The sequence below is a fragment of the Nelumbo nucifera genome, chromosome 2 (genome assembly GCF_055504915.1).
Source record: "Nelumbo nucifera cultivar China Antique chromosome 2, China Antique-T2T, whole genome shotgun sequence".
NCBI lineage: Eukaryota > Viridiplantae > Streptophyta > Magnoliopsida > Proteales > Nelumbonaceae > Nelumbo > Nelumbo nucifera.
In genome coordinates, this window is record NC_142650.1 from 103,744,243 (window position 1) to 103,858,890 (window position 114,648).

The 114,648-nt window shown below is 37.1% G+C and overlaps 7 protein-coding genes and 1 long non-coding RNA gene across 11 annotated transcripts; 4 read left to right on the forward strand and 4 right to left on the reverse strand.

Moving 5' to 3' along the window:
- Positions 1 to 7,547: 7,547 nt before the first annotated feature.
- LOC104603611 (uncharacterized) lies at positions 7,548 to 9,062 on the reverse strand. Its single transcript, XM_010267671.2, has one exon. It carries the CDS (start codon positions 9,060 to 9,062, stop codon positions 7,722 to 7,724), a length of 1,341 nt encoding a protein of 446 aa, XP_010265973.1. The 3' UTR covers positions 7,548 to 7,721.
- An 11,205-nt stretch (positions 9,063 to 20,267) lies between these two features.
- LOC104603565 (peroxidase A2-like) lies at positions 20,268 to 22,134 on the reverse strand. The gene is made up of 4 exons (XM_010267635.3): positions 21,856 to 22,134; positions 21,302 to 21,493; positions 21,044 to 21,209; positions 20,268 to 20,924 (listed from the first exon to the last, which is right to left on the reverse strand). The coding sequence occupies exons 1-4, from the start codon at positions 22,060 to 22,062 to the stop codon at positions 20,470 to 20,472; spliced, it is 1,020 nt and encodes a 339-aa protein (XP_010265937.1). The 5' UTR covers positions 22,063 to 22,134; the 3' UTR covers positions 20,268 to 20,469.
- Positions 22,135 to 34,977: 12,843 nt separating this feature from the next.
- LOC104603564 (uncharacterized) lies at positions 34,978 to 38,682 on the forward strand. The gene is made up of 2 exons (XR_736243.3): positions 34,978 to 37,969; positions 38,051 to 38,682. It is a non-coding gene; the product is annotated as an uncharacterized LOC104603564 (long non-coding RNA).
- A 2,737-nt stretch (positions 38,683 to 41,419) lies between these two features.
- On the reverse strand, positions 41,420 to 45,549 carry LOC104603563 (peroxidase N). The gene is made up of 4 exons (XM_010267634.3): positions 45,133 to 45,549; positions 44,230 to 44,412; positions 43,582 to 43,747; positions 41,420 to 42,008 (listed from the first exon to the last, which is right to left on the reverse strand). Exons 1-4 carry the CDS (start codon positions 45,358 to 45,360, stop codon positions 41,584 to 41,586), a joined length of 1,002 nt encoding a protein of 333 aa, XP_010265936.1. The 5' UTR covers positions 45,361 to 45,549; the 3' UTR covers positions 41,420 to 41,583.
- Positions 45,550 to 57,228: 11,679 nt separating this feature from the next.
- LOC104603562 (WRC protein) lies at positions 57,229 to 59,354 on the forward strand. Its single transcript, XM_010267633.3, has 4 exons — positions 57,229 to 57,837; positions 58,074 to 58,141; positions 58,467 to 58,534; positions 58,629 to 59,354. The coding sequence occupies exons 1-4, from the start codon at positions 57,415 to 57,417 to the stop codon at positions 59,240 to 59,242; spliced, it is 1,173 nt and encodes a 390-aa protein (XP_010265935.1). The 5' UTR covers positions 57,229 to 57,414; the 3' UTR covers positions 59,243 to 59,354.
- Positions 59,355 to 70,447: 11,093 nt separating this feature from the next.
- LOC104603561 (protein VACUOLELESS GAMETOPHYTES-like) lies at positions 70,448 to 70,969 on the forward strand. Its single transcript, XM_010267632.3, has one exon. It carries the CDS (start codon positions 70,448 to 70,450, stop codon positions 70,967 to 70,969), a length of 522 nt encoding a protein of 173 aa, XP_010265934.2.
- Positions 70,970 to 82,452: 11,483 nt separating this feature from the next.
- NUDX23 (nudix hydrolase homolog 23) lies at positions 82,453 to 93,093 on the reverse strand. Of its 3 annotated transcripts, none has more exons than XM_010267631.3 (8): positions 92,646 to 93,068; positions 91,133 to 91,255; positions 87,202 to 87,278; positions 86,858 to 86,993; positions 86,629 to 86,769; positions 86,415 to 86,473; positions 86,125 to 86,189; positions 82,453 to 82,838 (listed from the first exon to the last, which is right to left on the reverse strand). In XM_010267631.3, exons 1-7 carry the CDS (start codon positions 92,928 to 92,930, stop codon positions 86,129 to 86,131), a joined length of 882 nt encoding a protein of 293 aa, XP_010265933.1. In that variant the 5' UTR covers positions 92,931 to 93,068; the 3' UTR covers positions 82,453 to 82,838; positions 86,125 to 86,128. The 3 variants fall into 3 exon arrangements, with proteins under 3 accessions (XP_010265933.1, XP_010265932.1, XP_010265931.1); XM_010267630.3 differs by lacking the exon at positions 82,453 to 82,838 and adding an exon at positions 82,845 to 85,342 and having other exon boundaries at positions 92,646 to 93,069; XM_010267629.3 differs by lacking the exon at positions 82,453 to 82,838 and having other exon boundaries at positions 85,663 to 86,189; positions 92,646 to 93,093.
- Positions 93,094 to 104,269: 11,176 nt separating this feature from the next.
- QPT (quinolinate phoshoribosyltransferase) lies at positions 104,270 to 110,814 on the forward strand. Of its 2 annotated transcripts, XM_010267627.3 has the most exons (9): positions 104,270 to 104,681; positions 105,147 to 105,280; positions 105,363 to 105,426; positions 105,542 to 105,624; positions 107,832 to 107,915; positions 108,014 to 108,166; positions 108,417 to 108,593; positions 109,251 to 109,318; positions 110,545 to 110,814. In XM_010267627.3, exons 1-9 carry the CDS (start codon positions 104,447 to 104,449, stop codon positions 110,639 to 110,641), a joined length of 1,095 nt encoding a protein of 364 aa, XP_010265929.1. In that variant the 5' UTR covers positions 104,270 to 104,446; the 3' UTR covers positions 110,642 to 110,814. The 2 variants fall into 2 exon arrangements, with proteins under 2 accessions (XP_010265929.1, XP_010265930.1); XM_010267628.3 differs by lacking the exon at positions 108,014 to 108,166.
- Positions 110,815 to 114,648: the final 3,834 nt, after the last annotated feature.

The window sequence follows — 114,648 nt, forward strand, 5'->3', positions numbered from 1 at the left end:
TCTAGGATTTGTTTGCATTGAGGAAGCATCCCAACGGGGAAGATCTATGGTACTTCCAAGGCTGACGGGGTAGGGTAGTGAACAACCTGTTTGTTCGTCCACAACTAGAAGAAGTTTTTTCTTTTCGTTTGCTGTCCACAAGGATGGTCCTTTCGGTCTGACTAGGGGACGTTGGACTTGTTGGTTGAGAGGATCAGGCCGTACAACAACGAACGAGGAATTGGATTTGGCTAATTGTGACGATTCACATCGGGCCCTTAGTGACGGAGGAAGTCTTGGTTTGGGATGGCCTCAATCCTGGCCCCCCGGTATGGACACTCTTACTGTTGGCTAGTTGTGTCGTTTGTTTAACTTTCATTGCCTTTCTTCTAACGTTAATTGTCTTTCTTGATCGATGGACAATGGCTTGAAAGAGAAGCTCCTATAGGTGGCAATGGCAAAGTTCAGGAAGGGCCCGGACGAGGGGAAGGAGGTTGAGTAAGAGGGAACCGCCTCGGGAAAAGGGGGTTGCCGAGGCCAAGAAGAGGAAGGCAACCACACCTAAGCGGCCGGCGGATACCCTTCAAGATACGAGGCCGAAGAAAGTGGCAATGAGGGACCACCGGTTGATTTGATTAATCGCCAGTTTTTTATATTGATTTTTTCGATTGGTTCGGTTTTTGGACTTTTTTTGCTCACCCCTATATGTAGCACCCTAATATACAATTTGTATGCTCTCTGATCTCTTTCAAGTTTCTTAATAAATTATTACCTTACACTTTTCAAAAAAAAAAAAAAAAACTCTTTTATCATTTTTATCCTTATCTTATTATTTATGTTTTTTAAGGCTCACGTATTTTCTAAATGAATGTGAGAAAGTCAACTTTTCCGTTGGGCCCCTACCATTACAATTAAGTTAGTTAACTATATGCATTATTCATTTATTCTCATGTGATTGTCATATATGAATTGATACATTTTAAAATCAGACTAGTCCTTTGTTATTTGTTTTTCTTAAACCCAACTCTTACGTGTTTCTCACTTTCTATCAACACCTTGGACAATTGGTTTAACTTCATATTAGGGTCCACCCATAGATAGTAATTAGCTCAGCGTCTTCTTTTGGCGAGGGTTTAATCCAAATCATTTGGGAGGATAATTACCTTTTTCCTAGTGGCTAGTTCATAGAAGACATGCATTGTACTTCATATTTTCAGGATTTTTATCATTAATTCTTGCTATATATAAACTCATGGAATCTTGAATGGGTAATTTGGTAATTTCATTTTTCCATTAATTAGCTAACTCCGTTTAATTGATCATATATAGGCAAGGTGCTGTTCAAGTGAAACCTATATTAGTCATAGAAATATGCTGATTTAAGAAGTTTCAACAATGCTTTAATCTTCATGGTTCTGCATATTTTATCATTTCAATGTTTACTTCAAACTTTGTTGCATTATGTGATGCGGCGATAGTTAAAACTAGATAGATAAAATATGGGCTCATTTGACATGTCTTTTTGGGAAGATCTTTTGGTAGTTTTGATATGTAAAAGATATATTGAGCTTTTGTATGAAGATCTAAGCAGTTCGAAGCATATTTGGTAGATGCACGTTTCTCCGTGTCTTTTCGCATAGGAATAAAACATGAAAGACGTGGAAAGCTTTATTTAAAACTTTCCGAAATCAGCCCAAAATGGGCTTCTCGCATCTTTTTGGCACCCCGTCTTTTGGTGGCTAAATCTTCTGTGAACCAAACGGAAAGACACACAAAAGGGGCCCATGTCTATACTTATACACCACTTTCTAATTCTTTTCCTATTAATAGTAGGATATTTAATTAGTATATGGCCTATATACAAATGAGGGGGAATTTTTGAGAATACATAATATTATTTTATAACCTAAAATTTGATACATCATATACATAGCGATAGTATTATAAAGTTGATTTAATTTTTAAATCACTTATTAAAATTTACGTGTGATAAACAATAATATATACTAGCCCCTTTATAATGAAGCATTAAAAATTAAATTTCATGCTAAACGGTAAATATAAGTAACATTCATTTGGATAATATTGAAAACTTTTTTTGTGCATGTATGTGTATGTCTGATGAATATGAAGATGAAGGAAACAAAATTAAGATAAAAAAAAGGGGAAAACTACTTTGAAATTTGAATAGCTGAAGCTAGAAGAGACTGATATATAAATAAGCCATAACAGAATTGAAGGTGGCACTAATGACATGGGTGTATTAGAAAAATACATGGTAACTAGATGTTGCAGGGAAACTAAAAACCCAGATTCAATCATTCAAATCAACTGAACCTTCTTCTAGTTGCACGGGTCATTCTGCTGTTCATATCTGAAGCCCTTGGGTCAGTAGCTCGTCTTCTGGAGGATGTAGCAGCAGCAATAGGACCCATCGTTTCTCTTCCCATAAAACCATCCACTATCAGCTGGCTTCCTGACTGTATCTCAGCCACTTCAATGCTGGTGAACAAAGAATTTCTGTCGTCATCATCTGGTGAGGGTTGATCAAGGTTTGGTGCATTAAACTGAGCAAAATCAGGAAAACCTGCAGGAGGATGATTGTGGTACTGAAGGGGTTGATGATGATGAATATGGTTTCCTCCCATAGGATGATGACCTTGAAAATATGCCGGCAGCCCTCTTCTCTCATCTGCATGATCAGTTGCAGATGAGATGTATCTAAGTGAAGAAGCACTCGACTGTGCTTGATGTCTCAAAAGCTGCATTTGAATAAGCCGAGCTTCAGAAATGGCGGAATTGTAGCTGGAAGAGGCACCCTGCGTGAAGTCCATCGCTCCCCGTTGTGGTCCAACGGCATTCTGTGCCGGAGCTGCCGGAAATGGAGACCCTCCCGCCAGCTCCTCTCTACGCTGTTCCCGGCCGATCATAATTTGAATGGGCACTGAACCACTCGGGCCGTTCACCCAAAAGCTGCCGGCAAGATTTTGCGTTGGAGGCCACCGGCAGATCATATCAAATCTAACGCCAATTCGACTAAATACCTCCTCAAACCCAAGTGCAGACGTTGCGCTCAGAAGGGTCTCCCTTGCGCTCTCCGTTCGATGTGCACGGGGCCTAGGAGGAATCCTCAGCCCAGACTCTGCTTCCGTCACCTGATCGGTGGAATCGCTCCTACGCCCATAAATGGGTGTGATGTCTGTATCTTCGACCTCTCCCTTGCAGACCGGACACTCCATGGAATCCGAGTGAACGTGCAGCCACTGATAAAGACATGACCAACAGAATAAATGGCCGCAGCAGGTGAGCACTGGATTCCTAGCCATGTCGATGCATATATTGCATTCAAAGAAGGTCTCCTCCTTCTCGCTGCTCTCCCTAACTCGTTGTTCTCTCTCGTCATCCTCCTCCTCCTCATCATCATCGACGACGAAGACGATCTGTTCGACCGGAGTTGCGATTTGGTTGTTCCTTGGCCTTGGATCAGGCCGAGCCCTACTCAACCTCGCCCGATTACGACCAGGCAAGGCAGCTTCTATTTGTTGACGTCGTTCTTCATGCATGCTTCGACGTTCTCTCTCGAACAGTTCTTCTACTTCCTGCTCGAGCTCATCATCAACAGAAGGCTCAGCATTCAAATCGAATCCCCTTATCACATGTCGTAGATCATTCATCGCCTACACAAAGCATCCAAATTGATGAAACCCTAAACACAGTCGAGAACCAATTAAAAGCACTGATCGCAGCGAAGCTCCTACTAAACCCAGCTTGAAATCTAATGCTTAAATAACAAAAAATAATGCCTAAAAACAAAATAAAGTGATTACAACCAAACATTGAAAACAGAAGAAATCATACAACTTAATCCATACTTAACTAATGCTTAAAATGTAGAAATAAAAAGAGAATAAACAAAAATCAGGAAATTAAAATTGCAACCTAATCTGATTTTTGTAAAGAGAAAACTGAAGCAACAAGTAAAAAAAGAAACATATTGTAATGCTTAAAACAACTTAATCTGAAGGAATAGGGTTGAAGTTCATGGCAAGATTTACCGCCGGCAGCACAAAAATCAAAACCTTGCTCTGGAGTAAATGCTAGAATGCTCTCAAAGAAAGAAACATAAAAAGAGACCAGAAGCTCTCTGTTATCAATGAGAGAGAGAGAGAGAGAGAAGCTTAATGGGAGCCTAGCAAAGGTTTGTATGTACAAAAGAGATGTTATAGGGCTCACGCCCTCTCTCTCTCTCTCTCTCTCTCTCTCTTAATTCTGAGCTTACGTCAAACCTTGCATCATTAAGACCCAAGAACTGGCCATGACGAGTCTGTGCGCTGGCCTACTGAAACTTACGAGAGCCCTTGCAGAGGCGAAATTGGTAGTTGCCAGAAGAAAAATTGAAATCCCCATTGATTTCCTGCACTTTGTAACTCACCAAAAATGGTCCAACAAAGTTTACCTGACCCTCTGATTGGAATTCTTCTGAACGTTTAAATCTGGTGATTAAGATTAAATCGACTGGACATTGGTATTGACGGTATGGATGCCACGTGTATCTTTTGGCTGCAGAGCTTGGAGTAACTGAACCAATGGAAAAATAGCCGTTGTTATCTCTATTTGGACAAATATATAGAACAGAGCGAGGCTACAATGAGTATGCCCTCATTGTAACTGCAATACAGCAGATCGGGACCCACCATTAAATAGGTCTTGATCATCAAAAAGAGCAGATGAGTTTAAGCCATCTGATTTTTTATTTTGAATATTATAACTATTATTACATAGAGCCAAACTATTATTTTACTATATATATATATATATATATATATATATATATATATATTATGGGAACACCCTCAATTAATGTAGATGCCTCTTCTCTGGAGGGTTATTCCAGCAATATAGAACCACTCTTGAGTGATGGGAGTATTTGAGAAACATTTGACGCTAGGGTATTGATGCATTTGAAGCTTAAACAAAAACTAAAGGTTGGCAATTAATGTTGTATGGTTTATACACATTGTTACAAAGGATTTGACTCATGCTACATGCTTGTGCATGAACTGAAATCACATTATCAAAGGCTTTAGCTCATGCAACATGATGCCTTAATCTCCTTACAAGTAATTAACAAGGAGCTAATGGTTCTACTAGATGATCTTTTACTTGAAGGTATTAGTGAATTGCATGATAACAAATCTGCTATTATTCCTTTTTACTACAAAAGTGAAAAAGATAGCAGCAGTCCTGTACTGCTACTCAGGGTTCCCCTTAATTATGTGGGTTTAAATTGCGTAATCAATCTTAATTTGAAGGAAATGTAAAGGAATTGGCAACTCTGGTATTAGATTGCTTCAAACTTCTGTCTGATGAAGTTCGATGACACTTTTAAGCTTTTCTCCTCTATTAGCCGGTGGCCTGGTGCCTTCTATAAAAGGGGAAAATATTGGCTTCTACCTGTTAGAAGACATGTGCCCAACTAAATGCATTTTTTATATTTAAATTTTAATTGTTTAAGGGTTTAGAGTTTAGGGTTTATAGAATTGCGCTGAAGTCATACTCTTCTGAACCCATTAGGGGAATTGCCTTCGGGTCCTCTAGTGTTTTGGTGGTGTTAGTTTTCTGCAATGTTCTAGGTGTCATGTAGGTGTTTTATGTGGTCTTCTCAAATCAAGATGTGATTGGATGCTTTCTTTTGAACATGATAGGAGAGCAGAGCAAACTAAAGCCCTCTCAAAGAAGTTTCATCCTTGATTTCTACAGTGATGTACTTACTTTTCTATATAATATATAAGTGATTTGTAGTAATGGTGGCCATGCTATTGTCTAATTGTCATCAGAGATATAGATACATATTCCTCCATTCTACCAACCAAAAAATGTATTTTTCCTGGGATTTGTACAGCCTTTTTTTTTTTTTTGTTGATAACTTCAAAGTTTTATATGAGCAAGTTAAAGGGATAGAAAAAGCATATAAAAATTAATAAGAGAAACAGCAGCCATAAAATGGATAATAGGGGGACAAACCCAACCACCCACTATAATCACTTCAACATGCTACATACATATTTTCTATACATGCAATGGCTGCATAATGATAGTCTTCTTTCAAGCCTATATAGCATCAATATTGACTACTCATCAAAAAGAGCAATTCAAATATAATATAATACTTAAGGTCCTGTTTGGCAATGTTTCCACTTATTCCTGTTTTTTTAGAAATTCTTGTTCCGAAACAAGAATTTTATTTCTTGTTGTTCAGGAATAATAGATACGTTTGGAAAATTATTCTTCGATAACGAATTTTTGTTCTATAGGAATAGAAATAGCGTTTGGGTAGTGAAATTATTTCTTAACATTAGTTTTGCAAATTCACCCACATTAACCTTAAAAATTAACTATAGAAAACATGTGCCATTGTCATAGCAATGTATTTATATTGTCACCACCTAATCCTTGATCACTTGAGGATTAAAACAAAACATATGAGCAATAAAACAAAAGGTGAAGAAACCCCACCCATTCGACATAACATATAACAAATGCAAATAAAATAATATAAGAAAAACGATTTCAAATCGTATCGGTTAGAGATTGTTTAAAACTCATCTTTGTGGTGGGAGCAAAAACAATTTCAGGTGAGTCTGGTCAGAGAGAATGTGAGTTTAAAACATGGTACACGATACAAAATTAGGTATGGTGACGAGACAACATATCTGTTGATGCATTCCTGGCCGGAAAATGTCATTGGTGCTTTCTACTGTTCATTCACCGTCCAGTTGGAGCCAAGAGAGTCCCTCCTTTCTTTGAGATGTGCAGCGGCAAGTTGAAGGAGTTCATTGTCGAATGAAAATGTTTGGTAGGACTTCTTTTTATCATTTAGTGTAGAATACCCAAAATACCCCATTCTCTCACGTGGGAATTGTTAACACGTGTTTGTTAATAGAGGTTAACGTCGTGGGAACCGCGCATTCCTTGGGAATGCGTTCTTTGAGAGCGTCAATTTTTCACTCCCAAAGAACACGTTCTTTAGGTGATGTTCTCACACGAGAACAATTTTTTTTTTTTTGTTTTTCTTGTTCCAAACACGTTTTTGCTTCGTGAGAACACCGGGAATGTGCAAAATGTTCTCACGTAACGTTACCAAACAGCATTTAAGTAAATTTTTGTGGGGTCTATCCTGTATGACTAATTTTTTTTTTTTTTTTTTAATTTGAAGCCTAATACTTCCTTCTGCTATATGTAAGACTTATTTACTTCCCCCAGCCTATTATATTTGTCTTAATTTGATGTAGAGCTATATGAATGTATATATAGAGTGTGGATACAATCTTTCTTTTAATATATATATTTTATTGCAGAAGAAAATTACATGAAGTCACAAGATTACTGTAAGGAAACTATCAGGAAATGTCCTAACAAACAATTAATTAATTAGGGACCGTTTGTTTTGCAGGAACTAGGGTCTGGAAACAGAATCCGAGTGGGCCAACTGTTTAGTTGGGTGGAATCGGATTTTCATTTCCATTTCTGATGGAATGGCATTTCCTCATTTGAGGACTTCCTCCCTTGAGAATGAAATACCATTTTAGCTGATTCTAATTTTCAATCGGATTTCTGTCTGAACCAGATAGACTATGAGAATAAATCATCCCGATTCAGATTCTAATGGATTTTGATTCTAATTCTGATTTCGATTCGGACTGAGAACCAAACTGACCCTTTCCCTCTCACATATGGATAGGTCAGTTCAACCTTCTTCTAGTTACGCGATTCATTCCACGGTCCTCATCTGAAGCCAATGGCCTATCTGCTCCACTAGAGTCAGAAAGTGATCGGATTGAATCTATTATTTCTGTACCAACATTGATTGTCTCGCTTCCCGACTGTGTGTCATCAGCAGCTGATGATGATTGAGTAAAGTATAGGGGAGGCTCATCATGGTCATGAGAAGGCTGAGGCTGTGATCGAGCAAGGTCTGGAGGCTGACTATAGTTTTCTCTCATGGAACGACTAATTAGATATCCCTGAACTATGCTTTCAGCTGATGAATTTATTACAGATGGGAAGTATGTACGTGAAGCTGCTCTTTGTGCCTGAGCTCTCAGAAGCTGCTGTATTTGTAGTAGACGCCGCCTGGTCTCTGCTTCAACTGAAGTAGCAGCAGCAGCAGCACTCTGCTGTAACTCCATGGACACTTGATCGACATAATTCTGTCGTGGGTATTCATATTCTCCTCCCAATAATCCCTCTCTGCGCAGTGCCACAGTGGTGAGAACTCGGAGGGGCGATGAAACAGGTGGAGAAGTAGTAATCGAAATGGAGCCTGCTGCAGAAAAATGATGTTGATGCCACTCCATATGATGAGATCCATGGCCAATTCCTCTGAACACTTGCTGGATCTCAAACGTTGATATCTCCCCATCAGACCTCTGCCTCGCCGATTCGAAACGATGCCCATGGGGCCTAGGAGGGATCCTCACTCCCGATTCCGATGCTTTTCCCGTCGTTTGGTCCTCGCTGCCGGAACTGTTCCCATGTCCATAAACCGGTATAACGTCGGCATCCTGGACCTCTCCTTTGCAGACTGGGCATTCGTTTTCGTTGGAGTAAACGTGCAGCCACAGATAGAGACATGGCCAGCAGAACAAGTGACCACAGCAGGTGACGACTGGGTCCTTCGCCATTTCCATGCATATACTGCATTCGAAAAGGCTGGTGTCGTCACCAGACTCACCACTCCCGTTGCCACCATCGTCGGCGCCATTTGTCACGTTGCATGTTTTGTCGTTGATGATGTTTCCTCCTCCTCCTCCTGCTGCTGCTGCGACCCTCTGGTCACCAGCATCGGCAGTCGGTTCCATCGTCTCCTCGGTGTTGTTGTTCGTCGGCTGCGACCTTGGTTCAGTTTGAATCTGTCTCAACCACCAGCGACGCCTTGGCCTAAACAGAGTAGTTTCAGTTCGTTCACGTTGTCCTTCATGAAGGTTTTCAGGTTCATTCTCCATCAGTTCATCATCGAGCTCATCATCAGAAGCTCCAATACTCAAATGAAGTCCCGTAATCACATCCTCCTGATCCGCCATTACCTACACTGCTACACAAAATATCCGATTCAAGCCCCAAGAACAATCAAGAACCCGAAACCATTCAAATTTGCTGCAATACTCCTACTAACCCAATCTAAAGATGGGATTGAAGTCATTGCAAGCTTTAGCAAAAGAGCAGAAAAACAGCAACATATTACCCAAAATTTGCAGAAATAAAGAAAGACAAGAGACAAGAAAAACTCTCTGAGTCAGAGAGAGAGAGAGAGAGAGCAAAGCTTACATGGAAATCTGCCTCTACCATGTCTACTAGGTTAGGTAAGCTATGTAAGAGTTTAAATAAGCAAAACCACCATCGTTCACCCTGAAAACTTCCTCCGGAGATTCAGCTCAGCGGCTCAGGTCTCTCTCTCTCTCTGAATTTCATGCTAATCTCGCAGCTTGCCTCATTAATACCCCAAAACCAACAATTGGCTTTTGCCAAGTTTATGCGCTGGCAAAGAGCATTCGTGAGCTCTCCAATCTCCATACTCGACAGACGAATTTAGCAAGGCGCGAAACCATAAAGTATTGAAACGATTTCCTGGATTCCTAACTTACCAAACACCAGTCAACGTTATTCCGTCAACCCTCCGATTGTAGCAGATGGTGGGTCCCACTCCTACCGGACCCACTCCTGATTTATGGGATTTTAGGGGCCGTTGGATAAGGTTGAATTGACTGACTTATTGTTTTGTAAATATTTGATTTGTGTGTACAGTCATAACCCATTTCCATCTTCAGACAATCAGGGAGCTCACGGCCTCTCACAATAACTTATTCACTAAATGACAAAGCAATCCGTTCAGCCATTTCAGCTGAATGTTAATGCAACAAACCACGTGATTAGACATTGAAATTAACGAAATTTGCCACGTGTATGTTATTCTCACATCTTTGGAGTAACGTAGTCCACGGGCGTGGGTTTTGGGCACAACTGGCCGTTGGGTTACTACACCTGGAGATACATGGGGGCCCCAGGACTCTTTATAATGGGTCTTGTTAGCCCAAGCCCATTAATGGTTGTTATGTTTTTTTTGGGCCTAAGCAACTCATGGTATAGTTTGTAACTTTAATTTGAAGTGAACAAATAAAAAGTCAGTAGACTTCAAGGTAAAAATACTATCAACATAATTTAATTTAGAAAATCCAAATATTGTTAACTTTAATATTTAATTTAGATTTCAAACCCCTCTTCTCTTTATGTGTGTTGGGTTGGGTGGTCAGGTCTTTGTTGTTCTTAGGGCCTTTATTTTGGTCATTTTTTTTGTGGGCTTTGTTGGTTTCATGGTGTCGAGCCACCTTATGTTTTTTTTGGTTGTCTGGTCCCCATTTTTGTATTCTTTTTTTTTTATAAAAAAGATTATTTATTATTAGACCTGGTAAAAAGTTGACTCAATCCGTGAATCTGACCAAATCCAATCTGAAAAAATAGGGTTAGGGTCTTATATTTAACTACATGAATGGGAGAATGACCCAACCCAATCCAACCCAAAAAACTGGGTTGGGTTGGGTCATGGATCAACCCATTGACCCGATTATCAGGTCTAATTGGGATTATTTATGCATTGTTAGATGTTTCCACTCTTTAATTTTTTTTTATTTAGTTTTTACTCTTTGAATTGTTAAATGTTCAAGTTTTTATTTTATATTTGGAATTTTAAGATTAATTCCTTTAATTTTGGCATTTTCATGTATTTTTTCTTTATATTTTTAAATTTCAGTTATTTTTTTGGGATGACCCAAAATGACCCATGGGTTAACCCTAACCAAAACATTTAAGAGTAGGGTCTAGCATTTGACAACCCAACCCGAAATGTCTTAACCCAACCCGAACCCGACTCACCCAACCCAATTGCCAGGTCTATTTACTATCAAAAGTTATAATAATGTTTAGTATATATGTTATATATGTATGTGTATTTAAACTATTTTCTGAATGTAGTCAATGATGAATATTGAGCCATGTTCAATACAAGAATTCTGATGCTCCTTCTCCAACAATAGCCCACAAAACCAGAAGAAACTCTAGGAACATTAGAAACTTGAAAGTCCTACAAAGCTTCCAAAAACCCATAAACCAAATAGCAGAGAGAAACTCTTTTGTTTGCCTTGACTGAGGCGTCCACATAATAGTTAATCAGCCTCCTCAATTTTTTGTTGTGAGGAAGTCCTCCAAACTTTAAAATCTCATCGGCTTTATCGAAGGAATCGTTAGATCTCAAAAACTCTTACTCATCGCTGTCAACCCTTAATTCCTTCAGCCCGTGTTTTCTTGGTCTCTTCTTTAAACCTTGGAAAAGTTTCTCTTACAAATTTTTTACGTTCGGGTGATCATGGGTCGGCCAGTTCGGGCTTTGCACTTATGATAAGGGCTATAGTTTAGGCTCGGGTTTAGGGTTTCTGATTTCGGGCCAATATCATTCATATATAAAACATTATATATCTATTATATATTAAATGACATAACATGCATATAAACTTATTTTATATATTATATAGTATAAAATATATAATATAATGTAAAATAACATGTATACATATGTATACATTATATACAAAATATACAAGTTTAAATGTATGGGGGCCGAGACGGGCCGGGCTTGAAGTATTAAGCCCAAGCCCAGCCCTTAAAATTTATGGGCCTAATGTGGGCCCAGCCCTAGTTGGGCTGAAATGATGACCCCTAAGTGCAACCCTAGAGATTTTGCCACTTGAACATCAATGAATAAAAATGGGGGCCTAATGTTTGTCTCGAGCTGCTACACTTTTGTTCTTGAATAATTGAAAAGTCCAATTTGATCGTAGACTTAAAAAAAAGCCAATAGTACGTAGATAAATACCCAGTATTAGTGATGTCATTTATAATCCCTTAAATAATGAATAAAATAATAGAAAATATTGATATGATATTATTAAACTCAAAAAATTAAAATATTTGCAAGTAAATTCCATTGAATAAAATAAAAAATCATTTATGTATAATTATAAATGTTGAAAATAATTTATAAATGGGTTCCACTTAATTTTTTTTTTAAGAAAAGAATAATAGGTGGGCTCTACTTATAATTTCTTTTCGGAAAGAAAAATAATAGATGAGCCCCACTTGAAATTATAAGTGGGTCTCTTTCTCTCTTCTTTTTCTTCTTCTTCTTCTTCGCACTTTCCTCTATCTTCGTCCATCGTTGCAACCCAAACCAGTAGTTCAAACCGAGCCTTCTAGGGGCTTATCAAAAAATAAATGTGGGTAATAGGGCCATTATATGTATCAAAGACTTATCTTTTAATTTCAATATACTTTGTGTGTGAGCAAAGACCATTAGACCAATAAAGCTTGAACACCTAAATGTTGGAAGGTTCATCGATGCCCTATAATTAGCGTGACATTTTAGATGTTGATGTTATTTTGGCAGATTAAGGGGGCGCTTGATATCACTTTTTAGACGCCTGGTGTCTGAAAAACTTGCACAGAACCCGATTTTTGACGCGTCTTAAAAATGATCTAAATCTCGTTTTCAGATTTGAAACTTAAAGCGTGTGGTTCGATTCTTAATGTGCTCAGGTGCGTTTTAGAGCTAGTAAAAAGTCGAAACTACTCCTCAACATTTTCAAAATGACGTGCTGATTCCCTTGATTATCCCCAAACCAAAACACCTAGACCATTTTGTTTCAAACATGAAAGAACTCTCCGCTCATGAAGATCGTACAAGGTATGGCCGCAAGACCTTTTCTCTCATGTTTGCTTCTTTGCTTTGTCAAATGTCAGATTTCTCACCATAAAATCTTCATTTTTTCAAGGGTCATAGTTGCACCAGGTGCCTAGCGAAGGTATCTTCTTCCTTCTTCCTCCTCCTCCTTCTTTCCTATTTACAGTTGTTTGATTTGTTTACGTTTATCTATTTAATCTGTTAACTATTTTGTACGATGCTTTATCTGTTTATTGAATCTGAAAACATCCATGCTTTGTTTATAAAATCTCAACTCCTCTTCTTTTTCCCATGTCCCCATCTAGTAGTGTGGTTATGGACCAACTACATTGCATCATTAAGTCTTCATGGGGTTACACAAGTACCCATAACACCCGCCTCATCCGAGAGATAGATCATACAGTTCTTTTCTTGTTTTTTTTTTTTCTTCCTAATTGGATCTTTATTGTCCTGCTGAAAGCAAAAACGTTGTTACCAGTTGCAGGAACCAGCTTAAGTTAGGTTGAATTTGGACAAGATTCAGGTTTTGTGCTTTTAAAGTCCAAATTTTAGGCTTTGTGTTTTGGGGCTCAAAAATGTTTTGGCTTCAAACTATAATGTTTTAAAAGTAACACCTACCAAACACCCAAAATACTTTGTTTGCTCAATTTTTCTTTCCATAACTCAAAGCTCAAAAGCAACAGCTTCTTTTTAACATTGTGGTGTTTTGACAGTGCTATTATTAGTCATTAGTTATTTTTATTAATTTTAATTGTGTTAATTATTAATTTTTTATAAAATTTTTAAAATTATTTTAATTTTTATGTTTAAATTATTAATATTAATTATTTTTTATTAGTCATTAGTTGTTTTTGTTAATCTTAATCGTGTTATTTATTAATTATTAGTTTTTTAAAATTATTTTAATTTTTATGAGTAAATTATTAATGATTAATTATTTTTATTAGTCATTAGTTATTTTTATTAATTTTAGTTGTGTTATTTTTTAATTATTAATTGTTAATTAGTAATTATTATTTTTTTAAAATTATTTTAATTTTTATGTGTAAATTATTAATTATTAATTATTAATTATTTTAATTTTTATGTGTAAATTATTAATTATTTTAATTTTTATTAAGTATTAATTATGTAAATACTTTTTTAGTCATTAAATATTTTTTTTAATTTTAATTATGTTATTTTTTATTTATTAACTTATTATTTTTTATTCATATTATTTCAATATTATTTTGAATTTTATAAACTATTTGATATGAGATAGTACAAATTGAACTCAAAATTATCAAATAGTATGTTCTAAGGGTAAAATAGTAAAATCTAATACAAACAACGTTATCTATTCAGAGCATCTAAAAAATAAAAAGACATCATAGCTCTTTTCAGATTTCAGATACTTTCAATATCTTTTTAACTTTTCAGATTTATCAAAAACCGTCTAATAGATTTCAGCTTTATCAAAAGGAAACTCTCGCATGTATCTTCTCTTTTTGAAAAATCAAACCCAGGATCCGCATTTTTTGTTATTTCATATCCAAGAAACTTTGCGAATATAAATAAAAAGTTGAACGAGTAAATTGGTAGTGTACTAGAAACTTTGAAGATTAATTGATGAGGGCAGATTTGGCCCTCCAGTGAAATTGCGACACATGGCACCTTGTGACAACTAGGCAAGCACCCAGGCAACAACTTACCAAGTTGGTGTCCCCCCCGGGCACCGGTCTGGCTGGCCTGGTGTGGCCTGGCCGGATCAGCCTGCCACAGGCTCCGACCTGGCAACCTGGCCCGGACACAGGCGCCGGCTTGGCAATCTGGCCCGGACACAGGCGCCGACCTGACAACCTGACCCGGACACAGGCGCCGACCTGGCAACCTGGCCCGGACACAGGCGCCGACCTGGCAATCTGGCCCGGACACAGGCGCCGACCTGACAACCTGACCCGGACACAGGCGCCAACCGGACAACCTGACCCGGACACAGGCGTCGGCCTGGCAACCTGGCCCGGACACCGACCCGTCGACTGACACAGGCGCCGACCTGACAACCTGGCCCGGACACAGGCACCGACCTGGCAACTTGGCCCGGACACCGACCCGCCGACAGACACAGGCGCCGGCCTGGCAACCTGACCCGGACACCGACCCGCCGACTGACATAGGCGCCGACCTAACAACTTGGCCCAGGCGCCGACCTGGCCGCCTGGCACAAGCGCCAGCCTGACAACCTCGAGGAGTTCATCACCGTACCCCGGTTCTGACGGGATATGATGTCTTACCATTTGAAGGCTTTTCACCCACCTAACCCGCGAGGGCACCACTATATAAGGACTCCGACCCCCAAAGCCAGGGGGGAGAAAAAAGTATGGTAACCCCCGCTCTCTAGCTCTCTCATTTCTCTCCAAGCCCTCTATAATCAGAATGCTAACTTAGGCATCGGAGAGTCCCCGCCGGGAAAATACCCCCGGGTCCTCTGATTCAGTTCTCGCAGGTCCCTCAGCTCCCGCCGTCTACAAAGGAGAGAAAATCACCTCACGCGGAGGGTAGTCAGGTTGCGCTGCACCAGGGAGCTCCACCATCCTCTGAGTTGCAAACCGCCTAGGAGCAAGTCAAATGACGAGTTCGCCACCAGGCAGTTCGCCATCAGGCAGTTCGCCACCAGGCAGTTCGCCCCCAGGCAGTTCGCCATCAGGCAGTTCGCCACCAGGGAGCACTACCAGGCAGTTCGCCACCAGGCAGCTCGCCACCGGGCAGTTCGCCATCAGGCAGTACCAGGGAGCACCACCATGCAGTTCGTCACCAAGTAGTTCTCCCCCAGGGAGTTCGCCACCAAGTAGCTCATCACCAAGGCACGTCACCACCGGGTCAAACAACGAGGTACTTAGCCAAAAAATTTATACATCACAAAAAATGGTACGTAACCAAAAACGATTACATCATTAATCATTCAATTAATCAAAACGTTCACAGAGTGTTGCGAGATTTAGTGTTGATTTTTTCATTCCAAGGATGATATAATTATAATAAACAAGGAAGATGAGCAAAGATAAGAAGGCGAGGTGGTACTCCCCATTCTTAAGATCTTTGTCTTCAATTTTTTACGGATACAGAAACTATGTCAATATTGCGAAGGATACTAAGGTTTATGTCCTTCTCATTGTTCTTCATTCTTGTACATGGTTTTTAAAAATGAACCGGTGACCGAATTGGTCAGGGTCCGGTTACCGGTTCAAATGGTTCGACCGTTCGATCTGAATGATAAAAATAAAAAATTTGGAAAACGGTCTAAACTGTTCGAACGGTTAACCAACCGGTTTAGCGATTTATTCATCAAAATCAATAATTTTGAGGAAAAAAACGGTTTTGGAAGAAAACGAAACCGGTCAAATGACCAATTCCCAGTTTTTCCGGTCTGACCGTCCAATCCAGTCTGGTTTTGAAAAGTGTGTTCCTGTATATACTAAGTACTGGTTCAAGTCAAGTCTGGGATTTCGTCTGAAAATTAATATCGACAGAAAGTAAAAAGCCATTGTTTTAGCTTAATCAAATTCCCTTTGTGATCTTGGACCAGATTTATACGCCTATTATGGATGAATAATTAATCCTGTTTAACTGAGCTAGGTCATTTATTGGGTTACTGGAACCACGGTTAACACTTGTTCATCATGTGGACCTGTTATTCCGAGTGCTTGTGGCTCCGGTTCCATGCCCAAGCATGATCAAAACTAGAATTGCTCTTTACGTTTCAAGGGCCACATCGTATGACCAAGGGAGGGGGAGAAGTATTTCAACGCTGAATATGAATTGGAACTGTTAGTTTTGGGTTGTAGCGGCAGACGAAGACAGATGAAAGCAAGAGAAAGAAGAAAGAGAGGGACCCACTTAGAATTTCAAGTAGGATCCACTTATTATATATTTTTCTCTTAAAAGATAAAAATTCTAAAAGGAACCCACTTATATATTATTTTTAATATTTATGATTATAGATTAAAATGGGACATTACATCATTTCAAACATGCTTTACTTGCAAAAATCTTTATTGATTACATTTACAATGAAAGTAACATCTCTTTAAATACTGTGGCATTAGGAATGGCAACAGGGTGGATTCGGGATAGGGATCATATTTCCCGTCCTTTATACTGATTCTGAAATTAACATTCATTCCCGTCCCCAATTCCTGTCGGGGATAAAATGTATTCTCCATCCCCGACTCTTAACGGGGATGGGTTCCCTATGGGAACCCAAATCCCCGAAATATTTTTAGATAACAGTAGTTTTTTTAAAAATAGATTTATTTAAAATAAATAAAAAACTTAAATTATAAATAATGTTTTGAATATATTTTGATATATAAAAATAACATAATAATATATATTGGGGTTGGGGTGGAGTAGGAACCTCAATCCCCATCCCCTGACCCCAACCCCAATCGGGAATTCCTATTAATCCTTATTTTTGTCCCCGCCCCGCCAAAACAATTCCCATTCCCGACCCCATCAAATCGGATCGAGGAAATTGAATCTCCGAAAATGGAGAAAATTGCCATCCCTATTTGACATAGCTGTAACATTTCAAACATGCATTCATATTGTAAGCTTTAATTTAATTCAATACTATGATGCTCGTGTTATGACAATTGTTCTGCCGGTCAAATTGAAATAGAATGGTCTAATCCCAGTCGGATAAGTGGTAGCCACCCAAAAGAAGGAAAAGAAGGCAGTAGTACATATTATCCTACAAGACCGTTGTCTTCTCCTTGGGAATCATGGGAAGTTTCCTTCTCTTTTGGCTTCCTATTCTTTTGAATCCTTCTAGAATCCGTGGCATCTTCAAATATGTCATAATAATGACATCACTTAAACCTCCCCTATACTTTGCTTTGTGATAAATAAAACCTCCCATATACTTTTACTCTTCAAAAACCTTCCTTCATGTTTTAAATAAATATGTAAATGCTCCCCTATTCTATAATTGAAACATTGAAATTTCAAATATACTTTTATTATTCTGAGAAAACAGTACATTGTTGTCAATGGTGCAATGATGTGACATCATCTTAGACATTGGAGACTATATTGAAAACGTTGCTGCCAGCACTAATACCAAACAAAATCAATGTTATTTTTTCAGAAAACAGTCTATATTGACAGCAGTACCGGTTCCAAAACAGTACTTACAACTACACATCCAGTATCATTTTTCTTAGAAAATTACCCAACACCGATGCCAAACTCCATTATAATTTTCAAGTTGGAAATGACATAATATGAATTTGGATTTATGTCATAAACCTTGGGGATTGAATTGGAAATAACATGTCTATATGTACAGGGATAAGGGCCATAAGGCTGCATACACCTATCCTTCCCCAAATCCCGACATTGATGGAAGCATGTGCATTAAACTGCATTTTTTATTTATATTGTGGATTGGAGGATTGAACACGTGGCCGGTGAATAGCCAACTGCCACGCATTTTCTTATGGCACAAGAAATGAGCACATTTAAAATATAACTTTCCCTAATAGAAAAGGTTATCAAATATGGTTTTCACTAGTAAAGTAGGTTATCTTTACCATCGGAGAATGTGGTCACGAGTCATTTTCCTATGCCAAGAGAAGTGGGGAAACTAGTGGGATTCATCCCATTACTTTTCTTTTAACTAATGACTTCAATGCTTACAAAAAAGAGAACTTAGGAGCATTTATTTCAGTTGTTACTTTGTCATTGATGGATGACATCCAAATGATAATAATATACATACATTAGCTAAATGATTGAGGGTAGTTTGAAAAGAAAATTATAAAAACATTGTTCGGCAGGGTTTGAAAAAGACTAGCCATTTTATGGCATCTGACATTTAGACCTCACCAGGTCATATTAAGTTAGAGGCTGAGGTTTTTTAGGGCTGTCAACGGGTTGTGTTTGGATAGAAAACCAGATTTATCAGTTAAGGAAATATTAAGAATTTGGAATCGAATCAGACCCTATAAGGTCTGTAATTTTAGATCTAAATCCAATAAATTGGTTCTTAGAACAATCAAGTTTCATTATGGATTCGATCATAATAAACCTGTTAAAAATATTATACATTTAATATATATGGTTCGGGTTGGATCACAATCAGTTTGGGACTAGGTAGAATGGATACCAAACCGATAAAAGTTGGGACAATAAAACAGGAATCAGAACCAACCCATCCGTACCAAATCTTCCAACCAGAACCGGCCCAATGGGTTTGGGTTCATCAGATTGGATGTCGACCCATTGACGACCCTTGGGAGAATCTCCCATGGCTTAAACTCTACAATATTTTCCACATGCTAGTAGATATGACTCTCTCTCATATTATATAGGTGCATCCATCAATCTCTTTGATTTAATTAAATAAAAACTTTTACGTTTTTATGTCATTTTGTGTTTTTGCCATTTCACATCGGTCAACAGCCCAATTTCATCCCTTGATGACAATTTTTCTCCTCTTCATTCGATATCCATCCTTCTTAGGGTTGACAATCTTAACCCCAACCCATTTGACCCACCTAATTCACCCACCTTGGAACCCATCCATACCTATCCAATCTGACAATCTATTGGTGGGTCAATATGGGTCGAATAACCTATTAGGGTCAATGGAAAAATATCAATGTGGGTTGGGTCGAGGGTACCCATTAGGGTCAGGATGAGTTGGGTTAAAGGTACCCATTAGGGTTAGGATGGGTTGGGGTGCATGGGTCACGCGGGTCAAGATGGGTTAGGTCAAAACCAGCTCCATCGATACTTGCCAAATCTAAAAAAAAAATCTGCAATTTTCTTCTACTATTTTCTACATTTATCTACAATTTTTGCATTTTCGATTATACGAATTGGCTTGACTTGTTTTTGTCACGTGGCTGTCTTGAAAGAGATTATTATCTCAAAAATTATTATTTCGGATATATGGGCTATGCCGACCCATTTTTGTATTTATAGGTGACCATTTAACAAGGATTGATGATGGGTCTTGGTGGATTGGTGGGTTGATATTCAACCCTTACCCAATCCAACTCAACCCACCCATTTGCCACCCCTTCCTCCTTACCGGATACTCTGCCCCCACTGATCAAAGTTCCTGGATCTGCCCACATGAACCCAGATCCGCCCCCACTGATCAAAGTTTCCTGGATCTGCCCACATGAACCCGGATTTCCTACTCACTTTCTCTACCTGCACCCTATACCCACGGCACACTGCAGCCACACATCTCACAATACAAGAAGAATGATTGCAATTCACAGCGGGTAGAGAATGGTGGGAAGGAATAAATTCGGTTTGCCACCCACATCTTCACATACAGAGGGTTGCCAACTGACCTTAGTTACTGGATTATCGTGAAAAGTTAGGCTGTATCTCTATCCGTCTTGTAAGGATTAGAGTTGAGCACCTAGACCCCTATTTTTCAATTTTCAAGTTTAAAAATTTGAACAATTCACAGAGAGAACGGAGGTCTTACACAGGATTATTACATGTTGTATGTAAATATGATTTCCCTTCTCTTATAAGTTGAACAGAATTTCTTCCAACTCCAATCCTCTGACCAAATAAACAGATACAACCAGTTCTTTCTTGGGCAATAATCCTTCCCAAGAAACTTACCTCTTATTTTTGAAATTATTATTACAACACTGAAAAGCATTTCGACTGAACAAGTTCCGATCCATTTAACTGGAGCTAACCAGAACGTAGTTTGATTCAGACGACGAGTCTCTGTTAACCTTCTTACAGTCAAGTCTGATCTCTAGATCGCTGCCTGTCGCCGGGATATTACCCATTTTTATCATGGACTGTATGAAGATCTCAAAGAAAGCGGTTTGGTTACTGCTGAACTTGTTAACCAGGTCGATTATTTCTGTGTCATTGGACGAAAACAACTCTTGATCACTTTGGAGTAGGCCTCGGTTGACTTGAAGGTTTGAGAAATAGTTTCTATCGAACACATCAGGAGTGGTTGGGTCGAGATTGGTCAGTACACTCTGGTTGCCGTTCTGAGGGCATATCTGCCGGAGAGTTTCCAAGTAAGATTGGTTCAGCGTCGGGTCTGGAATCCCCGTACCACTAAAATTGTATAGACGATCGATGAAATTTCTGCATTGAGACCGTCCGAATGTGTGGGCACCTGATGATCAGAATATCGAAACAAACACAGAAAAGGCATTCATTAGTTAAAATCTCTGTGACTTATCTATCCCAAATTAAACTCGTTGATTGATCAACTGATCAGAAATGGTTAATTACCGGATAAGGCGACCAGATCAGTGGTGCTAAGGTTGAAAGCTGAGAATTTGGACTTAAGAGTGGTTAGGTTTTCAGAGGGGCCTGGAAGATTGTTGTTGGCTCCAGTTCGGTTTGCCGTTCTACTGTCATTTCTTCCAAGTGGAACACACCATGAGGGTCCTCCTGCCTGTTATAGGTTGATGCCAGTACTGTTAGTGCGTAGTAATTAATTATATAAATTAATCGGAAGAAGGAAAGAAGGATGAACATATATATTACCAGTTTAACAGAAATTTCAGCTGCAAGGGCGAGAATATCTGCGCAGGAGACAACACCTGGACAAGCGTTTTCCAAAGAAGACTTGATGCTGTCGACGACGTCGTAGCCCCTGGCTGAGTTATTGTTGGGGAGTGCTTCTTTCTCGCTTTGTATGGTATCCGTGTTGTCCAGCAGAATGGAACCATCGCAGCCCTAAGAGAAACGGCAACAACAGAAGCAAGGAGGATTAATTAATGGAGGGAGGAGTTGGGTTTTCTTTTCTGTTTGTCTCATCTCTGAAATTCTTTCTGGCTGTTGGAAGAAGTTGTGTAAATGGGAGTAGTGGTGTCTTTAATATTGAAAACACCACCTACTGGTTGAAGAAATAGACCAAAAAGAACATGGGTTGAAGTAGAGAGAAATAATTCAAGCATTCAGAATTTAACAATGGATATTGCACTGAACACAGAATTTGGAGCAAGGTTCAATTAAGAAGATGATGACTCATGAAAACTATTAACCTAGATAGTCCTCCATTTAAGCTGAAACTCCACAAAAGAGAAGATATAACTTACATTAACAAAGCAATCGTGAAAATGAAGTCGAATGAGGCTGGCCCCGATTCGAGGATCGGTCTGCAATGCTTGGCTAATGACTTGTTGGACAATGTTAAACACATTAGGGCACGTACTATCATAAAACCTAGGATCCAACTGACTGTTGGATTTCATGAACATTGACACCAAGAAGAGAGCAGTTATTATGAAGCAAGATGAAGACATTTTCTCCAGTTTTAAGTTCACAAGAGAGAAACTGTAAAAGTTAGATCTCTGTTTTGCACAAGAGACTAACCCCTAGCTAGCTATTTATAGAGGGAAACAACATGAGAAGCAACCTAGGTGAAGCTTCATTCTTTTTCTTTTTCTTTTTCTTTCTTTTTCTTTTTCTTTTTTTAACCAGAAGATTTTGACTTTTTGAATACTTCTATGGCACCCCAGCTGCAAGCATTGAACTTAGACCAGCGAACGATGGTCCAACACTTGTACCCCACTTCTCACAGTGGGGTGCAGTCTGAAGGATGTGTGAATTATCAAGCATGGTATTGACTCAGATATCCACCAGGCTAAGTATATTGTGGGCCGACTCGAGAGCCCATGAAGTAATAAATATAGATGGAGCGAGTCTGATTGTCTGGTTGTTCAATGAACTTCCCTCTAACAATTTTCCACGTGGCAATTTGGTTACTAGTCTAAAAGGGTTAGTGTTTTGTTGACATCTATTTGTGGGGAAAAATTTAGCTCCCAAACAATTGCCATTTGTCAATAATAAACCATAATATATTTTAAAAACTATTAATTTTTAATAACAAGTATTGCTGGGAAGCTATTAATATAAGCTTATATTTAGGGCTTCTGTGGAAGAAGGATTGACCACCTTACACCTAATTAACCAATTCAGAGGGGGTTTCTATCCAAAAGTGGTTCAGATATCTGTCTATTAGACCTGTTAATGGGTCGGGCTGGGCTTTGTTTATGTATCAATAGAATATATTCAGGCCCAAGCCTGACCATCGGGCCTAACTCTTGAGCCTGAACCCCGTTATAAATTTGAAAACATATATTTTTTTTCTTTTTTATTCGATAAAAAGTGTTTTATTTATAGTAAAAGCCCCCGGAATTCAAAAATAATAAAAGATCTCACTATTACTTGAAAAAAGAGAAGAAACAAAGAGAAAAAATATTCTATATACATATTTTTATTAAATAAAATATGTTTTTTATCATATAATATATTATCAAGTTGGGCTTGGCTTGGGCCAGGCTTTTTGGAGAAATCCTGAGTCCAAACCTGTAGGCCTAAAATAATATTCAAGCGCAACTTAGATCGATCTGGACCGGGTTGGCTCGTAAGGCTACCTGGCCCATGAACAGGTCTACTGTCCATGTGACAAATATGGAAAATTTACCTACTCCATCGACAAAAAAACCTTTTTAGTTATATACATTTAAAAAATTAATAGAAAATGCAAAAGCCATGTTGCTCTAGATTGTGAATTTTGCAATTGGTTAGTTAGGATGAGTTGGTGTGTTACATGACAAGAAAATTCAGTCAATTTGAATAGATTGAGCTGAGATGGATGAACTCAGATCCTAGGAATTATCCATTGTTTTTCTCGGACTAGTGACTTCTTCTTTTAATAATAGCCCTCTGGCTCATTCCGTTCAATCCATCATATAGGGTTTAGCCAATGACTTCAATGCTTTAGAAAAAGAAAATTAAAACGTAGAAATAATTACTTTGAGCATTTAATCCACTTGTTTCTTTGTCATTGATGGTCATTTAATGTAAGGTTTGAAAAAATAGTATGATAATATGGTGGAACCTAACTTTATCTAAAGCATAAAGTTGACACTGAGAGAGAGAGAGAGTTGGATGAAAACATTAGCAGCCCATATGAGAATCGTGATAATCTCTGGTATTCACATGGGAGATAAAGAGTTCAACTCTGGCCTGGTGCATTTACTAATCTTGGCTTCTTTTTAAATTCAGATCTCAACCAATCGTGTTCAATCAAATCATGTCTTTTGTTGTATATGGTACAGATACATCATAAATTTTGTTGAAAAATAATTAAAGATACATCAGTCAATATCTTTAAACTAAACTAAAAAAAAAAGAAAAAGAAAATTGAGTATCTGCTTGCATGTCATGTTCCATGAAGTGTCCTTGATAGCATGGCTTAAAGTATCCCTAAATTTCAATTTTCAGGATCCCTAAAACTCTTGAAATGATTTAAGGGATTTCAATGTTAGAAAACCTCCTAATTAATTATATCTATCCTTGAATTATTGTAATTGAAAAAAATAAAAATAAAAAGGAGCCTAACTGGTTTTAGATGATTGTATACATTCATAGTTTGGACCATGGTTGGTAGTACTGTGCTATATAATTCATTATAGCAAACAATGTTTTGTATTTAGGCCGTGTTTGGTTTGAAAGAAATAGTAGGGATTATAAAGGGAAAAGTAGGGAATCCTGTATACCTTTCCCTGCCTTTTCTTTCAAACCAAACACAGCCCTATTTATCTGTTTTCTTCTTTTTTTGCAATGTTTTGGCATGGGTTTGGTTTTTGGTTGGTTTCTTCTAAAGGGCCTCGGCCCGGTTTGTCATGGGATTTTGGTCTGAGGACCTTCTATGGGATTTTTAGCATGGTTTTGAAAATCGGTCCAGACCGGTTGGCCGGAGAGCTGGTTATGTCACCGGGTTTCCAAAACCATCTGATGGGTTCATATCAGATGGTCCAACCATTTGACCTAAAAACCAGTGGTCAAAGCGGTTCTATTTCTACATCGATTTTGAAAACCATGATTTTTAGTTTTTGGCTTGTATGTTTTGCAGCTAAGGTAGCTCTGGGTTGCCGAGCCCAGTATACATGCTTTGTTTGTTTCCTTAAGGCTGTGTTTGGTTGCAATGCAAATAAATATGCACTAATCAAAATATGGCAGTGCAAATAATTCATGTGTAAATTCTAATCTATTTTTGTTTCAAATTTTAACTTACTTTGTTTGACTGTAGTACAAATGAAGTAAATTAAGACATGAAATAGAATAAAGTAAAACCCAAAATAAAATTAAACAATAATTTGCATTTCCATGCATTTGTATTAATGCAAATAAAATTGCATTGCAACCAAACACAGATGAATAATTAACAATAATATACAATGGCAATGGAAAATGAGGGTTTAATTAAGAGGTAGGGTTGGACCAGGTGCAGTAGGTCCACTAACTTTACCATGGTGAGCCTACAATTCAGGGTTTGATCCATAAGGTGGATACCGACCATTTAGCTACTAGGTCATTGGTAGAAAGTTAGGCTGCATCTATCCAACTTGATACATATGGGTGGCAATTTTTCACCTAACCCACCCAACCTGCCCATTTACTTGGCGGGTTGGAAATGGATTGATCACCCATTGGGTCAATTTAAATGGGTTGGATCTGGTTGGGTTGTGGATAATCATTGGATTAACCACTAAAGATATAAATATTAATTCCTTAGTCTTTTTTTATTTTCTTCATTTCAATGAAATAATTTATAATTAATGCATTGATTTTCTATTAATTAAGACCGAAGTGGAGGATTTCAGGGACTATGCTTGGCTGATGATCCAACTGACTGTTAGATTCCATGACTAATGGTTTCTTGGACTACTCGTTGTTGATTTGCACCCCTAATGTAGCTAAGGACAAGTAGATGGCAATGTTTCTCTGGATGAAGCTGTTGAAGAGTTCAACCATGGGGATTTGTCAAAAAGTAGGAAGTTGAAAAGGATAGTGCATATTTATCGTCGACTGAGCTCAGTCAATGCAGATGGGGTCTTTAAAAAGGAGTCCAAATTTAATCCTCACACTGCATGCCTCACACCGACCTCATAGCATATTCTGTTCGTACATTGAAAACATTTCCCATTTTTAAATTTATTATTCATGGGAAGATGTTCCCAATATGAGGTGGGATGTAGCTATATCGGTTTGTGGGCTGGTGTTTTAGGGGTGAGAGTGAGGTTGTGAGGAAGGTTCTGTCTTTGTTCTTCTATAATTTTTTATTTTATCTTAAAAAAAAAGCTTTAGAAAATTTATTTTAGTTGTTGCCTTGTCATTGATGGACATTTAAGGATAATAATGTATACAATGGTTAAAGATGACAATATTGAGTTGAATTCTACTAGTTTCAAAAGGAGAGAAAGAAAGAAAGAGAGAGAGAGAACCAGTGCTAAATATTACATTATCAATCTCTGGTATTAGGACATGGGAGATGAAGATACATAAAATCAACCAGTATCGAAACATAATTTTATATTGAATTCATATGTTTTTAAATTTAATTAAAATATAATAAAAATTATATGATAAACATCTTTATTATTTATGTGTATCTTTGATTTTGTTTATGCCTTATATATAGCCAGTTTAGCTTTACAATTTAGAGTATTGATCTATTTGTAAGATGAATATATGTGGGTTCGTCTCTTAAAATTGCATTTCTAAAACTCTTTAACATAATGATAATTTTGAGCTTGAATATCACCTAGTCAAAAACCGTTGAATTAGTCAACGATTCATTCGACTTGGGCAATCAAACCGTCAATCCATTTAATATTTTTTTGTCATTTTTATTTTAATTTTTTGTCAGAACAGGTTGTTTATTCGATCTTGATAATCAAACCATCAACCCGAAAACTGGTGGCCAAAACGGTTTGAATTCCAGGTCTTTTTTTAAAACATTGATATGAGCAACTAGGTCTACTATGGTCTATTAGGGCTTTTGGAACTTGTCTCTCAAGACCACAGCCATTTGGTAAGTATCCTGATCCACTTGGCCATTAAACAAAAGATTTTATGCATGGAAAGACATGTTTCCCCCCCCCCCCCCCCCCTTTTTTTTGGCTATTTTGGGCTTCACAAGAATTATGTGGCATGAGCCTTTGCAACTTCTCATCTTTCATTATCAAATGGAAAAGGACTAAATTTTAGGCTTCAAACTTTGAAAAGTCCAAAACATCTCAAGAAAAGATTTGCCCAATTTTGCTCATTCAAAAAAGGAGGGTTGCTTAGTCAAGAAAGAAAGGTTTGGACAAAGTCTAAAATCAATTACTCCAACTTCTTCTTCCTATCATTTCAAATTCTTTTATGGCTCCCAACAGGTTTGCTTAGTCAAAAAGGAAAGATTGGTCATGGATACAAGATAAGCCACAACTGAGTATATGTATCCCACAAGTTGTGTGTATTAGTATGATACACCTTCTTATCAATTGTATTGTACTGTATTGATGCCTAATTTTCTGAAACAGTATATTGACTGTTTTTGGATTGTTTGCCTTTTTTTAACTTTAATAAAAATGAAAATTATAATTACAAGAACTGAAATAAATAATTTATTTTATCTACCTTAAATGATTTATATGTTTTATTTTACATATAATTTATATGTTAAAAATGAATTCATAATTATTATTTGAAAAAATACAATATTATTTATATAAAAATACTAAATAAATCAATTTTCCCAAAAGAATTCGTAAAAGTTGAAACTTATAATTATAATAATTGAAATAGAGTGATAATTATTGTTTGATGTGTACATAAAATAATTATTGAAATAGAGTCACGGTGTTGTTGAATGTAATGTTTCACTTTATATAACATATTAAAGTGTGAGCTTCTCATTTGTTTATATCTTATTTATAGATAATTCAGCTTTAGATTTAGTATTATTAATGTATTTGCCTGATTTATATGCATTTCTTGTTTCTGAAATGCACTAGCGATCAAGGAAAATATAAAGAAAAGAGGGATAGGGGAATCTGATGTATGTCCTCTATGTAACCAATCTCTCATGCCTAGCTTGCTGCTATGTGAATACGCAAAAGCAACTTTAATTGGTTTGCTAGTAAACTGAGCATTAGGACGAAAAACTTTGATTCTTTCCCTTCCTTTGACTGCCTTGAAAATACTGTTGTATAGGGGTGTCAATTGGACTGGATTTGGTACATTCCAATCCAGTCCAATATTGTGAGTCCATTACAAATGGAGCAGGTCCAATTCAATCCAATAAATATTTTGTATCATCTTGGACCGGTCCAATTCAATGTTTGGACTGTTCAAATTTGTTTTAATTTAAATTGGTTTCAACCCAAACTTGATCCATTGATACCTGTATTCTTATCTTATATGAATGGACCGGATATTGACTTAATTCAACCTAAGTCAATATAAATTTATTATGGACGGACCACGTCCCATCCAATTTAATAAATATTTTGGACTGAATTAATCCAATTCAATGTCTTATTAGTCCATTCAATCTGTCCAAATTGATTTTGGACTGGATGGGGTCCAATCCAAAATCGTTTGATTGACACCCTTACCGTGTAAATCCAAATGCTACTTTAGTATGTGTTGATAGATAAAGGAGAGGAACCTGATTTCCCGACAAGGATGGCAGCATTCTTCTTCCCTTACAGCTGATTCTGAGAAAAAGGTACTAATTTTGGCAATCCCCTGGTCCAGGTGTTATAAAAATTAATAGAGAAGGAAAGGCCGGTTTTGGAGTCATAGCAAGGGATCATTGTGGAAAAGTGGTTGCAGCTCATTTTGAATGTTTGAAGGTTCGGTCCCCCATTAATTCAAGCTGAAGCTGTTGTAGTCTTCCAAGGGTTAAAGCTTATTGCCTTGTTGCGAGTTCCGAATTTTGCTGGAAAGTGACTGTTTAAACTTTGTTGATAAGGGTGTCAATGGACTGAAACCCATAAGAAATATTGGAGAGGATCAATCCGGTCCAAAATATTTATTAGATTGGATTGGACTTGATTCGTCTGTAATAAATTTACATTGAATTAGGTTGGACTAAGCCAATATTGGGTCCATTGATATAAGATAAGAACATAGGTGTTAATGGACTGGGTTTGAGTTGAAACCAATTTAAATTGAAACAAATTTGAACAGATTGAATGGTCCAAAAATTGAATTAGAGCAGTTCAAAATGATCCAAAATATTCATTAGATTGGATTGGATTGAATTGAACCTGGTCCATTTATAATGAAATCACACTAGACTGGATCGGATTGGACCAAATTATCCAGTCCAATTGACACCCCTACTTGTTGATGCTATAAAGAAAGGAAAGTTATCAATTGCCACGGATATGGTTTTCTTTGTTCAGGATATAATTAGTGCAATTAATTAAGGATAGAAATTTCAATATTTATTTTGTAATGGAGTGTAAATCCCGGTTGGCTGCATTTGGAAGCGATTCAAATGGAGTGTAAATCCCGGTTGAGGGTAAATTTGCACTCTGGTTCACTTTTACCTGTGTTTGACAACATTACATTTATGTATTGATAAATGACAAATGACAGAAAACACATTTCCTAATGCATATTTATATCGATAATAAGATGTAAAAGTACATTAATAAAAAAGAAGTAAATTTGCATTTGAGTGGGCTTTTAATAAAAAAAAATAGTATATGCTTTATTGGAATTCATATTTGCATCCATTTCAGCTAAACATCTATTTGGTTTAAAGGTAAATTTATCGGTCAAAATCAAGAAACTTGTAAAATAAGGGTGATGGTAAAAATTTTATTCCAGATATTGATTGCTGTAAAACCCATTTGGCATCTCAGCCTCCATATTCAGACGGACAGCAAGCCACCATCTCAGCTATTGTGTCATATTGGAAATTTTTCCTAGGGACTAAACACAACATAAATTAATTAAATTAAGGGTAGATTAAAGAGAGGTATCCTATATTTTGGGGTAGTGACAGCAAGCGACCATCTGTTAGTATTTCATCAGTTAAACATTACATAATGTCAATAATACCCTTCTCATGTAATTTTAAGATCATTCTCAGGCAATCGAACGTCTCCCCAAGATGATGCTTATATGCATAACAAATAAGATGATTTTCTTCAAGATATAGCTGGTGTTTATTATGTAGCTGTTTATGGGTTGTGATTATTGGCTAATTACATAGTTGGCTCCTCAATTGTAGTCCTAATACTCTAATTATTTTCTTCAAAGTAAGTACGTAGTTTCTCTCAAATGTCAAAATTTCTACTAACTTTAATTTACTCTCATTTTCTATTATCCCACATAGAAAGTTTACAAGTTTTCTATTGAATTTGTGCTGATCGATAATGTTTTTCCCTCAAAGTAATAATTAATAAATAAAACATTATATTAAATGTTACTATTAGTTAAATCAAATTCAAAAACTCCAACCTTTGTTGCAATATATATGTAACCATGGTTTTCAAAACAGACCAACGGTCGGATAGGAAAACCGAGAATCGGTCACTTGACCGGTTTCATTTTTCCCTAAAACCGTTGGTCTTGATCAATAAACCACTGAACCAACTGATTAATCGTTCGAACAATTTTAACCATTTTTTATTTTTTTGTCGGACCGTTTGACCCGATAACCGGGCCTCTGACCGATTTGATCACTGGGTCGATTTTAAAAACCATGTATGTAACAGCATTCATGAAATATGGGAAATACAGTGACTGCATGACAAGGGAAAGCTATTTAATGACTACTTGACCATCAGACATATATAAGCTAATCAAATATATAGCACGGCCAGTACTGCTTTTACACAAAATTAAAATTAAAGAGCTTATAATTTCTGTAATTCAGGCATGCATACATGTTAATTAACTACATTGCACCTTTTACGTATTTCTCCAGATGTCCCACTGAGAGGACTTAAAGTTCCCCATTTTGATCATTGAGTTGGCAAAATCCTTGTAGAAGAAACGAAAATTGTTGCTATAGGTCATAACAAGTTCTTTGGTTTCGGGGGAATTGAGAAGACTCTGGTCAGATGGGAGAACACCCTTTTCCTTGGACCAACTTCTTAAAGTAATGGTTGTCGAATGCATATTCTGAATCTGGAGGATCAAGAGCGACGATCTTGCTTTCAACACTACCATTCGGTGGACAGAGGTTTGAAAGATAAATCACCCAATCTTCGTCCATTAAGGGGTCTGGAGCACCTGTTCCATTGAAGTTGTACAATCTCTCACTGATTGTTGCACAGCTTGTAAACCCAATTCTGTGATCTCCTAAGCATTAACAGTAAAGAGGAATTGGAACCACTTTGGCCCTCGAACTATCAGATTTAATGTTTTAAGCACAAATCCGGAATTGGAACCACTTTGGCCATCGGTTTTTGAGAATCCTTTGCAATTTAAAAAATAAAAAATAACCAAAAACCTTCGTTGTGATGGGCTCCTGTCAGTGATTTTATGAAGCCACTCAAATGGATGAGGAATGTTGTGATTAGCTCCTGTCAGGTTTGCTACAAGGTCATCCCTTCGTCCTAAAGGAACTGTCCAATAAGGACCTCCACTCTGCAAAATAACCACAGTGATTTCTTATTCAACTTAATATTAAGGGGATGCTTGGTTATATTTGATTTTTTTGACTAATCTTATTTAGAAATCGAAAAAGTATGAACAGCCCCAAAACAGATTTTTGATTTTTACTACAACATCAGTCTATGAATTGACATCAATTCCGATCTAGCACCCACCCCAACTGTGCTTTGGGCCTAAATATTCTAACCCTGGGCTGAACCGTCATTCTATAGCCACCATTCCTCTCTCACTATTCTACGAATTAAAACTGCAGCGGGAAACTATCATGTCCTCCCTCTCAAAAGAAAGGGGGTGTTTGACAAATCTTTCTGTGAGGTCTTTGAAACTTTTCAAAGCTTAATTAGAAGAACAAAATTTAGTCACTCTGTTTAATATGGTAATGAAAGACAAGAACCCGGAACGACCTATGCCTTAAAAACCTCATGGTAGCCCAAATTAAATAGCAAAAAAATCCCAAAACTTTAAATGAAGCTTCCTGTCTCCGTAGACCATGGTATCTACTATAATATTTATCAAATGGTCTAGATCTTTAAAGACAAAAGTCCCAAAGGCTCAATATGGCCCCATTTGGCATGTTTTTCGGCTGTTTACAAGTCGGAAAGACTGAAAATTGGTCTATTCCCGTTTGGCACATGGAAGATCTCGCCGCCAAAAAATGAGGTGCCAAAAAGATGCGGAAAGCCCATTTTGGGCTTATTTCAGGAAGCTCCAAATGAAATTTCTCGTGTCTTCCGCGTTTTATTCTTGTGCGAAAAAACCTGAAATGACACACGAAAAGAAAAGATGTGCATCTTACAAAAGTGCTTTTAACAATAAATTAAGTCAGCAAAAATGCTTATGCTTTACAAACTCACGTTTACAAAACAATCATGAAAGAAAAGTCGAAGCAAAGAAGCTCCCATTGCATTTCTTTCTTCATAGCTGTGGTGACCTCATTCCGAACAATCTTGAGCAGAGGTGGGCATGATGAGCTATAGAAATCAGGGCTTAATTGGGACTTCACTGGTATACCTGAACACAGAATCAATAATAATAATAGTGGAAGAAAAGCCCGGCCACTGCAACTGTTGCAGATCCTCATGGTTGTTGCTTGAAGAGAACAATTAACCTGCAATATTAATGGAGAATATGTAGTTATAAAAAATATTGAAGAGGTAGCCCAACCAACTGCAGCAGCAGCAGCAGATGAAAGGGCTCAAGCGAAGAAAACCTACGCCAACTTGATATGTAAGAAGGATCGGTGCTGTGAGGTACGACGGACAGCCGCTGTGGATGGTATTTTGGCTTTATTTGGAAGTACAAACTTGATTCATTAGACCACATTGAGCTGGCTAGCAATATAGCTTTAGTGCAAAGCTGAGTAATTTGGATTTTAAATATTATTATGTTTATCGAATCAACAGCAGGCTGAGAAAACATTAATTAGTGGATGATACAGAAAAGCTAAGTAGCTTTTTCTTACCACTTGGCGTGCACGCGCGCTTTGACTTCATATATTGGCTCTGTATGTTTAATTTTATATATTGATGAGATGATATATCATACGCAGTTGTTCATGGATTTCATCATCAAAATGCATGTTCAGTAATCCATCCTTGACCCGTCTGGGGTTCTTGCTTATGATAGACCAGGCTCCCAGCTGTCCCAGCTCAGGTCTAGTATAATTCACTATAAATCAATCTGGGAAGTTTTAACTTGTTAATGACCACACATCACTTCTCTTATGTGTTCTGTCTATGTCTGAACACCCAGAGAAAGAGAGAGAGGTATGAGAATATAATTCAGTCGAATCAACTTACCTTAAAAGCCTAAACTTAGAAAACCAGGCCATGAATAACAAGTTCCTGGTTGATATATATGGTGGTGCATGCGGTCTTGAATGTTCTGTGGTTAGGAATCATGCAATAATGGATCAGTACTGGTCTTAGCACTAAGATATCTATATCTATAGATAGATAGATAGATATAGATATATGTATTAGTGACTAGGAATACACTTCTTCATGGAAACTAGTTAGGTAGATGGGTGTGAATAATACTTTTATTCATCACGGAGAATTTAATTGTGCAATATATATAGATAGAAGATTTTATATGGATTAAAACAAGCACCATGAGCATATATGGTGCAATAAGATAGTAGAGTTCTTAGTTCAATGTGGATTTCAATTACAATATGGTCTACATCATTCTTGTGTTTTTTGTTTTCTTTATTTAAACTAATATATTTTTCCCTTTTAATAATTTATTACTTATTTTTAAAACTTAAAATCAGATCGGATTTCATTCAGATATCCGAGATCCTGATTGGATTCAAATTCGAATCAATATTTATGAGATCTGATTGGATCTTTGGATCGGATCGGGTTTGGATATTACCCTTATTTGAATCCGATCTCATCTGTTTGCACCCCTATGTAGATGATCTTATTATCATTGGATACGATGGAAAAGAGAATCCATGGGTAAAAGAGAACCTCTCTATATGGTTCTAGAAGAAAGAGCTTGGGGAGATCAAACATTTTCTTGGATTGGAGATTGAAAATGTAGAAGGTAGAATTTTCCTTTGTCAGAAAAATACACAAAGGACCTCCTAGAGAAGTATGGTATGGTCGACAACCTATTTCTACACTGATAGATCCTAATGCAAAGTTACACGCAGAATAAGGTGAAAATCTAGAATATCTAATGCAAAGTTCTAACCATTCCATCAAATATTTTGATTTTCATTGTCCCAACACCCATAATGTCACATGTAGATCTATCACCCAAGGAGATAATGCCCCCATTTTCCTCTCTTGGAACATATCAAATTATTCCTTCCTAGAACAACCATGCAAGAACACCTAGAATCTAAAGCTTAGACATTTGGTGAAAATTTGCACATGCCTTCGGAGATTATGAAAACTCACACATTTTCATTGTCCCCACTCTTTTTCCATGTAATAGAATATCTTTTTATGTGATCAAATGCTTTGCATCTGTAACACCAAACCTTGCTCTTTTCCCTAACCTTCAGTCTAGACCTACCACTCTAAGATCCCCTATCAGATGACCTTACTTTCCAATTCATTCCCTACAAAACCATTATAGAATTTCACCCTCTCTCATACTTAGGCTTCTTCCTAACCTCGTTGAATAGAAGAGATGCAATAACATTTTTCCAATTTCACTATGTCTTTCTTGTATAGTAACATTGTTACCAAGTTTTCATATAAATTAGGAAATGAGGTAAGAAGCAAAAGGACATTGTCTTCTTCCTCCACCTTGACAATAACTTAATTCCCTCATTAATCTAAGATATTGTTGAACATATTTAGGTGTTCTAGAAGATGCCCACCCTCTTCCATCTTTGGCCCATACAATTGCCACTTTAGGTATAGCTATATGATTATGCTTTCTCCCAAATAAAGTTTCTTTATCTTCTCCCACAATTTCAATGTAGAATCTTCCTCCATACCATTAAAAATAATGTTATTAACTTGGAGTAATCAAATTATACTAATACACCTTGACGCCATGTCCAACATCCTTCATGTCTTTTGGCTTTCCATCATTTCCCCTTCAATGCTCTAATCAAGCCTTGTTGAACTAGAATGTCCCTAACCTTTCTTTGTCATAGGGTAAGTAGGTTTTTCCATAAAATCTCTCAATTTATAATTAAAAAGTTATACCTTTCATTGTCATTATCTCTTAAACAATTTCACAAACACCTTGTAAACACCAACTTAGGAGTTCCGATATCACTTTACCGGAGTCTCACAATAACGACTCATAGGATAAAACCACAAGGTATTTGAAATGAAATAATAACAAAAAGTCCAATAGAAACAAAAATTATAAAATCAAAGCAAAGACAAATAAAACAAGTACCACTAAAAACACAAAGAACATATGTGATTTGGCCTTATCGCCTACACTCATGGAAGAGACAAAAATTGTTCTTCACTATGAAAGAAATTGAGAAATAATACAAGTACCATGTGGCTTATATCCTAAACCAACCCTTAACCCTTGTACTTGTTCTCCTTTTGCTCTCTCTATATAAAGAACAAAAACAAGAGGAAAAAAACTCAATTTTACATCAAGAGCACCCTCTTTCTCTCAACCTCTCTCTTTTTCATCTCTAACAAGAAAAAGAGCAACCTTAGTTTTTTTATCTTCTTCTAAACCCTACATACAAAATGAACCTTTATATGTAAAGCCCACCTTAACCTAAGAATGGACCGCACCAACCACACCTACCATTAGATTAAAAACTAATCCAATGGTTGAAAATAAGACACAAAGAATCATAAGCTTCCTCCTACATCACTAACATTTCTTGAGAACCAATCTCCCTACCTTCTTGACTGCCATACCTCCCCCGCCACCTATAATCTCTCTACTTCTTCTCGATAACCCATCATCAATCCTAACTATAAGTACCAGACCTTTTTTTTTTCCTTTTCTTTTTATTTTTGACCCCACTGGGCCCCACTCCGTTTCCTCTTCCCCCCTTTTCCCCTCTCCCTCTTCTTCTTTCCTTTTCTCTTCTCCTCCTCCCTCGACACTTCTCTTCACCCGTATTTCTGTCCAAATCTCCCTCCCTGATTCCGCTCCACCATCTTCTCCTCTTTCTCACCAATTTCCTTCCTTCCGTTCTAGTTTTCCCATCTCTTCCTCTCTCCTCCCATGCCCCCCCCCTCTTTCCATTTTCAGCAGGAAGCCCTAATCTCTTCCTACCAAAAAGCTTTTAAACCCCAAAAGGGAGGCGCCTTGCAAAACAGAGAATGCACCATTGTCTAAGGAACACTTTATCCTCTCAGCATCCAGTTCTGTTTAAATTGTAGCAATCATTCCCTTTCTCTTTCACTTCATTGGGGCAACCACTGTCTCAACCATCCACTCGGCTTCACAACAGGGCTGCAATCAGCCCACCATTGATTCGACATATCAGAGCATAGACGCGAATCCGACATGAATGGGCTGACGAAACACACCTCTGTTCGCTCCATTTGATCTCGGAGAGAAAAGCTTCAACCGATTGCATATTCTATCATCATCGTACTTGCAAAGGGAGAAGAAACCTAATGTTATCTAAACAGGAAAGTACTAAATTCCCTATCTATTGTGATATTTTTTTCATGATCTATTCTGTCTAGTAGAATGATTTGATTAGTTTATCCTTGAAACATCTGAGAAACACATGCCTGATTTGTTCCTTCCTTCATATTAGCAGAATCAGACCCGAATCATTAAAGTCTTTGTTGTCTGAACTAGCTATTTAACTTCATCTAATAAACTGCCATTCATTACTGATTCAATATTAGCATTTAATTTTTCCTGTACAAATCATCTCAGTCTTACCTCATTCTATCACTTCTTGATAATTGTAGCAGTCGTAACTCTCGTACTACTTGGTTAAAGTCTATCTTGTGAATTCTGTTAGACACACAATTGTTATATCTTTGTTTTATTGACTAGTTTATTTAATCTTACTTGATTTCCTCCTCAAGCACTTTAGTCATTATCATCACTGCTCATATTCTTCTTGTTGTTAGCTTGTACTGCTGAATCATTGTGTTGTTGGAGCTATTCTTTATAGCACTAAACCATTATATTTTACTGCTGAATCATTGTCTTGCTGGAAGTATTCCTTATAGCACTAAACCATTATATTTTACTCATAGCTTGTCTCTAGTTTCATTCTTGTTTGTGACATATATCTCTATTGTGTTGGTATTCTGGGTATCTTCTGTACCCCATTCCATCATTCAAGATCATTCTCTTTTGACTGAAAATGAGTTGGGGAGCTCATCAATTTAGAGAAACACTTGGAAATGGAGGTATGAGGATTACTATATTCTACATCTATCCTTAGATGTCACTCCCCTGAATATTAATTTAGGAACTTGAATATCTTTGATTGCTCTGCTCCAAATGAGAAGTCCAAGAGAATCAATATGATTGCAGATAATCTCGTTGGATCCACTACAACAAGACCTCCCAAAGCATCTCCCAACTCTTTAAAAACTGTTAGACACCAAGCAAGAAGAGGAACACCGATAATTCAAACCCACCATCTACCATGATAGCATATGTACTCATGGGCTCATGCATGGCCCATGCACGAGTTCTGCTTGAATGGACTCTAGGCCAACTCCTCTCAAGAGACCAAATCGTATGGACTCTTGTAGATAACCTTTTTATCTAGGATAACCCTTCTTCACATCTAGGATAACTCTCTCCTAGTTTCTATCCTAGATAACTCTCATCTAACCTAGATAATGTAAAACTCTTACTAATCTTATCTCTTGTAAACCTAGTGTAATGGATTCTTTCTCTATAAATAGAATGGCAATTGGCTCTACCTAGGTAAGGTCAGCCAAATTATTTTTTATCAGTCTCATTTATTATTCTTTCTCAGTTATTATTTGTCGTTCTTTTTATTGTTAGTATCTTTTATTTCTTGCTGTTCTAACTTGGTATCAGAGCTATGTCAACCAAAACCGGAACACACGGCAGCAGTCCAACTCCCTCCAACAATGGTCATTTGTCAACGACTAGTTCGCTCCCTTCAATCCAAAACGTGACTCACTATTTACCTGTCAAACTGGGCAACAACAACTACCTATTATGGAATGCCCAATTCCTTCTTATTCCGTGGCATCATAATCTCATGGATTTTGTTGAAGGGAAGAAGAAGCCCTGCCTGAAGTTATTCCAAATCTAGACGGAGTAATGGCTCAAGTGGTAGGTTTGGCAACAACAGCCGAGGTATGGACTTCTCTCATTTGTAGTTATTCTACTAATTCTCGTTCCAAAATTCTGCAGTTGCAACGACAACTGCAAAGTTTCAGAAAGGTAGAATAACTACAATTGCAATGACAATTGCAACGACACACGGAAAGATGCGCATCTTACAAAAGTGCTTTTAGCAAGAAATTAAGTCAGCAAAAGTGCTAATGCTTTGCAAACTCACGTTTACAAAGCAATCATGGAAGAGAAGTCGAAGCAAAGAAGCTCCCATTCACATTTCTTTCTTCATAGTTGTGGTGACCTCATTCCGAACAATCTTGAGCAGAGGTGGGCATTTTCTTCATAGCTGTGGTGACCTCTATCTACAATTGATGAACCTGTTCTCAAATCAGAATTAGTCATCCACATTCTTCCTGGGCTAGGGAGTGAGTATGAATCTGTAGTTACTCACCAGCCGACATGACACAGCTGATCTTGGCATTGCGGATATTCCTTAATCAAGAGAGTTGGCTTGAAGAACAGTCCCACGTCTCTGATCCTTAGAATGCCAACCTTGCCGGTATTACTTCCAAATATAAAGGTAACTTTCAAAAATCTCCACAACAATTTTCTCCGACATCCAATAATAATAGAGGTAGGAAGGCTAAGACAATTTTTTATATTGAATTTTCTCTTAATTATTCAGTAAAGAATTATTCTTCCTAGTAGTTCGATTTCTGTTCTTTTCTTTGAAGCTTTTCTCAACGTGTTTCGTTTTCGTACTACGCCAGAAGAGGATTAGGGGGTGGGCAAGCTAGGGTGCATGTGAGGTCCACTAAACTTACCATGCATAAAGGGACTATAATTACATGGATTTGATCCAATGCCTCCATAGTTAGTGGAATGCCTAGCGGCCATCTTAGCTATCAATTTGGATCTCCTACCTGCAAGAACCTTACCCACACCTACCCACAGGACACTACAGTCACACATTGAGAATATCTCTCATATTTACATGTTACTATTCATGGGAAGATATTCCCAATGTACAGCTCTAGTGTCTTGTGGGTAGGATTCCTGTGCATAAGAGATCTGAATTGCTTAGTTATTTGGTCATTGGCATATGACTTTGCATTTTTGCTAATAGAGTAATTGTTATTGTTTTTAAAAAACAAAACCATACATATTGCTGAAAACCTCTTTAAAAGTTGGTCATTTCAAAACCTAGTTCTGGAATTGGGTTGCAAATTTTCCTATCCGGTAGGGCTGCAAATTGTACCCATATGTCCATATTCAAATAAGATCCGATTATTTGACCCATTGAATTGAGTATGGATCCACTCCATCCGATATCAAAGAAGTCATTTTTAAGTCATTTTGTTCATACTAAAATATTAAAATCATTTGATAATATACAATGTGATGATCATAAGAGTCCATATGAATCTAATGGACATGATTTTGTTCAAACACAAATACTAATGGATACTAGCACAAGGGCATGTGCTATGCATATGTATAAAGGGTAAAGATATAAGTTGATTATATAATCAAATTTAACTTTTATGACTTGCATCAAAACCAAGACAATTATCTATTTTATAATAGTATAAATTAAATGGATCAGATTTGCATATGGGTATATCCAATTTGTTTACAACCCTATAGTATGAATGAGCACACTCGAGTGGATAATGGGGATTTGGGTTCAGTAAAGGTCATATTACATTGCTTGCCTAACATCAAGCTGTATCCACTTAACCATCATGCTTCTTCAGTTGTATAATTGTGTGCATCTATACTGAATACCCTTCATCACCGGGGAGGTAGGGATGAGAAGAAAGATGTGTTTTTTATGGTGAAAATAGAACGGATACAAGTCTCTAGGCTTGAGTGCTGTGAATGGATCAGTTGAATTTAAGGCTCAGTTTAGAACGAGTATAAATACAAATATATACAATACAAATACATAAAAAATAATATAAAATATAAGGTTTTGCGTTCTACATATTTGTATTCGTACTCCTTCCAAATGGACCCTAAGTAGAAGTTTAACCCTTGGACCAAAAGATTTGGTTATGTTTGGTATTAGTGAGATAGGCCCAACCCATTTGACAAAACACAATGAGAAAGGCCAAATGAATATGGAGTTTCTCCTAGTTGCATGTATGATTGGTTTTTTATAAGATGACCCGATCGATCGATCTGTTACCCACAAGAAGTATTTCCAATCGGTCATTGATTTGAATGGTTGAACTGTTTAAACCCTCACGCAGTCTTGATTTCGGCACTGGTTTTCTTTAAATCCAACTTTCAACTAAGTTCTGACCTAGGTGATTGAATCATTGACCCATTTGACCTAGTCACTAGATTGCAAGTTACAAACTACAACTTCCATAGGTCATAAACTTGTGCTCATATTGTCTGATTGGGATAATCCTGATATTGATTTGGGCTGCGTAACTTTCCAATATCTATGCGTCCCAAGAACCGCAATATATACATATCTATTCAAGGTATGTTTAAGTCAATTACCGAAAACTCAAAGTATTGTTGGATTTTAATCTCATAAGAGATTAAATCCAATGGGTTTGATTGGTCGATTACATGTGAAATTGCACTTGCATATTTGTTTGAAAAATTAACTTTTTTTCTTACAAAACCTAGTTTTGAAATTGTCCCACATTGGAAAATTATAAGCTTTGTTTTCAGTATTTTAATAATAGTTGATTTACACTCCTTAGAAATAATAGAGGAGAGTATGGAGGTTTGATATAGTGTAATGCGCGTGTGTGCAGCAATGAGGCGCTTTAGAGGCGCACTTCGCGGTGACTTTGGTTTTGGTGCGATGCTGACCATTGATCATCGTTGATGAGATCAACGGTCACGATTTGATCGGGTGTGATCAAGAGGTACAATTCAAAGTTAACAGTCATTAACTATTAACTACTTTTTAAACAGTCACAATGTTTGAAATTGTGACTGTTCAAGGTGTCTTCTCTAAACCAACACTTACCTTTTCTTCATATCTCTTCATAAACTATTTAAGGAGCATGAATCAGACTTCAAAAACATACGTTTTTCGAAATCTACTTTCTCTCTCTCTCTCTCTCTCAGTCCAGTCTGCTACAGTCTCACATAAGGTTTTTTCGGAGATTCTTCAACTTTGTTGGTTGTAGATTTTCGTCCAAGGCTCTGTTGTATCATGGGAATGGATTTTGCCTATAACCCAACAGCAAATTCAGTGAAATTGAGTGGGGGCAAATAACGTTTTAAAGACGGTATCTTCAGACGTGTCTTAGAGATTCTCCTCCAAAGTTATAGTGACCCCATTTCTCAGCAGGTATGTTTAAGTCTATTTTACCCTATAATTTATATAGAAAATTATATATAAATTTCAGATATAAGAACTACAATTTATACATATACATAAGCATAACAATATATATGTAAAGATTTAGCTTGTTCATACGTAAGAACATTTATGAAATGGGAAATACACTGACTTCATTACATTTGAAAACACATAATTACTTGAGCTTGATTCAGACATAACTTAATTCTACAAGAAATGCAATACCAAAGCATTCAAAGAGAGAAGACTTCAAGGGCTCTGATGGGTGTGGCATTTAGTTAACTACACTGCAGTTATTACGTATTTGTCCATTTGTCCCAGTTAGAGGACTTATGTTCCCCATTTTGATCATTGAATTGACAAAATCCTGGAAGAAGAGCTTAGAACTGTTGCTGTAGCTCTCAACAAGTGCTTTGGTTGTGCTTCCGGCCTGAGAACTAGTATTAGAGAAAAGATTTTGGTCTGAAAAGAGAAGACCCTTTGCATTGAGCAAGTTCTTGAAGTAATGGTTGTCAAATAAATCAGTTGAATTGCGATCAAGAGCGGTGGTTTTGTTGCCATCACCACTCTGTGGGCAGAGGTTTTGCAGATCAGTCACCATATCTGTGTTCATTGTGGTGTCTGGAGCACCTGTTCCAGAGAAGTTGAACAATCTCGTACTGAAGGTAGCACACCTTGCTAAGCCGATTGTGTGACCACCTACAAATTGAACAAAGTAAGCCACACTTAATTATCAATTACATATCTCTTTAATCAATTATATTTCTAAGTTAAACTTAAATATATTCTAAACATAAAATTAATGAGGCTAACCATCCACTGTGTCATGATCATCCTTAATCTATGAACCATGCAAGGGAATTTTATTGGACTGGATCATTCATATAATTTGGATGACTTAGATGATGATGATTAGGGGTGAATTCGATTCAAGTCGAGTCGAATATTTAGTTATTCGAGCTCAGCTTGTAGAAATAGTGTTAGGTTCGAGCTTGATTCGAGTTAGAGACTTGAGCTCAAACTTGATTCGAGCTAGAGACTTGAGCTCAAGCTTGGCTAGGTTCAATAGTTCGCGAGTTCGAACTTGACTCAACTGCAAGATAAGCTTTTTCTAAAAAATAAAAATTATACATATAAAAATAATTTATTATTATACATACAAAAAACAAGAATTGTAAATATTATTTACTATTATACATAAAAAATAATATATATAATAAAATTATTTATTATATGTATATATAAAACAAAAATTATTTATTTATTATACTAGGCTTGATTAGGCTCGCGAGCCTCATGAGTCGAGCTTCATTGGGCTCAAGCTCGGCTTAATTAGAAAATGAGCCTATATATTAGGCTCAAGCTCATGAGAAGCTCGGATCGTGCCCACCCCTAATGTTGATGATGAAATTATTTCCTATTTCTTAAAATTTTCCTTAAATTTTTAATTGAACAAATTAGATAATTGAACCAGACGATTGGACTGGTTGACCCTTGACCCAGTGATAATTAAAAAATGATGAACATACTAAGTGTTTGTTTGGTTCGTAATCAGAATCGGAATCGAAATTGGAATGGTCCATTCCCATAATCTGTTTAGTTTAGATAGGAATGAGAATGGGAATTAAGGGAGGGGCATGGAATGGCCATTCCCTCAAATGGAGGAATGCCATTCCAGCAAGAATGGGAATGAGATTCTGATTCCACCCAACCAAACAATTGAAATCAGAATAGCCCATTCCAATTTTGATTTCAGACCCCTATTCCCACGAACCAAACAGGGCCTAAGATCCATATATAATATAACGGTTTGATTGGTTTACAATCGACATTAAAATTGGTCAGAACCAGAATCAGAATCGGAATGGTCTATTCCCATAGTCAATTTGGTTTCAGACAAGAATGGGAATATAATGGGAATTAGAAGCAGCTAGAATGAGATTTCATTCCTTAAGGGAGGAGGAGGGAATGGTCATTCCCTCAAATGAGAGAATACCATTCCACTAGGAATGGGAATGGAATTCTATTCCACCTAATCAAACTGTTGGAATCAAAATAATCCATTTTCAGATCCCTATTCTCGCTAAACCAAACAGGCCCTGAGATATTGATTGACAGTCTGGATTACAAAAACGGATGAACACCTTATAATCCGATCTTTAAATATGAGATGGATATTGCAGTGAATGAATTTGGGAAAATCAAAAGGAAAAAAGAAAAAGAAAACTCGTTGTACGCTGTTAAACAAAAACATATATAGGCCGGATAGTACCTGATAAGGACACAACGTCTGTGAGGTTGAGGCCTACAGCAGCAAACTTTGCAGCGATTTCATCAACCGATTCAAATGGAGAAGGAAGACCATTATTGGCCCCTGTCTGGTTTGCTACCAAGCCATCCCTTCGCCCTAGAAGAACTTTCCATGAAGGTCCTCCACTCTGCAAATTAATCAGAGTTCACAGATCTGCTGTAATTCACTCTTAACTCTTGCTTATATAGTGATATCTTCTTCAATCTGTAATTCTCTCTCTCTCTCTAGTTATATATATCTTACTATCATAGCTAGTCTCAAAGAACCATTCAACCTAAAAGCTTAAGCTGTTAGGTGAGTCCTTTGATAAATTTATATTTTCTAACACGCCCCTTCACATGAAACTATGAAAGCCCATTGGGCTTTGAAATGTGAACAAGTACAGGCCCGCCCATACCTTGTGCTGAAACCTAATTAATTATAATAGAAGTAATGAGGATCGAACACTAGAACACTTGGTCAAAGTGACTCTGATACCATCTCAAATTAAAGGATGTAATATGATGATAATATGCAACTAGATATAAAGAAAAAAGACATGAAATATATATATATATATATATATATATATATATATGAACATGTAAAAAAAAATGTAGATATACTTACTAAGAGAACGGAATCTCTTGCGGCTATAGCTAGTATATCAGCACATGATACCACTCCAGGGCATTCACTCTCTACGGCACTCTTAATTGTATCAATAACATCAAATCCTCTCGCTGAGTTTAAGTTGGGAACTGCTAATTTCTCACTATCACTTCCATCCAAGAGAACAGATGCATCGCATCCCTGTAAGTATATATACGAGTATGAATATAAGAAGAAGAAGAAGAAGAAGAAGTTGATAGGCGATACAATATTGAAGCAAATGATGGTGGCCATGACCATGACCATGAGTAGAGGAACCAAAGTACTTTTTAGCAAAGAAAACATGAAAAACAAATAAAGTCAAATTATCTACTAAAGAAGACACACTCAAAAGAATGTGTCCCTTTTAACTTTTAGACACAACCAGGGAAACCTTAGAGTTTACATGGTGTGTGACTTTGTGCAACCTTTGCAAAACCTTAAATAGCTAGTTAGCTTTCTTTCAAGGAAAAAAAAAGTGCTTTTCTTAATTAGCCTTAAAATGAAAAAGCTCTTTAATTAATTAATTAATTGAATCTCTTGTTGTAGATGAAATAATTTGGTCACATGCATAGAAGATCATTTAGCTAGGGCAGAACCCGTTAAAAAAAGTGACCTGTTACAAGTTGATGAAACCATAAGAACTAAGGATAGACGAAAAAGACTGACTTGGGTGAAAGTAATAAGATATGATTTAAGTACTCATAATTTCAACAAAAAGAATAAGTGTTAAATATGGCACTCAACAGGATTCATGTAACTGACTCCATATAGATAGAACAAGGCTTAGATGATGATAATGATGAATGTATATGCATAAATGCCTCATGCATGGGAAGAATATTGTCATATATGTATGCCCATTTTAAGTTACAAACTCACATTTACAAAGCAATCATGGAAGTGAAGTCGAAGCAAAGAAGCTGCCATTCGGATTTCATTCATGATAGCTGTATTGACCTGTTTCCGAACAATCTTAAGCAGATTTGGGCATGTTGAGTTATAGAAATCAGAGCTTAATTGGGACTTCACCGCCACACCTAAATGCATAAGCAGTACTACTACTACAAGCAAACCTCGGCCACTGATGGAACTGTTCCAACTCCTCATGCTCGTTCGTTGCTTATGGACTTTCCAACAAAGAGAGAACAAAATGGAGAGATGTAATTAAAAGCTGAAACGAAGAGACGACCCAAGTCAATAATATCGATGTGTTGCGATCAACATCCTTCGACGAGGATGTATTTATAACCAAAACTGTACTACTTGATGGAATTAATACTTTATTAAATTAATGTTATATTAAGCCGTCCCACTTCTGAGAAGATCAGTGCTGTGAGGTATGGTGGCCGCTGTGGATGGATATATGGTATTTCACTATTTTGGCTTTATTTGAAGCACAAACTTCACTAAACCACGTAGCTTTAGCGGAAAGCTAAGTGATTCGACACCCAGGATAATTGAGAGAGATTGGTGACGATATAATCGTTATCAGATCGATCTTGATAATAGCATCACCCATGCAAATTCTCAAGTGCATGAACCACACAGCACACTGAGAATGAGAAGGGCATCAGGGATCACTACTAGTGCTTACAGCTTACAGGATGGAAAAGCTAAGGTACGTAGCTTTTTCTTACCACCTTGCGTGCACGCTTTTGACATCATTGGCTTTGTGTGTTTTATTAATTAATGTGATGTATTGTTCTTGATTATTAAACCTGATTGTTAAGTAATGGACTTCGCCAAAATGTCCAACAACTCTTGACCCGTCTGTGGGAGTTTTGTGAATGAACACATGAGAGAGAGAGAGAGAATTCAGTGGATAAAACTTATCAGAAGTTAATCACCTATCTTCTATAAATAAGCCTACTGTAGTGTCAATGGATTTGAGTTGAACAGATAAGTGCTTAGCCTAGTTCAACTTTGGTTTGGGTAGAAGAAAAGCGTTTAGATCTAAGCCCTAGCCTGGCTCAAAATAGTTGGCTTGCTGGGGTTGGCCAACCCTAATGGCCTAGTCAAAATCAGGTCATGTTGCAAGTTCTTGGTTAGTTTAAATCATGTATGGTTTTAAAAATCGACCTGGAAATGAAACCACTTTGACCACCAATTCCTGGGTCAAATGGCCTGATCATCGTCGAACAGTTCTTGGGTCTAAAATTGGACTCCAGAGTCATGACCAACTCCCAAGTAATGGCCCAACCGTCTGGTCTAGTCTTATTTTCAAAAACATGGTTTGAACTTTAAATTGAGAACAAGATCATATTGATCCGGTTCGATCTTAAGAAGTGCCCAATCATGAACCCCCTCAAATAAGGGTGTCAATGGACCGGTTTTGGATTGGACCCCGTTCAGTACTCCAAAATCAATTTGTATGGATTGCACGAACCAACGAGATATATTGGATTAGACCAATCTGGTCCAAAATATTTATTAGATTGGATTGGACCTAGTCTGCCCATAACAAATTTATATTGGATTGGGTTAGATTAAGCCAATATTTGATCTATTGATATAAGATAAGAATATATGTATTAATGGACCGGGTTTAGATTGAAACCAATCTAGATCAAAATGAATTTGAACAGATTGGATGGTCTAGACATTAAATTGGATCAATCCAAATTGATCCAAAACATTCATTGGATTGAATTAGACCTGATCCATTTATAATAGACTCACATTGGACTGAAGCAGATTGAACCAAATCCAGTCTAATTGACACCCTTACCCTCAAAGTTGGAATAGTGGTCCACCAAACAATTCCAATGAAGGAAAACCAGGTGGCTTAGAGTGGATTGGCCGGTTGGAAATTGCAGTATGGACCACTTTATACAATAAATCTGACCAGTCTCACCACTAAGATATTTATGAGGAGTGAGTAGGAATGCACTTCTTCCCGTCGTTTAGTATAGCTTTTTCTTCCACCGCCTAGTTTAATTCTAGCACAAATAGTTCAGGGCTGTTATAGATATCCTCTCTTTGGGTTTTTATTTATTTATTTTGTTAGAATTGCTGGTAGCTTTTTGTTCTTGTTTTTTTTTTCCCTAGCCCTTTATCCTCGTGCGTTTATTCTTTGTTTTTTCTTTAATTAATAAATTTTTATTTTATTACAGAAAGAATGGATATCTTCCTAGGGTTTCTCACAATTTAGTGGCTCCATTGTATATAGATGACAACATAAGTGACCGTAGGCATTGAACATGTGTTTAATTATATTCAACACGACACCACCCTTTATACTGATCCTTCATCTAATGGTCATACTTAAAAATAAATGATTCTTTATAATTGGCTTATTTAGATCCAAATCTAATGGATCTAAAAGTATAGTCACAAAAAAAAATGTTTTGGGGGAAGGGTAGTAGGGGTGGATTCGAGTTGAGCCGAGCCGAATATATGGCTATTCAAGCTCAGTTCACAGGAATAGTATCAGTCTCGAGTTTAAGCTCGATTTCAATTTGAGCTTGAGACTTGAATTCAATCTCAGCTCGGTTCATAGCTTACAAGTATAAGCTTGACTATAAGTCAAGTTTTTTTTTAAAATAAAAATTATATGTATAAAATTATTATTTTTTATTTTTTAGACAAAAAATTAAGAATTATAAAAATTATTTACTATTATACATAAAAAATAAAAATACTATATTAATAAAAATATTATTATATATTATAAAATTATTTATTATATATATGTATGTATATAGCAAAAATTATTTATTTAATACTAGGCTCACGAGCCTCACAAGCTGAGCTTCACTAGGCTCAAGCTCAGCTTGATTAGAAAATATGCCTATATATTGGGCTCAAATTCAATTCGAAGCTTGGTTTAAGCCGAACCGAGCCGAGATCGAATAGCTCGTGAAAGGCTCAGCTCGTGGCCACCCCTATTTGCTAGTATGCATGTGATGCATCAAATCTTTATGCTTCCATGTAAGATGCCACCAACTAAGAAGACTAGTCATAGATTGTTTCTTATGGACCCATCACCAATGGACTTCTAACACTCATTGGTTTATATTTGTAGAAGAAACATTTTGACAGTTTCAATTGAAAAGAAAAGTCACATTTAAACTCAAAACATAGGTGACACTAATGTAGCAACATTTCAAGTAGAAACAGACACAATACCAAACAATACCATTATCATTAATCTAGAAATAAAAGTTTAGAATCATCACAAAGGTGCTAATTTTAGAGTGATCCTTGTGTATGACCTAACATTCACCTAATAAAGGGAAAAAATGGTCGGGAAACGAAGAACAAGTTAATTGCTTAAACATACCCACTTCATGCATTCAATCCTTTGATTCTTCTAAGTAGTAGGAAATTAAGGCTGGTATATTTTTTTATGTTAATGCATTGATTATGACAGATTTGAGGAGGAAGAGTGTCAGTACCCAATTTTTGCTCAGTCCGTTGCCTAAACCTCCAAATTACCCTTAATGCCTGATCAAACCTTCCATATCTCTCTAAAACACCCAAAAATCCCAACTTTTAGCCCCAAAGCCCCTAAATTCACCATTAAACCCATCCAATAACAATCCAATGGCCTCGATAGACCCTCATGTACACCTCAATCCTCAAATCAGACACCACCATTAAACTTAAGACCTCCCAAAATACCTACCCAACAAATTTCAGCTCAAAATTCATTCATTTACCCTCTCATCAAACGAAGATTCCATTTTGACCCCTCTCATTAGCCTGAAACAACTACAACCTAGATCCCCTTGATCTTAATACATCCAAACCAATCAAACCACATCATTAAAATCGAGATACATCAATACACCTGTCCATAAAGTTTTAACCCAAGATTCTCATGTTTGTCCTTTTATCCAACCAAGATTATATTTCAAAACAACCTATTGACCCAAATTCCTATTGACCCAAATTCCTACGATCTTGACCCTCCAAGACTAATTAGACATCACCATCAGATCCTGGACACCTCCAAATACCTACCTGTAAAATTTCAGCCCAAAATACCTTTGTTTACCCCTACATCGCACCTCAATTCTGTTTTGAGACTCCTGATTGACCGGATTTCAACTCCTTCCAATCTGGGCCCAGATGGCCCAATCTGATCTACCAATCAAATCAGCACATCCAAAAACCTCATCCTGCTAATCAACTTGGTACATCTAGAAACCCCATCCTACCAAATTTCAGTAAAAAATATCCATATTTACCCATTCATCAAAACAGATTCATTTTTGCCCAATCTTATTAACCCATACATTAAATCCCCTCTTTGTACCCAGACCTATCTTAACCCTTCAAATTTTGACCCAAAATCCTAGCTATCCATCCAGGAACCCCCAGTCTGATCCCCTTAGACCCGGTTCAACCAAAAATACCCTGGTTTTTGAAATTATAAAAAACCCACCAAAACCATAAATTACCAAAATTCCCCTTCCCATTATAAAATCTAATCTATAATTCTTATTTAGCCTAATTCAAAAGAAAGCACTATTCATCTTCTTCTTCGAACTAAAAAGAGGCGACGACAGTGGTGAAGAATCTGAGCTCCTTTCTTATTTTCTCTTTCTCACTATCTCTCCTCTCTTTTTTTCTCTTCCCTTTCTCTTTCTTTCTTCCTTTTCTTCCCCTTCTTCCTCCTCCCCCTTTACCTTGTTCTTGGTTGATTGAGATCACGGTCACTACTACGGCTTCCAATAATGATGGCAGATCTCCTCTCTTCTTCTTCTTCTTTTTCTTCTTCTTCTTCTTTCACCATTGGATCTACCAAAATCCTAAAGAGACATTGTTCGTCTTCTTCCTCCTAACAAGCACAACAGCAGGAGAATGATTGATTCAACACTTGGGCTTCCCTAACCCATCGTTAAGCCATTGTTTTGTTCATCGGCTAAGTAGTTGGAATGTGTACCACTCCTCCCCCACCCCCCGGGTTGGGCCTTGTCTTCAAGGTGATGTCCAGCAAACTAATTCTAGATGTTTTCCCAAATCTTCCAAGTTGCACTTGCCTCTGATGTCCCCTCCTGCTGAATAGCTTTTTTGCCTCTCTTAATCATACATCTATTTAGAAGGGCAAAGGGATGGGTTTAAGTACTCCTGTCTTTGAGAGGGGAGGTAGAGTGTGGCTGGAAATATGTTGGGGTCCCAATTTCTTCTTCAGCCAACTGACATGAAACACTAGGTGAAGCCTACATCCTTCTGGTAGATGTAGTTTGTAGGCTACTATGTCGATCCTATAAAGCACCTTAAAGGGCCCATAGTATCGAGCTGAAAACTTCTGTGATTTGTGGGCTGCAATGGTGGACTGTCTGTATGGTTGTAGTCGAAGAAATACCCAGTCACCTTCTTCAAAATTTCTTTCAGTGTGATGTTTATCAACCAGTTTCTTCATCCTATACTGGGAAATTTGGAGGTGATATTTTAAACCCACTAGGATATTTTTCTCTCTGGGTTCCATATCTATTGCCTGAACTCTAGTTGTTCCCAAGACATAGTATAAGAGGGTGGGAGGGGTGTACCATATACTAACTAATATGGCGTGCTCTTAGCTGCAGTATGGAAGGTGGTATTGTACCATCATTCTGTGAGTGAGAGCAATTTCACCCATTGATGTGGCTGACTACTAGTAAAACAGTGCAAATAGGTCTCAAGTGTGCAGTTAAGAACCTCCCTCCGTCCATCCATTTGAGGGTGGTAGGTTGTACTCATCTTGAGCTAGGTTCCCTATAGCCTAAAATGCTCCTTCTAGAAATTGCTAGTGAAAACTAGGTCTCGATCACTCACAATCAAGAGGGGCATGCCATGTAATTTAAAGATCCCGTCAAGGGAATACTTGAGCTACCTCCTAGGCTGAATATGGGTGGGCTAACGCAAAAAAAAAAAAAAGTCCATATTTGGTTAGTCGATCCACTAGTACGAAGATGACAAATTTTTTGTTTGAGAGGAGAAAGCCTTCAATGAAATCCATGGATATCTCACTCCATACTTTGTCCGGAATTAGCAAGGGTTGCAATAGTTTAGGTGTGGGGAGGTTCTCTATTTTGTTCCTCTGACACATGTCACATTCACAGATCCACTACTTCACCTCTTTCTTGTATCCCTTCCAATAGCAAATTCCCTTTAGCCATTACATAGTGTTGTAATACCCTATGTGTGCCCCCCATAGGGGAGGCATGAGCTTCCTCAAAAATTGTGTACTTGTACTGTGAGTCAAGGCTCAACACTACACATCCCTTCTATCAAATCATGCCCTGCTTAAACTCGTACTTGGGCCCTAGCCTCTTTCCTGCAACAATGGTCTCTTGGAGTTTTTTTTTTTTTTTAGTTTTGGATTAAGTGTGGTCTCCCATTTCAGGCCTCAATCCAGCTAGGAATGGGCTTAGAGATGGCTCGTAGCTCTTCTTCACCCTTCCACGATAGAGCATCTGCTAGTGCATTTTCTTTTCCTTTCCTGTACCAAATTTCAAATTCATATCCCAGGAGTTTACTAATTAGTCTTTGTTGGAAAGGGGTGTGAAGTTTTTGCTTTGTCAAAAATCTCAAACTTTGATGATCAGTTGGTACAAAGAACTTATTCCCCAAAATATAAGGCCTCCACTTTTGAATTGCTAGCACCATGGCTAGTAATTCATTGTCATAGGTAGAAAGATGCAAATTCCGGCCTTGTAGTCCCTTGTTGTAATAGGCAATAGGTCGTTCATTCTGGGTTAACACAGCCCCCACACCACACCTATTGGCATCTCACTCAATAGTAAATGGGCTATTAAAATTGGGTAAGCCCAACATCAGAGTGGTGGCCATAGCTTGGTTAAGAGTTTGAAAGGCTTGTTTTGCCTAATCGCTCCAACCCTAATCATCATTCTTCAAAAATTGTGTAAATGGTTGGGCTTTCAGCCCGTACCCTTCTATGAACTTTTGATAGCAACTGATTAGTTCCAAAATTCCCCTCAGTTCTTGAGTTTTGGGTGTAGGCCATAGTTGCATACTCTAAATCTTCTCTAAGTCCACACTAACTCCTTCCTTGGAGATGACATGACTAAGGTAGTCAATGCTCTGTATTGCAAACTTCACTTAATTTTCTTGGCAAACAACTAGTGTTAGCGTAATAATTGTAATACCACTCGTAAATGCTCCAAGTGATCTTCTATTGACTTACTGTAGATTAAAATATTGTAAAAAAAAAAAAAAACTAAGATATGAACTTTCTCAAGTGGTCCCAAAAAATGTCATTCATGAGTGCCTGGAATGAGGAGGGTGCATTGCTTAATCCGAAGGGCATCACAGGATACTCGTAATGTCCTTCATTAGTGTGAAAAGACAGTTTTGTATTCATCTCCTTCCCGAATTCGGATCTGATGATACCCAAATCTGAGGTCTATTTTGGAGAAGATAATTGCACCATAGAACTCATCTAGCAACTCATCCACCATGGGAATAGGGAACCTATCCTTGATCACTACTTTGTTCAGGGCTCGATAGTCTACACAAAGTCTCCATCCACCATCTTTTTTTTACTAGGAGAACGAGGGCCGAAAATGGGTTATTGTTGGGCCTTATTACCCCTTCCTATAGCATTCCCCTAATGATCTTTTCGACCTCTCCCTTTTGGTATTGGGAATATCTGTAAGGTTGTACATTAATGGGGTTGTTTCCTTCTATAAGGGTAATGGCATAGTCGCAATTTCTTTTTGGAGGTACCTTTGGGCTCAAACACCCAATTAACACTACTTGAAAGTACTTTTATGAAAGCACTTTTGCGAAAGTATTTTTACGAAAGCACTTTTATAAAAGTACTTTTATGGAAGCACTTTTACAAAGTATTTTTATGAAAACACTTTTAAGAAAGTATTTTTATAAAAGTGTTTTTATAAAAATGCTTTCATAAAAGTGCTTTTATAAAATGTTTTCATAAAAGTACTTTCTTAAAAGTGCTTTCAATGGGTATATTTTGAAAATTTGAAAGAAAATGAAGAACAAAATTGTCACAAATGCTTATTTAAGTGCTTATTAGAGAAAAATACTACCAAACATCCAATACAAAATAAGTGTTTATTTAAAAAAAAAAAAAGCACTTGAAAAAGTTGAACGCCAAATACAAATAAGTATTTATTTGAATTTAACTTAAACACTCCCAAACATGGCCTAAGTACACATATTAGGACAGTGTTTTTCAGTATTCTTAAATAAAGAGAGAGGTGAGAGGGAGAGAGCATTGGCTTCAACAAGTGGATTGATAAGTTGTTTACCCATCCTGAATGATATGAATACACTCTATACAGGGACAATTCAATGTAGGCATTGCAATCAATTTACTGGTTGACCGACTTACCCGCACTAAATACCAGCAAATGAACAGCGCCTACAAGGTAAATAAGGTCATTCTTTGGAATAGCCATGAGATAAGAGGTATTCATGTAGATTCCTTTTTCTTTTTTGAGGGAATCAATGCACCCTAGCTGCTAAAGTTTCAAACTACTCTTTTGGGCTTAATTGGGCCCGTTTCCTACTTTGGTTGGGCGTGGGCTTGATTAGCCCAATACATTAACTCCTGCCTAAAGAAGAAACCGGATTCAGTCAGTGGAAGGTCCACTCCAACAATCTTTATAGCTTTGTATTGGAAATATCTCCTCATGAAATAAAATACAGAAGATTCCCAATGCAAGGCTGTAAAAGATGTTAGAACGGTATTTGAACGGGTGTTGCACTGACTGAAGCCGATCTCCCAAAAGAAACAGAAAGAGATCTAGAGAGAGGTCTGGATATGCTACCAATATTGCTTCCAACATGATTTGTATTCACACATCTCAACACCAATGTAAGTATCACTCCATCAATGTCAACATACAAATACAAAACATGTTTGAGATGTGCATTGCCTTAGATCACATTGGAAGCTGTGTTGGTAGTGTCTTGTTGGTAATGGACATGGGCTGGAGTGAGAGAGCAGCATATAATCGGGTCTTATTGGGTTAGATACAATAGTTCTGATTATTGGCCCCATGGGTGTCTAGTTTGGAACTGGTTCTACACAATAACAAGGGGTTACACAACGGGAGTAGCCCATAAACACTCCCAATTCAGATGCAGACGGGATTCGATTCCAAGTCTCCACTATAATCAACAGAAGACCTTACCAACCAGCCAGTTGACACTTTACATCCTATGAAGTGCTGTCATGCAAGATCCAAATTCTTATCTTCTGAAACTCTCCAAACTAGTCATGTTTACAGTTTCCTTATCCATAACAGCTCCGTATATCATCATGCATTCTCTCAAGCTAATGCCTCTTGAATATTACTAAATCAAGCACAAATTCTTCCATTAGGCTTTGTTTGTTTGCAGTGCAAATCTAAACCAAATGCAAATTTTGCATTTATTTCTTTATAATTATAATTTGCACTCCTATCTGATCTAAAATTTGTACTATGTCTCATTTGCACTCATTGGCAGTGCAGTTGTGCACCTTCCTCAGTGGAGAATGCATCATATTGGTTTTTACCTCACTCTGAAACACATAACCCTCCTCTTACCTCCCTTCTCTGAAACACATAAATTTACTTCTCACGAATAAACAGGATAAAGTAAGGGCAAAATATAATGCAACTACTGCACCATGCAGCGAAAGACGTGAACCAATATAAAAGGATACATCACACCTAACATCTTTAACATTGTTTGTGCGGACATATGCACAAATAGAGTCCATCTTTGTGCGGACATCACACCCAAAAAGTCTATTTTGGGAAGTTTCAAATAGAGTCTTTTCGTCTTTTTCAACTCATCTTTATGCGGACATGTGCACTTTGTTAGAGCTTCTAGAAGATCTTTCAAAAAAAGTTTGCCAAACGGCTCCGTATTTTTTATTTGTTTGAATGATGCAAGGGGCCGAGTGACCCCATCTTCTCTAATTCCTCCTTTTTAACAAAAAAAAAAAAAAAAAACCGATTTGCTTGCAACCCTACAAATACAATCTGATTAACAGTTTAACACCGTCACATAGAGTGGATTATGTGATTTCGATTCAGTAAAGAGCATCTTACATGCGTAGGGTGCTTGGCTCCTTGCATAACGTCAGATTAGAATCTCCATTAGGCATCAATCCACTGTCTGAATGAAGCAAACCATAGGGGATTGAGAATACTCGAGTTCGTCTCTTTTTGTTTTTTGATGGTGAGTGTGGGCCAAAATCAAAGCTGTTTTTAATGTGTAGATACGAGACGCTGAGGCCTGTGGGCCGCAAATAGATGGGTTGGGTTCAAGTAGAAGCTTAACCCATGGACTAAAAGATCCAATTATGTCTGCCGAACCCATTTAACAAAAGATCCAATCAAATTCCAACGGCTTCAGCGGGTCAGTTTAGTCATTGCACCCTCTGCGGGTGTTTTATTGCTGTGAAACATAAATACACCCATGACCATCCATACACCATGTAAAATGACTAGAATGTCCTCTTGTTGATGCTATCATTCTTCCGTTGGCATACTCCCTCTAGCAAGGCACTCTTCCAACTTGCTAAGAGTTTTTATTAAGGGTCATTTATTAAAACACCTCTCAAGTTTTATGGATTACTAAAATATATTATAGTTTGCATTTTATTAAAACATCTTTATAGTTTTGCAGTTGATTTACTTAATCAATCTTCCATTAGATGATAGTAGGGGGTGGATTCACATTGAACAGAGTTGAATATCTAGCTATTTGAGTTCGACTTGTCAAAACAATGTTAGGCCTGAGCTCGAGCTCGAGCTCAGTTCTAGTTAGAGACTTGAACTTGAATTTGGCTTGGCTTAAAAATACGCAAGTTCGAGTTCGACTATGAGCCAAGCTTCCCATAAAAAATAAAAATTAAACATATAAAAATTATTTTTTGTCATACATATGAAAAATAAAAATATTATATATAATATTTATTATTATACATATAAAAATAAAAAATATATATAAAAATTATTTTTATTTTACATACAAAAAAATAAGACTTGTAAAAATTATTTATTATTATACATAAAAATAAGAATATTATTGTACATATAATAGGCTCAATTAGTCTCACAAGCCTAACGAGCCAAGTTTCATTGAGCTCGAGCTCGGCTTGAAGCTTGATTTACTTTTCACCCCTAGATGATAGTGGAAAATGATAGTTTGATCCTAATGTCCATTTGAATAAATTTAATCAAAAGAAAATAAAAATGAAAATATCATTTTTACCTCTAATAAGACACAATCAACCACTCTATTTTCTCTATTTAGTTCATTTTGTTTTATGTACAAATAAGTGTTAGGGGTATTTTTGGAATAAAAAATCATGGACTCATGCTCTTAAATATTTTCCACTTAATTTAAGTGATCATGTCACTGTTTTTAGATGGAAAAACAAAAACTTCTTAACGAAAGATCGATTAAGTAAATAAATTGCAACTACATGGGTGTTTTAGAAAAATAAAAACTAAAAGTAGGTTATCTATAAAAAAAACTATAAAATAAATTTAAATAAATACGTGAAACTACAGGATGTGTTTTAATAAATGATCCTTCTATTAAATTTTAGATTCATAAATCAAAATAAAATAGAAAAAAAAAAAAGAAAAACCCACTAGTTCGATGGCTCGACCATTCGGTCCAACTAAAGCTTAATCAACACACATCGTTGATCCTTGAGGCGTAAGGGCCTCATCGCCTCTTTTTGAATTTTTCTCTCTCTCTCTCTCTAGTCTCTGCCTCGGTATCTCCTTCTCTTGATGGAAAGATAAAAGAGAGAGAGAGAGCGCACCGCGCACTCCCCCTCAGACCCATCGCGGCTATCCCATCATCCCAATCCCATCCCCCTAGTCCCTACCTATCCCATCGCTTTTTGGTATTTCCGGTTATCTCCACCCTGGCACCCTCCGTACTTCTCGCTCAACGTTAAAATCCAACCTACCCCGGTAGCCGGTCATCCTAAAGCAGGGCCTCTGCTTGTGCGTGCGTGCTGTGCGTGTGGTGGTGCAACAAATAAAAGTAAGAGAGAGAAAGACAGCATTGGAGAGAGAAACTCCTGCTGCTATTGCTTTCTACTATCTACTGGGGGATTTGCACCTCTCTCTCCCTTTGCCGAAATCCCAACTGCAAAATCTTCTCCCTCCGCCGGTCTGTCCTCTTTTCTCCTCGTCCACTCCAAACCAATTCGTCCGATCGTCTGAATCGATGAGGATCAGAAAGCGATCTGTGCCGCTGCCTTTCACTTCCCTATGCCCCGTCAGTCTACCAGATCCCCAAGTCCCCATGCTACCACTACCAGCAGAGGCACAACGGGAGCAAAACGCACAGGCACGACGAGATGCTGCAGCCATGGAGGGAGAGAGAGAAACAATGGGGTTGCACCCAAATGAAGATCGCTCCCTAGAAGCAGAGAACGTCCATCTGAATCGGCCTCCAAGTTCCCCCAATCAAACCCTGTCGGAGGTGGTGGGGGTGAAGGAGGAAGAGAATCGACCCCGCTCAGAGTTGCAACTGGTAATGAAAAGGAGAAGGGGTGGTTGGATTTGCTCCGATGCCGCCGATAGACACCACCAGCAAACCAAGAAAGAATATTGCATGCGCCCCATTAATGGAACCCCGGTCAACGAGGTAAAGGGCTGTGGAACTGTTGCCTCCTCCTCCTCCTCCTCCTTTGTTTTCTTTTCCCTTCTCTAATGATTTTTCCGGAGCTGCACCATTTTGTTTCTCTTGATTTTAATCCATGCTTATTCGGCTCAAATCGGTGGCTTTCCCCTCTTTCTCTCTCTTTCTCGCCACTGGTGCAACTTCCTAGTTATGGGGTTCCTTGATTTTATGTTTCTCAAGTCTCAGCGGGTTCTGTGCAGGAAATCGATCTTCAAAGAGAAGAGAAGAAAGATGGAAGAAGTTGGAGCTCTGAGATTAACACTATCAGGTAAAAATACTTCACCTGTTTCCTCTCGTTTTTCTCAGCAAATCTCACATTTCCATGGTTAAAAAAAACAAAGGAAAGTACAGTCAGGAGAACCAGGAGTTTTAATTTACCACAACCCAGATATATTAAAGTGAAATGAATACACTGTTCACGCCTCCTCCCATTACCCAGCCGTCTCTCTCTCCCTCCCTCTCTCATCTTAGAAAGGGAAACGGGCCTTTCATTGGAATAATCTTTGCTCTTATGTGCACTCATTTGATGTTGCTTTCTGATTATCCGTCTGTTTATGGGGTTGTGGATCTTCGCTCACTTGATTAATCTTTAGAAAGGGAAGTAGTTTGGGTTCAGAAGCCGGTGATGGAATTTCGCTGCTTCCATCTTCCTCCGATCAAGGTAAGGATCTAGCTAGAGCTACTCATGAAAGAAACACCAGAATACTTCTTCAGGAGTTAGCACATTACGACTGTTGTTTTTTGTTGCACCGTAGAGGTTGGGAGATGGTGTGAGGGAGAGAAAGCGTTTCCACTGAAGAAGAGAAGAGGGAGACTCGGGCGAACAGCAGGCGGCGGAACGATAATGGAGAACGAGAATAAGATGAAGGCTACTAACCTGAAAACCAAGACGAACAAGAAATGGGTTAAGCTAGAAGACGAAGATGATGAAGAAGAAGCAGAAGATCAAGAAGAACAAGAACAAGGAACAATACCGAAGCAGCAAGGAGTCAATGGTAATAACAATACTAACGTGAAGAAGAGAGGGAGTGGTGGTGGGGTGATCATGGAGGGCTCGAGGTGCAGTCGTGTTAATGGGAGGGGATGGCGTTGCTGCCAACAAACACTCGTCGGTTACTCTTTGTGCGAGCACCACTTGGGTAAAGGAAGACTTAGAAGCATGAGCAGCGTCCGCGGCCGTGCCTCCGCCGGTGCTAAGAAAGGACGACCATCGTCATCGTCGGCAGAGAAACAATCGGATGAAACCTTGCCAGGTGATGGGGAGGTCGAAGATTATGAAAAGCCATTGATGATCACAAAGAAAAGAAAGAAGATCGGTGTGGTTAAAGCTCGATCCATAAGCAGCTTGCTTGGCCAAACACAAAACTGAACAATTCATGGTTTTGAAGCTAATGCATAAGTAAATACTTGATCTAGTATCTCTGTACTATTCTGTTTTCCTTCTCTTTCTGTCCAATGCATTTCGTTTTCTCTTTTCTTTCTGGGTGTGAAGAAGGAGAAAGAGAGATCTTTTTTTCAAATTTGTTAAGACGATTAAGGTTAGATCAGATGAGGAGATAGACAATGTTTAGTTTAATCCAGTCACCGATTAATAGATGGTTGGTTAGACTGATGGGTTTTCAAGGATTCAACCGATCAAGGGAAACTCAAATTGGATACAATTAATTGTTTGTATGGATAAGAATATTTGTTGACCTTGTGTGTGTATGGCAGTGGTGTAGGCAGAGCCCATGCTATCAACAAAGATGGTGGTGGTGGTCCTGGGGGTGGGGATTGATGTGGGCATAGTTTTTTTCATGAATTTCGACAAAAAGATGGTGTGCATAATAAAGTTGTGATCAGATGTTGCTATTGCAACCTTAATGGTGCATGTGGTTGTTGCATTACATCCCAATCAAGATGTCTGATGCCCTTCTGCATCCTGATCATTGTTTCATATGTGGTCAGAATTTTTGGTTTCAGACACAGTTAAGCAACTGACATTTGAATGTGTTGGACCACAAGGTAATTACGGGCGCTCACTGTTCATGGGCCAGCCGGTGGGAGCTCTCCGTCCAGTCTACGGTTCGGTTTGTTTGTTGAAGATAGGCCCATCGCCTATTGCTTTGTCAAGCCCAAGGAGGCCTTCATAGTTCATACTATGGCCTGGACCAATTTTAGCTCCTTTTTCTTGGGATTCTTCACCTTAGTCCCTCTGAGCTATTCTCATTTGCTTTGTTCAGCAAAATTATTTGGAATGGAATTCATATGGATTTTAGGGTCTGTTTGGTTCACAGTTGGAACGGATTCTCATTCCCATGCCATCCCACCCAACCAAACAGTGGGAATGGAATGGATATGGACCCTATCGCGCCCTTAGATATGGTTTTATTAACTTATGCAAGCAACCATGGCCAAAGAATGTATGTATCTTCAGGCCTAGAGTGCAGGGCCTACAGGCTAGGCTAGGCTAGACTGGCCCAGGCAGCTCTATGATCATCTCTACATATAATCCAATCAATAAATTAAACTAAAATTTAACCTGTGACTCTTTAGGCACTGTTTGGTTGCAGTGCGGACTGAGTGTAAATTCTGGTTTCATCTCTCTTTTGGATTTAATCTTGTTTTGTTTGTTTGCAAGAAGTAAAATGGTGCAGCTCCTATTTATATGAAAGAGAAATGAGACAAGAGGAAGGTAATTTATTTGGGAGACTACAATAAGAAGTTAATTGACTTAGTTTTGCATCAAGTAAGAGTGCAAATCATGGTCACAAACAAACAGATACAAAACTGAACTGGGTGCAAAATCTGTTTTCTGTTCAGATTCGCATTGTAGACAAATGCAGCCTTCATATATAGGTGTCATTCAAACTAATTTTACTAATAAATATAATACTTGAAGAGCCTCTCATGATGCACGGGCTGTTGTTGAAAAGATGCCCATGTTAAATTCAATTTCTTAACTGAATTAGTTGTAAGTGAGCTTAATTAAATAGTCCCATATGCAATTTTCTTTTTATTTTTAAAAAATTAAAAAAAAAACAAAATTCTAAAAGGATTTGCAAGAAATATGAGGAGTCTAACTCAGATAATTGCATTTTAGAATATAGTATATGTTTTGATCCAAAAAATGGATCTTTAGTCTTGACAACCCTTGAACTTTGTAAAAAGGCCGCTATAAAACTTAAGGCTCAGTTTGGAAGGAGTAAAAATACAAACATGTAGAGTGAAAAACCTTACAGTTTGTATTATTTTGTATGTATTTATAATGTACATATTTGTATTTGTACTCCTTACAAACTAAGCCTAAAGATTGAAAAGCGTCATTTTCACCCTCAAACTATGATGGAAAGGTCATGTTAAACCCAAAAGGGACAACATTAGAGATATTGTCAACAATTCCATTTGATAATAAATAAAATAATAAAACATGCTAATGCAGCACAACTCAAGTCAAACAAATTTAGGAAATTATAGGTCACTTTAGATGTTAAAAATTCTATTAGTTAGAAAAAAATATTAATTTTATCATGACTATAACGATTACTTATCTTATCAATTTAACAAAAAAGTCTCTTATCAAATTAGAGTCATTAAATTGACAATAATTAATTTAACATTAAATAATTAAGAATAAAATTAACAATAATGATAAATGGGTTTATGATGGCATAGCATGGTAACAATAAATAGTTAAAGTCATTAAATTAATAATAATTAAGAGTAAATTATCACTTAAACACTAAATTAGCTTAACTAATAATAATTTAACTATCACTTAATTTATTTAATTAATTTAGTTAACTTAGCAACTCAATTTTCTTAATTAAACTAATTTACTTAATTTTTTAATTATTTTATATACTTAGCTTAATTTATTTAACTAATAGTAACTTAGTTTAACTTAGTTTCCTTAATTAATTTAATTTACTTTATTAAAGTGGCCTTTTTTCAAACTTTAGGGTCTAAATGGCTTATATTTTCCCAAATTTTTTTACTTGATTGGTGTCATATAAGCATGCTTTATTATTTAATTTGTTGTCTAAAGAAATCGTCAACGACATCTCTAACATTGTCCTATTCTGGCTTAACATAACCTTTCCATCATAGTTTGAGGGTGAAAATGGCTAGTTTTCAATCTTTAGGGTCTAAAATGGCTTTTTACAAAGTTCAAGCATGCATGCATTTCAATATTCTTGGATTGGAGAGGGTAAATCCATATTCAATTTATAAATAGGTTGAATCCGGATTGGATTGAACTCAAACTTGATAAATGAATACTGATTGTAGCCCTATTTACATTTTAAAGGAAGGAAAAATGTTAATTACTGAATTCTATTGCTCTTAAAATTTACTGAATTTAGTTATCACAAGCTAAAGACATTAAAAAATCCTTAGGGCCAAATTGGGGTTACCTTAATGCTCTTAACAAGTATCAGAAAGTATCATGAACATCCAACATCTCCCCCCTCCATCTTTTCTTAAAGTTGCTAAGAACACATCCCTTGTGCATTTTGAAATGACTGGGGCTGCTGATATTGACAGGCTCCCTTGGCCTGCTGTCAGCTGTCTTTAGTAATGCTAGCATCCCTTGCCCTAGCTAACAGTCAACTTCTTGTTTGAAACAATTACCAATAAATAAAATAAATTCAAAACTAACTATTAAAAATTAAGTGATGATTTCAAGATAGGAAATTAATACCAAAAAAAACAAAAATCTTCTACCCAAAATTTCTTTCATTGATTGTTAAACACCTCAGAACTTTGAAACTACCAAACCAACTGAATTGGTTTACTAGGTTGAAAGTTGAAACCGATGTGGGTCGACAATATTGTAGTGCAACCATGATTCACAGAAGACCTAAAAGCATCTCATTGTATGAAAAATCTTGGAATCTCCAGATTTACAGAGATTTCAAATTCTAATATCTAACCCAGAAAACCCCCCCTCCGCTCTCCAGAAGAGAAGTTTATGTAACCCCAACTGCAGGTCTGCAGCTCAAGCTCAAAATAAATTATCTATTGCCCATTCAAAGCAAAACAAAGTGACTGCAACCGCCTAGGCTTTCTACAAAAAGTTCAACCAACCAGTAAAATCATAAATATGACATTCTGTCAAACAAAAGTAGGTGATAATTTATGCTAAATGGTTAAACTGACTTACTGATTGGGAGATGTGTTAATTTGGCATTCAATTCTCAAGTACATGCATGTCAGCCTTTCATATATCACACAGCATCTCTTGGGTGATATTTGTGGAAATCAGAGGTTGCACTGCTCGACTTGGGTTTCTCTCTCAAGTACATTTCAATTTCATCCTCAGCTCTTTAACCCCCTCACCACCTTTTCAGCTCAAGTCATCTAGTAATTAATCCCCACTTGAATCTCTCTCTCTCTCATTAATTTCTTCTCCAACCCTACCTAAGTTTTTCTTGGGTTGAAATGCCTGCTGACACTTGTTCAAAGTCTTACTTCTATAAGTTTTGACAGCCACTGCTTGAAATGCTTGCATTCTGTTTCCACATTGTGAAGACATGCATACAACAATAACAGTGGAGAACTTTTTCCAAAAAGTTCTAAATCAATTCACAGATTCGACAGAGACCATTCAGCTCCTTCCTTGTCTCAAGGGAATGCTCTGTATAACCATTCTTGTTTCATCATCAAATCAGTTTTTGAAGACTTTAAAGGAAGAGTATGAAAGGGGAGAAAGAATAAGAAAAAATTCTTCTAGCAAACAGATTAACCACTCCTTTTCCATTTTGGATTCAAGTGCTCCAACAGATGAGAGTTGGCCTCCAAATCAAGTAGACCCATAATTGATATATAGAGAAGATCAAGAGGCTGGTTGTTGGCTTAATTTCCAAAATAAATAGAGTTCAGGAGAGTCGGATCTGCTTAAATTAATTATCTCACACTATAAAATAATTTCAAAAGCCTGGATTTTTACAGTAGAATCAATCGTCATGCGTGTCGACATCTCAACTTTTCATTGATAAAATAAAGGCTATGAGGACGAGAAGGAGGTTCAGGCAGTCACTACCCAACAAAGGATAGGCCTGCCCTACCCACTCTCCTACCCAAAGCCAAGGTAGACCTGGCTTGGCTTCACATGCCACCCTGACCACCCATTTTTATTTTTATGTTCCTGGGAGAATGAACAAACGAATCATAATTTGTATGGATGATGAGAATCCGATATCAATCCAAATATAAAACTGTAGCTGAACACTGAAAAAGTGGAAACTTCATTTTACTGGGTACAAAGTTCAGCAAATCAGATTGTATTTGGGTTTGGATTGGGAGTGGACCCAACTTACAATGTGCCTTTAACGAATAAGGGGTGTCAATTGGACCGCATTTGGTCCAACTCGATTCGGTCTAATATGAGTTCATTATAAATGGAATGGGTCCAATCAATGTCTGAACCATTCAATCTATTCAAATTGGTTTTAATTTATATTGGTTCCAACCTAAACCTGATCCATTGACACTTGTAATATAATTTTTCTATTGATGAACCGAATATTTATTCAATACAACCCAATCCAACATATATCTATTATAGATGGACCAGGTCCAATATAATCCAATAAATACTTTGGACCATTAAGTTTGGGCTACTCCAATTCAACATGTCTAATTAATTCATCCAATCCATTCAAATTGATTTTGATTTTGATTGAGTCCAACCCAAAACCAGTCCATTAAACCTCTAATTAGGGTCCAAATCGCTCTATCCTTATAGTTATAGTCTCAACTTACAGTGGACCGAAGTAGCTCAAACGTACAAATCTTAATTTGGGGTTCCAGCTTACCAAATCCTAAGATTAGAAAGCCAAAACTTTCTCTGCTAAGGTCATTGGATGTATCACAAAGTCATTGATAGTATATTGAATTTTGGCCCCTCTTGAATCATGATCTATTAACTGTGATTTGTGAAAACTTGGGGAGTTTGCTTATCCACCAATACAGTATAAACAGTTCATGGCCGAAGCATTAATTCCTACTTTGGATGAGGTCACCCAGTTGGAACACGATGGGCCTATCTCTTACTTTCAGAGCTTAGATTGCCCATTAAGAAAAAATAGTCATGAATCATAATTGATGGAATATATTAGCTTTCCAAAATGCTCAATTCAATGTTCATTGTTGCTAAAACTAAAGAAATGAAACCCAATGTATGTTCTTCCAGTCAAAAATCAAAACATCGATGTAGATCAGCATTACTAGTTACAAAATATATCAACCTAAACCCTAAGGCTTAGTTTGGAAGGAGTACAAATGCAAATACGTAGAGTACAAAATCTTATATTTTGTATTATTTTGTATGTATTTGTATTGTATATATTTGCATTTGTACTTTTTTCAAACTAAGCCTAAATTGTTAGTACTTAGGCCTGTTCATTTTTTGGTAAGTTATTTATCTGGGTAATTGCAATTGCCTATCTGGATAAATTTTTCCTGGAAAATACTTACCTAATATATTTATCCATGTTCTTTTATTTCTCAAATAAATAAGGTAATGACTATTTTAGCCATAGAAATACATTATTAAAATGGACATTTTTGTATCATTCAAGTGTTGGCAAATTTTCCCTTATGTGGAAAAGTTATTTATCCACCTAGGAGATGGGTATCACTTACCTATAAACTTTCCCTACTCTCTACATAAAGCTAAAAAAAACATGGGATTAAAAGAACGCCCCCTTAGTAGAACTATAGAATTGTGAAGTACCATTCTATTTCACAAGCTGGAGAGAGAGAGAGAGAACACATTTCAGACACCCAGCCTACAAAGTCCAAATCAAACAATAAGACCATGTTTTCGGCTGTACATGTGTGGATTAGGCTTAACTTGGGCGGATGCAACCTGAGTCCAACCCAATGCAACCAGAGCTTTACAGCTTGAATTATAACTTATAAGGCTCTGGTTGGGCCTGTCCTGGACCTAAGTCCGAAGATTTGGGATTAACCTGAAGTCGAGTTAGGCTTGAGTTGAGTTGAGGCCTCAGGTAGCCTGGTCCATCCAAGTTCCAACCCAACCAATGCCTGATCCAATGTAGGCCCATATTTATGTATTTGCAAATCCGAGCCCAGACTTATGGATAAACATGTACAAATTTAATTAATACAAATAAAGGTAGATGTATTTTTTTCACTAAGTTGGACTCGTGTCAATTATGTTATGTAATTATATATGTATTATTTATATCTATATTATCTATAAAAGAGCGAATGCCCTTCTTTTTAGAATTTTCATGGGACGTTTTCTATCCACTTTTTCTAAGCATACAGTGGGCATAAAAAGGGCATATGTGTTATTTATTCTCACTTCAGAAGCTACCCACTTATAATGTTCAGAACTGCCCACTTATAACCATATAAGGAAAGGTCTATTAAAGAGTCTTTACGACAGTGTCATGGGGATCAAAAAGAGAAATAACACGTACAACCCCCACACTTTATCATCAATAGATAGATAAGCCTTAAATAAACACAGCAAATGCATGAAAGTATGAAACAAAACAAATCTACCTTCATCGAAGGCACTGCCACGTGCAAATGCACGTACACATTTACTATAAATTTAAAAATACAAAAATAGAGTTTTTTATGACTGTCCTAGAAGACTTTAGGACTGGGTTCGGGTTTAGTTGCCTCTGTGGGTTTCCAAACCAGGGCATGCTAGGGTTTTGGTTCTCAGTCTAGCCCGGTTGGGCCCAATTCTGGACCAGCCTCAATAAAACCCAACATTTGGGCCTGGTTGGTTGCAATTATGGATGTATAGTGTATGTATAGATATTTACCTACATATAAAGATTATATATAAAACTGGAGGGTATAATATATATTTAACTGCAGACATTAAAATGATTTTCTATATACTTATGTATTAGACATTTATATTCAAGGATAAAACCCAATCTTTTTAATGATTTTTCTTGGGCGATGAAGGTCTAATAACATGCTGAGAAGTATAAGGAGTTAGGGCCCGTTTGGTTCATGGGAATAGGGGTCTGGAATTGGAATCGGAATGGGTCATTCTGATTCCAATTGTGATTGGGTAGAATCAGAATCTCATTTCCGTTCTTGGTAAAATGGCATTCTCTCATTGAGGGAATGGTCATTTCCTCACACTCTCTTGGGAATAAAATTCCATTCTAACTAATTCTAATTCCCATTTTGATTCTTATCTGAACTAAGGGAATAGATTATTATGATTCCAATTCCAATTGCAAATCAAACGGATCCTTAATTTTTTTTTCCTTACCTTTTATTTTTCCTTGTACAACCGGATTAGAAATGTCAACGGATTGGGTCAAGTGATAAACCACACTGACCCAATATTAACCTTACGGGTTAGGGTCAGATTCGGGTTAAAATAACCCATGCTTATCTAAAAAAATACACACACATGCTTGTTTAAATATAAAGGTAATATATGAGATGGACCGGACAAGGGTGAACCGAACCCAATCCGTTGACATTCCTTGGCCAGGCCATGGTTTTAATTAATAAGGAAGGCTGTAGGCAGTGAGGATGAATATCAAGACAATAGCAAGGATGTGTGTATGTTTCATGTTACTGAACCAGTTGCAAGTATTTCTTCTTCCACTTTTGCTATGATATGGTTTTGACTATAATAACGGAAAGATATGATATCCCAAAAATTTGTGATCTATCAACTGGTACCATAAACGTGTTAACTAATAAGGTAGAATTTATTAAAATTCATATTATATCTTTTAGGTATCATACATTTTCCCTTTAGGGCTCTTAGCTCTCCATGAATTCATGACTTTCGATGTATTGGTATAGCTCCACATTAAATTAGATAAAGTGGCATAGACTATAACAGAGTCTGGATCCCCTCTCCACAAAACATGTTTGAGATGTGCGGTTATAAATCGTGTTGGGAGCATACATGTTTGCACATGTTTTGTTGGGAGTAGATTCCAATTCGCCACAGCAATACCCTGCAACCCCTTTTATTCTTCACAGGGTTTAACTTGAACGAATCAAGACTCCCCAGTTAGACCTACCGTCTTGCACTAAGAAAAAGTTGCATCCAATTAGGGCTGTCAATGGACTAGATATCAGTCCAATCCAATCCAGTTCGGTATGAATCTATTACAGATGGACCAGGTCCAATCCAATTCAATGAATACTTTCGACCATTCTGGACTGGTCCAATTTCATGTCTAGAGTCTGGACCATCCGAACTGTTCAAATTTGTTTTAATTTAGAGTGGGTCTAACGTAACCCAAATCTGATCCATTGACACTTGTACTCTTATCTTATGTTAATAGATCAGATATTAGTTCAACCCGACCTAATTCAATATAAATCCATTACAAATGAACCAGGTCTAATCTAATACAATAAACACTTTGGACCATTAGTTCTACACTTGTCCAATTTACTATATCTTATTAGTTCATCTAATCCATTCAAATTGACTTTGATTTGCATGGGTCCAATCCAAACCCAGCCCATTAACACCCCTACACCCAACACCTTGTTGCTTCTTCTACCCATTAATTATTGGAATGTATGAATACAATCAATTGAATTTCTAGCCCTTAATCATTTCTCCACCTACAGCTAGAGGGAGAAGCAGCAAACAGTTTATGATGGGTCCCTTAATGGGTACTGCAATGGGCCAAGACAACTAGTAAATTATACATATATATAAAATAGAAGTCAAATCTTCCATTTTAGTTAGTTCATAGAACCACCGAAGAAGTGAAAAACACATTACACAGCTTCCACTCTTGAGAATTTCACAGATTTGGGATCTGGATGAATTAGACAAAAAGTTACAATGCGGGCTACGTAGCAAGCAAAGCAAAGATCCGATTCTCTGAATTGGTCTGTATTTACTTGTTTGAAGATGCATTGTAACCAGAAGATCCAAATTAATGACTGTTGATAATATCATGGTTTTCAAAATCATACCAGAAAACCGGGAATCAGTCAGGTAATCAATTTTATTGCACCCTAAAATTGCTTTTTGACCAAAAATCATTGATTTGGTCAGCGACCTACTAACACGGGTGGTCGAACTGTAAACCTGAACAACAGTTTTGACCTTTTTTTATTTTTTTATTTTTTAAATTAAAACAGGCCATCTATTCAAACCAGACAATCAGACCATTTAACCCAAAAACTAGTCTACAGAATGGTTCCCTGTCTGGTCCGATTTTAAAAACCTAGATTGGACTGGGTTGGGAGCCAGAACCTTGGGTTGATTTTGGGCCTAGGACTAGCCTGAGCCGGAAGTATCAATGATCAATGGAAGCTGGGTCCTGTTCTCTTGCACTTCCGGTCAGGTGTCCCCTACGTTTACATTTGTGTAAATACTTATTCACATGAGAATACATGGAAGTGTTGGAAGAAAAGAGTGCAGGAGATGATCCAGAGTCCCAGTTTGATTCCAACCAAGGAAAACATCCTTCTACTGAATTTGTTTTGATTCCAAGCAAGCTTGAGAGTACAACGTTTTAAAATAGGGGAACAAGGTGCCTTTAATTTCCTGAGGCACATTGATCTCGAAAACTTATTTTGAAGGAACATCCAAATGGAAGTTATAGCCTCTAGATTTGTACATGTATATCAAATATGTAACTTGTGACCCATTGATTGGGTTAAACGGGTCAACGGTCAAAACTGCTCATATCAAATGGTTTTTGACCAGGTCAATTGTTTTTTTACCAAATGACGGTTTTCATGCAAATGGGACCCAGAATCTTGACCCGTAACCAAAGTTCAAAGTATCATGATATGCCTCTAAAGAGGGTGTATCGGGATTCTGACCGGTTTAAGGGGTGGAGGAGCCTTAAACCAGCCCCCTGAATCAGTTTTAAAAAAAATTAAAAAAACAAAAGTATCGGTATCACCCGATACGCCCCTATCGCATATCGGGCATATTGATATTTTGAACCTTGCCCGTAACGATTCCAACAGTTCAGCCGACCAAATCAACGGCGGGTTAAAAACAGAGTGAGGGTGTTGAATGGAATTTTAATCCAATCAAATTCATGGATTATTTGGACCCAAATCCAATTGACCACCTTGAGGTCAACCAGAATATATAAAACTTGTCAAACCTAGACGGAAATAAAATAACCAAGAAACAATGAGCACCTACCTTTCGGTCCTGGGTTTCACACAAAAAAGTGCAATCCCTTTGCATTCAACTCAGCCTTATCGATTAATCAATTAGACTATACACGCTTTCTGTTTGCTGGCTCAAGTAGTAAAGTAATACTTGACACTGACAGCCTCATCTTCCAACAAAGAATTGAATCCCCTTCAAAGCCAACCTGCAAAGTCAAACACCGCCCAAGTTATATAGCACCAAAGCTCGCTTGTCCAATGCAACCATCAGAATTCCAGAGCAGAGAGAGAGATGGAGTCTGAAGCAACTCAACATTTCAGCCACCCCCATCCCTTGAATCCCTATGATGAAGCACAAGAAAGCGATGGGATCCGGTGCTCGGGCTGTGAGCTAGTCACCTTGGGTTCTTTGTTTGGGTGCGAATCCTGCAACTACTATCTTCATGAAAAATGTCTGAATGTGGGGCGTTGGATGGAGCACCCAGCACACCCCAACCACCCACTCACCCTTCTCCCAGTGCCAACATACCCATCTGGCTCGTTCCTGTGTAATGCCTGCAGAGAGGATGGTAGCTCCTTCAGCTTAAGCTGCGCCCATTGTGAGTTCGATCTCCACGTCCAGTGCGCCTCTTTGCCTCAGACTGTTGTCCATGAAGCCCACCCACATCCTCTATCTCTCACTTTCAGTTACTCAAACCCCAAACTCTCTCACGCCGAGTCGATTGCTTTCAGCTGTGACGTTTGTGGTGAAGACGTGGACCTCCAAGGCTGGTTGTACCTCTGTGTTGGTTGCGATTTCGGAGACCACTTGAGCTGTGCAACCTCCGAGGCACGACCACCGCCACCACCACCACCGGCGAATGAACCAACGAGCGCGGTGGAAGAGATGCATAGATTGACGAAAGAGATGCAGGAATTTCAGCTTGCAGCTGCAAGGTGTCAACTTCAGATGAATCTAGCCAATGCATTAGCATCGACCATGAGAAGGTTTTAAAGTCTGGATCACTTACCTTCAGCTGGTGTACTGGTTTCCCACGTATGATATGGGATTCAATCTGTCTTTAGCCCTGATCAATCACCCGCTCATTGCCTACGAGAATAAAGATCGAGCCCATGAATTGTTCTGTTCATGGTGATGGGCTTCTTATTAAGTCATTGGATATGCAGTTAGTCGTTTGGGTACCATTACTGGTTGTAATAAGCTCTTTGTTTTTCCCATTTCCTCTTTGTTGGTTGCCTTTTGGAGACTCATCTCATAGCAATGCAAAAAGAATAAGATTAACTCTTGAGCAGCAAAGGTTGTGTTTGGGATTTGGGATTAATTAGCTGAACGCAATGGCTGTTCAGCTGGCTGTGGAACCATAACCAACGGTAGTGTATATTTATGGCCCCACTGTAAAAGGTGGGAGATTTATTGTCATGTTAGATGTTAGAATTACTTTAGCTATAATGATTAGACTTCACCCCTAAACAAGAAATGCCAATTTGATGTTTATAAACAGGCTCTCTCACAATACCCGTTTCAACGATTAATAGCCTCAAATAACAACAATTGTATTCCAATTTATATTAATCAATCTAAAACGTTTCAGGTAAAAAAGCAAGGATATCAAGATAGTTTAAGGCTATGTTTGGTTTGAAAAAAACAAAGATAAGAAAAGATAAAAATAAAATAAAAAAAAAAAAACATTTACAAGATTTGTAAAATTTTCCCTACCTTTTCTTTCTTTTTCCTACTTTTTCCTTCAAACCAAACATAGCCTAAAAGTATCTTGTTTACATCAGCCCGCTTGGCATCTGAGAACTGACTCAAGATCATATCATTGTTGGGCCTAGCCAAGCAAGGAGTAGCCTAATGTAACCCCAAACAGAAAGTCAAGTCAAACATCTTTCGAAAGTCAATTAGGCGAAAGGTCAAAATCGTGACATATAAGTATAAACTGTGCAGCTATTAATGAATAGAAGTGGAATTACACCATTTGAGAAGAACCTATAAATCAGGAGAGAGAAAGAGAGCGCTTCAAGTATAAATTAATGAATAACTAGCGGGCACCCATGCGACGCACGGGATTCGTTAAGGAAAGCTAAACAGTAAAACACGTAAGAGTATACAATTATTTTATATTTCTAACTTTTTAAATAATGATTAATTATTTATATTTTATAATACTTTTAATAATTTTTTACAATACAAAAATAACAATAATTTATTTCAGCTAAGCTTGTTCATCGAACTGATGAAACCAACCAATTCGACCCGAATTGTTCAGTTTCTAACATTTCTAGTTGAAATTGGGATCAGTTTCGTTGTGGCTAAATTGACCAAAATCGAATAACCCAATCACAAATACATATTAATATTTTTATATTTTAAATATAATTTTTAATACAGGAAAGTGGGGAAATTCCTATATTTCTTAGTCTCAAATATTTTATATTATAAATTTATTTTTTAATAATGTTAATGTAATTTTTAAAATTTAAAATTAAGTTTTCAATGTAATCTTTTAAACCAATTGAGCAAACCGAAAATCAACCCAAACCAATACAACCCGATTTAGTTGATTTTCAATAATGATCAGTAGATTTCAAGTAACCAACTCCCCAACCTCACTATGTCGATTTGGTTGGTCAAATAAGCTACAACCAAACTAAACCAGGCCATGATCAGCACTCCTAATTTCATCTAAATTAATATTTTAATCTATAATAAGTAAAAGTATTTTTACTCTCCAATAATTATTAAATATTTATAGCAAAAATGCACAATAACTGAAAATATATTTATAAAGAAAGTAAAATAAATAACTAATAAAAATAAAATAATTACAAAAGTAATAAAAAATATATTAAGTTGGTCAATAAATATTGTAATCTCAAAAATACAATAAATACAATAAGTATAATAAATTAAATTTCAAAAGTTAAATAATTGTAGTTCAGTATCCAATAATTATTAAAAAAATTCTGTTAAATAAAAAAAAATATAGGTTTATACATAATTATTGAAAATATATTTATAGAAAAAACTATAAACAATTGCTGAGAATACAATAAATATTAGTTTTAGTATATTAAATTTAAAATAAATATAGATTAATATTTTAAAACCATTATTAATGAATTTTTTTTTTGAAAGTTATTTTTCTAGAATTATTAATTGATATAAGTGAAATTGGTTATTTAACATAGTATTTAGTTATTTTAATAATATCCTTATTTAAAATTTTATAATTTTAACTATTAATCGAATTTAATAATCTATAAACTATAATTTATTCTATTATTACATAATTTCCTTATTAATTTTGTAAAAATTTTAAATTAATATTAATTTCAATATTATGTTATGATTTATTTTTTTTTATTTTTTAATTTATTGCATAATTTCGTTATTTTAACTATTTAAAATATAGTTATGTTAAATATTTCATTCTTTAAAATATTTAGTTATTTAAATATTATATAAAATATTTAAAACTACTCATTATTTGAATTTAAGATATTTAGTTATTGAATTATTTAAATAATATTTTATTGTTTTAATGTTAAATTTTTATTATTTGAATAACATTTATTTTGAATAATCTGAAAAATCATAATTTATATTGTCAGTACATAATTTCGTGATGAATTTTGTAAAAATATAAAACTATTAATAATATGAATGTTATTAAATCTATTATAATTATATTTTGTGTTTTTAATAAATATTTTACATTTATTACCTCCCTGCCTCCACCGGTACCACCTTCTACTTCGCCTGTACAACCAGTTTCGGTAGTTATTACCTCTCCTCCTTGCTGGGTAATGGTGCCATAGGAGAGGAACAGCTTATCCTCCTCCCAACAGATGTTACACTGTCTCACCAACTCCCAACTCCTCCCTCCTCAAGCCTGATCCAACTCTATCAGCTTGAAGACTTATTTTTATTTTTCTTAATTGATCTCTCATCTATCACCTCTTTCTTTACCGAGATAGAAACAAAATTCATAAATAATAATTAGATTAGACTTGTAGATCAAAAATTTGGCACAATAGAAAATACCTTGGAAGTATCAAATTGTTTCTGCAACTACTACCTTCATCAAAAATGTCTGAATGTGGAGCGTTCGATGGAGCACCCAGCACATCCCAAACACCCACTCACCCTCCTCCCAATGCCAACATACCCACCTGGCGCATTCCTGTGTAGTGCCTGCAGAGAGGATGGTAGTTCCTTCAGCTTAAGCTGTGCCCATTGTGAGTTCGATCTCCACGTCCAGTGCGCCTCTTTGCCTCAGACTGCTGTCCATGAAGCCCACCCACTGACCCACACCCTCTATCTCTCACTTTCAATCACTCAGACCCAAAGGCTGGTTGTACCTTTGTGTTGATTGCGATTTTGGAGCCCACCTGAGTTGTGCAACCTCTGAGGCACAACCACCACCACCACCACCGAATGAACCAAGAAGCACGGTGGAAGAGTTGCAGATGACGATGAAAGAGATGCTGGAATTACAGCTTGAGGCTACTATATATCAATGTCAGATCAGCAGTGCCGGAATTTTAGCAGCCAGTTCACCGAATGATCTGGGTCTCTCACCCTCAGCTGGTGTACTGGTTTCCCACATATTTATGGGATTGAATCTGTCTTCAGCCTTGATCAATTCCCACATATTTATGGCAATCCAGCTGGTGTACTTGTTCACAGTTAAACTACCATTAATTACTGGTTGAAAGTCCAAGGCTGGTTCTACTTTTTGTGTTGATTGCGATTTTGGAGCCCACTTGAGTTGTGCAACCCCTGAGGCACGACCACCACCATCACCACCGTATCAACCAACAAGCGGGGTTGAAGAGCTGCAGAACATGGCCAAAAATATGCAGGAACTTCAGCTTGCTGCATCTATTTATCAATGTCAGATCAGCAGTGTCGGATTTTCAGCAGCCAGTTCGCTCATTGGCTGAAGGACACGACCCCTTAGGTGGTATAGTCTGTGTTGTGTCCCTCACCCTCAACTGGTGTACTTGTTTCCGTTTCCCACATATGGGATTGAATCTGTCTTCAGCCTTGATCAATTACCCACGCTTGATGCTTAGCAAAATATATGTCGATCCCATGAATTGTTCATGGACTTATTAAGTCATTGTTAATAGTTAATCGTTTGGCACTTTGATTACCACTACATGTTGTAATAATCTCTTTGTTTTCCTTGTTTCTTCTTGTTGGTTGACTTTGTGGGAGGCTCCAATAATAAGATTTCAATTACTTTGAGTTTCTTCAATTATGGCAATGGAAAATGATAACACTGATGGCCAGTGGATCCTTTGCATTTTCAGCAAAATCAGGAGCCACTATTGAATTGGGTTTCATGGCCTCTACTCCAAGCATTGGTTAGAAACTGGAATCCGATCAGGGATTATCTGATCTGGATCCATTCTGCAGCCTCTACCTGGTATAATCAGCTACTAGTTAATCAGGCGCAAATCCTGTCAGAAATTCAACTTTATAAGAACTTTATAACGATCTAACTCATTCTTGTTGTACACTTCTTTATATATAGCATGTGTTTTCTTACTATAATTGCAACTCTCATTGATCTCTCTGCCCATAGTTTTGGGACATTTACGGATGCTTCTTAGCTGATCCTATTGATCATGATCGAACCAAAAACATTAAAGTTGATGCGAACTTCATTTCTTGCTGTTGCTGGGTTTTGTTCAAACTGCTGGATATGTAACAACTATCTTCACTGAAGAACAAGTTGCTAACATCAGCTATAAGTTATTCACTACTAAGTTCAGTCTTTCTCAGCAGCGACAATCTCAATTTCCAGATAGTAGACCTCTAGGAAGATTGTGTTGAAAGACTATAGGAGGTGTTGAAACAATTGAAATTTTTGTTTAAGAGATATAGGTCAGTTGGGTTCTGAAAATGCCTATTAGCCTAAATTCTAAGAGATTTATATGGCCAATTATTGACTCTCTTTTGGTAGAAAATACTAATTGTTGTCTTTATTAGCCATGGAAATAGGAAAAAAGTGCTCATCACCATTCACTTACTATATTCCTATTCTTGTCAAGCAAGGTAAGGGGAGGTGAGAATAAATTATCAAGAGAAGTGTGCTCCACTAATGAAAAAAAAGGAACATTCTCAAAGAAGGTCACAGCAAGAACAAAAGAAAGACGAAGAAAAGTGTTGTACCATTTATACCCTTTTTGGGTCCAAGAATACCCCAAAAATAAACATCGAAGAGTACGAGAGTCCAACTCATCTGTTGAGAATGCTTAGACAGGGGTATTTTAGCATTTTTCCTCTTCTCTTGTACTCTCTGTATTTGGACGCCCAAGTAGGAGCTTCCTTGTAATTTTCTCTTTTCAAAATATAAAGAACTTTTGAAGGTGTGAACAGTAACCAACACACACCTCTCGATACATCTCTCTTCTTCTTCTTCTTCTTCTTCTTCTTCTAAACCCTAGATTTGTAACTCTTGTTTAGCAACTTGGTATCAGAGCAGGTAAAGGCACTTGGGAATACCTCTCCTTCATCCTCTTCCATGAGGTGAATTGCTGATGTTAGACTGCCACCAGATGACATCAGTAGTCTGTACAGGTGTTGGTAGCAGTCAATGAATCTTACATGGTTTGATTCGCCCTGATTTTAGAGGATTTTTGGTATGACTCTTGTCCCTGTTCAAAGCTTCTATGATTTTTAGTTTTAGTGGTTTTTTCAAGGAGAAAATTGTAGAAATTCCAAATTTGATGTCAAACCTTGTATATCATGTTTAATGACCTTCTACTATAAAACCTAGATCATTTAGGTTGCTTTACACTTCGGGAATGATGGGAAGTGGCCCTGTAATTTTCTAAGCCCTATATAATTTTTGGGAGGCCTCCTTTTTGCCTCTTAACCATGTGGTGACCTTGGTTCTTGGGTTTTTAGCTTTAGTTAAGTATTGGGGATCTATTTGGTTGGCGAGAAAGTGTCTTGGTAGAATATAGAATCATCTAAGGATGTTCAGATGGTTTCTAGTGTGCTCCCGGGAAGTGCAGATATTTCCAGTGGGATGATAACTACTGTTTAACTTGATGGAGCTAATTTTTTGGAGTGGTCTCAATCTGCTAAATTTACCATTACTAGGAAAGGTAAATTGGGATTCATCACAAGAAAGGAGATGAAGCCAAATCTTTAAGACCCAAAATTTGCAAAGTGGGAACAGGATAACTCCCTTGTTATGTCATGAATGATTTGCTCAATGTAACCTCATATTGCCCGAAACTACATTTTCTTCCAACGGTCAAAGATATTTGGGATAGAGTTGTTGCCACTTATTCCCAAGTTAACAATACTACTAGAGTGTACTAGCTTCAGAGAGAAGTTTGCAATATGCACCAGGGAAGAGATCTGTTGTTATGTATTTCTCTTCTCTACAATCTATCTAGAAAAAAATAGATCACTTCAAAACTCTCATATGGAAGGACCCTGAAGATGGTGAACAATACCGGAAGTACATAGAGGAGAATAGAGCCTTTGATTTCTTGGCTGGCTTAAATCCAGAGTTTGATTTTATCAGGCAACATATTCTTAGTATCGTCATTATCACTCTTGCTTCCGCTTACTTCTCTTGTACAAGGGGAAGAAAGTCGAAGGACTGCCATGATGCAACCTCCTATGATTGATCACTCTACCTTTATGTCATCTCGACCTAGGCAAAATACTAGCAAACACCCTATTACTGAGAAGGATGAGGATGTTATTTGTGATTATTGCAAGAAGCTAAGACATACTAAGGAAAGGTGTTGGAGCTCAATGCTCATTTAAAACCGAAGAAGTACAAAACCGGGAAGAAGAGCAACGCTCACTTGGCTACGACCGGTGATGATGCTCAACCTTTTAGTATGCTTGATTCCTCTAATGTAATGGACAAACTCAAGAATATACTGTTGTAGCTAGAAAAGGGTGGCACATCCTCCTCATCCGGTTTTGGACCTAGTAATCCATCTAGTTCATATGCCAAGGAAGGTACTACACTTGCTTGTTCCACATCTTTTAGCCCATGGATTGTAGACTTTGGGGCGAATGCCCATATGACTGGTATGCCTTCACATTTTACCTTATATAAGTTAACTCTAGGGAAGTGCAAGATTACTGTTGTTGATGGATCTCAGACCCCTATTTCGGGTCAGGGTGAAGTTAAACTCACTCGTAACCTTTCTCTTGGATTTGTTCTTCATTTGCCTTAGTTACATAAAAATTTGTTGTCTGTTAGTTCTCTCACAAAATCTCATAATTGCTCAATGACTTTTTTCCTACCCATTATGTTTTTCAAAACTTGAACACGGGGGAGATGATTAGAAGTGGGCATGAAGTTGATGGAGTCTACCTCTTTAATGGACCTTCAAAGCATGGACTGTCAAGCTAGACTGAGTTTTGTTCAAATGAGAAAATGAGCCTTTTGAAATTACGGCATTGTTGCCTTGGTTATACGTCTTTCAATTCTGTAAAACTTGTTTCCAAACTTGTTTGACTCTGTGTCAAAGTTAAATCTTGAATATGAAGTTTGTCATCTATCCAAACAATGTAGAACCACATATTTTGCAAGTAGTAAAAGAAGTAATGTTGCTTTCCATTTGATTCATACTGATGTTTGGGACCCATATGCTATCCTCCGCATGGGTGGGTAGGTATAAATACTTCATCATCTTCATTGATGACTACAGTCAGTATACATAACTCTACTTGATGAAAAGTCGAGATGAAGTTCTTATGATTGTTCAAAACTTCAAGGAATACTTTGAACATCATTTGCATAGATTTCTTGAAGATCGGGACATTATTCACCAAAGTTCATCAAGTCATACTCCACAACAAAGTGGGGTGGTTGAAAGGAAGAACAGGCATGTGGTTGAAGTTGCTCGAGGTTTACTGTTTCAAACTCATGTTTCCACTCATTTCTAGGGTGATGCTATTGAGACAGCCGTGTATCTCATTAATAGACTTCCGTCAAGGGTCATTAACCTTCATTCTCCTCATCAACTTCTTTTCCCTGATTCACTGGTTAAAAACCTTGGAATTGTTTGTAGTATTCTCAGTTGATGATACCAGAAAGTGGAGGGAGATTGCAGAGTTAGGCTCAATCAAGAAGTCCTCAAATTCCTACTGGACACCTTCACCTCATGGGTTCACCAAATTGAATTTTAATGGTAGTAGCATGGATAATCCAGGGCCCTTCGGAATGGGGGGAGTGATAAGAGATGAAAAAGGGAACCTATTAGCTATGTATTCTGGCCCAATTGGGGAGGGAGATTCCTTGAGGGCTGAGATCCTAGGAGCTCTTGAAGGGATACAAAGGGCCAAGGAAATGAACTTTAAAAAGTTGATCATAGAAGGTGATTCTGAAATTGTAGTGAATTGGCTAAAAGAGGGCAATTCTATGCTCTAGAAATATAGCAATGAAAAGAAGAAGTTCAAGTGGCTCACCAAGGATATTCAAATTTGTTGTACATGAATAGTGAGAAGTGCTAATGCACTGGCAGATGGTCTAGCTGGGCAAGGGGTGAACAGAAACTCTATGTTTTGGGTTGTTTTGTAATTGCTCCATGGGTTGGGGTTTATAAGGTATTTGGGAGTTAAGATTCTTTAGCTCCTTACCTTGCAATTCTGGTTTTCCAAATCATTAATAAAATCCATTGTTATTGATCAAAAAAAAAAAAAAAAACTTCTTTTCCCTAATGAACCTCCTTTTAAACTACCCCTCAAGATCTTTGATTGTGTTTTTTTTTAAATGATACGAGTCCTTCCTAGTGTAAGTTTGATCCTAAATCGGTTAAATGTGTTTTCCTTGATTACTCTCCAGTCCAGAAAGGCTATGGATGCTTTGATGCTTTCTCTGGCAAGAGGTATGTTGTCCTTCTCTTCAAGGAGAGAATGCAAGTGAAGATCGAACTCCCTTCTGCCTTCTTGTTCTTACCTCTGTTCCACCTCCTCCCTCTCTTCCCAGTAACGGTGGTATTCCTTCCCCTCCTCCTCCTCTTCCTCCTCCTCCTCCTCCTCCTGTGTATCAGCCTCGATCCTAGCAGCAGTTTTTTATCAAGCACAGTAAGCGGGTGGCTCCTGAAACAAAATACCCATCACAATCTGATCCCCCAAACTCAAGTAATCTTGAACCTCTTGACACTCCTATTATTGATTCGGACCTTGATCTTCATATTGCCATTCGAAAAGTGAAGCGGACATGTAGCAAGTATCATATTACTAACTATGTGTCTTATGATAATCTTTCACCTTCCTATTGTGCCTATATTTTTGCCATCTCTTCTATTTCCATCCCTTACAGTGTTATAAAGGCAATGTAATCCCCTCACTAGAAGGAAGCCATGAACCAAGAAATGGAGGCCCTAATAAAGAACTAGACTTGGGAGATTATTCTTAGCCCTAAAGATAAGATTCCTATTAGGTGTAAGTGGGTTTATACTGTTAAGCACAAGGCAAATGGCTCAATTGAGAGGTACAAAGCTCAGCTTGTAGCCAAAGGATAATTCAAATTTATGGCATTGATTATCTAGAAACCTTTGCTCCAATTGCTAAAATGAACTCTATTCGTGTGATCATGTCTCTTGCTAGCCTTTACATCAAATAGATGTAAAGAATGCCTTCCTTAATGGGAACTTACAAGAGGAAGTATATATGGACTTACCACCTGGGGTAAACTTTCCTAATAGTGATGGAAAAGTCTACCGCTTGAAGAAGTCCTTATATAGGCTCAAATAGTCCCCGAGAGCCTAGTTTGACAAGTTCAAAAATACTATCCTAAATATTGGTTTTTCTCAACCTCAGGCTAACCACACCTTATTCATTAGAAGAGTTGATGGTAGAGTAACAATGTTGATAGTATATGTTGATGACATTGTTATGACAAGTGAAGTTAAAGTCCTTCCGTGCTTCCGAATTTGAGATTAAGGAACTTGGTGATCTTCGATACTTTCTTGGCATTGAAATTGCAAGATCCTAAAAGGGAATTTTCTTGTCACAAAGGAAGTATGTACTTGATTTTCTTTATGAAATTGGGAAATTATGGTGTAAGCTTGTAGAAATTCCAATTGACCCCAACCATAAGTTGAGTTCCACTAAAGGAGAAGTTCTTCCAAACAAGGGGATATATCAAATATTGGTGGACTACTTTCTATATCTCTACTTGACTAGACCTGACATATCCTATACTATTGGAGTGGTTAGCCAATATATGCATGAACCCAAGACATTTCATATGCAAGTGGTTAATAGAATTTTAGCTTATTTTAAAGGATATCTTGGCAAAGGGGTGTTGTATTCTGATCATGACCATCTAAAGATTGAGGCTTACACAGATGCTGATTAGGCAGGGTCGATTGATGATAGAAGATCTACATCTAGTTATTGTGCCTTAGAGATAATGTGATTTCATTGAGAAGTAAGGAACAATTTGTTTTTGCTCATTTAGTGCTGAGGCAGAGTACATGGCAATGGCTCATGGAATGTCTAAACTATTCTGGTTGAAGACCTTATGGACTGAGATGGGCATCCAAGTAGATGTCCCAATGAGACTATATTGTGACAACTAAGCAGCCATAAATATTGCCCACAATCCTGTCCAACATGATTGTACAAAGCATATTGAAGTGAATAAACACTTTATTAGAGAAAAAAATGCTAGCGGAGATATTTGCCTTCCTTTTGTAAGGTCAAAAGACCAACAAGCTGATTGTCTCACTAAAGGTGTTCAATATCCAAAATTTGCTAAGAACCTTACCAAGTTGGGCATGATTGACATATATGCTCAACTTGAGGGAGAGTGTTGAGAATGCTTAGATAAGGGTATTTTAGCCTTTTTCCTCTTTTCTTGTATTCTCTCTATATTTGGGTGCCTGAGTAGGAGCTTCTTTGTAATTTTCTCTTTTTAAAATATAAAGAACTTTTGAGGGTGTAAACAGTAACCAGCACACACCTCTCGACACATCTCTTCTTCTTCTTCTTATTCTTCTTCTTCTAAACTCTAGATTTGTAATTCTTGTTTAAACTTTATCTAAACCCAAACCTAGGAAGTGAACAAAACCAACACAGCCAAAGACATGCAGAGGCAAAGGGAAAGGAGACTAAGAAGGAAATACAATAGAGAAAGGGGAGGAACCATGTAACACTAATAAAGGCATACGATTAATGAGAAAACAAGAGGTAAGGTCAGCATCACTCTAATATACTTTTGGAACTAACATTGAATCAAAAGTGGTCGAGCAATATCAAGTAAATGTATATTCTTTTGCTCAACCACTCCATTTTGTTGTGGAGTAGAGGAGCAAAATGATTGACGTATAATGCCATGAGATTCAAAGAATATATGAAACGAGTGCTAAAAATATTCTTTTGCATTGTTAGGACGAAATTATTTAATGGAGATACCATATTGATTCTTGGTTTCAATATAAAAAGAGAGAAAGATATCAAAACATTTTTGTATGAGATTTCATTAAATAAATTGAAGTCATTCTTGAAAATTGTCAAGGAAACAAAATACTTAAAACCATTATAAGACTCAACTGGGCAAGACCCCAAACATCTGAATGAACAAGTTTCAAAAAGACCTAAGGCTCTAGTAAATTCCCTTGGAACAAAAGAAACATGATGATGTTTGTCAAGCTAATAGACTTCACACAGTAATTCTCGAACAGATATGACATCTGAAACAAGACTCTTGAGAGCAAGAAGAGAAGGATGACCCAACTGATAGTGCCACTGCAATGGTGTAATGGAAGAATGAAGAGCTTTCTACGATTCACCACCATCCTAGATAGTACAATCCTCCAACTTCTTACCTGCCACCAATTGTCTTCCCCGTCTTAAGATCCTGAAAAATACAATAAGATGGAAAAAATGTGATGGAGCAATTCAAAGATTTTGTCCACTTACTAATGGACATAAGACTAAAAGGAAATTTAGGAACATAGAGCACCGAAGGGGGATGAAGGGAGGGGATAAGGATGCAAATAGGTCTGAAGACCCAATCATGTAATCTAAGGCCCCATAATTCATAATCCATGGTTTAAAAGAGGAAACAAGGCATATTGTACTGGTTTTGCAACAATTGCAGTATTACCAAGGGAAGAGGAAGACAGATGATGTTTTCCATACTCTTCAAGTGTGATAAAGACCATTTCCTTCTCCTTCCCAGTGCCTAAAGAAGTAGTCATCACTTGTAACATCACTATCTCCTTCTACAGCAACATGATTTGCCTAAGTAGGTGGCAGGCCATGCAAATCATAACAAAAGTTCATGTTATGCCCTTTCTGTCCATAATAATTGCACTCTTTGACAATGACCACTAACACCAAAACCATGACCTCTAATATTCCCATCTCTACCACTACCATGACTTCCTCTCACTCCACGATTACCCCCTCTGGGATAGCTATTTCTACCACATAAGCCACCTCTACTACCTTTGGCTGCGGCTAGGACCAACTTCTCTAATACTGGAGAGCTATCTGTATGTGGGCTAATAACCCTTCTTACTCTGGAGAAAACTTTTGATAATGTGAGTATATCACTACTACCTAAAATTTGGGCACACATTGGTTCAAATTCAGACCTCAACCCATAAAGAAATCTTGCCACATCCAACTGATGTTTCTGTTGTTGTTGCACTTTGAGATCAATTGAAAGGTGCTGGTATGAATCCAACTCATTATGCAAACTCTTTAAACTAGCATAGTACTCCTCTACACTCCTATCACCTTGTTGTAGCTAAAAATATTCCTGGTATAATTGATAGATTCTAGTTACATTATCGTGTCCAAAATACAATTGTTTGATATGTTCCCAGATTTATTTCACAATATCAAAAAACATCAAGTTCACACTAATATGAGGTTCCATACTGTTCCAAAGGCATGTCATGATCTGCACATTCTCTTTGATCCAATCATTATATACCCTACAACCCCTGGTTCTGGTTTATTTTCTTTAATATACTTTAGTTTTCCCCTGGCTATCAAATTTACCTCAACAGATTTTGCCCATGGTACACAATTTGTAGCATTAAGTTTGACCAACATCATCTGGGCAACCATGAAATCAAGTTGTACAATCACACTCGTTTTGATTTCATTGCCAAAAGCTATCATCGATTACAAATAAGTTATTTCTGCAACACACTCCCAAGTTGAACACCTTCCAAAGTCAACAAGAACACTCAACCAACTCAACTATTAATCTGGAAACACCAACAACATAGCCGCAACCCCCTAAAAAAAGATAACACAAGAAACCCTTCTACAAGTCAACCGACCTCACCATTCATAAAAACAAACCCACTAAACACAGACAACGATCATCCGATCTGCACCATTTACAGTCCCTCTTTGAACTACCAAATAGAGAGAGTCTAATACACCATCAAAAAACCAACACATGATGCAACTTGAGGCACGGAAGCCTCCTAACCCTCTAGGCAATCAATCCTTTTTTTGTCCTTCCTCTTCCCTTCACCTTTTATTAGCAAAAATATCCAATTGATGTTGTCTCAGGCATCCTTCAGAGATGTAGTCAAGCAGGTCAATCAACCAAGCTCTAATACCATGTTATTAGACCGATATTTAGTAAAAAAAATAAAGGAACTTGGTATAAACCCAGTAAGCAAAGAAATGGAGAAGAAGAAGAGAAGAAGAGGAATACGAAGAGAATAGGGCTGAACAGTTTCTATCGAGTGAGACTCAACTGCCGCCCCTATATGGTTTATATTCATAATGAAATAAAAATTATAGAACTACCCCTGATAGTGTAACTTAAGAATAGAGACAAAAACAGAACCAAAAAGGAGAGGAAGAAAGACAAATAACCCTATGCAGAACACTACATTTTAACAGCATTACCATATGTATTTCATCCACTAGTTAAGACCATTTGATTATTGAACAAAGAAAGGGCATAAAATAGGAAATTTGATTGTTCAACAAAGGACAGAAGAAATTAAGGTAAACTTCCTTAACCATTTGCTTTTAGTTTCATCTTCTATGATGTCTATCCAAAATCTCTTACATCTATTGTATCATATGAGCTGATTGAGAGTACAAGAAGCTTTGAAATCAGTTAGATGAGCTGCTGCTGCTCCTTCAAAACTAGTAATTAATTCAATCTGCTTGGTATATTTTTCCTCAGGGTTTCTACTGGTACTAAACCATATTTAAAATCCAAGGCTAGAAAGGAAAACCAAAAGAAACTACAACATGATAAAATAGTAAAATACAATGAATATTAAACTGAATGAATGGATCAAGTACTTCCTTTCAAGCCAGGTTGAACCAATTTATTGGCTTGACTCGTGTACCCCCTCACTGTGGTCCCTTGTGGCACTGCATTCCAAAATCAAATGAGAAATTTTACAGTAACTAGTTCATCCTGCATGCGCTACCAAATTTGGCCCAACAACTAGAAGTACTAATTAGTAGTTTAGACATGGAAAATGGTCTAAACTATGTTTGAACCAAACCTTCAGAATCCAGACATCTTATATATAGATGTTCTATTCGCTTAATTTTCCAAACATTGCAACACATAGCACCCAAGAACCAGATTGTAATGTCTAATTATACACCAGGAAATTTTCTACAAGATCATTGATACTTCTTAACCACGAACGCATATAAGCCAATAAAATAACAACAGCAGAAAGGAAAAAATGAATTTTCTCTTCATTTAATTTGCAAGTGTGAGAAGTACAGTGAATCAACACTGGGAAATTTTCTACATGATAATTGATACTTCTTTCTTAACTACAAACACAAATAAACCAATAAAACAACAACAGCAAAAAAGAAAAATTTTGAATTTTCTCTTCATTTCATTTGCAAGCATGAGCAATACAGTGAACCAGCACTACATCATTTTTCCTGTAATCAGAAAGGGTATCAGTATACTACCCATGCAAATGACCATGAAGAATAATCCTCTGCCCCATCCATATGGTTATATCATGATGGAAGCCTTTAATTCATTATTTGTTAACATCAACTGCTGTATTGCCAGAAGTGAAGGAAGAAAGAATTCCTTGGCGGTTGTTGGCTATTGTATATTCTAATACTCTTTTTTCCCCATCTTGTACTTCTTTACGACAAATGGCAGAAGAGACAAATACCTTTTCATGACTGCATATGATGATCTAGAGTGTAGGCATGAATATCATCTGGCCTAGTACCAGGTCTGCAAGCCACCATCAGGGAAAGAATTAAGAAAATAACTCTTAAAATCCTAAATGAACCAATTATTACAGTAATAATATAATGGACACAAATGGAGAAATGCCACAAAGCTAATGGCCTTAAGAAACATTCAGATAGTGAAGTTGCAGCAGTAGTCTTCAACAGTATATTCAAACTTGGTTTTCATTTAAGATTCAGGCTATGAAAGACTTGAATGAACAAGTACCTCTTATTTATGATACCATAATGAAACTTGGGTTTTCCAGTTTTGATGTCTTCAATGTACTGTAGTCAGAGTAGATAAGAAGCATTCATTAGACAAATCTAACTTTTATATTAAGAATTAACCTACAGCTATATATAATAATATCTGGCAGATGTATGTGTCTGTAACAATGGAGAGGAAAACATCAATATATGTAGTCTGAAACACCACATACCATATTCAATGTTACAAGCATTGATGAAAATGCCAAAGAATCAAATGGTATATCATCAAGTGCAAAAAGCTGGCAATCCAGAGACTCAGGGCCTGGTGAAAAGTGGACTTTTTTCATCCTTGCTCTGAAAATTATGTAACTCTGTTCCATCGGTATCATCAATAAATACATAGACACCCAAGTCTGGAAAAGTAAAAGTAACATGAAAAATGAAAATGTTCGCCCTTACTTGGCCAATAAGAGGGATATCCAGTTGAGCAAATGGTGATACTAGTTCCACATCTGCGCCTGTTTCCTCCGAAGTTTCCCTGATTGCCCCTTCTGCTGCAGACTCCCCAATTTCCATATAGCCAGCAGGAAGAGTCCTATATTAGCAGAACATATTACATGTTTGTTAATCTAATGAATCAATTTTGTGTTGCTGATAAAAAAAAAAAAACATATTACATGTTTCAGAATCCATTTTTTATCAAAAACAGATCAAATATAATCATTTGCACAAGTACCTGCCCTTGAAGAAAAAAATAAGCTAAAGAAAATATTTTCTATCTGCAATCCATATACAATACATACCAAAGACCATAAGATGGTGGAATGTTCCGCTTGCAAAGTAGGACTTTGCCGTCATGCTCAACAAGGCAACCCACAATCTACAGGAATCAGTCCAAAGAAACAAATATCAGAATGACATTTTCCACCTCCACAAGGGAGAACTTAACTGTGCAGAATACATTTAGACACATAAACCATGAACCAACTTTAGCAAGAATATAAGCATTTTTCACATTGAAAGGCCCTAAAAGAATTTGGACTAGCATCTCTTTCTTATTGTAGAAGTTGGACATGATCAATGTTTGTTATATTTTCCTTTTTTTTAATTAGCATTTCGATATAATAGACATAATATATGCATGCACAAAAAGCTGTACTGAAATTTTAAGATGGATGCATAGTTAACAATATCAGGAAACCCCATGCATAATGAGAATTAGCCAAGACAAAGTTTTTTTCTAAAAACAAAGTTCTTTTTCTACTGTCAAATGTGACACATCAAAGTAAAAGACATAAAAACTATTCTAAAAGCTTAAAGCATATATTAGGAATTTAACTCCTAAAATTTTGTACAAACTAGGTTAAAATTCTATGACTATAAAATATCCCAGCAGAAGTTGTAAAGAAAGTCCCATTGCAATACCATCTCATTTCCCAGCATGGTCCCAAAAGCCCTGTATTTTACAGTGAAGATATTAATAATGATGCAATGAAATTCTCATTCAAGGGTGTAAGGTCTCACAAATTAAACAGCATCAATCAAGATTAACAAGATCAGAACTTTCAATAAAATAATAAAAAAAAACTCAAACATGACTTTATAGATTAACATTTACACCTAACATTGCATTAAGCCATTAACCAAATTATACAAGGTTTCATTGAAATTGACTGGAATAAGAAGCAGAAATAAAATGCTGGACCCTTATTTTGCCAGATTAACATATTTTAAGAATCAAAAAATTGATTAGATTTTAGTTCAAGTTAGGGATCAGAAACCACTATTTTTAAGTATTGATAAACTCAAGAAAATCTCTGACAACAAGATCAGTCAATGAAAAACCTAATGGCTAAGCTTCAACCCATTTGACAAAGTTAGAAGCATAATTTTACATAGATTAACATGTGTTGTTTGGTCTAGAAAAACTGGGAGAAAATCAGATCCAATTGTCAGAACCTGTGATAACGAGATACCTGTACATGTCTTGCATACCAGTGTCAGATATGATCCTTATTTGATATGATACCAGATACTGCATGGATATTTCTAGAGATACTCTACAGCATTAATACTTCTAAAATATGTAAAGTGGTTTGTTTTAACAAATTATGCTATAAAAAAATTCTGCACATGTTTGAAGTTTAATTAAACCTGGCAAGACACAAGTCCTGAAAAATGAACTTTAATTAGCTTCAAAACTAGATATAAACACATAATATTAGCATATTACATGGGATACCTGTATCAGTGTCCAGGATTTTAGGAAATGGGCAATCATGTTCCTTTTTCCCATATTCATGTCCAAGTTTATATTTGTATTTGGGAATAAGAGGTTAGACAGATTCTAGACCAAGTGTGTTGGGTCCCATTATCTCCCTTCTCAAGGTGCTTTTGTTGACAGCAGACAGATTCTAGATGGAGCCCTAGTGGGTGAATGAGTGCATAGACTCAAGGCTCAAAGCTGAAGATCTGGGAGTAATATGCAAATAAAATATTGAAAAGGTGTATGACCATGTACAGTGGGGCTTTGTTGATTACCTTCTTAGAACTTAGAAGGATGGGTTTTGGGCTGAAATGGAGAAAATGGATGGCCTGTTGTCTTGCTGCAGCTAAAATATCAATCATGATTAATGGCAGGCCAAGAGGTTTCTTTGCAGTAAAGAGGGGTCTACACCTAGGTGACCCTTTATCCCCCTTCCTACTTATTATTGTTTTGGAGGCATTGAGTAGAATGATTGATAAATCTGCATCAGATGGCTACTTAGATGGTATTAAAGTTTCATCTGACAGTGATCCAATCGCATTGCTCCGGTTCATAGATGATTCACTGATTTTCTCTAGACGCTATAGCCAAGACTTGCTGCTCTTCCAGTGCCTTCTTATGTGCTTTGAGGATACTTCAGGTTTAAAGATAAATTTGCAGAAAAGTGCTATCTTTCCAGTTGGGGAGCTCCCAAATATTGATGATCTTGCTACTGTCTGGGGATGCAGGGTAGGATCCCTTCAGAATTTGTGGGCTTGCCACTGGGTCATAATTGTAAGTCAAAGGAAATCTGGGACCTGGTGATTGATAAAATAAAGACCAAATTAGCCAGCTGGAAGAAATTACTTGTCCAAGGCCAAGTAAAATTACTCTAATACAGAGTGTTCTCTCTAACCTTCCTACCTATTTTATGTCCCTGTTTAGAGCTCCAGCCTCAATTTTGAGTACCATAGAAAAGCTGAGAAGGGATTTCTTGTGGGATGGTAAAGCAGAGGAAAAGAAGCTGCATCTAGTGGCATGGCAGAGGTATGTAAGCCAAACATCAAGGAGGAGTAGTTGGTAGCTAACCACTAAAACAGATTAACATTGCTCTCCCATCCAAGCGGCTGTGGTGGTTTGGAACTAAGAAAATGAGCTTTGGAGAAAAGTTGTAAAGTGGAAATATGGGAGGCTGAGCTGGGGTGGGAGTCAGGCCCTGTCAATGAAGCCTATGGAACTAGTTTGTGGAAGGAAATCATGAATAACAGAAATATCTTTTTCAAGTATGTTATCTATAAACCAGGAAAAGGTGAGATCATTTTCTTTTGGAAAGATTGGGGATTTCAAAATGGTCCTCTCAGGTCTCAATTGTACCTTCCCCAACATCTTTGCTCTGGCACAGGATAAAGTCGCCCATATCTGTGACTATTATAAAGGGAATGCAAATCAGATTGTTCAGTGTCCTAGGTTGAGAAGAAATGTTAATGACTGAGAGGCCCTACTAGGCTACTAGCTATGATGCAGATCATCGAAAAGGTGAAACCTAAGCATATGCATCTACATGGAGGCCCTACTGGATATGATGCAGATCATCAAACCAACCATAGATGTGTTGAGAAGAAAAAAAAAAGTGCATCATTAACTGGTGCTACCTGTGTGGACAGGCTGAAGAAAACACACAGTATCTATTAGTAACTTGCAGTGTTTCCTGTTCTGTTTAGTCTCATGCTTTGCAGCTTTTTGGTGTATATTGGGCTGTAGCTCCTGATATTGAATCATTAATCTCTTCTTGGAGATCCCAAGCTTTCAGCAAGAGGGGTAAAGCATTGTGGAATATGATTCCTCTAGTGATCAGTTAGTGTATTTGGAGGGAGAGGAAAGACAGAACCTTTGCAAATCAGTCTCTTCCCACTGAGAAATTGTGTGCCAAGACTGAGAGTTCTACTCAAATGGGTATCTATACATGTTTTATTCAGGAGCTTGAAGTTTATCCAGTTTCAGTTCTTTGGGAAGAATCTTGTGGGATGACAACTTTTCTGTGTAATGGCCTCACTAGAGTATTGAAAATATCATAGCTGTACTAGGCTGTTGAGGAAACCTATCCCTCTACATCCATTTGCCAAATTACCTTTTCTGGTAATTTTCGCCATTATAGGTTATAATCACTCAAATGATATGGAGGAAATGGTAAAATAGATGGTGGAAATATTGTTGTATATCTAGTAGAACCATCACATCCACTTGTTTAAACCACATTATGGAGCTCTATCCAATGAAACTGGAAGCTGAATGAGTTTGCAATTGTTCTTAGGATTGGATTGACCCATCCAGGGCTACGTGAATACAAAATTTATATTATTTACTTTTGTAAATGATATTTTGGTCAAACGAATTATCTCAAAAATAAAATGGAACTTAGAAGATAGAAGCAGATATGATTCCTTTAATATTAACCTTATACCTAGATCAAAGACTCAAAAGTTGAGTACCATTTTTGGGTTCTGATAGGCAACTTTCCCACAAAGCTGGCAAACATCTCTCATTCTCTCATCTCCATCAGGAATAGCTTGCTTAGTTGGGCCACCACACCACTGACAGAAATTGATATGGGCCTGTGAACACATTCAAATGATTAGAACCCATGCAAAAGTTTGGAAAAGAAAGAATAATCACGAACCACTCTTTAGATGAAATGTGGTTGTACTAAATAGTAAATATGCATTTTTTTCATATTTAAGCATATATAATTAAACACAAAGGCATATATTATAGTTAGAAAAGGATTAATGAATTTCAAAGCTGTATGCATCTTCTAATGACTCACAGTACATACAAATTCTACTTGCCACTTTCATACTTGTTGGTAATGACTTCTACAGCTCCAATTGTCACCTTCATACCTGTTATTGATGGCTTCCACAGTAATTACAAGAAATTCAAAATTCAACTATACTAGGTATATCTGAAAATGTATCAAAAGAAGAACATGAGAACATTTAATTCAACTCAACGCAGCCTTAGTACAACTATTTGGGGTCAGGTCCACACATCCCACTCTGCCATTGTGTTTTATCAACAGCCATGTTTTCTATCAAATTGTAAGTTTATAGATCATTTATTACCACTTCAACCCACATTTCTTTTGGTATTCCCCATACTTTCTTAGGACCTTCTACTTACACAAAATCACTCTCCACCAATGCAGTCATTGACTACCTATGCACATGACAAAACCATCTCAGTTGACTTTCCTTCATCTTATCACCAATTAGGGCTATTCCTAAGTCCTCTTGAATGAACTTATTTATACTTATATCCTTTTTAGTCTTGCCCAATTTCCATCTTAGTATCCTCATCTTTTTATATTTTGCTTTTATTGTTTTTGTTTTTTTTTTTTTTTGGGGGGGGGGGGGGGGGGGGGTGGGAATATAAATTCCAGAAATACAGAAATTTTCTTTCAAACAAGAATAAAAGAAGAACAATTCTGATTTCTACTGTATTCTTTCAAAGTATTACTAAGTAAAAAAGGAAAAGTTAAAGCATCCAATTCTTAATAAGCATCAAACTCCAATAGCCCTCATTAAAATAATAACATAACTAAAACTTACAAAAGGAAAGAAAAAACAGAGACAATATAACAAGAAACAACTCAAAACCAATTTGCATTTCCAACAGATTCTTGCCGATCACCGCTCAAAGAGGGAAAATAACTATTATTTTATAGGCAAAAAAACCCTATTTGCACCTTTTATCACCAACGCAAGTACACGATTCAACTTCACACATGCCTTCCAAGAAATACATTAGGAAGTAAATAAACAAAACAGAAAAACTCAAATAAACATTTGTTTTCACTCCAATTATTCGAAAACCTTAGACATTTTGAACCCGTCTCTGTAAATTAAACTGCGATCACCCAACTTAGCAAAGAAACACAATAGCATAACGAATATAAACTCAATCCCATTTTATATAAAGAGAAAAGATACCAAAAAAGCTTACTAATGACTGAAATGCAGTTGCTGGAGAAGGAGATGAACTACAGTCCGAGTTCGATTCAGAACGAGTTGCAGAGGTTCGAAATGCTCCGAAACAACCGCCTCGGACCGTAGAACCATCGGACAAGAGCAAAGAAACCGCTACTCTTCCCGACGTTAACGTCGACGCCGATTTAGTAGAGATGGACATGAGCGACAGTTTCCCACCGCGCCCATGCGGCTTCCATCTATGCAGCGTAGACGAAACGACTCCAGAAGAGTAACCAAGAAACTGGATAGCTCTCAGCATGATCTGCTCTTCAAATCCAAGATCCCACAAACTGAAAACAACAACAACAACGCAGAGGACACGAGCTTCTAAAGCTCAGAGCTAGAAAATTGATTTCTACGGAAGATTTGAAGATCGAGCCTGTTGAATTCGATCAACACCTGACTTCACTCGATTAAGTTTTGTCTCAAGTGGTTTCCAGTGTAACGGTATCTAAAGTAGATATATGTAGGAAACTCTTTGTCTCCGTGCGATCTTACTGATAATGTTGATGTGTGGTTACATTTCTCTGGCGGACTTGTCGATGAATGGTCCAGATCGATAGTTCTTCTCACAAGCTAGTATGTAGAACACTGTAAGAGGAAATCATAGGTAACCGTCGTGCAGTTGCATTCAAAAATGGGTGGGTCATCATCAGTCATCTACGGTTGGATTGCCGTGTTCCAGCCTCCAGGTTCCAGCTTATTTTCAGCTTCATGAATCTTGATGGCACCCGCACCGGTATCGTATAAGATAGGTATGCAATTAGGCTGGGCTCAATCTCAACTCCAACAGTCCACCGGGCTCAAGCCCAAATACTAGGGCGGGCTGAATTTCAGTTAGACATTTGGTTTAATTTTTTCCTTGATTAGGTCTTCTTGCATTTTTGGTTGTGACTGTGAGGTACTCAGGTACGAAGTTATCAAATCAAATTTGGGTAAATTCCATATTAATACACTATACTTTGGGGTTTGTCTCGCTTTAATATCTAAACTTCAAAATATGCCATTCCAAATTTCCAATACCTGGCTGCAATTTGGGCCGGGTTAACTCGAACCCAACCCAAAAAAGTTAGATTGGGTTGGGTCGGATTGATGCTCAGGTTAGGTTTAGGTTGAAATTTATGAGCCCGATTTTACTTCGGGTTGGATTAGGGTTGACCCCTCAGATAACTCGACCCAACCCAAACCCGACTCCATAGTTGTATATGATTGTCATACATTGATTTGTTTAGATGCATCATAGTTGTAATGCCACCACCACATATTATCATTTATTTCATTTAAGATAACCACTTCACTTAATCCCAATTGGAAATACTAAAACCTTGATAACATATTTTATGTTTTCTGAATATTTTATTCTTTGTCTCCTCTCTGTTGTTTAACTTACTGCCCATAAAAAGATCTATTATTACTCATCATAGTAAACCATAGTCATTTCAAACACTTTTTTTCTGAATTTTGTACTTAAAGAATCAATAAAAACATCAACAAACAAATACTAATAAAACATAGGATTAATATATATAATGAAAGTTGAATTAAGATGTAAGGTTAAGAAGTTTTATGAGATTTTAAGAAATGGGAAGGTCAGGTTGCACCCAACTCGAGCCCAACCCAATCTAAAGTTGACTTCGGGTTGGGTTGGGTTGAGTTAGGGTTAGGGTTGAAGGAATTTATTTAGGGTTAGGGTTGGGGTTTATAAGTTAGGGTTGGGCTAGGTTTGGCCTCAACCCAACCTAACCCGGCTCGACTTGTGACTAGGGGTGAGCACAAAAAAAAATGAAAAAACTGAACCGACTGAAAAAACTGACCGAAAACGAACCGAAAAATCAATTAACCAAATTGATCGGTTCGGTATTTAAAAAAAAAAAAACTAAAGGTACCAATTCGGTTTTGGTTAACCAATATAGAAAACCGATAACCGAACTAATAGGTATACCTATATTTTATATATATTTATGCATATTATATAATATATAAATTATATTTTTATATATTATAAATTAATAAATATGCGTTATATATAAATATATATATTTATAATATATGATATATTATTTATTATTTAAAATATAATATTTTATATATATTTATATGTTTTTTTATAATATATATTGTAATAATTAAAAAACTAAAAAACTGATGAACGAACCAATGGTTAACTGAACTGGTCAACCGGTTAACCGAACTGGTCAACCGGTTAACCGAACTGGTCAACCGGTTAACCGATTGACTTCAATTTGGTTTTGGTTACTGGCTTTCCAAAAACCGGTAGTACCAGTTCAATTACAAAAAAAGGCCCATGGTTCGGTTAACCCCTACTTGCAGTCCTAACCTGAACTCCTGAAAACTATCAGTTTAATATCCACCATTAGTAGTCCACTAGTTATCTAATGCACGTGATGTCAAATGTATTTTGTAGCATTTCAAAGTTTCAAAATTATCCTTTTTGAAGAAGACACTATTCATTGTCTTCTTCAAACCAAAGCAGCGATGAACAGAGTCCCAAATCCACCATTGTTTAAGGTCATTACATTTTAATATGTTTTTTTAGCTCTTGTCAATCTCAAATAAATAAACTTATTAAAAACATGAAAAATAGAATTTATTCATTAATCACGAGGGGCAATTATAAGGCTTGTTGTTGCTAAGTCAACTCAGACCATTTTACAACTATGAGATAGCATAAACAATTGCAAAACTGCAATCCCCATTTGTTGTACCACCATTGTTTTGCTACTATTTATGCTATATCTCTGAACTCAACCTTGATCGGTCGGTTCAAAGAGCAATGGTTCATCCTAGTAATGCAAAGAGCAATCTAGGACCCGATTAAACCAATGTAGTCTTAACCAGCAATATAAAACTCGTCTGGCACTTGATTTGAACAATTCTAAACCAACCAATGGTTCATCCTAGTAACACTGACTTTGAACCAACCAATGGTTTTGGTCTTCAAGAGTGCAAGTCTAGCACTTGATTTGAAGAATTTGCATAGCATCATCCATTCAAATTTTGACAAATTCTTAACCCGAGCTTGAGATGTTCTCGATTTGTACTTGTGATGTCATTATGTGGGTAGGTGTGAGTAGGGTTCTTGTGAATAGGAGATTTGGACTGCTTGAGCTCGCTTAAATTGGTAGCCTTAGAATTGGTCCAATAGATATATTGCTAGGGTGGTGTTTAATACCATTGTCATTTCACAAGAAAACATTTTGTATGAATTTGTGTCTTAGAAGTTTTTTCTTACTTTATGACAATTAGACACCATATGAACCAAACAATGAAAAACTCCTTGCAATTGGAGAAAATGTCTTTTCTGATATGCATTTTTTTATATAATTCAAGACAATCATTTTCTTGATAAATGATTAGACTCTATTGCTAACTTTTTTTTTTCTCATTTCAATATGACCTTTCTTTTTTTTCCACAAAAAGAGCCAGCATCAATTCATTAAGACTGCATTTGTAAATGGTGCAAATTGAGTGTAAATCCTGGTTCAAGGTAAATTTGTACTCTGGTTCACTTTTGCCTGTGCTTGGCAACATTACATTTATGCATTGACAAATGACAGGAAACACATTTTCCAATGCATATTTACATTGATAATAAGATGTAAAAGTATATCAATAAAAAAGAAGTAAATTTGCATTCAAGTGGGCTTTTCATAAAAAAAGGCATATGCTTTATTGGCATTTGCATCCATTACAGGTAAAAGTCTGTTTGGTAAGAAGGTAAATTTGTCATTGCAAAACTAACCCAATTTTGCAACTTATATGGACTGTTTTACACTCTACATATTTGCATTCACGCTTATTTGCATCATTTCCAAATGCAGCCTAAAGAGTTGAAAGAAATGTTAGGAGATACAAGAGAGTAAAAGTCTATAGATAGTTGGATTTTACATGCAAAATAACCTAGAGTATGAACTGTTAGGTTCTTGCTTCTATTACATAAACAAAAAAGACTTCTAAGAAGTTGTTCAATAGCTTGATGATTTTTTTTTTTTTTTGTAGCTGCTCTGTCCATAAAGTTGGGGTTACCTAGCTATTCATATACTTCACTAGAAGTTGAGAGATAGTATATTTAGTGAGTCTTTCCTTCCGCTTTAGTATAGTTGATTGCCCAGCAGGGCCTTCCTTGAGCCACGATTTGATGTCCATGTGTGCATTGGAGGATGAATGAGCATCTTGAATTTCCTATGAAAGGATCATAAGAGATACCTATTTGTAATAAACATCCATTAGCTGAGTTGTCTATGAAAAGTGAATTGGTAAGTCATTTAGTTTTGAGGGGTGAGTAAACAACCCATTTTGACAAATTTTCAACTGGAGATGATTTAATGTTTTCAAATATGGCTTTGTTTCTAGCTAGCCAGCTTAGGTATAATATAATGCAGCCTTAACCAACCATTTGTAGGGCATTAACGTTGTCAAAATTTGACAAGAGGCTAATAATCTAGTCTTGAAGAATCTAGTAAGGGGGCTGAATGGTAATAATGTCGGGATTTATGCCAACTTGTGCTTGGCACCAAACAACTCTTGAAAATGGGCATTTGAAAAATAGATGATGTAAAGATTCCATTTCATTATTGCAAAAAACACAACTACGTTCTAATGGTCCAATCTCTCAAAGAACCATTCAACCTAAAAGTTTAAGTTGTTCGGTGAGGTCCTTGAATAGGTTGACATTCTTTAACATGCCCCCTCACATGAAAGCCCATTGGGTTTGAAGTGTGAACAATCACAAGTTCACCCACACCTTGTGCTGAAACTTAATTAATTATGATGGGGGTAATGAGAATCGAACACTAGACCACTTGGTCAAAGTGGCTCTGTCAAAGAACCATTCAACCTAAAAGCTTAAGCCGTTCGGTAAGGTCCTTGAATAGGTTGATATTCTCTAACACAAGCCATTTTGTGCATTTGTCTATTGTGTGAAGCCCATTCCGTAGGAACTTCTAAACAATGGTGAGGGATTTTTAATCTCCATAGAAATTTCCAATTAAAAACAAAAAAGAGGAAGAAGGTTATTCTAATGAAAAATAGTGGTAAGCAGAGCTTACCAAGTAAAGGCTTGAACTAGTTGACTTCCATAGTGGTGACTCAGATGCTTGCTGTGAGTTCAAAGTGATTCCCATAATGTGAGGGATGGCTTGGTTGTTTAGAACTTGTAACTTTTCAGCATTCCATGTTCCATCATTGTTGAGAAGATTTGCCACTTTCATATCATTATGGAGTGTAATGTTCTCTTTTGGTGCAGGAATACCTCCACGTATTGTGGGAACCCAAGGGTCGTGAAAGACTAAGACATTAGTGTCATCCTTGATCAACCAAAGGGTGTTGGGTTTCAATTTCTGTAGGAGCCCATGGGCTTGGTGCCACCAAGGAGAACTTCATTTTCCTTTCTTGGCTGAAAATAGACTTACCTTTGGGGAAGTATTTCTATTGTATAAACTGGCTCCATAGAATGTTTGGGTGGGAAACAAGTCTCTAGATTTGCTTACAAAATAGGGCCTTGATCATGATGGAGCTTTGCCTAAACCTAAACCACCATAGGGCTTGGGGAGGCAAATTTGTTTCTATGGGATGGTGTACTTTGAACCATCTTTGTTATTTGTCTACTAGAAATCTCTAGAGATCTTATCTAGAGTTTGATGTGCTTTGTCTGGCAGCAACGTGGATTTGTATTTTATAGATTGGGATGGCTTGAATGACTAACTTAATTAGAGTGTTGTGTCCCACTTGTGAAAGAAATTTGGAGCTCTAAGCATTGATTTTTGAGAGAATCTTGTCTTTAAGGTCTTTCCGTGAGAGACTCCTTTTTGTTGTTGGGCTCAAGTTTGACATCTAAATATGGTGCCAACTAGTGGGTTCTTTACTTTGAGTATGTAGGAGATGAATTTCCTATGATGACGAGGCACATTGTTGCTAAACATTATAGTGGATTTGTGATGATTAATTTTTTGGCCTGAAATGAGCTCAAATTGTTTGAGAAGTTGATTGAGGTTCTTAAACTAGTTAATTTCTACTTTGCAAAAGAGGATGCAGTCATCTCCAAAGAGAAGATGAGAGATTAGAGTGTCATCATAGCTAAGTTTGACTTTTTGCATTTCACCCTTGGAGATTGTTTACAAAAGGAGCTGAGTTAGGATTTCCATGCCTATGATAAAGAGATATGGTGGCAATGGATCACCTTGATGGAAACCTCTACTATGCTAGAAGTGATCATGTGCTTTGCCCCCCCCCCCCCCCAACATAAGAGAGTAGCTCCAAGAGAAAGTGACAATCCATGTGGTCATTAGCTTTAGACATATCTAGTTTCAAGGCTACGTAACCCATACCTTTTTTTTTTTTTTTTTGCTTTTTCATCTAATGAAGAATTTCTTTTACTAGTAATGTATTGTCCATAATTTGTTTGTTTTTTAGAAACCCCGATTGGAAAGGAGAAACTAGGTCCCATAGTGGTTGCATCCTTTTGACTATCCATTTTGAAATGATCTTGTATGAGACATTGCACAGGTTTATGGGCCTAAAACTAGAGGTGTCCACTAGAGAGTTGTTCTTGGGAGTGAATACCAGATTAATGCTATTAAGTCCATTTGGGAGTTATTCTGAATGGTAAAATTGAAGGATCAACTCATAAACATCCTTGCCAATGATGTCCTAGAATTGTTGGTAAAAGTAAGCAATGAAAAGCATCTGGGCCTGGACTTTGTGTGAATTCATCTCTTGGACAATCTGGAATATTTCCTTTAGTGTAGGGAGAGACAAGAGAGAATGCTTATGTTTATTTTCCTATTGAAGTTGGGGTAGATTAAGGTGAGAGATATAGGAAGGGTTAAAATCTTCTCTTTCTCCACCAATGCTCTTCATAGATCAAATGAAAATCTCAGTTATTTGACTTTGACCTAAAGTCCATCACCATTTGGTTTCTTCATCCATGGTATGTCATTTTTTATATTTTTGTAATTAGCCATATAGTGAAAAAACTTGGTGTTTCTATCTCAATCTTTAAGCCACAACTCTTAGTTGTTCTTCTTTAAGCAACCAATAGTTGTATTGATTTTTGAGAGATTCTAGTTGCTGGAAATCTTTAACATTCATGAGGCTCATTTGGATATTGGAAATACAATTTGATAGTAAGCTAAGGTGATTATGTTTGTGGTCAAAGGTAGTTTTATTCCAATTAGAAAGGACATTCTTGCAGTTTCTAAATTTGTAGGTGATGTGGGGGTGTTGAGAATCACCTTCAAATTGTTGCCAGGAGTTAGAGATGGTTTTTTTTTTCCAATCTCGGTGCTCAACCCAAAATGGCATGAAATGAAATTGTGATTTTCTATGCTAATCTGATGGATTGGTATCAAGCTTTATTGGCCCATGGTCAAAGAGTATAATCGGGAAGTGATAAATCATTGTTTGAGGGTATAGTGTAGCCAATCTTGGGTAGCAAGAGCTCTATCTAGTCTTTCTAGAACGCATGCTGGACCTTTTTGACCACTGGTCCATGTAAAAGGTGGGTCTATGAAGCCAATATCTTCCAATTGGAAAAGCCTGAATAAAATTGATCATGCTTTTGGATAGTTTAGGAGCTGAAGATATGAAGCTTCTGTAAGCTTGTGGAAGATAAATGTTGTTCATGTCATCGATAATTAGTCATGGCAAGTTAGTGGTTGATAGATAGTTCATGAGATGCAATATTAATAAGATCAAATGCCATGGAGTATTAGTTGGGAGGTTGTCAACTCTTAAATGAATAAAATGTGATTGGACCTGAAGGATCACAATATTAATAGTACTCTTCCAGCAACATAGAAGTCCACTAGATTGGCTTGTGGCTCTTGTGGCTTCGTGACAAATGGACTATTGATAACATAGTCTTCTTGATCTGTATCTACACATCTCGCTATAAGATTGAAACCCACCAACCATGTCTGAGATGTGATGACACAGATAATACTTGTTGCTTGCTGATTGGGACAACCTTGTGTCTCACATAAGAATAGAATATTGGGGCTGTTCCTTTAATAGAAAGAAAGGATATTGGATAGAATTACCATGCTTGGTGATAGTGTATTAAGCAAGTAAATTGAAGTAACAAGCCATGGGAAAATACTTGTGAACTTCAGTGGTGGAATAGAAGATTAAAGTGGATTTTCACAGAGGAGAGTTTAAGATAGAAAGCGGACTAACCACATTGCAACAACCTATATGGTGGAGCATACATCGATTCCTAGATAATCGACTTAGGGGTGATGAGGGGTAATTTGGCCCTCCAATGACTTCGCACCATGTGGCACTTCCAACCCGTTGCATAACACCTTGGTGCCACGTAGGCAATGGTGTGTCCTTATCAAGTCAGCTAGATGCACCTTGGATTCACCTTAACAGAGTAAACCAAAGACCTCGGTGGACCTGCCGAGTACTCACTGACCTGACCGAGGTTCGAAGTGGCAACCTGTGTGGCATGGTGACCAACTTCCGCTACATGTGACTTATCGTCTCTGATTCCTCTAGGACCACATCGCCTGACCAATAGAATTGAGTTTCAATCCACCCACTTCAGAGCTAATCGGATAAGCCTTATCACTATTTGCTACAACTACCTCCGAAGATGGTGGGCTAATAAGTTACGTTCCCCCGAAGATCTAGGATGCACTACGTGACATCGAAGCCTATATAAAGGCACCTCCTTCACCTACAGAAGGTATGTGTGATTGTGCATTCAATTCACTCTTGCATTTTAAGCTCTTTGGTCTCTTTCCACACTCATCACTAACTTAAGCATTGGAGTGCCCACCCCGAGTACTCTGACACTGTCTTTCTTGCAATTCGGCCTACTAACCTCATCAACCAACGTCCAAGCTATCCTCCAACAGAGAGCTGCTAGATTGTGCACCATCAAGGGATAATACTTCTATGTGAAGAAAAAAAAAGAATAGTGCAGAAACAAGGTGGGTCAGAAACTCAAGGTCGTTCAATGTTAGAAATTTGGATAAAGAAGTTGTAGGTTGAGCAAGTTGAGTTTTTGTCAACCATTTCTTGTCAAAGGCTTTCAACTTTGAACTCTATCCTTCCTTATTCCTTAGATCTTGTTTGTGTGTGGGTGTTGAAGTGGGTTTTAAGGAGCAAAACAGAAACGTCAATCAATATGACTTTTCTCAACAAGAGGTACATTGATCTAAAGTGACAGGATCTCCTAAAGGGTAAAACATAAAAACCTCCCCTAAGGTTTTTGACAATTATAAAAACACCCCCTGATATTTCATTTTAACAAAAACTTCTCATATAGTTTTGAAAAAACCAATTAACTCCCTTCCATTGTTGTCTTGGTGACGAAAACTTGAGATTTACAAAATTGTCCTTACTTACGAGTTTACAAAGTAAAATTACTTTACTCTTTTCAATTTGACTTGTGGAACCTTTTTAGTTAAAAATTAAAACTTCTTTTAGGGGCATTATAGTAAATCTTTAATTATATGAATTGATAGATATAAGGATAAAATGGACATTTTCAAAAACCTAATGCATTAGTGCAACATTTCTCATATGAGACAATGATAGAAAGGATGTTTCTTTTTCAAAACTACAAGAAAAGTTTTGTTAAAGTGAAACCTCATTGGAGGCTTTTATGATTGTCAAAATACCTTAGGGGAAGTTTTTATATTTTACTCTCTCTTAAAACTAAAAGCAAAAATCTTGCACACATCCCAAAAACATGACATCCAAAATGCATTAGGTCTCCCCATAAATCAATATATGATTGGATGTTATACTCTCAAGTTGTATGCACGATTTTTGCTACCAAGGGATATAGACTCTCATCTATATAGATCCCCAAATGCTAGAGTTTAAAGATATTATCCAAAAGGGGTGAAACAAATCAAATGTAACACAACATTGATATAATAAGATGATATTAGCTACAAACAATGTCCTTTACAATGGACGATTTTTTTTGGGTATTTGATGATAAGCCTGAATCCCCCGAAGGGGCCGTTTGAATAATGCAACTTAACACCACTAAACTCCCCCCTGCCTCACACGCCAAAGTTAGTGGTAGCGGCAATCTAGTCCATGTTTCTATGGGAATCAACCAGCTAATGTATCAACCATCATGCACTATGCTAGGAACCATTCAAGATTGGTATCGTGTACTTTGGGCCTAGTGCCACTTTAGTCCCCAAACTTTAAATGCGGCAATTTAATACCCAAACTTTTAAAATGTGCCAATCCAGTACCTTTTAATCAGCCCTTAAGTGACATTTGAAAAGACATAAATGCCCTTCAAGTGTCATCTAATTTTCTTTATCAACCATCCAAACATTGACAAAAAATGAATAGTTTCAAATCCTTGCCTCTTCTATTCAAGAAAGTTGGGGTCACCAGAATGTCCATTGAGATATGATTCCAATTAGGCACGTACATGGATTGGATCAATTCAGTTGTCTATTTTTGTCAACCAAACCAATCACAACAGGTTGATTTAAAAACCAACCAAAACTGACTAAAGTTAATTTAAAACCGAATTGAAATTGGTTATTACCAGGCCAATTTTAGTCGGTTTGAATTCAATCAATCCGATGTTCTCCTTTGTGGGCCTAAGTACAATACTTTGATAATGTTTGTTTGGTGGATTTTATAGATGATTAGCTATGCTATGTGTCAAGTTCAGGTGCATGAATGACATGGTTTGCTGTAAAAGTGGGGCGGATTTTATACATGGTTAGGTAGCTATATCCCATTATGAAATGACTAAGAAGGGCCCACGTCCATAGGTGGTGTATACTGTTACATTTGTTTCACTATGTCCAAATACGTGGAATGTAAATCCCATCAAATCATCAATAAAATCTAGATTGTATCAAAGACCAACGGATTCTTGGATGGCCAGAATTTTATGTTGTGGTGTAGTTGTGTATATATATCAGGTCGGGTCATAAAAATATAAGCTATAACTGAACCAAATCGTTGGTTTTTACCGTCATTAAAACTGAAAATCGATCGAGATTTTATAAAACCGATCATCTCGGATTGGATTGATTCGGTTTGGTCGATTTGTGATATTTTGTGAATAATTCTAATCCCAATTTTTTTAAATAAAAGAGGTAAAGATTTGAGATTATTTATTTATTGTCAACGTTTGAATGATTGATAAAAAAATTAGATAACACTTAAAAGGCATTTGTATCTTTTCAAATGCCACTTAACGACAAGTATTGGATTGACATGTTCTAAAAATTTGGGTATTGAGTTATAGTATTTTAAAATTTTAGGGATGAAGGTATTGAATTATCACATTTTAAAGTTTTAGGGACCAAAATGACACTAAAAGCACAAGGTAGTAATGGTGAATTTTCCCTTGAAAAATCAAGTGCGGGCGCTAACGTGAGGAGCAAATCCGGATTCTCAAGAGTAATTAGTGAATACGCCGTTGATCTGCATAGTCCACACCTTATGGGTAGCTTGATGTACAGACTTTGTTTGTACTTTGTAGCCCATCCGGACTCTGGCCAAGTTGGACACAATTGGACATACGTGTTCACTATTGATTGGTTGCGTAGCCTTCTCTACACTCCTTAGTGTATAGCTCTCATCCTGTTCCAATCTTTTCATGGATGCCATATTGCCATCCATCATGTTCATGCCAGCATTATAATAGTTCTCATCCCGAATCTAAAAAGAAAGACGAAAGACTCCGTGAACACGAAACTCACGCTCCGACTAGACCTGGATAGAGCTTGAGCTTCGGACGGAGTTCAGACAAAGGCTATGTTCGCGAGTCAATGTTCAGGCCCCAACTTCTCTGTCTCCCCCTCTCGCTGTTCATTCCCGTCTTCGAGGTTTACTTCTCATACCCGTTTCTTCGCACGAATGTCATCTGCAACTGGAGCCAAAAACCCTCCAGTTTCATTGGAATCATTGGTCGTAAAGCCTCCTTCTCACCCTACTTACGATCTGAAAGCGGTCATCAAACTTGCCCTTTCCGAGGACGCCGGCGATCTTGGTCTAATTCCTCTTTCTCTCACTTTCTTTCTTCTTCTGCTTCTGGTTTTCAGAATTTTGTTTCTCAATAATGAAGGTGGCAATTATTTGTTCTTGTTTCTTTGTTTCATGAGGCGTCAATAGTCTTTCTTTTGGATGCATCCCTTTTAATTGGCAGGGGAAATGGAATTGGCGGGTCATCTCTGAGCATTTCTGAATTTCGATTTCTGGGTCTTATTTGGAAACGGGGATTAGCAGATATTAAAGCTGCCAATACTGCTTTGTCGTAGATTTCGAAAGCCCATGGCTTTCACTCATTTGTGTTCCGCTGAACCGAGCAGAAAATTCCATTTCTCTTTGGAATTTTTACCTAGACGCATCAACTAAAAGTTTAAGCTTTGTTTAGGGAAAAAGGGAATGGCATTGGATGCTCAGAATTCAAAAGTTTAGAAATGTTACTCAACAGAATTAATAATGGCAATTGCAGGGGATGTGACCTGTATGGCCACGGTTCCGCTTGACATGGAAGTGGAAGCGCGTTTCCTTGCAAAGGAGGATGGGATCATTGCTGGAATTTCTCTTGCAGAGATCATATTTGACGAGGTTGATTCCTCGCTGAAGGTATAGAGACTTGGAAACTTTCTCATCTTCTTTGAGTGTCTGCTGCTTCCTTGCCCGTATTTGATGTGATTTTTAATATCAGGTTGAGTGGTCTGTGAAGGATGGAGATTATATTCGCAAAGGAATGCAGTTTGGCAAAGTATATGGTAAGAATCTCAGTAAGAGGAATCTGTCTTTTTTCTTATTAAAAAATGTTTCGAGTTGCATTCTTAGTAATATTATTATTTACGAGGACTTTTTTCTATACCTATACACATGCAGGAAGAGCACACAGCATTGTTGTTGCTGAAAGAGTTGTTCTGAATTTTATGCAAAGGATGAGTGGTATAGCAACATTAACCAAGGTAAATCTCTTTCCATCAAGTTTAAATTTTGAACTCTACAAAATTAGGATATAAGGTGCTACTGCCAGCCAGCTATTCAGGATTGGTTGGCTAACAAGCTTTATAGGGAATCACTCATTCACTCCACAGGATATCGGCACCTATTATAAAATGTGATCTGTTACAAGTTGAAGGGGATAGAAGAGCTAGGGGCAGACTGAAAAAGACTTGGGTGGAAGTAATAAGAAATGATTTAAGTGCGCATAGTTTAACAATGGATATGGCATTAACGGAATGTGAAACAGGTTCTGTAGCTAACCTCATATGGATAAGACAGGGCTTACATGATGATGAATCACTGCACAGGATATGGACGTTGTTGGCTGAAAAAAGTAATGAAACAAAAGCTGATAAGAATTAGAAGAGGAATAAAAGAATATTAGACAAGAGAAACAATTAGCCAATATAATGTTATGGGTTATATCTAAAGTCGAAAGCTTATCAATGCACTGTTATATTTTCACAAAATAAGTTCATGTACAGGTAGTGCTGTCTTAGGAGTAGGACAATCTGATGAGTCATGTAGATGGTATACAGAACCAATTACCTAATTTAATGCTTCTATTCCAGAATGTTTAATTTTTTGGATGATTAGGACTTTGATACCAAACATACCAATGAAGATAACCTGTCTAATTGGGACAAAGTTCAGCCTAAAAGTTGTCTGGAACTCTGGATACCTATACAATTACTTAATCCAATGTATTTGAAACAACTCTTCAATGTTACAAAACTGAGGTTGATTAGATTTGTCTGACCAGAAAATTTAGGGATTGGGCAGGTTGGTTTATCTGGTTACCCAGAAATCCTTCAAAAAATGGACAAACTGGATGGTTCAACCATCTCCTTACTTTGGGATAGCTGCTCTGTCTTTACAAGTCTTTCTGTGCTTTTCTGTCATATGTATGAGGGGGATCCAGTTTAACCCACTGGTCAAACTCCTCAACCTCTGGTCTTGTCGCATATAGAAACTATATGATTGTTATCAATTTACACAGGTTGAGCTCTAAGCAAACATCCAGCTGAAACAACATATGGACTAAAAATTGCACAGATGGGGCCAATGTGTTAGGCCCAACTCTTCCTTGTACAGTACTAGAGGTTTTCTTCCAAACACTGACCCAGAAAATCTCAAAAAAACTGCATGAATTGAATGGTTTACTTTAATCATTTCCATGGTCAATCTGGCCATTTTTTTTAGATCATCCAGGTCCATATAATTAGTTATAAAGAAGATTAGAAAAAAACTGTAAGAACATAAAGAGCAGTGTTTTTAAACTAACCCAAAAAAGGAACCGCTTTTCTGTCCAGGTGATGGGTCAGTGGTTCAACCATCCAAATCAAAGTGTCAACATATGATGTCATAAATCATAATTAAATAATAAAGAGAGAAAATACAGAAAATTTATATAAAAGTTTGGATATCTGTAATATTATACGTTCATCATATTAAAAAAGAGAAGGGTGATAAATACAAAAAAGAAACATGGAAATGACTAAAAATACAAGAAAAACAGAAAAAAGAAAATTAATATCTGAGCCATGACCTGATGGCCCGGTCAAATAATTCAGTGGGTCAACTGGCCAGGTCACCATGTCATTGACTGAGTCAACTGTTTTTGCAGGCAAGCAGTTCGGTTGTGAATCAGACCTGGAATTCTGGTTGGGTGATTCTGACCAGCTGGCTTGACCATTGGTTGAAAACACTGATAAAGAGTGCACTTTGGGGGATTTTTTTTCTCTATCTGCATGTGTGGGGGTTTGAATATGTGTAAAAGAGCATATGTACTTAATTTATATTTTAACTTATTTAGATGTGTTCTTTATGTATTACATTGCTTCCACCATTGTGGGATATCTATTAATAAAATGAAGTTATGCATTATGTTGAAATTTATCACCATCATTTTTTCTCATTTGTGAATGACGTGCTAATTGTGCCCTCTCTACCTGGGAGAGAGCTTTATTTTGCTCTGTCCTGGAGGTATGTACTTTTGCTTTTTCACGGTGGACGTTAATGCCACCTCATTCAACATTCAAAAACTTTCAACAAAACAAGGAGGTGGGGCCTTGTCATCTACAGTGAAAAATGGAAGCATGTATTTCCATGGTGGAGCGAATTTTTTTTTTCCCTGGGAGAAATTGACTGTTCATAATGTTTCCTGCAGGCAATGGCAGATGCTGCAAACCCTGCTTACATTTTAGAGACAAGGAAAACTGCGCCAGGTTTACGTTTAGTGGATAAGTGGGCGGTATTAATCAAATTTCTTTCTCCTAATCAATTAGCTGCATAATTCCATCTTTCATTTGCATTTCATGTTGGCTTTCTTCTTGTATCTTTCTTTCATAGGTTTTGATTGGTGGAGGGAAGAACCACAGGATGGGCTTATTTGATATGGTGATGATAAAGGATAACCATATTTCAGTATCTGGGGGTGTCAGAAATGCCTTAAAATCTGTAGACCTTTTTCTAGAGAAAAGAAATCTTCAAATGGGAGTTGAGGTAGTGTGACCCCTCAATGTTAGTAAAATTTTTTCCATATACTCAAATGAGTCCTTTTGTCTGGAAATGAAAATTCTTAATTTAAATTTCATTATATCCACTTATTGAAAGAAAAATATTTAATTCCTTGGTTTGTGCCATAACTTGCCACTTATAATGTTCACTCATCCTCTGTAATTTTTTTCTCAGTATTGATCTACTGGCAACTTGAAGTGTATCTTCCAATGAAATTATTTTTCTTTTAGTCCAGATTGAGACCAGGACACTTGAGGAAGTGAAGGAAGTATTAGATTATGCATCCCAGACCAAAACATCCTTGACGCGGATAATGCTAGACAATATGGTTGTCCCTCTTCCTGATGGAGATGTGGATGTATCGATGCTTAAAGAGGCTGTTGAGTTGATAAATGGAAGGTTTGAGACTGAGGTAGCTCCTAATCCTTCTATTTGCTGTATATAAGATATCTCCAAGAACATAGCTTCTCTGAGAACTATCAATGTTATACACTTTCCAGTTCCACACAGTCAGGTTAATCATTGTTCCCTTCCTTTTATTTTCCCTCCCTTTTTAACCTTTGGGAGGATTTTCTCATTTCAGATTCTTCAGTTCTGACTTTTCAATTTCTTGGAAGAATTGATACTTGGTATGAAACCTCATGTCGACTATATTCTGTTTGTGGTGACTTTTTGGGTTGGTGTTGAATAGGGCATGTCTGTGGTAGTTAAAAAAGAGATTATTCAATTGAAAGTGATCAATAGACGTATAAGATTTGATCTTTTTGGTTAGATGTAAGAGATAAAGGTTTTAAATTTATTATCTTTCATACTAGCCTTTTGCATGTTGCTCATGTCAGTCTCTGAAATGTGGCTCTTCTTGACTAAAGGTTACATTGACAATGAAAGCTGATGAATTTACATGTAGTGTTGTCACTGAATGACAACTGTGGCATGTCTTTTTATCATATTATAGAAGGCTTTTTTTTGGATATTATCACTGTTAGTATGGCACTGTCTCAAAACACTTTTTGTCTGCTTGTTACTGCTACTGGGTCTTATTTCTAACAAGCTAGATGAATGATGGCAGGCATCAGGCAATGTCACTCTTGAGACAGTGCACAAGATTGGACAAACTGGAGTAACCTACATTTCCAGGTAACCAGGCACCTTGTCTTTTATGTTATTCAAAGTAGTCTACCTTACTGTTGGATAGACTGAAACAAGATCCTATACCAATTTCAAAGGGTTATTATCTATAAAATGATATAATGAGCCTTTTTTTTAATAAGGGGAATGTAAGTGTAAGGCGGTTGTGCCAGTGGTCTATACCCTGAAAATCTGGTTGGGAAGTGACTGAACCAGAAAAGGGGAGGAGAGAAAGATGCCGGTTGGATCCCTGGAGGGGCTGCCTACATACTCTTCAGCAAGGGATCGGGCCACTGTAGTTTGCCGAAGATGGAATTCTGGCAAGGAAGAGAGAAAATGGCTACTAGTTGCAGGAGTGATAGAGATGAAAGGAGAGGAGAGGAGAAGAGCGGAGAGGAGAGGAGAGGAGAGAGAGGAAATGGACCTCAATGGGAGTAAATGGGTCTGAGTCCCTGAAATGGGTATGGAAGCCTTATTTATAGAGTTTGGGTGAGTTGTATTATAAAGTTTTTTGGGTTAGAACTGTTTTCCTTTTCAATTTTACCCTTTATTCTGGAATGTTCCCTTATTTAATGCACATGTCTAATTAACCTTCTAGAATACTCATAGCTTAATATGAATGCTTTACTCTTCTAGAATATTCCATTATTTGATTAGAACACATGCTTTATTAACATTCTAGAATGTCTAGCACTTGAACCTTTAATTAATTGATCTAAAAATGGATAGGTCTGACCCAGGTTCAACCCGAGTCAACCAGGTTTACATGCTTATGCAATGCCATCCTCTTACAATAAGAAATATTACTGTTTGAATCTCTTTATTTCCTAGTTGTATAGGCTTATGGGGATCTGGCTTTTCATCTGGTCACGGTTTTCCCTATATTTCTCCTCTGCTTTTTTTCATTGGTATATTCTGCACAGATGTTACAGTTCATAGATGTTAGACTAGTAATAATGATAACAATAACAATGTGTCACTGCAAGTGCTTGGATCTCCAAACAATTTTTTTTTTCAAATTTCTTTTTAATTCTTTAGACTGACCTCTGCATTGTTCTCATATTTCTTGCTTATTAATTTTTAGCTCAAGTACACGAAATGGCTGATCTGATATATGTTATTAAGCCTGGGTGGTTTCTACAAGAAAAAAAACCCGGGTGGTTGTACCCGACTATGGCTAATACTATTCATATCTTGGCATGAATAACTATGTCATTGAATGTTGACATTTGCAGTGGTGCATTGACACATTCAGTGAAAGCACTCGATATCTCCCTCAAAATTGATACTGAGCTTGCACTTGAAGTTGGAAGGCGTACAAAGAGAGCATGATATTGTTTTTTTTTTTCTCTTTCCTTTCTTTTTTGAGCTTATACGTTACTATTGCGCTGATTTCCATGAGAATTCTGCTGACTTTGTATGGGCAACAGGGAGGAGGGAGCTTTTAGAAGCCAGCCTTCAACATCTGTAATAATGTAATAATATAGAAAAGGCCATTACACAAATTTGGTCACAGACTCAGCTATTTGGGGTCTTGGGAAGGGTGGGCTGGACACAGACCTAATCTTTGGCATTTTTTTGAATCACAGGGTATCTGCTCACAGTCACAGACTTGAAAACCGACGCTCTCACGTAGGTCAGCCAATGGGGAATTCTTGGTCATATGGTTAGTTATCTGGCCTGAAACAAGATTTTCCTATTGGATAAGAGGAGAAACTGCTAATTAGTTTGGTTTTGTTGGTAAGAGCAAGGATGCAAACCAGAGCATCTTTACTGGACAGATACTGAATTATGTGAAGCAAGGGCTCATGAGTCGTGACAATATGACATAAATGCAGATTGCCTTTGGCAAATCAGAATTTGGGTTAGTTGAACGCTTTAGTTGTTTAGCAGGCGGTGGAACCAATGATAGCGCCCCAAGCCATTGTTAAAATGCATGGACCCAAAGTGAGCGTTGAATATTTGTGGGTTCGATGTATTTTATCACTGGTATGAGGCGCTATTATTATTAGGACTAGTGGAGGGGGGCAAGGTTTATTGGGGCTGTAATGGAATTATAATATTGTTATTTGTTACATTAAAAAAGACAATGGTTTCTTAATAAGAAACTTGTAATTACAAATATTCAAGTCTTGAAACTCATATAAAGACTTAAAAAAGATCATTATGTGTTCGTTTTTTAAATATTGTTTTAGTAAAGCATTTTATATAAAAGAACGTGATCATACAGTGATAGTTCTGAGTTCTACTTCATATGTCTTTTGTTTCACATCAAAAATTCCCAGTTGACTTGGACGGTAGGACCGTTCGGCCCGGGAATCGTTCAAGCAACCAGTTCCATTTTATCCCAAACCCAATCCCTGGCCAAAAATCGTTGAATCAGTCAATGACCCGTTGACCCAAGCGGTTGAACCGTTGACCTGTTCAACGGTTTTTGGCCATTTTTATTTTTAATTTTTGTTGTCAGAATGGTCCATCTATTCAAACCGGACGGTTGAACCATCGACCTAGAAACTGATGGCCATAATGGTTTCGTTTTCGAGTCATTTTTTTCTAGATGTCGATAATTAGACGAAATAACTTTGTAGTCATAATCATGAGAATGGTGGACATTGCAAGGGATTCCAAAACCTTGAAAGATAAATTCAAAGTGACCTTAAACACTGAAAAAACTGGCGGTAAATCCACCAAATTGGAAAAACCAAGCAGAAAAAATAAGAAAATTGAGTCTAAAGTTCCGCTTTGAGACGGAGCTAAACATATATGCAATAAAAAAAAAGAGACAAAGCAGATTGTCTTGTAAGAAAATAAAAAAAACATTGCATAAGAAAACCCAAAGAAAAAACAAAAGAGAATAAATAAAATGGTGGTAAACCCTAGACCATTTTGGAGGATCTTGAAGAAGAAGACCAAACACACACAAAAAAATAAAAGCAGAAAATGAAAAAAAGGAACATACCGCACATGCTCGAATAAAGCCCACAATAGAAGAAACCTTTGAATAGTAAAAATCCAAAAGAATAAAAACCATGGTTTTCGAATAGCCATTGACCCAGACAGACGAACATTTTGGCCTGGGAACCATCCAGGCAACTCGTTTCGTTTTACCCCAATCCCGATCCCTGGCCAAAAACCGTTCAATCGATCAATAACCCATTGACTCGAGCAGTCGAACTGTTGACCCGTTCAATGGTTTTTGGCCATCTTTTTTAATTGGGAACCGTCCAGGCAACCCGTTCTATTTTATCCTAATCTCGGCCCCAACCCAAAAACCATTGAATCAATCAACGACCCTTTGACCCGGGTAGTCGAACCGTCGACCTATTGACCCGTTCAATGGTTTTTGGCCGCTTTTTTATTTTTATTTTTGTTGTCAGAATGGGCTGTTCGTTTGAACCGAATGGTCAAATCGTCGACCCGAAAACTGGTGGCTAGAATGGTTCCGTTTTTAGGTCGTATAAGTCACACACTCGAATGACATAACACGTGTGATATTGCTTAATGGACATCACACACTCAATATTTTGCATATACTTTTTGTTGTTAGAACAGGCCGTCCATTCAAATTGGACGGTCGAACCACCATTTTTTTATTTTTTAATTGGGAACCATCTAGGCAACCAATTTCGTTTTACCTCAATCCCGGTCCCTGGCCAAAAACCGTTGAATCGGTCAACAACCCTTTGACCCGAGCAATCGAACTGTCGACCCATTGACCCGTTCAATGGTTTTTGGCCGCTTTGTTTTTTTAAATTTTGTTGTTAGAACGTTCATTCGAATCGGACGGTCGAACTGTTGACCCGAAAACTGGTGGCCAAAACGGTTCTATTTTCAGGTTGTATGAGTCACACTCTCGAATGACATAACACGTATGATATTGCTTAATGGACCTCACACACTCAATTTTTTTGCTTCTAATTTTTGTTGTTAGAATGGGTCATCTATTCAAACCAGATGGTCGAACCGTCGACCCAAAAACCGATGGGTAGAATTTTTTGCTTATAATTATTGTTGTCAGAACAGGCTGTCCAGTCGAACTGAACGGTTGAACCGTCGACCCAAAAACCGGACGATCAAACCTTATGTTTCAATGAAGAATATATATATATATATATATATAAGATAAAAGATATATATAGGATTCCTATCTCGACAAATCTATGCTTAAGGATCAAAATTTTGTCACGTATTGGCCCGTATTGGCCTATACATATTGTATTGGGGCCTTCCCAATATGCCCTTACAGGGGGTGTATCGGGTCAAGTCATGGTTCAAAGGGTAAAAAAGTACCAATGCAGGCCGATATGCCCTACCGGTTTATCGGCCTATATCGATATTTAGAACCTTATTTGTGCTCCGTATAACATTGCCTTACGTTCGATTGCACCCCGACTTTGAGTTTTCAACGGGAACATTAGTTAGGATCAGAGTTCAAATGACTTGATTGGGCTTGGGATTATCCCATTTTTCACAAACCAGGTAAATCTCTTGACAAAAGACAAAAATACACTTTTGATAAAAGTTACATGAATTTTATTTAGGGTAAATGGCATATTAGTACCTTGTACTTTGGGTTTAGTTTCATTTTAGTACCTCAAACCATTGTTTTTACAACCGGACCGGACCAGACGATTGGACCAGAAAAACTGGGAACCGGTCCTGACCGGTTCCGCTTTCCTCTAAAACTGCCTTTTCCCCCAAAACCGTTGATTTTTGTCAGCAAACCGCTGAACCGGCCGGTTAATTATTCGAACGGTTTTGACTGTTTTCCATTTTTTTTTATTTTTTTTATTTTTTTTTATCAAAATGGGCCAGTCATTCAGGTCTGACCATTCGAACCAGTAACTAGACCCCTGACCGGTTCGGTCACTGGTTCGTTTTTAAAAACCATGCCTCAAACTTCAAATTGAACTATCTTGTAATTCATGCATTAGATGGCATGTAAAAAGATACAAATACCCTTCAACCCTTCAAGTTTTGAATAGGCAAAAGGAGCGTCATTTTGAACTGGTCAAAATAGTTATGTTTAAATCCCTTTTCATTGTGATTGGGCACCACTATTCATTTTATTTCCTGAACTTTTTTGCTGAAGAATTAATGTTTTCCACCGGAGAAGCTATAGAAAAACTTGAGGCAACATTGTTACTAGAAAAGAGGGATTCACTCCGTAACAAAGGGGAAGACAATCAAGGTAAAATAGTCCCAAAAATATTAAAAGGGTAGTTTTAATATAGAATTTACCCTTTTATTTATAGGGTAGAAAAGTGTATTTTCAAACATTATAGACCGTAAATGCTGCACCTTGTGTGTATGCAAGATTTCCAACCTAAGTGTACACA

Bases quoted from the DNA above. Each gene is read 5' to 3' on its own strand.
- LOC104603565 (XM_010267635.3), bottom strand. From the start codon at position 22,062: ATGTCTTCATCTTGCTTCATAATAACTGCTCTCTTCTTGGTGTCAATG. The intron at 21,494-21,855 runs GTAAGTTATATC...CGTTTCTCTTAG, and splicing joins TTCACGATTGCTTTGTTAAT to GGCTGCGATGGTTCCATTCT. The intron at 20,925-21,043 runs GTAATTAACCAT...TCTGATCATCAG, and splicing joins TGATCTGGTCGCCTTATCCG to GTGCCCACACATTCGGACGG.
- LOC104603561 (XM_010267632.3), top strand. From the start codon at position 70,448: ATGGAGCACCCAGCACACCCCAACCACCCACTCACCCTTCTCCCAGTG.
- LOC104603563 (XM_010267634.3), bottom strand. From the start codon at position 45,360: ATGAGGAGTTGGAACAGTTCCATCAGTGGCCGAGGTTTGCTTGTAGTA. The intron at 43,748-44,229 runs GTAAGTATATCT...ATTAATTTGCAG, and splicing joins CAAGAGATTCCGTTCTCTTA to AGTGGAGGACCTTCATGGAA. The intron at 42,009-43,581 runs GTACTATCCGGC...TTCAATTTGTAG, and splicing joins AGACGTTGTGTCCTTATCAG to GTGGTCACACAATCGGCTTA.
- LOC104603562 (XM_010267633.3), top strand. From the start codon at position 57,415: ATGAGGATCAGAAAGCGATCTGTGCCGCTGCCTTTCACTTCCCTATGC. The intron at 58,142-58,466 runs GTAAAAATACTT...ATTAATCTTTAG, and splicing joins TCTGAGATTAACACTATCAG to AAAGGGAAGTAGTTTGGGTT. The intron at 58,535-58,628 runs GTAAGGATCTAG...GTTGCACCGTAG, and splicing joins TCCATCTTCCTCCGATCAAG to AGGTTGGGAGATGGTGTGAG.
- LOC104603611 (XM_010267671.2), bottom strand. From the start codon at position 9,062: ATGGCGGATCAGGAGGATGTGATTACGGGACTTCATTTGAGTATTGGA.
- NUDX23 (XM_010267631.3), bottom strand. From the start codon at position 92,930: ATGCTGAGAGCTATCCAGTTTCTTGGTTACTCTTCTGGAGTCGTTTCG. The intron at 86,994-87,201 runs GTATGTATTGTA...CTGCTAATATAG, and splicing joins CCACCATCTTATGGTCTTTG to GACTCTTCCTGCTGGCTATA. The intron at 86,190-86,414 runs GTACTTGTTCAT...GGTGGCTTGCAG, and splicing joins TATGGTATCATAAATAAGAG to ACCTGGTACTAGGCCAGATG.
- QPT (XM_010267627.3), top strand. From the start codon at position 104,447: ATGTTCGCGAGTCAATGTTCAGGCCCCAACTTCTCTGTCTCCCCCTCT. The intron at 104,682-105,146 runs GTCTAATTCCTC...TGGCAATTGCAG, and splicing joins CGAGGACGCCGGCGATCTTG to GGGATGTGACCTGTATGGCC. The intron at 108,167-108,416 runs GTAGTGTGACCC...CTTTTAGTCCAG, and splicing joins ATCTTCAAATGGGAGTTGAG to ATTGAGACCAGGACACTTGA.